General features: G+C 40.2%; 1 protein-coding gene across 3 annotated transcripts; it reads right to left on the bottom strand.

The window, feature by feature from the left end:
- Nucleotides 1-6,306: 6,306 nt before the first annotated feature.
- LIN28B (lin-28 homolog B) lies at nt 6,307-103,332 on the bottom strand. Of its 3 annotated transcripts, none has more exons than XM_054063838.1 (5): nt 103,105-103,332; nt 93,604-93,652; nt 86,825-87,012; nt 47,996-48,180; nt 6,307-11,389 (listed from the first exon to the last, which is right to left on the bottom strand). In XM_054063838.1, exons 2-5 carry the CDS (start codon nt 93,635-93,637, stop codon nt 11,020-11,022), a joined length of 777 nt encoding a protein of 258 aa, XP_053919813.1. In that variant the 5' UTR covers nt 93,638-93,652; nt 103,105-103,332; the 3' UTR covers nt 6,307-11,019. The 3 variants fall into 3 exon arrangements, with proteins under 3 accessions (XP_053919813.1, XP_053919814.1, XP_053919815.1); XM_054063839.1 differs by having other exon boundaries at nt 86,825-87,009; XM_054063840.1 differs by lacking the exons at nt 93,604-93,652; nt 103,105-103,332 and adding an exon at nt 87,940-88,071 and having other exon boundaries at nt 86,825-87,009.
- Between the last annotated feature and the right edge of the window lie 23,286 nt (nt 103,333-126,618).

Below are 126,618 nucleotides of genomic sequence, written 5' to 3'. Positions count from 1 at the left end.
CTGATTTGAGGAACTTCTTGTGTTTGTTGAGAAAGTACCTGTTCAAGCCTCAGGGACAGATCAGCCTATTGTCATTCCCAGCCCCAAAAACTTACCAGTGGTCTGAGTGCTCAGAAAATGTGTATCTCACAGCTGAGTTGGGAAGAACTCTGGACAAAGCTTTGCCACACTGTCAAGCTGAGCAGCAGGAAATTGTGTATAGACAAAATATAGGAGATTTTATGTCATTACCTGTAAATATGCTCCTGTCTGGAGTTGGGAAATGGAATTTCAGCCCATCTTGCTGATTTCTAGGGTCTGTGGGAGGATCCATGGATCGGTGGAGATTTCTAGGAACGGGTTTTTACCTTCCTCTTTGCAATGCATGACCTTTATCCAGCTGGGATAGTGCTGCCTCAAGGTGAAATATTCTAAGCCTCTCTTGACTTTGGGCAAGGATCAGTTATTAGTGCTAAAGCACATGGTGCCAGCTGGAGCGTGACGCTGTGCTTGCCCATTTGGAACCTGGACATGCTGGGGAATTTTTTGGAATAAAACCAGATGATGCACAGAAAGCACCCACTGTTTGTAGGTTTTAAGCTGTCCTTCAGCTCCCTCATAGCACCAAACTGGAATCTGAAACAACTGCTCTTACCAAAGCTGCATCTTATAGATGCTCTTGCCTTAGATGCTCTCACTAAAGCCTGAAGTCAGATGCTGGTGGCTCCAATGGGAAGGGAGGGGGATTTTCGTGTGTTTGATGCTCTCATGACCACAGCGGAGCTTCACAGAGGAGATGGTAGGGTCTGTTTTGTGCTAAGGTGAGTTAGTCTGGTCTGAGTTCGGCTATAGGCACCCTCCTGTCCTTCTAGATAGCAGTTGCACAGCGCTGCAGGAGAAAGTCTGGGCAATGATATTCGCTGGGTTGGGACCCACTCTACTTAATGGCCCGCAAATACAGCACAGGGGAGACACGTGCCCTTCACCGTGGCAGTGGATGTACTTGTGGTAGGGGTCCAACACATACATAAATCTCAAAGGTGCAAAATAAAACATAGCCATGTGAAGTGCTCTAAAGAACAGCTACAGCAGAACGTGTTCCAGGGCAGCTGTGATGTCAAAAGCATTCAAGCACCCAAGGAAACAGTTAAACAGAGTACAAGGAAGCAGAGAAGGAAATTGCACATGGAGGAATGTGCAGTACCTTAATGTCTGTTGCCAGGAGTGGTCCTTGAGCTGAACTGTTGAGAGAAATAGCAGGACGAGTTCTGCTTCGTAAGTACTGCTGTGTGGTATGGGGTTGGTCTGAATCCATAGGGTGGGCCCCAGCCAGGAAGAACATTTTCAGGTCTAAGTGCCTATGTCTTGCCAGCACTCAGAACGGTGAGGTGGCTCTTTCAGTAAGAACACTGAGATTTGTCTGGTAAGGATGTACCTGATGCTTCTAATGTAGTTTGTAGATTGCATCTGTATGCAATTCTCTTAATTGTATGACAAATTCTTCAAATTTGTTGCTCATTTCAGAGTTTGTTTTTTCTGTTAAATTCAACAGTGCAATGCTGAGAAATGCTAGCAAAACAAAACAAAACAGACAGGGAAGTACACAACCAAGCTGGTAGAAAGGAGAATCCCAGCCTTCCCTTTCCCAAATGCATTGGCCAAACCAAACTGGCTCGCTCAGAAAGCCGTACTTGCCCACAGCAAAGTTCCAGCAGTCTAAATCATAGGATCAGAGAATGGTTTGGGTTGGAAGGGACCTTAAATATGATCTAATTCCAACTCCCCTGCCATGGGGGAGATTGCCCCAGTGCCTCAGGGAGATGGTTTAAACACTTCTCCTGACACATGTACTCTCTTTTAGCATGCGAGTGTATATGTTAAGTCACTTCCAAATAAGCTAGTATGCCTCATAGCACCCTCTGGTGTCAACGTAGAACTTACTTCAGGGGGACAAGGCTGTAGCTTTTAGTATAGGGGCCAATAAGAGGCCAGCACTTCTTCATGAATCACTGTGAGAAGCAACCCCAGTCCCTACTCTGGAAACGGAGCATTACTGCAACAAGTGGAAGGGGGGCTGAGCCTATTGTTGCTCTGTGAAACCCCCTCATAAGCTGCCCCTAAATGTGCCCAGTAATCACATTTTTTCCAGATTCTTTGGTCAGAAAGGCTATAAAACCTTTCCCTCTTCTTTTTTTTTTTTTTTTTTTTTTTAAAATCACTTAGTGCAGGAACCATATGCCTGTTTCTCAGTTCTTTTTCTTTAGTTCCCCTTGGCTTTCACTAACATAGAAACAGATCCTAGGGCTTGCGGAACACTGGGGTGGCACTTCTCCCTGCCCCCTTTACCCTCGCAGGCTGCGGCTGCCAAGCAGAGGGTCTCTGTGAGGGAAGCCTCTGCTCCTCTCTGAGCAGCTTTGTGTGAGACAACCCCTTTTCACAAACTCTCAGGCTTGAAACTCCACAGAAGTTACGGTTCAGCAGGCTTGACTGTGACTTTTTGTCACAGCTGTCAGGGTAGGTCAAGGAGAGATGAAAGAATTGGGGGCTGGATGGAAAGGAACTTGCTGCTCTTCAAACCCTGCCCTTGTTGTGCTGCCCTGGGGGAGAAGCAGCATTTCTGCTTTGTTTCACAGGCAGCTTCCAAAATACCTGCAGATTTAACTTATTTTAAGTTATGCCAGTAACTTTCAGCCAGTATTTCCAAAGTTAGTCTGATTGCTTCAAATATTTTGAATGCTGAAGCTAAAGGTTTTTTTTGTTTTGTTTGGGTTTGGTGGGAAGTGTTTTAGCTAATTGCTTTAAAGAACACAGGGCATGATAATTCAGTGAATTTCTGAAAGGGAAAGAAGACAAAAGAACAAGTTTTCTAGAATATTGAAGACCAAGAGTGTGGCAGTGCAACCACCTGCTGTATAGCAAGACAGAATGACTGTAAAAACGCTCACTTTTGCCTTGTACTGCCAGTAACAGATTTACTCAGCAATGGCTGAGTCCATCAATTTGTTCCCAGCTACAAAACACCTTTAGACATTTTGTCTTGGAGACACCAAAGGAAAGAAATTGCAGTCCAACTCGATTTGTCCTGTGCCGTGGTGAGGGAGTTGTTCTGCTGATTAATTATCTTCACTTATGGAAATGTCCACAGGTTTCTGGCCCAGGCTTTTTGCCTTTTCTGTTGCAGCGACAGTACGTGCTGTATCTCTGCGGCTAGTCAGGCTACGTTGTTTGGCTAGTGTCTATTTTGAGTAAGACAGACTTTGATTCATAGCCTTGTTTTAAAGCCAGAGCTGGATACACTAGTCCAGCATCAAAGTTGAAGGACTCTGGAGCAAGAAAGTAGCAAGTTTCTTGAAATGACAATAAAGGAGAAAGCAACTCCTCATTAAAAAAAAAAAACAAAAAACAAAAAAAACCCAAAAAAAACAAAGAAAAGAAAAGATATTTGGTCTTGTTGTCTTGTCTATCTTTTTAAAATAGAAAAAAAATGGATTTGCATTTTCTTACTGGTGCACAAAAGGACTTTTTACTCTAGTGAACAAAGATAAAGAGCTGGAAGTTGAGGCCAGGGGAACTGGAAATGAGGCACTACTTGTTAGCAGCAGGTGATTAAAACAAGCTGTCACGGAGTGGAGCATCTCTTTTTTCTCAAAAGCATTCAGGCGGGATCTGAAGCCTGACTGGAAAATATGCTTAAAGCAGCCAAGCAAACAAGGCTCTGGTTAAAGCTGAGTGCTAAAATTCAATACAGTAGCAACTGCCCTGAATTTAACAGCCTCTATCATGCAGCAGATCAAACTAGATAAATGACATAATTTCTGGCCTTGAATTTTTTATTATTCGGAAAAAAAAATGGGTTGTAATCATCTAGAGCTGGATGGATACCTAAGCTCAGAACTTGTTAGTCTTTCTACCTAGTCCATGTTTTCATGGCTGGTAAAATTGGAGTAATGACACCAGTTCTTCTGTGTTAGTTTATGAACTGTTTGGCTGCTCCAGCCCTGAATATCCAGGCTAAGTGCTGCGCAGCAAGTAACGCACAGGGCCAAAGAGTGAACAGCCAGGAAACAAAAATCGACCAGCTGCATGTTAACTGAGCAGCAGCAGCAGCCTGAAAATGTGCCCAGGGCTCAATGGCAACTATTCTGCAATCATGTGTTGGGCAACACTTGCTAAAACATAAGGAGTGCAGAGTAACTAGCTCTGGAGGGCACTGGTTGTCCTGGAGGTCAACAGCATTGCAAGCAGCAGATGCCACTCGGCACAGCAGAGAGCTTTGCTAAAAAACTCTTTAAGTTAATTAATCAAGGCATCACTTGAATTATACTAATTAACAGGAGTAGGACAGCCACAGAATGAACTCCCTCCTCTCCATCACAGTTTCTTCTTGTGCAAATACACAGGAAAGGAGAGTTTTAAATATGTAAGCAACTTCAAAGTACATGAAATTATTTGCATCTGGGATATACGCTTATTATCAGGGAAAATACAACTGGTGTGGAGGGAAGGAGGTAGATGAGCAGCCTTTCATGAATTACGAGTAATTTTGAGATGACTGACTTATATTCACAGCTCCTGGTCCCAACAGACTGCAGAAAACGTATTAGTTCTTTCACAAAGGCTAAATTTGTTCCAGCACTGAGGGTTACAGAAAGGCTGGAAATTGCTGGGAAGCACATATCCCAAGACCTACAGTACAGGGAAGCAAATGAGAACGGAGCTTTTATAATATTTCCAAAGGACTGCTGTGATTTTTGTTACTCTATTGACTCATCAGAAAGTTTCAACCCAAGTAGTTCTTCTCATTGGCATGAATCAATGTTGTTGTTTATGCTGTGTGGCAGTTCTTCTCTGAAAGGTTAGGAAGGGGAGGCTTTGCTTGCAGCACTGGACTTAGGTACTCCGATGATGTGTCTTTGCTTAGCACACACGACATGACTTCCTGCCTTTAACATGAAAATTGTTCTTAACTGTCTGGAGAACTGATGAAAGGATGATGAACACTGGCTCCTAGATACTCTTGGAGGGACGTATGCATGTTTCAAAGACTATATGGGAAGAATTAGTTGTTGCTGCTCTTCCAGGCGCTTTGGTTTCAGCCACTCTTAGGCACTACAGGAGGGGAAGTTTCCCCATTTAACTTGATCCAAGGGCTTCTTACATCTGTGCATGTGCAGAGCTGCTCACAGCTCCCTGATGTGTCACAGATGTAAGAAGCCCTTGAAAATGCCCATGCCATTTTGCAGGGCTATGCAGAAGTGGGACGGTGGCATGCCCAAGATGTCCCCTCCATTCTCCAAAACACTGGGTCAGGCGAGCCACTACAATGTGCAAGAACCCAGTGTGAGCTGTGTTCTTCAACACACACACTTGTAAGACATTTTAAAGAAAGCCTTGCTCCTCATGACTGACCCAAGAAGTCTTAGCCAAGGGGCTTCAGAGATGCCTCTTCCCCTTTCCAGGAAAGGGATGAAACCATTTGGCTACTGGTTTGGAATGGGGTGGGGACAGGACTGGCTGCAATGGGACATGCATTCAGGACACATGTTCATAGCTCACTCTTTTTACCGCCATGAATTGAGGTGGGGAGAGAAATCATGCAACGAGAAGAGTATATGATGGAGTAAAGAGATTGAAACCCTTCATGCAGGTGCTTGTATAAATAGGAAAAATAACCTTTTCTGCCTTGTGTTTAGCAGAGGTTGTTAAATTCTGCTATTAATCACCTAATATAGAGTCCTGTATAGAAATAAAGGCACTGTCACTAGCATACACAAACCCTCAATATTTTAATAATGATGATCTAACGCTATCTAATTCACTAATACACTTTACCTGGAAACTCCATCTCTAAATTACATAAACGTAGATTACAGCACTCAGTTCTTAAAATAAAGAAAAAACAACTCTTCAAATTATTTTAAGTAGCACATAATAGATATGTACAAGCTTACAGATTATGGAAGAAGTAGTAAAGATGGGATGAGACTTAAATTTAGCAAAGAATAACCCAAATGTCTGCTGACTTTAATGACCTGTGTACTTTCACAGTGAGTAAGTACCAAAACCTATAATCTTGCAGTTTGACACCTGAATACAGTTTGGGGTGCAATTTCAGCAGCATTGCTAGTATGATCCAAGTATGCATTAATCATTTATTTCTCCCTACCCCTAACAACAGCTTATATAGCTAAAATTATCCTTTCTGAAGATAATATCCTAAAATCAAGTGAACATAGGAGCGTATGAAAAGTTTGCCCAGTGTCTGTACGGTGGTTTTTTATCATGCAAATAAAGAAAATCTCAAAGGCTCGCTGTAAATGCCAACGTTATATGTTTTATTTTTAATCAAGTAATTCTTTTAAACCTCACAATATCCATGACTGACAGGAAAAAAAGACATTAGGCATGAAATGAGAATATAAAATACATGATATGCAGAAAGGCAATCAGTGCTTTAGTCCCTCAAGAGTGTAAACAGGTGAAATGACTTTCAAAACTTCATCTTCCTGTCTTTTCCATAAAACTTAAAATTCAAGTGATTTTTCTTTTATTTCACCTTGTAAACAACATACAAGTCAAAATGGACAATGAGGTAATCTACACTACAGAAGATAATTTAGAAACACTAGATAAGACACAGTATTAATGACTTAATAGAAATCAGTGTTCACTTTGGTCTCTAGTACGGTTACTGTTATTATTACCACAAGCAACACATACTAGTTTAAGCCAGTCTGGTGATGTTTGTCAGCCAGTTGTCGCTTAACTTAGTAATCCAAGAGGTAGTAAAAACCATTACCCTTTGTAAAGATGGTTGCTCTTACATTTGGTTCAATGACAATGGTAGCAAATATCTTGGTACTTTTCAACATTCTCATAAAAACACTGCCGAAGCTGGTAATACCCAGCTCCGCTTTAGTATAAAAAAAGAAGTGTGTGTTCATAGATCGACCTCTTGTTAGCAGTCAACAGTTGTAACAGGGGTAACACAACCAACGATCTTAAAGAAGAGGCTGTTGATATACTAAGCAAAGTAAGATTGATGCATTTAACAAGGCTCTGCTTGTTTCTAAACCAATACTCAAATCTCATTAAGACTTCTAAAAAAATTAAGAATCAGTGCATCTGCAGATGTTCATATCTTTCCAATTACTTTTACATCTAGCGCAGGGAAATACATATATATTTTTTATGATAAACATTTCTTACAGATAAATTAATTAAATTAACTTTAAGACTCAATGAGATTTCCCATGTTTTTTTTAATAACTCTTCTTACAAAGAATGTTACAAGATCTATAAACACTTTTTATGGGGCGCTATTCACAAAACTAAGTATGACTGAGCAGGAACTCAAGGATAACACTGATGCAAAGTAAAACTGGGCTGAAAAAGGTGGCCTACAGAGGGAAGAAGTAGAATCCAAATGTGGTGTTTGGCACTCTGAAAGCTGGCTAAAAGCAGTATCGCCAGATTAATCATCAACTGTAGCAAAAAGTTACCTGGCTCCTCCTCCAAATGCAAGCCTTCCTCATGGCCTAACTTCTGTGGCATGTAAATAAATACAATGACCTCTTCTTGGGGCAAGAGTAAAAACCACCTCACAACGCTTATGACTACATCAAGTATTTTGGGGAATGGGAGGGAGGGAGATTCTTGTTCCAGTTTTAACCTTATCTCCAGTATTGTTAGGAGAAAAATACATCTGTCTGAGCAGATAGTTGAACTATTTCTACTCAAATGAGTTTTATTGTGAAGCATCCTGGCAAGGACAGGCTGGTGAATAGGGGAAATCTAGGCTGAGCCGATGCTGCAGAATATTAATTTTGTCCTTAGACATGAAGGAAGAATCCCAAACTCAGTCTGTGCCTCTTCCTTTAAAGGGTTCTTTGCTTATTTGGAACAGGCTATTGAAGGAGTACAGCTAGATTTTTTTTCTAGGGCAGCCCAGTGCTAAGTAGGTACCTGCTGCAGCTTGCACTGCACGTACATGTCTCTTTAGGAGATGTATTTATTTTCATGAACAGTGCCCATAATCCTTTAGACAGAAAAACAAAAACTCTTAAAGAAATGTTTGGAAACATCTCATAATTTCAAACGAATGGTTAATCTTAAGTATTTGCCATAATGTATGCAGCGGTGAACTATCAGTTACTTATTTAGTACAGATAAAAATTATGTACCATAGATCAACAGCCACCTTTAAGGCTAGAGCAGCACAAAGGTGTGTTCATGCAGTAAATATGAGGTAGTCTTTTGCTGTAAACAGAATAATAATTTTATTGTCACCTATGTAAACAAAGTGGGCTTGATGCTTTTGTGTTTCTTCTCTTTTCCCTCCACCCCTTGTCGTCCATCCCTCCCCTTCTAGAAAAGCTAAGCACCAGTAACTCCAACGGGAAATCAGTGGGAGCTGTGGTTGCCTAGCCTCTCTGAAAACTCAGACCCTGTGAATGTAAAGACACGAATGCTTATATAAGCAACCAGTACACAACACCACTTTTTCATTTCACAGGAACTTATAACACAAAACGCAGAGATCTGATTATCAGAAGTGTAGGTCTATGTCAACTCAGAGGTAGTTACTAATATCAGTACATAATACTTATATAAAGATACAAAGGTCTAAGACTATTTGGTTTGTTCTGAGTAAGCAGGTCTGTAGACTACTCTGTAAAGAAAAAACATTACATGGTATATTCCCTGAGCAAAGTTCTTTGTCCTGAGTATGTTATGTAATAGTGATAACATTCTAATATATAAAAATAAAACCTTAAGCTTTCAACAATAAGATAGGGTTTGGTATGTGCTCTTAGGAGTTCAGTCTGACTTTGGTGCGCACGATGATTTCAAAGAGCACCAATTACAATCTGCATGTTAAAAATACTTCCTTATCTCAGCTCTGAACTTGTTACATATAAACAGGGAATGACCAGTTTTCAAATCCACAATTGCCTATTCTATAAGGAACTTTGGTTTAAATTTTCAAAGTGACCTAAGTTTTGCATCTTTGCTGTTTAACCTGGTTTTTACACCGGCTAGAAAGTTAAGCAATGCCACTTTGATTTGTCTACATAATTTAAATAAGTTTACTATCCTTACGTAAGGCAAGGAAGTTCTTCTCTATAAGTATATCACATTCAATATCGTCAAAGGTAAGCTTTGCATTAGCATACTGAGAACTTCAGTATAAACCATTGAAAGTCTCACAAACACTGGCAAGGAATTCACACAAAATAGCTATCTTGAAATCGTGCCCTTCACTGAGGCATTTGATTACTGCCTGTTCACTGAAGCAGCAGCAGCAGCAATAGTAAAAGTCTCATCTGGCAGGACAAGTGGGAAGGGGAAGGCCACGTAATAAACCAGCTGCATACCTGTTGTAACAATCAGCTGCAAAGGAGGTACCATGTGTAGGACTTTGTACAGGACTTAATCGCTGTAGCATTTCCCGCAGGCTGTTTCTTTAGTTTGATTATCCAAGCTTAAACCTACCTGACTCTTTCAAGCTTTAACAGCCTGTGTTTATTGCCAACGTTAAGGATTATACAGGTTTCTCTAATTAACTTACATCTGCAATGGGATTTGTCAAAGTACGTTATCTTACGTATGACTTGGTAATTCAGGAGTTACAAACGGAAAGCGACTTGAAGTTTTGATAGGCTACAACTCTATTAACCCTGAGCAAGGGCTGCAGCCCAGGGAGTCTCACTCTGAGGCCACCAGTCTTTCTCCTCCTTAATGTAGAAGTGTGTGGTCCCAGCACGCTCTGGACTGAGGCTGGTCAGCAACAGTCTCCAGTTCACATGAAGCAGATGACACCCATGGCTTCTGGCAAACCTGCAGATTCCTTCACTCAGGCTTGTCTGCAGCAGACACCTGTTGTTCTTGGCTGTACGTATGCTTTTACCATCTGCAAGGGAGGCTGGCTGAGCAACCCCAAGTACTAATCTACCTTTATTCTTAAAGTATATATCCCAGGATCTCATTAGCTTTGCATTTTGTTTTCTTTCAAAACCAAAATGGACATCAACAACAAAAATCACTAGGGAGTTGTCTCAATTGCATTTCAACAGAAAATAAGACAGAAGACTCTTCAAATTGAGGGGCACTATGTGGGACCAAGAGAAGTTGCTGCTGCTGCTGCTACTGCCACAAAGGTCCCCTAAATGTTCACAGAATTGAAAGGGTTAAACAGGATAGTATCCTGATTCCACTCAAAAAGGGTCTGTTTGGTAACAACTTATACATTCTCCCCTACATAACAGTCACCTATAATTACAATTACAACCATATTAATTTAACAAAACATTTTGAGAAACCAGCACAGAAGCTACACATTCATTGTCTTTTCTGGAGCTTTAAACTCCACACCAACAAAGGATGGGGGCAATGAGAGCCATGCCAAGCCATGACACTGCCCTGCATGGGCACACAGGGAGGGAAGGGGGTTTGATACTTTGTGGAGATGAGAAAGAAAATAACTCAAATTGATGGCATGGGGGATGTCTTAGTATCTATTTAGTACCATACGGCAGCTTTTAAATATGAAAGTATCCTTTGGTTCACAAGAGAAGTAACAGTCTTGGATCTCACTTCTCTGTGTTGTTTTTCAGGTCTGGTTTGGTTTTGAAGGAGATTTCTTGGTTTTCTTGTTTGTTTCTTTTTTTTAAACATGTTTGGAAATAGGTTCTAGGAATGAGTTCAGGAACATATGTGGATACTGTGCCTATTGTTTCACAGTAATGTCTTGTGGGAGCTCGAGAGTGGTCTGATGGAAAAAATATATATTTATAGATATGTACACATACACACATGCGTATGCACACTCATACACACTTACAGAAGGTAAAACATAATGCACCCTGCTCAAATGTACTTTGCTTGGAGTGATTTGTCTGTCAAAGAAAAAAAATTCACAGTTCCTCAACAGTAGTTAAAATTCCAGGTCAGGTACTGATAATGAAATTATTTCCCCTGTACTTGCATGAGGTAGACATCCCAAGAGGATAAAGAAAATTGAAAGTTATGACAAATGTTTTAAGTTTTTTTCCTTTTCTGAACAGAAGGCCCTTTTCTGCTCGGTTCTTCGGGTGACACAGACAACTTACTTGATGAAGCTTCCTGTGGTGACCTGCCCGCATGATCTGAGATCTCCAACCTGCCCTCCTGAGAGTATGATGGAGATGAGTAGCCATGCGTTCCTCCCCCTTCTCTCGGGAAAGCAGAAGTGGAAGGCTGCGGCTCAGCTTCGTGTCTTCCCTGAGAACTAGTGGGCTGCTGCGAGACAGTTTTATGGGGGCAGTTAGCCACCATGTGCATGATGCTCTGACAGTAATGGCACTTCTTTGGCTGCGGAGGTAGACTACATTCTTTAGCGTGGTGGTCGAGACCGCCACAGTTGTAGCATCTAAAACCAAAGAGACACAGACAGTTATAAGAAGCAGCGTCAAACAGTAAGATTTTTGATGGGTGAGCTCAGTGTGGGCATGCACGTGGACAGAGCGGGGGCTTCTGCACCGATACCCACTGGAGCAGGCAATCAAATTTTGCTTTATACATCATTTGGAAGGTGCCCCTTTGCCGCAAACCCCACTGTGTGCTCGGGAGCGGGCGCCGGTCCCACTAGAGGGCACCAGACAGTCAGGCATCCCCTGCACTACAGCGCAGAGAGGAGATGTTCAGCCTCAGATGTAGCCCAGTCCTAATGGCATTTACGATTTCGATTCGAAAGAAAATAAATAAAGCCTTGGCAAGAGTAATAAATCAGGGTTTGTTTGTTTTCCCTCGAAATTCTCAAACCGCATGCACGCGGTGGTGACCCAGATGCCACCTTCAAACGGATGCGGCTCCCCAGGGACACAGTGTCTCCTCTACACCACACTGGCAAGGCAGTCTCCCCAGTACTCAAAAATGGCTAAAATCCACCAAACACTCTTCCATTGACCTTGTTAGGTAGGGGACTCCAGCAATTCCTTACGGAATCCACATGCCAGGAATGCCAGTCCGTGAATTCCATTATTCTAACATGTGATACAAAGGCATAATTATACGCCTTTGGTATGGCGACCCTGTGCCAGTCATGTTCACTGCTGAGCTTTTATTTTGGCTATTTTTCTATGGTTTGTTTCTTTGTTTCATAAGACTTGCACTGAATGCATAGACATCTAATTCGTTATAATTAACACTAAACCAATATATTTTTTTGCTTTGCCTTAACCATCAATTAATTTAAAAAACAAATGCACAAATACTTAGACATGGTGGAGGAAACTGAAGGATTAATTAAGACTGTAACTAGAACTAATTAAATGTAGAAAACAGCACAACGTGTCTAGATAAAGCCTGTATAGTAATATTTTAATTTTTCAGATTCCTGGAAAGTAACAAGGCACCATTTTCAGCTAGTATTTAGTGGTCACTACTAGTCTATGCAAAACCAAGAAGTTTAGTCCATGCAAAGCTGTATGTATAGCTGGGGTCTCACCTAAAGAATTTACTTTACCTTTAAAAGGAAAGCTATTGATAAATCCTGCATCATTTTTAAAAAGATTGCAACATGGCAGGTAACATTTACAAATCTACTCCGGGAAACAACCCCTTGGCACCTCCCTCTTCATATCTGTTCTTCACTATTAGCAAGACACTAACCATATTTTAACAGACAAAAGAGAAACCAGCATAAGTCGCCCATAGCATGCTGTCATGTCCTACAAGACTGACCTATAATTTAGAGAAGTTAAATGATGAACAGAACTTCATTATCCTTTCAGAAAAGGTTGTAATTAAATTGTCATTTCTTCCCTAAAATTGAATAAGAAACAAGAAACCAAAGCCATTACACTGAACTCTGTACTTCTATGACAACTGCAATAACATATTTTAGGTGTACTGGTTCCATGTTTATGTCACCACTGCACCGAAGTTTTCAGTGATTTTTCAGTGGAATTTGAAGACTAAACTTAGACTAAGTCTCTCTGCATTTACTACAGAATAACCCTTGAAAAACCACAATATAAAGCTTCCCTTGAATCAAGAAGAAAACAATATGTACAAGCCCCATTGTCATTTAGTATTGATTTCTCTAGCAAGGACATATTAAATACATTGTAAAATACAAGTGTCCTGGATCTAAGACCAAAACATCAAGCTTCACCACACACCCCCCCCATTTTCTTAATGTTTTACATTTTTAAACAGTATCCACCTCACTACTTTTTCCCAAATCATTGCTGATATTTTCAAATTAGTGATCCTCAATTAACAGTAGCCTTGGGTCTTCTTAACTGGCATTCAGCTATGTTTCCCCAACAAGCTTTCTGAACACCTTCTGGGTAAAATAATAAGGAAGTAAAACTTGCAATCAAAAAAACAAAATAACAACAACAATAAAAATCCAAAATAAAGACAAAAAGTGTTTTACTTTCCCTCCAATAAATACATTTAAGAAGTCACAAATGTGGTATTTATTATAAATTGGGTTATATTAAAACATGTTTCTTTTCTTCTTCATCGGTTTCTAGCAATGTATTTGTTCCTGGGCTTAGTATAATACAGTATAACATGGGACTGTGCAGACATTCTGGAAATTGTGCATTTTATCTTAATTCAGAATACAGACTTCTATAGCAGTGAATGCATTTGCACTTGCTTCTTTCCCATTATATCACATGTATTTAGAGTGGTTTAAAAAAGAAAAAATGTTTGAAAATAGATTAAAGGGCCTCAGTAGCAGGGTAGGCAGTAGCTATGGACAAATCAATTTAATCAGTCACTATGGTATGCACTGTGTTATCCAATTCAGTGAACCATTTCACCTCACCAATTGACCGAGAATCTGCTGTCAGGGCCCCTGCTTCCACTCAAGAGGCCTCTGTCACCTTTTGCATATATATTTATCAATACATCCTACTTGCAAAATATTGTAATTCCCTACATTCATTCAAATTACCATTAAAATGATACCATAAAAGAAAATTCTATCAGAAGCAGTTGTGATTCAGCTATAATTTGGCTTTTCAGGAATGTTTTTTATTTCCAATCAACTCAAGCATCTGGCTGAAGTGTTGCATTAGAATATATATGCCAGCCAGGGTGTGCCTGGACTTAAACAGGAGGGTGGTATTTATTCAGCTCTTTTAATTATTTATTCATTCCTTGTCAATCACTCCTACCAGAACAGATCACACCGTGCTCTGAAATGCCTTCTCTCTCGAGGAATTTGCACCAAAATGGAGATGGTCAGCCACCTCACAGCTCGCAAATGATACCACATGGCATCATCCATGCACATCAGAGTATGGTATTAAGCCTTCTGTCTAAAATACTTCAAGTCTTTGATCCTACTTGCTGTACTTACATTACAACATCATGAAGCCTAATAGCATACGATATGCACACACAAGCTTATACATCCACATCTCTACACACATAACTATATAGGACAATATACAAGCTCCTGCTAAGAAAATCAGCAAATTCTCATTCGAGTATGTTCTCAGAAATTCTGGATTAGTACCACCACACCGAGTATTTCTTCACTTCAGAAACACCATGGGAATAATGTATGCTAGCTTAAACACTACATAAAAGTTCATATGTAAATTACATCATGAGCTGAATAAACCACAAAAAGCCCTTTAAAGTGCAATTATAGCAGAAGTAACCCTTATAAAAAAGCAACAGCAAGAAGCATTTGTTAAAACAGGACTGTCTTTCTCACAGTAGGCTCCCATGATTTACTAGGTAGCTTCAGGCTGAAGAAGAAAATACAAAAAGAAAAAAGAGATAGCAATTATCCTAATGGGGAATCCTCTCTTCACTACAGCACTGACTGGAAGGTAAATAAGGATGATTTTTTTTATATTTAAAAGTTGAACATTTTAATGAAGGAACCCCTTGAGGATCTTGTCTAGTATTGTATTTCAATATTCTCAAGAAAACTAACATTAATACCTACTAATGAAGAAGGAAGAGAGCATATAGCAAGCTTAAAAAACAACTATAAATTATTCTTGACTGTAGATTTGTGGTTGTACAGAACGATACATACTAAAGGAACAGTGAACAAGCAAAAAACTTGCGATTTGGACATAAACTATGTTGCATCAATTGCAGTAAGCTGATGACTGAAATGCATTAGAAGTACCCAATTTCACACGAAACACAAATGCAGAATAAAACGCTCTCTAGCTTTCAGCCTTTTTCCTTGTCCCAGCAGTCAGCTCCTACTTAGGAAGCACACCCTAGCCCTATCCCTTTTACAATTCTAATAGTCCTGTTTTGCAAATATGTTTGCCACAATAACAGCTCAGCTGAACTAAGCAGTAAGGAGGGTAAGCACAACTGCTTGTTTCTCATTCTGCTTTATAATATGATTTAGATGATAATCCAACATATATGACAATTACAGAATAATTTGTGTGCCTCTACACTATTATTTGTTGACAGAAAAAGCTTTAAAATTACCCTGATGACTGACTTTTTCTTGGGGGGCAGGGGTAGGGGAGAGGTTAATATCTAACACGGATAGCAAAGGGAAGAAAGGGGCTACAGTCAGAGGAAGACTAAAATAGTTCACCAGGATATTCCAAACATCAACTTGTCTTTTGTTTTTCCTTTTTGAATGCTATCAGACAACACAAAGCTGCACCTTGGCTAACAATGCTCCATCTAGCAATGCAAATAAATGCTTTGAAAAATGGCATGGTATTCTAACAGCATATGCAAGTGAGATGTTTTTACAATACACTGAATGCCAACTAAGCAATTAAAGCATAAAGGACATGCTTAAGATTGTACCTAAATGTGCTGCCTTTTCCAGTAATTATTTTCACAACATAGGTAAAAAACGACCAGTTCTTGCAGGCAGAACACACAGCAGACTGCTTCCATCCTGCTTTAAGAGAACATTAAACTATCCAGAATATGGATCTTAGAACTAAGATACTTTACTTTTAAAAGGCTTCAGTGACTTGTCTTGAAATTTGGGTGTGGGGTGGTACAAGGGGACACTGCTGGCTGTTGGATGTGGACACTTAAAAAAGTTCAGGAAGGCCTGTGCTTGCTCAGGCACCACGTGGGACAAGTGAGAAACACCTCCAACAGTTCCACAGTACTGAAAGAGGCTTCTGGACTATTGAGGATCTACTTATCTCAAATCGTCTTTGAGATAGATTACTTAAATGTTCCAGTAACCAAACTCAAGACATCAAATCTATCACAGCAGCACTCCAAAGACTGACAGACTCGCAGGTGATTGCTGCTACATGGGCACCTCTTGTGTGTTACTGTACTATAAAAGGACTAATCACTTACATTTAAATGCAGGTATAATATGAAAACTCTTCTTGATGAGAAGTCTACACTTAGAAGTGAAAAACTGGTTTGAATATTCTTTTGAAACAGGGCATTACCCTCATGTCCTAAAACAGACAGCACATGCAGACCTCACCCTTTTAGAGCAAGAAATGCTGAAACTAAATACGAGGCTGCAGTCTTTGCAACTTAAAAACAGGCAAATGTCCCTGGACAATAAAAAGTTTGGTTGGCTGCCAAGGCAACAAGCTGCAGGAGCAGCAGGAGAGCAGGAGCAAGAGGAGCAGTGGCAGCAGCAGCGCATGGCAGGGGAGGCATGAGAAGCAGTGGGGACCTGCAGGAGCCCCCACAGCAGCCAGCACCTGCTAGCAGCCCTGCGCTGGGCACCAGCTCCCCTGGCATTTCACTTCCCCTTCTGCTGCTTTTATTGGGGGATTCCCTTGCAGGCACTGTTTCAGGAGATTTCTCCCCCTCATCACTTCCGCCCTGAACCTTTTAAGCAGCGTTAAACCTCACAGGGAAATAAAGTCAGCCTATGTTTTTTAAAAAGTCACGGGGCACAGGAGGTAGCCGTGCACAGCTGCGCTGCTGAGCTGCGCTCCATAGCTGCCCCACTCCCCACACCCAGCGGGGAATTCATGCAGAGAAATGTGGCCCTGCTTTTTTGTTTTTAAAGGATGAAAACTCACCAGCGAGTCAGCGAGACATACACAAGATGCATCAAACCTACATGCTCTGCCAGTGCCCTCCAAGAAGGAAATTGCTGGAATGTTTCTTCTTACATTCACACTGCTGGAGTTTAAGCCATTTTCTTTATTAACCTTTAGTTCATAAGGAGTAGTTGAATGCAGGAGAGAATACAGGTGACTTTGAAATGATCTAATACGGTATTAGGATTTAGGATTCAAACTACTGAATACTGAAAAAAAAAAACCCCTTAAGGTAAAGTGAAATTATCTTGCTCAATAAACTAGAGAATGGAGTATTTAGCATCTCCATCAGAGCATTTACGGTGTGTCCAGCAAGCAGTGTCACACTAAGACAGAAAATCCCACTAGCACTCTCATTTTAATCCATGTAAAAAAAGAAAAAAAAAAGTTTCATTTTGAAACTGTATTTATTTTTAGCTACCTAAGTTGGAAAATGGTGCATTATCAGTTCAGAAAGCAGCACATCAGGGCCACAATTAGATTTGTGCTGATCTTGTATTTGCTACCCTGAACCCCTCATTCATGTAAAATACTGTGCAGAGGCAGCATGCCGGGAAAGTTAATTGCAGGCTGTTGTTCTTCAGTAAAATTCAGTTTGCAAATTTCCTGTGCTTTACTAGCTTTTTGAGATTAACACAAATATCATCTTCTTAAAAAAAAAAAAAAAATAAAACCTCCTAAAGAAATAAACATGAAGTAAAATAAAAATGCTCACCTATCTATTTCTCTTCCAAATCCAACAACACATGATAACGTATCACAAATTGGAGACTTCCAATTTCATGAGAAAAAGAAAGACCCTCCATTTTTTTTAAGCTTTCCTCCTTTCATCTTCCAGACAGCCACGACAAGTGACACAAACCCACTGTTTGCAAGGCTTCCAATAACACAGGGTCAAATATCGATGATGTTTACTCTTGTTACAAATAAATAAATAAAAATGCTCCATTGTAAACTAGTTTTCTGTGGTTAGTTCTAAATCAATCTATTTCCTCCAGTGTAATGCAGAAGTAATATCAATAGGTTACAGTCTTTTGTTGCCTGGGCTTGGGCTTCCCCTTCCCCTCCCCCTCCAAACAAAGAAGCTGACAAACAACGTGGGCATTTGCCTGATAAACCAGGCCAGTCGGGATACAATTTAGCTTAAGTTTGGGAGGAAATGAATTTGTTTAAAATCTGCTAATACAATTTTACTGCAAGGCAGATTTTAAATTTTTTTTTTTGAGAACCGAGAATAACAATGAAACAGAAAGGCAATTTAAAATGCACAAATTGCAGTCTTTTTCTCCACAGAAAAAAAAAAAAGGAAAGGACTACACGGACACAGCTCTTAAAAAGTAACCTCAACGATGTTGTTTCCGTTCTTTCTTCCTTTTCATGAATCCTTATCTCAGTTAGCCACTCAGTCCTCTTTACCTACATGGAGGAAAATGATTTTTCAAATGATCACATAAACATCCTTCTGAAATGCATCCTCACGAAGGAATGCTTTGGATGTACTTTCATTTGTTACAACAAAAGGGTTTTCTTTATATTGAGAGTTAAGAAACCCTGAAATAACAATTTACAAAGCGACGTCTCTTTTTCTAAATAACACAAAAGGTATTTTTGCTCGATAGTAACAATATAGTTTGGAAAGAATGTGAATATTTTAATGGCTTTCACCTACCCAGATAAAGTAGATAAAAGATCAGTAACGGTTTAAGTAAATTATGTTCTAAACAGCCATACATCATGCATTTCAAACATGAAATGCTAAATCATGATTTCAAGTAAGTCTACTACTGTTAAGCTTTTTGTGTTGCAAAACCACACACACAAATATTCTCAAGCTCAAATTTCCCTTGCAAGCCTTAAAATCTTTTTTTTTCATTACTCCTACAGAAACTAATTAAAACAATTCTGTATGCAGCACTTTTAAGAACAGTACGTATTGTCACTAGTTGATGTTGGAGATTTGCTCTGGGTAATCTCTGCTGTGCATACTCACATTGGGGGCCCACTGCCAAAGTTAGCTGGGGTGCAGCACTGAGCAGGACTGGGGGTGGCCAGAATGAAGTAGACTTTGGCTAGCTGAGTCTGAAACCACTTCCACCACAGGGTGCCCCTCTTTACAGCAGCCTGGTTCAGTAAAATGAGGAGTCTTCACAGAGGTGGCTTGAGCCTCCTGGCTATGTGGATAAGGATGCACACTACATAAAACCAGCTCAACTCTTTTTGGATCAGTGAGATGCTGTTCATGAGCTAGGAGGCATGCCTGACCTTATCTGCCTCTCAGCAGAGCCAGTTCCAGGGTTTCCACACCCACTGATCAGCTAATCTACGGATGAGATAAAAGGGTAGTAGGTAAGTGGGAATCAGCAGTTAAAAATTGCCATTTCTCTGTTGTTTTTTATTTTATCACTAGCATTAGCAACAAAGACAACTAACAAGGACTCCTCACAACAGCAGGCGAATGGCATCCTGGCAGTAGGTTGGAGCACTGAAGCTAGTAGTGGTAGAGGAAGAAAAGGGAGTCTGCTCTGGAAGTTCATGACAGTTTAGTCACATGACTTTAGGTATCCCTCATAATTAGGTATCATGCACAAAGGTATCATCACAAATACCTGGTGACAGGAGTATGGACTAACTTAAATCCTTGTCTTGAACTGGATTCTCCTATTCCATTCACTGAATTAGATGACTTGCATGAATAGAGGCTTCATTATGTGTTAAGGATGGCAGGATTTAACCAGCAATTCCCACTTTCATTTCATTCTTTAGAAATAAGGGGATGGTTACTGTCTGAGACACTATGAGGAGACTAAGCCAGCTATCTCTGTAGGAGTTCCTTCATGGAATTGATGAAGTAAGTCTTGTCACACGAAATCACTCAACTGCTTTCTCTCCCAACTGTATAACGAAAGGACATCAAACATGGTGGCTCGTTTTTGTCGAAATGGCACCTATAAGTACACATGTTCAATACCAACAAGAAGAATTAAGCCATTCAGATGTTCTATAGCCACATTCCACCGGTAAGGGAAATCTGTATCACTGTAATGCACTGACTGAAAAAGCAAAACAATCGGTTCCTAAGTAACATTTCCAAATGGTGCCTCTTGAAGCTATCTCAAAACAAACTAGCTCCATCTACTGATGTTATTACTAAATGGTTGTGTTCAGCATTTTTTATGATACATTTTTAAATAGCTTTCATCATCCTAAAGAAAAAAAATTGTGCAACTTTTAAAATCAAAATGCAGAAGCAACAATAAATCACGAAGATTATTTCAGCTGCATCAAGATTAACTCTCATATGTTAAAGCTTTTAATTCCCACATAAGGCAGACAGTTCTGTTGTCCTATACTGCCTAATTCCTGAGAATTAAAGGTGAAATAATGCCATTTTCTACTATTCACCCCACCTCACCACCAGATTTATCTTCATTGTTAATTTTCTCTATAATTGCGTACATAACCCCCCCCCACATTTGTGCCCATAAAACCAATATTGTTACTTCAAAATTTAGTGTTTTCTTTTTCTTAACATTCCTCAGGATGGGGAATCTTATGCATAGGTTTGAGTTTCATACTTCTTTCTCTAAATTCTGTTAATTCTGTGTACAGCTAAGACTAATGAAACATAACTGAAAGCATTTAATTACATGTAATAAACTAGACCACTTTATCCGTTTTGGTTGTGATTATATAGATTAATAGGTATCACTCCAGTAAAATGGTAACAATGAGGTTAATAAAACTTTTTTTAAAAGAGCAACTTAATGGTCTTAATTCTGCTCTCGGTCCCATGGGTATAAATCCAGAGTAATTCTGATTATTTCACTGAACTTATTTTCTGTTAACTTTAACAGTGTAACTGAGAAAAGAATTCCCCACTGTGTGTGAATACTGAAAAGTCACATTGCAGTAGCCAAGGTTGGTTGTAGAGGTCAGACTGATACAAGCTGTGAGGCAATGCAGGCTGAAGCCTCTCAGTTTCACCAGTAAATCTGTGTTTGCCAGTTGATGTAACAATTTAAAGCATAACGCAGCATGAATCATGAAGTTGAAAAATAGAAAACTAAGAATTATGGCCAAGATAGAGGAGGGATATGTTTGATTCTTTTGCTCATTTATACTTAACCCTTAAGGTTAAGAAAAAAATCACCGAATGATTTCAAAAGTAAGGATGTCTATAGGCCTATCTTGTTTAAGGATCAATTTTCCTGCCATGACTGATGAACTCAGGATGAAATCAGGAGATTTAGACAAAATGGGAACCCTAGACTTAAAATAAAAGTCCGAAAGAAAAGAACAATTCAGATAAGGGCAACCCAGTCGTGATCAATGCAAGTGGACAGCAATTACAGGTCAGACACTGAGTGCACTGGCCAAAGAAAAACACAACGAATATGCTCACTAAGCTGAGCACAGCCAATCTATAGTTTAGATCAGAAATTCATACCCAAACCACAACTCCAATTATGGAAGCCTTGAATTTACAACTTTGAAAGCAGTCACAAACCAGAACAGAGATTAAAGCCAGCATCGTGTCTTGCCTTAAACAATTCACCTATACTCTAAACCAAACCACCTTCCAGTTATCAGTAGCATTTGCTACTGACAGGAAAACCGTACATTAAAACTGGAAGCAGCTGGGGCAGTAGATTTGAACTCGCAGCTGGTCAGAGAACTGGATCTACTTTTTCTTCCATTCTGGATAAATGCCCATCACTGAGTAGACGGAGCAGGGAGCTTGCTGGCAGAGCAAGGGAGCCCAGCTGCTCAGCACCAGGCTGGAGTAGGGCCCCCACCACCTAGTCTGCATCCTCCATTTGTTTGAAACCTTCCTTACAGCTACTCCTGAGAGATGGTGTACGGGTACCACAATCCTCAATCTGTGCAATAACATATGTATTGGCTGTCAGCAGTAGTTATGGCTGCATCACTGTAAAAACTGCAACATCAGTCTTAGGAGCTGCTGTACTCTTTGTAGCTGAACTCGTCACCCTGTATGGCCCAGAGGCTCCTTTGCTGCCTGCCCTCTTCAGGCAGAGCCTCCTGCCCCCACACCTCGTGGTGCTGCTTCCACCAGTGGGTGTAATCGTGGAAATGGTGAGTGACGACTGTCCCCAGAAAGTGAAGATGAGAAGCCCCTGTCTTTTACCTATAATCTACTAATCCTTCTTCAAAAGGCTGAAAAATTACTATTTGGAGATCACAGCAACCTCCTGACGAGGGAAGACTTGCATCCAAATATGTCTTTCACACTGAGCGAGGTGTGTGGTGAACCTACAGGGACCTTTTGTGTAGGTTGAAGTGTGCTCACTGATTTGAGCCCTGCAGGTGAAAGGGAGGGCTCAGGAGCCAATCTGAGAATTTTGTGGGGCTCAGCTGTAAGCTAGGGTACTGAGTTGCTGGCTGCCCAGTAGAAATCCCAATGGATGTCTATTTTCAACCTTCTTTGTGGTTGAAAATAGTAATGCCTGAACAGTTTTAACTGTAGAGGACAATGGATGTGACCTGAAGTCTAGGACTTCCCATGCTATTCCTCGATTCTTTCAGGAATAAACTGTTAAGAAACCACGCTCACTCCTGAAAACCTGGAAGGCTAGAAAGCCTTGTTCCTAAATCAAGATCCCTTTAGCTCTCTTCCTTACAAATCTTCTAATTCTAAATACCCAAAATACCCAGAAATACCAAATTTCAAATAACCACAGAGTGGAAGGAGACTGTGTCTCCCACCCAGGAGTCTGGACCTCAAGCACAGCCCACAAGTAACCTTCATGAAAAGTCTTATCCTTCCTAGACTCAGAAGCTGGTTGTGGAGAGCATAGCATCACCTTCTTTCTCTGTCACAGGCAGCTTGTGTGACCCTGTCGTGTATAATCAAATGTTTACAGGTATTTAAATGCCTAAGCCTCACTGACTTCAGAGGCAAGCAAGGATCTGAGTCTGTGCCCCTTGGGATTATATCTGATAAAGCAAGAAAAAAAAGTTATGGTACAACAGTACAACCACATGGTGATCAGGCCACAAATTAATGGGCATTCACTGAACTAGAGTAGGAATCGCATAAAAATACCTGATTTTGAGTTTGTCATCTTCATTACAGTTATTTTGCTACTGTCCAACTATTAGGATGAAAAGTCATAGGAAAGCTGTGAAAAATCATTTCACTTATACCTACAACCCCAACATTACATGGAAAATAAGGGCTATCAGGAGCTTAATTGGATTTGCACAAATACACACGTCTTTTTTTATTCCCTGTTGGCAGGAAGCACAAAAATGAAAATCAGATGTGGAAAAAACACACTTTCTACAGGGTGCAAAAGTCTGAACCAGAATGTCTTCAACAAACTACTACACTTAGCTTTCATCCCAGTTTCCCACAAAGCTTTGCACAGCGAGTGCCACTGCCGCTTGCTGTCCTGGCAGCATCAGTGACAGCTCCTGGGGTGCCCTTCTGTTTTCACACTCCGTACTGCGAAACAAGCCAGCAACAGTATACTGTGCCAGGCAAAACGCAGGGAAATGCCAGAGATCCTGCTCAAGTGCTGCAATCCATCCAGAACCTTAAACGGTGACCAGGACTCCAGCTGAACTACTTTGCATTTCATTCATAGCTGTTCCCTGATAATGTGAAAATTAATGGAAGATAATGACTCAGTAAACAGACTTCTTTTCAAGAATACTTCCAAACCCATATGATCTGCTTTCAAAAATTCCTGCGAATGATCCCTGCAGTAATTAAAACTGCTAGCAAGTTCTCAACAGCAAAAGTTTTCAGTTAATTCATTTACTTTTTTCAGTTTGAAGTGTTTGTTTAGCTTGGTTCACATCACAGTTTCCAGGCAAAATCATAAATCATTGCATTGGCACAACTGCAGGTGTGATAAACACTGGCAGGAGGCAGAAGGGAGTAGATTAAGCAGTGAGATTCCCATCATCCTCAAACAATTTTGCCAGAGGAACCACAGTGTGGCACCACACCCTGTGCCCGGGACATACCCCTGGTCACAGCACACACACAGCACAGAGCCTGGCAACTCTGACATGCCTGTCAAATGGCATCTTGCAGTAATTATGGTTATGATTACAGGACTGCTGCACAAAGTCAGAAACTAAATTTTAATGTGTAAGGATATTCCTGTCTTCATACAAGATATGAAAGGGCAGCACAGAAAGGCCATGAAGATGCTTCAGAGAGCTGGGCAACAGAGGAGGGAGGATTAAACAAGCACAGGCCCATCCACATTGCTCCCTCCATTAATGGCATGAAGCTGAGGCGGACACCGTTCAGCATCAGTGGTACTGGCTCATCTGCTGGCAAACCTTGGAAGGCATGAAGGAACTGTAGGGCTGTTCAATGCTGGTGAGGCTGAAGCCAACCTTTCAGCAGCATGGTCAAGAAGTGTGCCCTGTCACAGAGGTACTGCACAGCTCACCAAGGAGGAAGCTTGGTGTGGCAGGATACTGGTTCAGGGCCTTCCTATGCAAGATTACCGATGTCACTAGGATGAACTGTTAGTCAACAATGTCTGCTGGTTTTACAGTACACAAGTTTAATTGTTAGACTTCAAAAGCAGTATGAATTTCTACTCTGTTAATGAACTCATGATTTGGGGACGAAGGCACACAAGACAACGAGGTTTCTTGTATTTGTTGTTCAGTGCAACACTCCCTGCTCTGTGGATTGCCTTGAGCACCTCCACAGAAGCAGCAACAGATGCATTTCCTCTCTGGAAATTAACTTAGATCTTTACCACAGAGTTAACTGCTCAAATGCTTGATCATAAAACAGCTTGACAACTGAATTATTAACTCTGATATCCATTCCATGAATACTGAATATTTATTCAAGAATGGGACAGCCTATAGGACAGTTGGGTCCCCTTGAAGCACTTCAAAGCTGAGGCAAATAGTATGATTTCTGCAAAATGCTATGACAATTCAAAAGCTTTATTACACTCAATGGCATAGAAATTAACAGGCCAACATAGCTGTTGATGTACCATTGGCTCTCTACAGCTAAAATGTTTTTTAAAAGTCACTGTTTGCCATGGTAAAGGATGCTATTAGTAAAGTACTTTGGTGGCTCTGAAGGCAAAATGCTTTACAACAGAATACATTTCCATGTATCAATATCCCTTTTAGCTTAAAAGTGGATTGGAGTTTTCAGGTTACCATACAAGAAATGCTGGTGGTAACCAGTATTAATATCTCTAATACTTTCTGCTATGAGCTGAAGCCAACCACTAAGATTATAATGTCCTTAAAATTTGAGTAAACTGTATTTGACTGTAATTCTAATTTGTTGACAGGAATTTTTTTTTTTTTGGTAAATGACTTAGCAAAAATATTTGCACCTTCCAAACAGTCTACAAATTATCTAAATGATATTACAATTGTATATCTTCCAAAGAGCATCAGTACCAAACCTGTTTACCACACCTGTTAGGAGACCCTTGCCACGTGTGTTTAGAGTGGTGCTCCCTCCAGTTCAGCTCATAAGTTGAAGCATCTGAAGTGTAAATTATGTGTGACACAGCCAAGGAAACCCACTTTACTTTAACCTTGTTAATGGCGAGCCAGATGGAACGGCTGAGGCCACCCATTGTTCGGGTTTGCATTTTTGTGTAATGCCATGGTGTAGGTCCACAGGGCCTCATGAATTCCCCTCCTCTGAATATATACCGTGCTGTTAAAGGCACTGAAAGGATCAAGCTCTGCTCTGAGAGCAGCTGGATTTGTATTTTTTTAATGGTTGTTAGCAGCAGCAGGCCCATTCTACTCCCCCATTCTCCCCCTGCCCTTTCAAAAATCCTGATCGGTCAGTTCTTTAGTGAAACCAAACCCTAACTCTGTCCTATGTAGCACATCATACATTACCTCAGGTTCATTATCCCAAATATTCATCAAAAAGTCTCAGATTCTCCCTCCCTTGCAGCGCCAGACCCTGCCCCAGCAGTTCTCAATCACACGAATAATCATCACTGACTTCATCAACAGTCAGGTTGTAATTTCTTTCCTACCAAACCCAGGAAACCTGTGCCTGCATAATTTTTGTAACTGATCATTGCCCTGACTTGACCCCTTTTGTGCCTTTCAGATGTAAACAGAAGCCAGAGGAATTCTGAGTAAAGATAGCCCACAGCAGACTCCTCAGTCTGAGAAATAAGGGGAAGCTTGCAAATTGTTACATGTCAACACCCATCTGTACAGCGCTTGTGATGCAGAAGATAACATCTTGCAATGCCTGTGCCACGATGCGGCAATGTCAGACATTTGCTGATGAAAAGCTGCAACACACAATGTAGAAGAGGTAATGAAAAAACCACAAAACTACAGCTGGCTGCAGGCTTCCAGCTGTGGTGTGAGATACTAGAAGGCGTCAGTGGCTGAGAGAGGGGAGTACTGTTCTCTCTGTTTACTCCAGCGGTGGTGTATGCTGTTCTGGATGGGATGAGAAAAGCATGAAGCCATCCCTCCAGCCCTTCCTCCCCAACAGGCCTGCTATCAACAAAGCAAACTGCACCTCACAAAACGGAGATCGCAGACAGAATGACTGAATTGCACCATCAAGCACCAAATACTGTGCCTGTATCTTTGCAGAGAACTTTTGACATATTGGCTCCTGAAGACAATACAGTTAGCATAACCTGCAAATGATGTTAGAGGGATACTGCAGACAATTATCTGTCGTTACAGAAACTATACAGGGGCTTTTACAACACTGGGGCTGATTAGGTTATTAAAAGGGCTGAGAAACCCTAATTGATAGTTTAGAAGAAATTCCCTAACCTGTTCAAAGTGACCTGCTTTTGCACTACACAGGCAGAGAAAGGACAGAAATCCTCTACCAGATCTTCAGGTCAGTGCCTCATCTGGTGTAGGAGACACACGACTCGCTGAAATATATTCCTGCCCTTCCCAGATGGCCTGTGTGCCTTTGGAAGAGGAGCTAGGAGGCACCTGAAGCTCAGCAGTGTTGAGCCTGATGTAAACTGGAGTAGGGAATCTTTTCATTTGCTTGCTCAAGATGCTCTAGACACCACTAGAAAGCTGCTCCATGCTCCCCAAAGGCACAAAAATGCCAGCCAAACTCCTTCCTGGGGTTCCTATAAACTGACATAAAAGCTTTGGGGTAACCATTGCTGGCTGCTAGAGAGAAAGACCAATGAACCAGGGAACCACAAGGAAGACACATTGGCAAGAAAGGCAGGGCTCGGTAACCTCTACTTTATCCCCACAACAAGAAGAGCAGTTTAGATCCTGTTGCTCACCCCTTTATCTTTTATGTAAATAGCAGGGTGAAATTTAGGAAAGTTATTTTTAACTTGAATATTTCTTTAATGTAGTTTTCCTTAAAGACTGCCTGGATGCTACCAGGTGGCTCAGTAGGAACACTGCACAAGCACAGCAGTTTTATACTCATTACGTTGTTAAAAACATTTCTAATTTCAACTCATAAATCACAGAGGAGCATGGCAGGTTCAAAAAGAAGTGAAGCTCTTGGTATCAGTTGTTTTACCCATTTCAGGGTTCATACGGTAAACCTTATTTTAACAGACAGCTTTCCCTTGCACGCTTTAACAAATCATTTTCCAAAGCTAGATTACCTTTAGTGTATTTCCATCATTTAAGAAAATAATCTAGTTAACAAAATACAAATGCTAGGTAAAATACATAATAAAGGTAAGGCACAATTTGCTTCTGATAAACTAACATTGCACTTCGCTCACTTATTTCTAATTTTTCCAGGTCTCCTCTATCAGTAGAATGCAAAGCTGTCATATATATTTTGAGATGGGACAGGCTCAGTTGCATCGCCAGCAGTTTTTATGTCCTTCTTTCATGAGCAGTCTTTAGCCTTAAGTCCATATTCCAAAGCAAAAGCTGTTAATAACCATGGAGATTATATGTCCCCATTGATTTCAGCATGTTAAGCTTCCTTGAAGCTTTGTTTCTTTCAGAGGCAGCTGTCTGCATTTCCACACCTTACCCTGTCCTCTTGCCACCAAAGTTAAAATTACGTCTATCAGTTAGAAAAAACAGCTGTAAAATTATTTTTCCTATGAAGTCTTGTAGAATTAATTAGTTCAGCTGGTAACTTTCCTGTGATGATAATTTCAACAAGAAAACCTTAAGCTGTCATATAGAAAGGGAAGTCATCAATAAATCAGGACTTTAGTTGCCAACACCACACTCTTTGTACAAAAGAAACTCTGAGTAACATTCATATCACTGTAGAGCTTTATAATAAATTATTTTGTAAAAATGAAGTGTGGGGTTTTTTTGAAGGTTTCATTTTCCTGGCAACTGAGGGTAACTGAAAGATTCATAATAAAACTAGTTTGCTCTCTCAACCAGCATATTATATAACGTACTTGTATACTTGATGAGTATTTATGAATGGTTTGAAAGCTCACTGATTCCTAGCAAAGATTAGGAAAATATGCCTGCCTGGCAGTATCAGGGAATATAGGCTTTCCTTTTTTCGAAGCCTGGAAAACACAAGGTTGAATGGATTATCACCGAGTTTCACAAGGTTACTGACACTCATGTACTTTTCAGCATTACAGTACTACTAGCTTTAAATGCTGATTTAATATAATCCTTTCTCTCCATTCAGTAAGAAAATTTTCTTCAAAGAACTGTCATTCAGAAACCTGAAACATTAACTTCTTGTGCACCACACACAAAAGCTCTACAATCGATGCATATAGCAAAATTAGACGGAAAGAATATGGCTCTTACTACTGTGTGTGAAATTTATAATTTTTTCCTTGTCACAAAGAAGGCAGGCTATCACTTTAGTATATTTACACTTGAAAGTAAAGCTCTAAAACTGTAACACACTTAAGCTAATATGATTTATGCAACACTACAGTAAGAAATGCTAGTTTTCTCCAACTGTCTTCACATCATTCCCAGCAGTTCAAACTAATGCAACAGAAGCAGAAAAATATTAAACAGATTGCTTAGAGGAAGCTGGTGTGGAAGGAAGAGCTGTGATTCCACCGCACGCTGCACTCCCCCAAGCCTACCGCTCACAGTTGGCAAGTTTTGAGGAGCAGCTGCTGACAGGTAGGAAGGGATTTGAGAAACGACCACTGCATATGCGTGCTCTGCCATACTAAAATGCCAAACTAGATGTTAATAGTGAATTAAATCTGATCACTGCAGCTTTTAAAGGTTGCTCTTCAGCCCAACACGGATGTCAGGCATAGAGCTGAGGAATGCTGCTCACCCTCCCAGTCAGTCCCTGACTTCTCAGTACAGTACAGTTTAATAGAAAAGTTAATGGTGCAGTGGCACCAAAGCATCCAAAATAGGTAGGATTTTCTTTTCCCACCCTGCTTTCTTTTGCTGGCCAGGAAAACCACAAGGTATACCATTGTTCTTGCAGGGAACTGGTGCGCAGTGAGGTCTGGTATGTTAGACCTGTGTAGCAGTCTGACAGGGGAAGCTTGAATAGAAAAGGCCTTGCCTGAGACGCTCCCCAAACCTCTCTCCAAGGTCTTGCTGATGCCTATTTACACCTCTGGCCTTTGGAAGCTAAACCCAACTCCCTGCTGGGTTCTGTGTTCCTGATGCTTTCCTCCAGTGAACTTCTGAGGCTCTTAAATCCCCCTCTGCCACCAATGAGAGCAGATTTTTCCATTTGTTCCTACTACAAGGTCCACAAAGCCACCACCGTGTTGTGAGGAACTTGTCTGCTATGCCAAGTAAAGAGCACAACATGTTCCATGCCAAGCTGCCAGTAGGGCTTTATACTCCAGATAAAGCCTTCAAAAGCTGAGCTGTTTCCAAGAGGCGTCTCCTGCTCTGCCATCACCCTATCTGTTTGCTCCTTGGTGCCTTTTTTTTTTTCAGGACTAGTTTCTCTCAGTCATGCTCCCTGGCTCTCCGCAGGATCAGATCAGTACCAGTGACCCTGTGGGGAGCAGACCACAGCGCTGGCTGTGGGTGCAGGGGGAGTGCAGCTGGATGGCCCCTGGTAATGTGCAACTGCACTCCAGCAGAGACCTGGCTCACAAAGCCAGGGGCAGCATCCATTTCTTTTAAAGTCATAGTTCCTCTACAGGAAAAAAAAAAATGAATGGGGAGTCAGTCTGTTAATGCTGTCCAGTACCTGTGAAATTCCCATTTTTTCAGCTTGACCAGCACAGGACAGAAATATCAACAACTATAAAAACTCATATGCTTTATATTTAAAACTACTTCAGTACAGCTTTCTAAAATTTACAGTATTTTCAACTTAATAGCGCCTCCCTAACAAGAACAGCCTGAAAAGCATCATTTGTCAGCCACAGAAAAAAACCTTAATTATACTGTCAAGCACAGCTGTCTGAGTCTTTGGCTGAATAATTCTGGGGCAATTGTTGGAGAGAGTTTTGGTAAGCCTGGACCAGATGCGTGTCCCCTGGGGATGTCAGCATGTGATGAGGAAGAGACTCTAGACCTGGCTAGGTATTAAAGGACAAAGGCATGAGATACAGAGACAGCCACTGGAAGTTTATACTCTTCATATTCAGCATATGATTTACAAGTACATACAAAGGAAAAAAAAGATCTCAGTATGTTCAATGCCTGCATCAACAATAACTTAACCTACACAATTACTGCATGTTTAAGAACATCATTATCGACACAAGAAATCTAAAGCTAACCCCTAAATCTTAATGAATCTGCCTTGAATTGCCCCAAGAAAAGTTACGGCCTAAGGCTGGGCCAAGATCATCTCTGTACATTCCCCACCTTCATCTTTCTCCAGAGAGGCTCATTTCCTCTGTAGAAAGAGACTGCAGCATCTGCAGAATTAAGCTATTGGCACACTCTGCCAAACAGGTCTCGAGGGCTGCATCTATTACAGCATCCTCAGGAGAACTCTCCTGGCCACACTGTCTCAGTAGTCTCAGCCTGTGGGTACTGCCACGAGTGCTGCCTGTCTGAAATACCAAGAGAGGGATCTTACAAGCACCTGTCTTTTTACAGCAAGCTCTCTCAAGGGGGACCATCCCGGGACACCTGAGCCTTCTCATCCACATCCCACACATCAGCAGAAGAACCTCTGCCTTCAGGCCACACGCTTGGTCTTCTTCCTCACATAGTCTGTGTGCAGTCAGGAATACCAGCTCTTCCAGCCCCGAGGGCTACACACCAGACACAGCACAGTGAGCCTGGCACTCAGCACCAAGCCATTACCCCACCAGACTTCAGTGCAACCACAGTTGTGGCACACATCTTCATTTGCACTGGCTTTTGCAGGTGTTGCACACTCCACGCACATGCATACAGAGTGCCTGGGGCCCCTGGGTGGCTACAGCACCCAGCGTGCCCCAGAAGAGAGCTGTATCCCAGTTAGAGTGAGCCCTGGCCAGTCATGCAAGCTGGCCCATGAGTGCAAAGCAAACAGTTACAATCCATGCTGTTCTTTGCCTCATCACCTTGCAGCAGATGTTTGATACTCCACTTCTTCTGAATCATGTCAAATATGCATGTTAAAGAAGCTTCTCTAAGTGTTCCTCACATTTTCTAGGGGGAAAAGAGGGGCAAAGGAAGGCACACACTACAGCCTGCTTGGTTTGGGGAAGAAGTATGCTGAACACCTGTCTACTGGCACTGCAAGTCTTCAGCCCCCAGAAAGCATCAAGTTGGAAGCAGCTCTGCCTCTGTCTGCCACGGAGAGGTAAGCACTGCCCACCCACCGCTTCTCTTTAACCCTGTCAGACCAACTCCCACAAACTACCACATCCAGCAATCCCTTCTTCCACATTTCCTCCATGCCTAGGCTCTTCATAACACCACCTTCATTTTCATCCCAATTCTGCTCTTAATCATCACATTTAACTTTTACATACTGACATGCACGAACTATTCCAGGTCACAGCTGGCTACTCCAAGGACATATGGATTTTTAAACTGACAACCTAATAAACACACTAATAAAATAGTGTCTTTTTTAAAAACAAACAAAATAAAAACAACAAAAAAACCCCAAACAGATTTGTTTCAAGTCTTTACATATAAGCCTGTCCTTGTGGGATCTTTTATTTTTGCTTTAACTAAATGAGAATCTGCTTTAAGAAAACAACTCCAAGTTAAAATAAAACGGATTTATATGCCACACACAAACCATAGTCCTCCACAGTGTAACAAAATAATTGAGCAAATTCATCACCTGCTGCCATAGAAAGGGAACATGGTGGTATCCCGTTCCCCACACAGTATCTCATTATAGCAACTGGATGTTTCCACTATAGTGATTAGTGTGCATACAGTGTCACAATTAATTTCCAGTACTAATACCACCTTAAAATTAATACAGTTTTTCACCTACAGTCTCAACCATCATTTGTAATTCAATATTTTTTCAAAGGTTTATGAAAACTCTCAAATGACTTCACATGGGCAAAACCACAGATGCCAGAAGGGCATGTCATGACATTGTTACTTCTGTTGTTACCTGGCCTAATGAGAGCAAACTAACACAGCTATATCGGTAGAGCTTAATTTTGTCTATTATCTCCCACTGCAAAAGAGGAATGATATAAAACAGTGCACTTGGGATGCATGAGGAGAGAGAACTGGGAGAAAGGGACACATCTGTGGCTGTGCTTACTACAGACATGGACTGGGGACCATTGGCTGATTAGAGGAAGATGCCCTACTAATGCAACACACGCAGAATCATTCCGAAGAAGCCAGTCAAACACAGGCTTAGCTATCAGGGACTGCAAGAAATGAAACCAGGTTACAATGCCAGATTCACCAGTTCCACAGCGCTACTTTGTTATAAGCTCACACAGTGCAAGTTTGGAATAGAAAGGGAGTATCACTGTCAGCATAAGAAAGAAACACTAATCAGAACCTGTCATTTTTATCTTGCAACTACAAAAACTACCTATGGTTTCTTGTTTGGTTGGTTTTTTTTTTAAATCAATGAGGTCATCAACACATACAGCTCACTCCGAAGTGATCTCTTATTAAGTCATCTTCCCTTTGATACTCACTTTCTTAAATGCAGCTGAGGCAACCTTTCATAAATCTATTGTGTATACATTTATGTGTATACTCTACATGTGTATACAACAAATTTAGTAATTTTTGGGGCTCTTCACAATTAAAGTCAATTTTGTATAAAATGCATATTAACATTACAATAGGGTAAGGACTATTATTATTCTGCCAAATGCAAAAGTTTTCAAATTTGACTAATTCATATTTTATGCAAGAACTAAGCAAGAAATGTGGTTCATTAAGAAAAATGAGACATAACAGCCTAGATATATTACAATATACTTCTAAAAGATTTTATGGATAGCTATCACCTAAAGTATCTCATAAACATTAACGCTTACCTGGCAGTTGGGAACAACTGTAGCCACTACTTACAAAGAAAATTAGCACACTTCTTTGCTGGCTTCTCATTCAAATTAGCAGCTAGAAACAGATGAGGAACAAAAAAACCCCCAAAACAATAGTCACTTCAACAAAAAAGGCCACCAACAACCCAGATTTCTGAAACCCTCTGAACTCCAGTGCATTACTACAAAAGGTAATTTCTGTTGAGTTCTTATTTTGAAAAGGAGGGGGGCAGTGCAGGTTAAACCCTAGAATGCAAAGGAGAAGAAATCACCTCTTTATGGTAGTTTGGGTAAGGAAATGACTCAGCTGAGGCAAATTACAGAGCCCATTTGGAGACACTGATTCCAAGAGCACTGGGGCTGCATTCAGAAATCTGGCACAGCTATGCTGCCAAAAATTTCAGCCCTCACAGGCACATAAGCCTGAAAATACTATTTGCAGTAATTCTAATCACTTTTGCTTAGCTCTGCAACAATTTTTTGTTGTGAAAAGAACTTGTGAGGGAACTGAGGATATATTCTCTACCTGCTTCTCACATAGATCAAGCAATACCAAGGCAGGTCTTCATCATAAAAAGTAAAATATAATTTCTAAGTAATTAAAAAACTATATTATAACTTCTTTGAGGTTTGCATAACCTCTTCTGCAAAATCAGCAACCAGTCTTCTCTGCCCTGCAAGCTATGAGACGCAAAACTTGGAGACAGTTCTCAATATATTTAGAACTTACGCAACAGTAACTAAAGGATGAAAAACCTCTTGCACCCTACTCTCCACTAGAGCGATTTCCAGTCTGTAGATCTTGTGTGTCTATAGACTACTTTTAGAGGGTGGGCAAAAGACAGTTAAGAAAAGCAGGCTTGTGAACACGGTGTTTGAATCATCAAACATCAAGAAACAAGAGGATACACACGTCCAACAAAAATCCTCGGGAGCAGGTCTTCTTGATTAAAAAGTGTGTGCCTATTTCGCTGCTTTCTAATAACTGAAATAACCAATAATCACAACTACTATTGTAAATAAAAATAGCAATGATTTTAAGTACTGCATGAACTAAGGAGGAAACTAATTCTGCGTTGAAGAGTTCAGACAGAACAGAGGGAAGGTATAGAATGGATTAGGCAAACAAGAGAATTATCTTAAGTCACCTCAGGGATGCTATCTTTATAGTTGCTTAACAATTTTCCTTTATTAACAAGCCCTCTGTTCCATCACAATGATTCACGAGTACTCACAAGTGGGTAACCAAAGTCATTCTGCAAAACAGAACAGGCTCTCCACTCATCAATCCAACTGATTTATTTAACCACAGAGAGGGCTGACAAGCAAGCATCACAAAATGGCTGATCAGAAGCTACTCCATTTTATTCCAGGAATTCAAATCTCCAGGATTCAAAAGGCTTTCAGGATTGCTCCTGTCCCTTCAAACCCTTTTCCCTTTGCGCCTGTGATACTTCTGGGGATGCAGGCCACGAGTGGTTGTGGCAGTACCACTGGGGTTGCAAGGCACACTCAACCATGATGACAGTCCTTGCAGCTGGTAGAGCTTCTCCAGCCACTCCAGTGAAACGGCAGGAAGGAAATAAAGCAGTGGCTGCTTCCGTGGGAACAGTCCATGGGCTACTCCAGTCCACAATAGCTTCTCCTTTCCCAACTTTTCCCTCCACAAAAGAGGGGAGAAATGATGGTCATTATTTTGTTCAATTTCCCCTCAGCACTAAATGCTACAAAAGGAAGCTTTTAGCCCTTAGATGAATAGTGAAGAAAGTTATAAGCTTGCAGAGGGGTTTAAATATCATATCCTTCACTATGGAAAGAACAACAATAACACATGGAGGTTAGACTGAAGCTTACAGATGGCTGTCTGCTTGAGTTTAGCTGTGGTTTATACTACTTTAATTAGCAGCCATACCTATAGGACAAGTGCCAGAATCCATAAACTACGAGTAAGAGCCTGAGCTGTGAGATATCCACGACTTTTCGGGGTTTTTTCCCCACTAGGTGAGTTTGCACACTGAAACACAAGTCTGGCTTTTGCATGTGATAATGAAACCACTTTCATTTGCACTTTGAACAAGCAAGACAAAAGTATGATTGCTTACACAAACCCTTGAACTTGCATAGTTTTCAGATGTGGAAAGGTGTCTTTTTCTAGACAATGCCATCTCTTAAACTGATTGTACAGATAAAAGATGCAAGTCCTCATTCTTCTAAAAACACAGAGTAATGAATTTTGAACTATGACACACAAGAAAAACCAGACAGCGCTGTTTTCTTTCAAATCAATTTACAATCTAGGAAAGAACATTCCTTGGTGACAAGTTTGTATTGGAAAGGAATTCACATTTGAAAAGCTGTAATGAAGAGAGATGCTTATAAATATTTTAAAGCATCACAGTCAGGAAATTGTAATATGGGAATAATTTTTCCAATGTACGGAGAGCACCTGTATTCTCCAATGAGAGCGAGGGGTCTTCGGCAGACCACAAGCAAGATTCAGGTTCCACAACGCTTACTATTGCTGTTTATAAGAAACAGAGCTAATTAAGTGCATACAGACTGTATGATCAGATCCTGAAACATTATCCTGAATATGTTGCATGCAAGTATTTAGTACACAAAATACATAGTGCATTTACACTGAACAGGCATTATGTTTCTCCAATAAAAAAATTCTTCAGTGTTAATGTCCTCAAATAATATAAATTGCTTGCATCAACAAACACAGTACAATTAGCTTGTTACCCTTAAACTGAGTTTAAAATAAGCAAATTGTTTGATGACTTTGATGTTTTCCACCCCAAATGTGCTGGCTAATTTTTCCATTCCAGTTCCCATTCCAATCTTTTAACTGCCTTAATCTCCTGCCCTCAGATGTTGACCTCCTAAGAACCGAGGTCATAGGTTAGCACAGACAGACCTCAAAAGATCTGGACTATCAATTCATGCCTGAAAGATTTCTCTTCCACAAAAGAACCACTAAAAAAGCAAATTCCAAAATCCAGCCCCACAGGCTGCGTAAAATATAAACTTGTTGATATGTTACATTCATAACTATTCTAAAAAGACTGGATCTAAATGATACAAATTCATTTTTTTAGGACACAAAAATAAATAAAACCAATGGCATTGTCACAGAATAATGACAGAACTTCAAGATACAAAAGTGTCTTTAACCACAGATATGTATGTTTTAAATGTTTTTAATACCTACATTTGAAAGTAGCGTTTTCCACACTAGGCATTTGAAAACTCAATTTGTTTTCTTGTAATGGTGAAAGTGTGAGAGTAGCTAACATGGAAAATGAAACAGCACCAGTTTATACAAATTTTACTGATTATTAGTAAGACCACTACCTCATTTTCTTTTGATAATCAGCCATACAACAGATTCCTTGCTGCTTGCTCAGTCAATGAGAGTACAGCTCTCATTAAAAAAATGCCAGATGCTTCTTTTCTATGCATACACAAAATGTATAGATTGTAAAAAGAAAGATAAACTTCATGAGGCTCCAGTGAGTTAGAAATACAGGGCTAACAGGAATGAACTATTTGATAAAATAATTTCAGAGCTCCAAGTAAGATCTGTACATTACACCACGTACAAAGGGACAAAAAATCTAGTGAAGTGATTTTAATGGCACTCCCACATTTAATGACATGAAATCCCATTGAACTATTTAACAAAAAGTAAATGAAAACATTCTGCGGGTTCTTCTTTGACTTAGAAAACTAAAGTGCTTTGCACATTTTATGTAATGATTTAGAGGAGATGCAGGCACATAGCCCTAGCATTAATTACGTGAGCAGCTAACCGTGACTCTTCAAAAACATACCAAAGCACTAAAACATGGAAAAATGAGTCTGATCAACAGGAAATTAATGATTTTTAATTTATTTACTGGAAAGAAGTGATTTACAACAATTAGCTCAGGAAAAAGAATAAAATGAAACCTTCAAAAAGGTTAATAAATAGGCTTTTCCTTACATACAAGCTATATACAATTTCTAACCTTATTGCCATCTATTGATGATACTCTCCTACTGATGAAAGAAGCAACACTGCATAATTTTATAGAACAACTTGTCCCATTGTGCGCACATAGACTGACACATGCACGCTATCGTTTTGTTTTATATTATTAGTTTAGCACGACAAAAAGGCAGAGGCAGTAATTTTATGCACTAGCATATCTGAAGCTGAATTTGAAACATTGAACTATTTCAGCTTTTTGTACCGGTCAAAAGATATCCATTTATCATTGAGGAAAACAAAGGATTGTGGTGAAACTTTGATGCAAAGGCTGTTGCAACATTAATTGCAGACAATGAAATAAGAGCAGTCTGTGGTTTGCTATTGTTTTCAGAGCTGTCTGAAGTAAATTAAATGCTTAGCATTTAAACTGTCCAACAGCTAAGAGTAAAACTCCCAAGTAACATCTAGGCTAAAGAAAGCCATTCAGTACAGGGCCAGTGCAATTAAAATAAATTCTTGTACTTTCAGTCATTCATTGTAAAAGCTCTAGTGCAGGAGACTCAACACCAATAAGATTATAAATGAATGGAGATCAAAGAAAAGAAATTGTTTAGCTCACTCCCATATTTCATAGTGACCCTTCACAACTCTTTCCTCCTTAACCGTTCCACGGGTCTGTTACTGAGCAAACCCAGCTCCCTCTGCTCCATCAATAATGCCAGTCTCGGCTTGCTATTCCTCCAGCTTACTCACGGTCACCTTTGTCCTCTCTTGCACGTGTAAGTGCAATTTCTTCCATGAAACCAGTCCCTTCATCCTCATCCTAGAATGTCCAGTACATATCCAAAGAAAAAATGGTCCAAATCCCCAAAGCCTAGCTTCTTGAATTTAGGTTAATTTCTACCCATTACATATAAATTCAGCATGCAAAAAAGAAGGAAATAATTTACAACTATAGTACCACCCTGTGAACTGCATGATGACATGCAAGTTCTCCTACATCACCTTTTCTCTTTTGCTGCACAAAATATAAGATAGATATTTTATACTTTGTCTTTAGCCTACTCAGTCCAATGCCTAGACTCACGACTAGATACAGCTAAATCCTCAACACGATATAGAAGTGTTGATTTTGGAGCTCTCACAAGGGTATTTTCATCCATTACAAACATTAATTACTTTGCAATGGCTATAGGAAATTGTGTGGTTTAATTGGTCTCAAGGAAATGCACAGGATTCTGGAGCACAAGAAAAGAAGGGCAAAGTTGTTTTGCAGAGGAGACTTATTCTAGATGCCCAATTTGAAATATTAGAGCCCACAGAGCACTTACTATTTTATAGCACCCAATACATTTAGAGCAAAGCTCAAACTGTGCAGCTATTACAGCTGGGAGCATTTGGTGGTTCTGCAAAACAAACTCCAGATGTGTCATATTTGTCACCCAGTAAATGAGGAACATGCAATAAGCAGACTACTGTAAAAAGTCCCATTTCAGATCAATCCTCTCAGATCCACTGGAATCACCTCAGTCTTTACAGGGCTGCAAAGCAGGAGCTTAGCTCCCACTTACACTTCAGCTCTCGATTCCCAGCAATCTTTCAAAATGGAGGAAACTTTGATTCGATCCCTGTGTGTGCCTGAGGTGGGTCAGGCTTCTTCGCATACCCTGAAAAGTGCTCCAACTACCAGCTTTGAGGTGATCATTTGGAGACTGAGAAAACTCTGTGCTTCACATATTGACACCATTTTAAAAATCTGTCCTCCCCTCTCCAAGTTCTTCTCTTCCCTCTCTTTCCCAATCTCCCTTGTGCCTGTGTTTTCATATAACTGCTCCTTCCTAATCTTCTCGCCATCTATTGACCTTGAAATATCTTCCTGACATCCTGCCTGAGGGATCATGGACATCACAGGAGCATTTCTATTTGAGTTCCACTGTCTAATGTCTGAACAGCTTCCCATAACCAGAAGAAGTAACTGCAAAGTCCCACTCAGTTATGCCCCTTCTGGATGGAGGAGGGTGCCACAGCGCTGTGCAGGGGTGGCTTAAGCAAGTACTTTTGCCAAAATAAACCTACCTTTCCTGATGTAAATACGCCTTAAACTCATGATTTCTTTCAGGACCTAGCCTGCTTGAGAAGTGCTCTAGCACACTGTAGGTGCACCTGTGGGGCTGGGGGTGTGTGCACAGCAGGAATAGCAGTAGCGTGCCTGCACCACCACTACAGAGATGACTACCTCCATGACACATTCCTCTTATATAATGAGCTGCTGAGTTTCTTGACAAAATAAGGTATTTAAGTAAATTCACATTTTTAAATGATTCATCTTTAAGTAGGTTTGATCTTTAAGTGTCAAGGACAGAAACATGAAGCCACAGCTAATAAAAAACCCAGCTGTAGCAATCTGGAATTATATTACTGCACAGACTTTATTAATTTGAAGTTAAAGGACTCCAGAACTTTTATTCCTACTGAAGAGATTCAGATTCATCAACAGTGCTAAATCAAAAGCAATGGTTTGAGAAGATCTGATTTAGCAACTATGCTATAAATCAGTTTTCTCCATCTTTCAAGTTCTTGGTATCTTTTTCAACAGGCCAAGATACTGGACATATTTTTCCTCAGTGTCATATATATTACATGCTTTGAGTACATTTGTTAGGTGATGCTAGAATTCAACACAACAAGAAAAGCAAGGAAATGCAACATTTTATTCCTAAAATAAAAGGAATTTGGGGCCTAACTACTTATACTGAACATTTTTGTACTAAAATATAGCACAGACTACATGCATCTTTTTAAAAGACAGTTATTCCTGCGAGCAGTGCTGTTCCCAGTTATAACAGAGCACATTAGCAAAAAGCAGCACAGTCTGTAGGCCAGAGTCAACACCAACTTAAAATGACACTTCCACCATCAGGGAAATCTTATCAAATAATGCCCTCTTCTCTACTACCTTCAAAGCACAGGCTTAAGTATTTACTGAGTTGGACCCTGAAAATATACACACTTTTTTAGTTCATTCTTGTCTACTTGAATGTAGCACAGTAATACAAAATTAAAAACTGAGAGAGAAACTTGAATTAAGGGAGAAGACATCAGATATATTAAGGAAGATTTTTAGAAACAGAAATGTTTTGTAAATTATTTACTGGAATACTTCTTAACATACACTCAACTGGAGTTACGCATAACCTCTGTCAAAATGTGCAAAGTGCTCAATTCTTTCTTGCTTCTGAATTCTTTGAGCATGGGGAATCCTAACTACAGGACTAGAAAAAAGGCATCTGACATTTGTTCCATAAAATCAGCAGTTCCTTCTTCCTGAATTACTACTATAAAGCATTATGCTTGGTAGTGCACATGTTCTGCACAAAATGAGCTCTCGTGAGATGACAAGGAAGTATGTAAGAGTATGTGTTTTCCAGCAGATTTAACTGTTTTCTTTCTTATTGAAAGAAACATTGCTGCTTTGATTTTTCATGAAGTTGTTTGAAATATATACAAAATGAATAACAAAAAAATTTTTATTCAGCACATCCTTAATTAATTTTTTTTAATCTTCTGTGAATAGAAAGGTGACTAAATTAGGTGACTAAAATAGGCGAACTTCTCCCCTTTGCCTCAAAATCCCTCAAAACAAAGAAATCCACCACGAGTGAAGTGTATGCTTGTCCCACTGACATAAAAACAAACAAGTACTATCAGAAGAGTTGTAAGTTGAGCGGTGTATGAAATATCACCATAAGCTCCTCAGAGTGCAACAGCATCTTAAAAGCTGATCATAACAGCAGATTAAACTGGGATGGCTGAACAGGCTACCCAATTTTTCTCCTAGACATTGCTTCCGCATGGCTTCACCATTCATGAAGCAGCTCCTGGCCTTTGCACTTTGCAGCATGGCATATTAAAACAGTTCAACCACCTGTAATACTCTTTGTAGCAATTTGCTTGCCCAGACCCAGAGGTGAGACTTCAGTGTGATCACTAGGCGTATTAGTACCCCACAGCACAGGCATGAATATATGCTGGTACTTTACTGTATATGAGAGAAAGCTCATCCCTTGGTGAAAGGGGGTGAAAGAAAACACAAGGCCTGAGAAGACATTTGATCAAAGAAAAACATTCTGCATTCAGAAAACAGTGTATGTACTTGAGAATCCCATCTGCTGTGCAGGGACGGCTTTACTCAACAGGAGGCTGCATAAAAATGACACCTTCCTACTCACTTCATCTGTTCCTTGTACTTTTTCATAATTTTATCTGCTTACTTTAGCATGAAATTTGGGTTTCTTATTACAAACACCATGAAAAATGCGGGGCCTCTCTCTTCTTTACTGTAAACTCATAAACAGACCAAAGACAACTTTATTCAGGCTCTGCTCTGTTCTTAATACAAGCTCACAATGAGGAAAATTAGGCTTGGGTATCACTAAGTGATATCACTACCACCAGGTTTCCATCTCTTGCTTTTAACACAGAAACTTGTATTCACTTGAAGGACATGAACAGCCCTATCAGAAGGCACATCTGATAGAAAGGAAGCACATGCTTTCATGTGTTTCGTCAATTTGTGTGCCTAACTGCAAAGCCCAGTTCCCACCTGCATCTGAGTGAGCGGGCTGAAACACCACATGGCTCATGCAAGTTCACTATCAATGCAAGATCTGAAATAAGCCCTTACTTTCTCGTTGCCTTGTGATGAATTTGGTAGTTACAAATACATGAAACAAGAAAACTGCCTTTTAAATGAATGAGGAATTCCTTTTATCACCACCCAGCATACTATGGTGTGCTCGAGTACCCCAAAATAACTCTTAACTGATTTTGGTCTCAGAAGCAGTGCAGCTGGTAAAGGACCAAATTAAGCTCTGTAGCCTGCTATGGGCACTTGGCTTTGCAAATTAAAGTGTCCCTACATTTGAAATTCGGAATGGACCTTTTATTTTGATATTACATACTTTGTTACATACAACTGTAACCATTCCTACACACAGCTCTGACATTTGAGTACTGATCTTTTGGCTCTGTATCCTGGCTTCTACTACTGGAGCTACAGAAACAGACAGGAAGGAAAATCCATTATCTTTTGAGGAAGGCAACTTCTAATGCTGTGTGCTGGATGGCTTGCTGTCTTCTGAGAGGCAAGGCTTCTCTTCCTTCAGTGCTTCACCTGGCACTTCCAGAAGGCTGAAGTTTAGCTACATTCTAGGCTGGAGATTAAATGATACCAAACAGCGTATGGTCCACAGATACTGAGCACTATACACAGCAGTCAGAGGCAGTTGTTTTGTTTTTTTCTCCCTTAAGCTACCTTCCTTTCGTCTTTTGGTGAAGAAAATACCTAGTCTTGGAGATGTGATTCTGTTCTTATCAGGCTGTATGGATTGAGTCCTGGGAGCAAGCCCTGCAGGAAGGCTGTGGCTGCTGAGCTCAGATGGATTATGTAGAGCTTTTAACAAGGGCTGTCTAACGAATACACGCAGTAACACTTTTGAGAGTCTAACTTAGACTTGGAAAGTCTGCACAAAGATGAGGAAAGATTAACCCCTTGCCATAGAGATCCATCTCCAAGCTAGGTTTCAGGTCTTCAATCTGCAGCATGAAGTGGCAGCAATTTTTAAAATTTACCTATTTTTTAAGCCCATTAATAAACCCTCTCATTTTATCACACTCTTGGAAACACCTGAACTGTTGATAAACCTTCCAGAAAGTTGTCAGCCTGAAAAAAAAGAGCAAGGATGGAAAACTCGTCCCTAATGATTGTAACCTTCTTAAACTACTGGAGTAGTGGAAAGCTCTCACGCATTTTGGGTTTTTGCATTTTTTTTTAATCTAGTAAATACTAGTTTAATGGCTTATTATGGCATAGTCAGCATATATCAATAATAAAATCATGTAAGAAAGCACATTTCAGACTGCTCGTCCCTCTTTCTAAGTGTGCAAATTATTAACTATACAAAATTCTGCACAAGTAATCTCAAATTTTGCCTGAGGATCTCTCAGTCTCTACTTCCATACATAGTCCTGTTGGAAACAGGATAGTAGGCCAGAGAGATCTCGTTGAATACTGCAGTTTTCGTGTAGCAGAACAAAAGCTATGGTAGTCCTGTCTGTAAGTCTAAAAGCGGTCTCAAACATCACTGGAAAGAGGAACTAAACATCCAACAGAATCAGTCGGAGAGAAGCAGGAAAATACAACCCTCTGACAGTGACATGTGAACATCATTTTGTACCAAAGGCTACAACTCCCTGAACTTTTCATCTGTTTCTCTGGGTGGCTGAGTGCTCTTACTTCGTTTGCCCCCTGTTTTGCCCCAGTGCTATTCAGGACCTGCCCAAAGCAGGTCCCCATGGCTGACTGAGGGCAGAAGTGGACATGCCTCTTGCGGCGTAGCTGTGTGTGGTGACCACCAGCCTGGCCTTCCCTCCCAGCTCTTGGGTGAAAGGACTTTGATGGGCTTTCCTCATCCATCTCAGCCCCATCTGTCTGTTAAGCACCGTTTTTATGAGCTTCTCACATTCTGGTACCAGTTCAGGGCTCTCCGTCCCAGGCCGTACCACTCCCATTATTCATATCTCCTTCACAAAAATGTGCTTGGCTTGAACCATAGGAGGCTTTTCTACGAAAATTAAATTACACACTTGAGCATTCAGCAGAGATGGAAATGATATAATCTCAAGTTTGAAATGACTGTGTATCATGTAACTTTGCTGTCCTAAACAAGCTCTCCTAGTTCTGTTAATTTCAACCTAAATGTTTTCCACAGCACTTACAGCTGTTTGTGCAGATCATGAGCTTTTAAAGAAAACCTTTAGGATTTTCTTACTATAGTCTGACGTCAGATCATCCACAAAATGTCTTCAGATATTAAATTCATTTTCAGTCTGACTCAGACGCAAACTAGTTTTAAGTGACAGTTTATCAGGGAAGTATTATCACAGCCCCCTTCCTTAAGCGGCTCTATTTCCACCTAATCGGTGATCTAGAAATATGTTTTTCTTCATTTGAAAATTATGCTTTTGATCATGTCCAACATTTACTGGTAAATACCATTTATTACATCGTAACACAAAATCACTTTGTGGTTTTTCTAGTTGTCTCTCCTTCACAGATGTCTGCATTGGAAAAAAGTTTTTGAAGTGTCACAGCAGTGCTGCAGTGCTCATTACTATTTAGCCAACTGAGCTAGAAATACACTACTATTTCACTAGCCATATTTGCAGAACATAATTCAGATACTTTTAGGTCCCAAAGAGAACTCTAGCTTCTAGCCCTATAAGCATCATGCATTTTCTTTGTTCATATTCTGCCAAAGGTTTGTGGGTCAAATTTACTTAGATACACACTACACTGAAGGATATTTTCCCAGCTATATAAATTCATAAAAATAATGGTAAATAACGAATTAAAACTGATAAAATGGTCCTTACCTTAGGTCACACACAAATATTGTGTTTACTTAAAAAAAGGTGCAATTTTTCCCCTTCCTCCCCTTTCTTTCCTCAACCCTGGTTCTGAGACGGTGGGCTAAGTTCTGATTTCATTCATTCTACTCTAAATCAAGATTTCACACATTTGCCTACAAGTTACTGAGCAGGTGATCAAGGTGTGAATTCACAGTACTTTATCTTTTCCACATCAGGTCCCCATAGTCACTCCTAGAGAGCTGCACAGCATACTTCTGAGTCAGCTCATTATCAAAGTTGAGCAAAACACACTGTGTTCAGCATGTGCTAAAAGTTCCTACAAAGGGAGCTGCAACCTGCCGCAGTGTAACGCACTGCAAGTTCAGCCTCTGGCTTACTTAGGTACAGGCCTAGGTAGAGATCAGCCCCAAGAGCTGCCACCGCACATCTCTGCCATAAAACACCACTTCTGAATCCAGCACTTGGTCAGATGAAAATCACAGCTGACTCTTGTTTAGAAACCTCCCCTCTAGCCCAAATTACTGTAGACACAGTGAAAAAAATATATACATAAGACACGTGGATATTGCAATAACTTAAAGTAAGGTCTGAGAACCTAAAGCCTGTAGGCTGCTCATAGCTGCAGCTTCATTTCACATGGACCACAAAAGACCTTCCCGTCCTTACACTGGCCTGCGCTAGCATGCTGGCTATGAAAGATGATGGAGCGGCCAATATCACCGACAGCAAGTACAAAGCTTTCCTACCCATGTCGTAAAATAAGTGCAGCTCACAGTAACCCTGAGGCGAAAATCCTGTCATAGCAAGGTCCCCACAGCAGCAACACTGCAGATTACAGAGATTCCAAGTCTATTGTGGAAGAATCACAAAATCTACCAACAAGTATCAATACTGATAACCTCAGAGTCATGACTTTTTTCCCTGCCTCTCTGCACACTTTGGTGCTTTGACCTTTATTCTTTTCCTCACTTTTGCTATCTCTAACTCTTTCTGCCAGTCTTCCCTTCTGCCTAATACACCCTCACTCTAGTAGAAAGGAGCTAAACACAAGAAGTTGGAATTAGCTTTCACAAATGAAGGCAGCTCCCACAGTAAACCAGCAATCTTCCATAAATTTTTCACTATACATGTTGGAGATGCACTTTTCTACTGTCTAAGCATTCAATCAAAACTAATTTTCCTTCAAGGAAAGACTGCTCATTGAGTGATAATGTTAATGCTACTTCAAACATTTCACATTTCAGACTTTTTTTGGCACCTTATGACTTGAGCATAAGAATTTTGAGACAGAAGTGGGCAGATGTTTTCGCCCACATTTTCATATTCAAATTATTAAATTTATTTTTGAATCTTTCCTGCTTTAAAGGCAAGTGAACATTGAAGAGTACACTGTCTCATAGATCATACTTCTGCACTGTTTTTCAGGGTGTATCTGTTCATGTAAAAACATAATTGAAAGTAGGATTAATCTTGCCCAACTTTAGATACATGTAAGGTTAGTATCTACAGCATTGGAGCTAGGCCGCCTTTCTATTTCCTGAAGACAAACAGCGAGAAGATTCACCCCCTATATTTTAGAAGCTTACCTAGTATGAAAGGAATTGCATTTAAAGGACTACTTCCTCTGCACTGACTACACCATACACTATAAGTATCTACAATTGTTCAGATCCCATTCTCCTTAAAAATAGTTTTTCCTGATCTACATACAACATGTCCATTTAAATTTCAAGGCTTTTGAAGCAAGGACTGCCTTCTTTCATATCTATGTGCAACAAACAGGACAACAGTACCATGACTGTGGCCTTTATTTGCTGACGTAGTATGAAACATCAATAACAATGGCAATGCTAATACCCTAAACAGATTAGTAATTACAGTCCATGGAAAACAAATGGTTTAAATAAGAACTATATTGGAAGTGTAGCTCATAAAAAAAAAGAAGGGGAGCGAGCAAGCCAGGGGAGAGAAAAGATTTTTCACAGTCATTGCATGAACCACAACTCTGAAAGGCCAGATATGGTGAGCAATCAAAAAGAAAGCTTTGTCTGCCTTACAAAGTCTCTCCTTGTTGTGGTTATGGACTCTAATCTGTTACAGCAGTAATAAATATTGTTAATGGCCTTTAGCTTTTACAAAGAAGGTGAAAGAGGGACAATTATCATGTTGTCTCCAGACCTTAATTAAAAAAAAGAAGAAAAAAAAGAAAGAAAAAAGTAGGGGAAAAAAGAAAGGTCTCTTAACAGAGGTGAAGACAACCAGAGTTCATCTGTACCCAGCACAGGTTTCTGATGCTACGCTGCCTTTCCAAGTGACCTCCTCTTTCCCAAGCTACTCTCCGGTTCAGAACTTGCAATGGAAGAGAACCACTTCTCAGTCATGCGATGGATCAAATACTGCAGGCAAAACTTGGCTGTTTGCATGTTCTTACTGGGATCCTTCACAAACAAGACATATTCCTGATCTCAGTCATTATGACTACTGGGTAGGGCAACACCATGAGGAAAAAGGGATATTCACCTAAATACAAGAGATTTGGGGCAGGAAGACTGTCCTTGGAGAACTAGCTGCAGGTACCTTTGTAGTGAAGAAATAAACGGAACTTCTTCAAGCCATCAGAGGCAGAAAGTAAAGTAAAACAGTGCAAGTCAGGCTGCTGCAGTGTGTATAAACAAGTGCAGCTCTCAAGACTAACCTTGAATTTGTAAAATATTATTACAACAGTTTTTCAGACCACCAGGTGTTAAAAATTTGGGCAATACCTGATATTCTGTTCACTAAGTAAAAATATAATTAAATTATGTACATCTCAACCATGACTGCACCAGCTACACGTTCTTCTGTATAAAACTACTCATGCACAGTTCAAAACCCCATTGCACACAATAGTCTCTTTAGCATGCACAATTCTCACCTAAACATGATGTTATTTCACCTGTATTCAAAATTTCAATATTGCTATTTACATTATAACATTACATTCCTTTGCAGGCTCCCTCTAATTCAATACAATCTTTTCAAGCAAAACCAATCAAGTGGGTGACTTATGTAGTTGTATAGATATAGCTTACTAAGTTCAACCAAATTGCTGGGCTACATGTAAAAGCCAAATTTACATAGAAAGGTTTCCTTTCACAAATGAATAAATGTTGAAAACATGATTTCGAGAAAAACTTTCAAAGAAAAAAAAGAAAAAGGAGGGAATAGCAAAGTAAGGTAATTACCTATCTCCCTTTGGTTTTCTTTTTTGTACTGTCTTCCCTTTGGGTCGTCTTTCACTTCCTAAACAGGGGCTCCCACCAGGGCCTGTTACCCGTATTGATTCAAGGCCTTTGGAAGATTTCTTAAAAGTAAATTCCACTGGTTCTCCTTCTTTTAGGCTTCTAAATCCTTCCATGTAAAGCTTGCTCTGTAAATAGGAAAAATACTCTTGGTTACTATTGCCTTAAAAACAATATTTACATTCATAATCAACAGGACAAATTATTCTGCCTACTATCCTAGAACACATACAAGTTAAACAACAGTGTCCTTGGCATGAGCTATAGCAGACAATACTACAAATTATTATTCTGCATATACTGAAAACACTATTCAACACTAAACAAGTAACAGAAACTATTTTCAACAAAACTGAAATAACATTTTCCTTTTCCGCAATGAATGTTATAGATGTAAGAATATTTAACATATTTAACTAAATGTTGAATAAAACTCTGAAGGGTTCGCTTCAGAGTTAATTAATTTACAAACAAAATTATCATAATTCATATTCCTTGTATCTGGGACACGGCTCTGCTGCTCTGAAAATGAATCAAAGATACAATGAGCATGAGGCAGGAGGAAGGCACTCTGAAAAAAGTGAAACAGGCAATTCCCTAGTGAGCTGCTAAATTTCTGTCCACTACTACAAAAATCTTACCTATTTAGCATGATTTAGGTATGGATTTGTATTTTCATTCACAGAAAAGGAAATTATTATCATCAGGGCAAGGGAAATAAACACTGATACAGCTTTTGATATTACACTGCACCAGCAAAATCTCAGACAAAATGAAGACAACAGGAGGACAGCATTAACTGTGATGCAATGAAAAATTTCATCTCGACTCCTAATAAATTCTGTACAATAGCAAGTCCACATCCCAGGACAAATTTGATGAATCAAACTCTTAAAAAAAATCATTGAGTTAAGTAAGACAAGTTTTTTTTGCGGGAAAAAAGAGAAAATTATAGACACTGGTTGCACTAAATGTTTAGAAGTGTCAGAAGTTACACATTACATGAATGAGATCAGTTGGATTCACAAAGAATATTACAAAATCCATCACTTTCCAAGCAGTTGTAGTTTTTGCAGGAGAGTTATGAAGGTATTTTCTTCCTTTGCTCATGAACTCTTCACAGCAAAGAGAAAAATGTATCCTTGCTGATTCTTACCCTGTGCTCCAGCATTCACTTGGCTGAACCATGGACTCAAGAAGGGAATATTCACTGCAAGTGCCATCCCGCTCAGTCACATGTCAAAAAGAGCTGAGTGCCACTTAGCTCTCAAAATCACTACTACTACCCTACAAGTCCAACTAGGGAATGTGTTCAAGTCTGACAGCAATCCCTGACACGGTTTCATGGGTTATGGGTATGGGAGGTCTGCAGTACCAAGAACTATCTTAGCAGAGCTCAAGAACTAAAATCTACAGAGTTCATGGTTCATACACAAAGAGGGAGTTGGTCTCTTCACAAGGACGCAGGGAGAACAGGACAGGAGGCAACTAGCCTGTCCTATCCACATTCAGAAGTTCCCTTTGCTGAAAATAGCTAAGACTCAGCTTAACAGGGCACTGAATAACCTAATCCAAGGCCTTGCTTTCAGCAAAAGGTTGGACCAGAAGATCTCAAGAGATCTTTTCTAATCTAGACTATTCTAGATATCTTAATCCAGAGCTGAATCACAACAGTAGGACTGGAAAACAGGATTCCAGTTCCTAGTTCTGCAGCAGAGTTACCTTGGGGAACCTGTATCACTTGACTTCTCCCAATCTTTCTAAAAATGGACACCACCACAAAATCCACTTCCCACAGGACTAACAGACTAAGTTAAAAATTATTTTATAATTGGGAATATTTATTTTATTGACATCATGTGAAAGCACACACACCTTTGCTTCCAAAAACCCCAAGTACTGGACCAGCTAAGTTCTCACAGTCTACACAGCGGGAACCATTCATAATGCAAGAAAACACTACCAATGCCAGTCTGACTCAGGGACTCAGTTGCTTATAATTTTTCCAGCAGTCAAAAATAAGCAAGAACACAGCTCCACTGTTTAGGATGAAGGCTGTTTTTTTTTGCTTATCCAGTTGTGGAGCTCTAGTACATGTGACTCTTACACCAAATGTAGTAGCAGTGCAAAGAATGAGTCAAATAGTTGACTCTTCTAGGTGAGAGGTTGAGCATTAAATGTTATTTAAAAGGGAGGTACAGTAGAGGGGACACACATGCAGAAGAAGGAATGTATAAAATGTTACCTGAACCATAAGCTTGCCTGTTTTTTGAAATGAAAACATAGGCTATGAAAAAGGAAATATACCATTTTTCTCACTAATACAACTGGAATAGAGTAACTGTACATAAACTAATTAAATAAACCACCCAGGAAGGTAGTACTATGTCAATGAAGCCCTCTGCTTTGAACTGTCTGTATAGTAATAAAGGGAGCTTTGTCACAATGAAGAAACATCCAAGTTGAGAATACACCACTGCTCATCAACTGAAACAACAGATTGTGCCTGTGGCACGAAACCAAGCCTAGGTCCATCCACACCTCTTCAGTCATCAGCAGCCACCAGGAAAAGTCTTGTTAAAATGAAAGAACTGAACAACATGTATTTTGTCCCAGACTAAAACATACAGTTAAATGTTCCAAAACTAGACAGTCATGACAACACAGATGGGTGCTAATCACAAGGGGAACCTCAAGCAGATAAACATAAGCCCTTATTTCTCACTAAGACTGAACACAACATGGATGCTTGTGTCTTTTTGTTTAATTACAACATAATGAAGATATAATCAAGTCTCAACAAGATTTATGCATTTCTCCTTTCTGAGTTTCACTGTTATAAAACAAACACCTTTCTACTTCAAAAATAAAGAAGTACTTATTTAAAATGCAACCTAAAACAGGGTGTTATTAGCACTCTAAAATGTTTTATTTTTCTCATTTCACTTTTAGCAACAGAACTTGTATGTCCAAACAAAGTACTATATTTATATATTTACAAGAGGGATTTTTTAACATATTTAAGAGCCAAAGTAATGGAACAACTATGCTTTCATAAATCACATATGTAAGTGGACATGTTTGCATGCCTGTTTTTTCAAGCACTTTAAACAACAAAAAAATGTTGGAAAAAAGCACTCCAAATGACTTGCACGGTAGTCTTCTTGAATACACCTCAACAGCTTTTCAATGTCAGAGATGGATTTGGTACCTTCTGACTTATTGTGTAAATGTATACCACTATGCTGTCAGTCAGTTCAGTGAGATTCTCTCAGGGTGCAATAACAATTCAAAGCCATAGTGAAAATACGGCATTTGGAAACCAGCAAAACAAAATTAAACCCTGAATCCCTCTTAAATTGCCTGAAGAGCTGGACAAAAAATGTCTGTTAAGTTGATAATTTAATGTTGAGAAACCTAGTTCAGTATTTTCCTCACATTACTTAAACAAATAAAATTCACACAATTAAAAGCAGACAGAGTTTCAAGTCAGTGAACCATTTCTAGAGCCCTGAATGGGGTGTATGGGCACATCGCCAAGGAACAAAGGGAAAAACTTAAAAGCAACATGCTTTTCCTCCTTTCTCTTTCTTTCAGCTGTCAGAGTCTTTGCTGTTATTTTTACCAGCAGTCAATACAGTGATTTCAGAGTAGGTTTTTTTTTTTTCTTTTTCTACTTTATAGTGCCACTTCTTTTTTCTTTTATAGGTATTCTACTAAACAAACTGTTCTACTAAACAAATGAAAAATCCACTAACCTGAACAACAGCTCCTCTGAGAGCAATGCACAGCTCTGCTGCACTAATACAGAAGGCCAGGCACCCACAAGCAACTCACCATTGCTACCAATGACCTCAAGGGCTCTTTCCTGCTCCCAAGGCTTATCTTGCACCAAATCTGGCACTCCTCGGTGCCCCCCATGAGCCAATTTAACTCACTAATCTGACAGGAAACAAACTCAGTTTAAAAAGGGGGGAGGATAAGAGGAAGAGGAAACAGGGATCGAGTTTTGTTTTTCCAGTGAGCTAAATCTGTTCACAGAAAGGTTCAATGAGCTCCAGGGTATATACAGTGGAAATGGCAACTTTCGAGATGAGAATGTGTTCCTTGATATTTTACATAAAAAAGGAAAAACCTACAGTATTATAATTTTTTTTCAGCTCAGTAAATGAACTTTACTTTAAAAATAAAGCTACGAACCACTTTCTCAAAGATTTCCATTTCAGCTCTTTGCAATGAAGAGCCGTACATACTACATGTATACAACATCTAGGTATGTACGTAACAGATAAGAAAAGCTATTAAGAGTAACTTCACAGGAGGGAAAGAACTTGTACATAGGCAGTCACCACAACGCAGCTGGTACGCTGCAATCTCACACCCTTATTTACTTGGAATTTGTTTCTGTCTTGAATTTCCACCTCGACTGTAGTCAGGTTCATAACTTTGTTTCCATTCATCGTTCTGTCACTGCCCTCCCCCCCCCCCCCACTCTTCTTGCTGCGAAGGGTGCAAAGGTATTTACTTAGTTTTTGAATAAAAGGCTCTCCCTAACTCAAAACCATCTTCCCCTTACAACAGAATAATTTCTTCTTTCTCTATTTATTTATAAAGCTGAAGAAACTTCTATTAACTGCTTCTGCTCTTAAGATCTTTAAGTAAATTCAGCTTAACACTTTCAGTTCCTGCTCCACAACTCCCCAGAGGCGAGTTCCTTTGATAACTTACTCCCCCTTCCCTTCAAATTACCTTTTCTCTACCAATACCCCTTCCAGCGGAATGTTCTTTGCTAGAAGGGTTAGGTATTTTCCACAATTCTCTTTTTCCTTTACTTGAGATTCAAGATGAAACCCTTCTCCACCTAAGCCTCCAGTTCTCCACCTCACCTCTGTTCATCAACTAGTTTTCCTAATTTAACAAATGATTGCCTTAAAAAAAAATTATTTACTTTTCATCATCCCATTTAAGTTAAACCAAACTAACCCACTCAACGTTCTGTCTTAATCTTTAAAACAATCAAGTTTTCTCTAAGGTCAGCAAATCTTTCCAAGTCCAAAATAACACAACTTCTATTCTGAATTATTCTTTCGATAAGAAAACTAGTGACTGTCATGTGCAGAAACATCATATCCTTATAATACCGTATGTGCTTAAATATAGATCTGGCCTACTACATAGCCTATCTATAATGTTACTGTTTCTACTTGTATTCCTCTCTCATGATATTGTAAGTACACTGTCTATATATAAATGTTAAGCTAGAGGTCTGCAACATGTCTTTCATAACTCCTTCTCAAAGGGATTTTGACTAAACAGATTCTTCTGTGCCTATGCTACTGTTTTCTCTTTACATGGTGCCACTTCATTCACACCACCTTACTAATTTTCTGCATAATTTTCAGTATTCATGTTCAGGCCATGAATGCTCTTTGACTGTGTTTCCACTGCCTCTATATCTGGTTAGAGGTTCATCACCCGCTGCTCTAGTTTCGTATACTAATGGGTATACTAATTATATACCAAAGAGTATATCCCTGACCTCACCCTTTTTTTCGATATAGCAAGTTTTTTTTTTTTTATTAGTGTAGCACCTACACAACCAGTCTTCTACTACTAGCTTTGACCCTTTCTCTTCTCCTTTGCATAGACCATTTGTGTTACCTCTTGTACATTCCCATTTACCCAGTTTTCCTTGTTCTGTGCTTTAATACCAGGCATGGAAATTAAGCCATCCTCTTCTCCCATTTCTTAGTTTAAGTATTTTCTCACCAGTCATGCTAGGCACAAGAACAATTTTAGGACTCAGTCCAGTCTATTCAAAGGGACAGTTCCTCTTCCTCCACCTCAGTCTCACATTGACTCAGGAAGAAAACCATTTACCTCTTCTTGGTAATGTCAGGTTTTCTGCTGCTTCTGCCCCTAATCAGATCTATGCAGTCCAAAAAACACCACCACTCCTCAAAACAAGCCATGTGAGTGTGCAGCCACGATAGATAAAGTTGTCCTGTGCAGCATCTTGCCAACTTACCACTTACATTGCCTCAGTGATCTCCTGAAACTATGCCGCTAATCCCAGACAATTTATAATTCCCTCCGAAGTCCAGCCATTTAGAAGCATCATCTTCTCTTGATGGCCTACCAATAGTTGAATATCTCCAAGCTCCCCCTTCACAAGTTCTTCCTCACTACCAGCTGACCACACTGCCTTTGGGAGCCCCACAGATCCCCTCACGACAGACAGCCTTCCCTATCTTCACTCCCCACTGAGCACCATCTGCACCCTCAGGTGAGTGCAGTCACTTTGTGCAGCTGAAACTACCCCATTTTCTGTTAGTCTTGTCTGCTGTAAGGCAAGTTTTGCAGAAACCTGAAGGCTTTTCCTACAAAACCTGTGAACAAATAGACATGACCTTTTATGTAATCACTAAATAGTGAAGATTCTCCTTTATATTTTCATTGGGAAGAAGCATCAGGTTTTTTCCTTTTTCCTTCTTTCATGAGACAAGGGCCTGAGGTGCAGATGAACAGGTTTACCAAGGCACATTGACTTTCAGTTAATTTTAGTGACATTTCAAGTGCAAAACTTCCCAATGAGGGAGAAAACTAGCATGGCTAGGCTATGCGCACAGCGTACCTCTTCCACTGAAAAATTCATGACAGTTGTGAGTTTCGTACTTTTTTAGCGTCCGCCTATGCGGACTATTTTTGAAGCCTCCTTTCTGTTAAAAAACCAAACTTCCCAGTCAGACGTCAAAAGAAGCCATTCTTGCAGCTCTTCTTCTATTACTTGGAAAAAGGTGCCACACAGAGTCCTAGACCTTCCCTTCTCCTTCACCACTGCCATTCTGGCAAAGAAAAAAAATCCATGAATGCCACTGAGTCTGGTTCTCTCATTTCTTCCACAAGGAATATAAATCCACCGAAACCTACAAGATGAATGCAGGTTGAGCTCTCTCCTGTTTGGCTTCTCCTCCATGAGTTTAATGGTGAGGACAGAATGCAGTATGGCTACAATTCACTCACTTTGAAAAACACATTGTACATACTGAAACACAGTTCCCCCCTAACAAGTAAAATATCAACTGATTTCAATGTAGGTCATCGCATAAACATGGGTGGAAGCACAAGAGCAGAGGAAAATGCAATGTATAAGCCACGCAGTTTGCTGCAATTTTGAAGTACTGGAAATGTACTCTGGTAAAAAGCACAGACTCAATGGCAGCGAAAACCACTTATTTCCTCCAGATTTACTACACCTTTCTGGTGTTGTTAAGCACATTTTCAAAAACAACTGCAGCACCTCTATCATTCATGCCTGCCCTATGATGTCTGTAAGCTTCATTTCTTTGCTCCTCTGTACACTGCCATGTATGGGAATGACTATCCCCTATGTCAGGAGATGTTTTAGCTATATAAAGCTTTCCTTTCCGCCTCCCTCACCACCTCCTACTGCCCCCAAGAGACCGCATATAATTAAAAATAAATTAGGCCCAGATTGTGCTCTGCTAATTCAGGTATAGTGGGATCTCTCTCTGCACACGTACCTTTCCATTCCCCTGCATAAAAGTGGCCCAAGAGTCATGTTTTCTTACTGAATAACTGCCTCTGGGAAGCTCTCCTTAACCTTTAAAGTGGATACTAGTAGCAAAAAATAGTATCAGAAAAATACTGAGAAAGAGGTTCTTCTGTTCTTTTATACCCCAGCTTTACATAAGAAAATCGAGTGGTTCATGTCTCACCAGTAAAAAGAGGAATAGCTAACACTGTGGGCAACTACAGAAGCCACAGGCTGATGCTGAAAAAAAGGCGTTTCATACAAATGATCTGGCAAGTCAGCAATACCTGGGGTGTCCTGAACCTGTTAAGACAGTTCAGCCCATCCTGTTCTCATGGTAAAATATATCCCAATTATACTTGCCTCTTTCTTCCTTAAGCGTGGTGTAACAGGTGGCTACCAACAACTCTGCAGACCAACAAGTGAACAGCAGACTAGGGAAAGGGTAGCTGAGTTGTGTTGGTAGACAGAAGCTAACACATACCCAAGACAGAAAGGATCTTACTTGTGAGCAGTAAGTTCAGGTAGGACTGTGTTGTGGGAAGGATGGAGGTAGAGAGAGGACAGTGTTTGGATCGTGCTGGAGCTCAGCAACTTGACTTTCTCAAGGAGCAGGATACAAGGTGGTGGAAGGGCTGTGCCATGCGGAAAGACTAGGGGTGGTAGCCTACAAGGAATTGCCTGGAGCAATGGTCTGATTGATGATTCAAGCTAAAATTGATCTGTAGATAAGAAATGGTTCACAGTTACAGTGGCTACAGGTTCTCAAAGCCGCAGAAGAGCCAACTCCCCTCTTTTCCCAGGCTGTGAAGGCACAGGAGCAGCTCAAGTCCTGGAAGTTGAATGAAGGTTTAGAGCTCAATACCGACTTGGACTGTGCGGGCAGCCCAGCTTTACCACTACTTCCTTTTCTTTCTTTTTGTCCTCTGGTTGATCGCAGCTACCTGTAGGTTAGAGCCCCAAGAACTATCCTCACACCACCAACACCTCCTTTCCTAGGTCTTCGGCTGAGAAATGGAGCCTCCCAGCCCAGAAGAGTGCCGTGACCACATCACAGGTCCTCACCTCAGAAACCCGAGATATCTGCTGTGGAGGATGCTTTCTGAAAACTACCATCAGCTGCATTATTGCAAAGCCCCTCCATGCTTCAATGACCTCTTCTAACTCTTCAGAGAGAAGAAAGCTGTCTGCTTGAAAGCTACAGCGAGCTGGAGAGCGAGGGAGTAAGTGAGCACACATGGTATTTCAGACAACAAGGAGTAACTATGCACTAAGCAATCCAGGACAAAAAAATCCATTATCTTGTAAACAGGAACTTCTCTTGAACTGTTCTAAAGCTTTTGCAAGTACTGTTTTTACTTTTATGGTACAGGTGTCCTCAGCTCCCACCAAGGACTCACGCTGCACTGTGCAAGGTCCTGCTCTAAAGGTACAAGACATGATTTATCAATAGGCAATACACTAATGCTGCTAAATAATGTGGAGGTCAGAACCTACATTTACTATATTTTTTTTAATTCAATGTATTTAAAATGTCAAAGTATAAGTGAAACAAAAATAAAATACTAGTTAGAATATTAGTTTACTAAAATCAAAGTCACCATGCACACAAAAAATAAGACAAGAATATCTAACAAAATTGGTGGGATTCAAATGTCTGCTCATAAGGCAAAGAAGTGATAAATAGGCTGAAATTTCTGTTGAGGATGGCATATTTTTAAGTTATAGTTATTTTCATGACATCTCTACTGTAAAAACAGAACACTTTTTCCTTTACTATAAAAGCAAAATTAAATAGCAACATTTATACTGTATTAACAATTCCTGACTTATAATTCAAGTTCTCTGATATTTCTATGTTTTTTTTTTAATTAGGAATAATCTTCCTTAGCTATTCTTGTACACCACATTATGCATTTACTGATTGTTCATTTCTTAAAATCTAGTACTAGATAATCTAGTATCCCATCAGTTAAAGTTACAATCAGCTATATCTTAATTAGATATAATTGTCAGAATTATAAATATTGATTAGATATTCAGATTTTGAATAAAAGAACACTTTTGTCTTGGAGGCAGAATGAACACAAGGTTGTTTTTTACTTCAAACCCTCTATCACTTTTTAGAAGGGGAGGGAAGGGAGCGGCAAATCATCTAAATATGTGACAGTTAAGGTACTAGAGAACAGTGAAACCAGTATTAAATGCCTGATACCTTCTGGACATAACAGGAAATGAGTGGGTGACTTCAAATGAAATTGCTTTTTAGAAATACACAGCAGTAGAAGGAGATAGCGTTGATGACTCAAAAAGTAACTTGAACTTAGCAGCACCTTTAAATTATTATTTGAGAGACCATTTAATTTGTAGCTTTACTGTGAACTTGCTCTCTGAACAGCTGCATTTTAGAAGCTGACAGAAAAGGTTGGTTCGGTGCCACTTCTGGTATCAAAGCACAAGCTATGTTCTGTTACAAAGGACATATCCCATGTTTCACTGAAACACCTCTGAATTTACAGTCATACAAATAAGAAAACAGCATTTAAGGCAAAACCCTTCTAAAGTAAATAGAAGGCAGATTGAAGTGATTTTTATGAAAGACGATATAGGATTTTAAATAGGAAAGATAAACTATTTTGATTTATTAGCATAGGTATTGGGGAAGTAATCAGAAATCTCAGAAAAACTTTACTTTTAGAATAGTATCTCATTACTATAGTTATGTTTACATTTATTGAGGAAGTAATTGTGAAACTGGAATATCACACATACAACCACATTAATCAAGTGATAGTAACCTTGGCTTCTGCTCAGATTACACAATGCAAGACTACTTAAATATTATTTAAGAATCCAATATTGAATCTGTCATTTTTATGCCCTAATCTTAGCATGCTCTGCCAAGGCCTTCTGAAAGAGGATCAGCTGCAGCAGGAAGACACAAAAGAGTTCCTTAAGGACAAGTTCTTGCTCTTACAATCTGATGACACAGCTCCCATCAGCACTCGTGGGGGAGAGCACACCCACAAAGTATCAGCCTTGCAACTCCAAATTTGTTTGCTTTTGTGGGTTGGTTACACCTCAGACATGTCAGGCATCTCATTATGAAATGCAGGCAAGTGACTAGTTCTGACGCAGTTATAAAGCAAATATTCCAGAGGAGAAATCCTTCCAAACACACATTTGTGGTTTAGGTGCATTATCCAGTCATATCCTTTCAATACCACAATTTGAGAAGCAGACTCTTCCCTGCCCATCCTTCTTTCAATAATAAAAGCATGTTGTTTCACAGGGCACAAATGGCATACACAGCACACTCAGGTTTCCAGTGCCTGTTGGGGGTACAGGTCCTGACTGATGAAGGGAGAGCAAACAGTGAGTACCTTCTCTTCCAAATACCCTTCCCAGGCCAAGGCATTGCAAGACCAGGGACACTGGCTTTGTAGTAGTTACATTTGCTTAACTTCTGAGAAGTTTATTTCTATTGTACCCATCTGTAGTAACATTAAAACAGTTCTCTATGTAATGATTTTATTCCTCTCAGTTCTGACCAAAGACTTTTGCACCTCATAACATCACATTTCATAGGGGAGAAAAAACAGAGCTGCATAATAACTGAAGTCTTTTCACTATGACATATTTATGTTTCCACTCATTCTTTCTGCTGTATTAATGCAATGGTCTGGTCTAACACTAGTGAGAGCAGCAGACCCCCTTCATACCAACAGCTGAGTACCCCCACAAGCTGAAACTCACAATAAACAAAATACAGCCTGAAATTTCTACCATTTACATTACTCCTTTACAGGTCCAATAAAAGTTGCCTGTTTGCCTTTAATACTATAAGTAAACAAATTCCAGGCTCCGTTTTTATTGGACTGTTTGAAAGAGAAAACTCCAAAAGCTCAAATCAGAGGTACATCACATAGTAACTAAGATGCAAGAAGCAGAGCTGAGTTGCGGGAAACAGTAAATTCTCTTTATTATTGCTTTATTTAGACTCCTTTCAGTGATGTATCTTATGACCATATTCACACTAAAAATTATTTTCTAGCTACTACACAAGATGTAACCACTTGTAGATGAAAGCACCACACATTATTTTGGGGGGTAGCAGGTTATCATAAAATCAATTAAGTATAAATTAAAGTGAGAGAAACAGAAAGGGGTAGACTTGCAGCTGTACGTGCAACTTCGGCTACAGCATTTTTTAAGTTTTTCCTTCTGGACTGTATAAACTCAGGTTTCCCTTATCACAGCTTATATATATGTGTACATGCACGTGTGTGCATGTGAAAACACGGGTAATTTAAAGCCAACTCCATAACCTCGCTTGATCAAACAGATAAACTAAACAGAGGCCAAATTAAACACTAGGCCACACAAGGTACCCATTACAAAGTATAATAAAAGTTTAGCTAGACAGAAAGGCTTGCTGACAGAAAAAATGACTTGCCAGTAATTTGAGTTCTGCAAATGCCTCTTGTACATACTATGCTGGGGGGGGGGAGGGGGAGGAGGCAGAACAGGTATGTTGCAGTATTTACCCACGAAGGCTTTTTAAAATCCAAGCAGCAACTACACTGGATGCATGTACCTAGCAGTTCTTGCACCAGCAGCATCCACAGAGACATTCCTCTGTGAGAGGAAGTGAGCAGAATCAGAAGAGCACAGGAGAAAGAAGGCTACTGAGTAATTGCTCCAGCTCTGGTTAAATAAACTCTATTGCCAGCAGATTCACCTGAGCATGGGTCAACATCCATCTGTGCAGTCTTTGACTCTCAGTTATAGTTACAAATAGAGCTGTGGTGATGCAGTGAATTTGGAGATGCAGTGAAGTAAGCTTACCAGGAAAAACTGAAAAACTGTCAATAAGTGGGAATTACTCAGCTTTTGTAAATGTGGGTTTAAGAGATGGCAGATGAAACTGTACTGTGAACTAACTTGACAACCTGAGTAGGAACATACTGAATCCTCAGGGAAGATTTGTTACTACTGTCCTCTGCAATCCCCAAAATACCACAGTAACTTCCCAAAGATATAGTAGTAGCAAGCAGAATGTCATCAACATGAGTGGCAGTTCCATCTGAAAGGCTGTTCATGTTCCACCTTAATTAGACTCCTGAACGTACTGTAACAAAATCAGAGAATATATAAGTACCACCAGTGGCGAGAACACAGAGTAGATGCTGCGCTCTTTCCATGAGACTTAGATAATTGGAGAAAATGTTCACTTTTTAAGCTGAGTCAGATTTTTCTCACTCAGTCAAAAATTATCTCCTCCTTCGGGTGAAAATTCAAAACTGGTACAGATAAGAAAGGGGACAAGCAGGATCTACTGGTTGTCAGGAATCATTCAGGCCCCATACCATGACAGGGAGGATTGCACAGCTCCCTTCTGCTGTGAGACAGGAGGCCTGAGAGCCCCAGAGCTGTACAGGGGAGCTGGGGAGCAGACCTGTCTACATTAGCCAAATGGAACACGAACAGTGGAGAGCCTCGTTTTCTCTTATAAAACACGTGTAGGATTAAAGGCATAAATAGATGAGCAGATAAGAATTTCGTTGACTGAAGGACAAAGAAGGTATTGATACACAAGTGAGGCTAAGGCCTCTGGAAAAAAAGTTCCAGCAATTTTGGATAACGCAATAAATACGTCTCTAATTAGACAGGCATTGTGTAAGAAACTGGTCTGTGGTAGTCCTCTTGCATTTCTGTTCATTATGCTGACAAATTTAACCTGATAAATCTGCTTGTTCAGTATTCCTAAGGTTCAAAAACCACACTACTAATATCTGTATCCACAACGAAGTAGTGCATTAATTCCAGAAGCTGATTACCACCTTACGCAGCAGGGAGAAGATGACAAGGCTACTGCACCACAGTTTCAGTGTCAGAGAACACAATGATTATCCAAGTGTGGAGACGAGGCTGCATAAAGTACCGCAGGAAGACTCAGCAGGCTGTGCAGCCACATACCCAGAAGGCGCCGTGACACGATCTCAGCAGGTCAGGAGACCGGACACCATGAGCTGGAGGCATGCCTAAAGTGTGTTTCCACACCCCAGGGAAAAAACTCACACAGCACAGTTATGACTGACAAACTGCCTCTTCCAAGAAACAGGTCTATAGGACAACGTAGGCTCAGTAAATGTTCTGCTCATAAGCAGAGACATAGGAAAAATGAAACTCCAAACCAAGAAAAAACTTCACTACATCTGTTCAAGTGAACAGATGTGAATTGTTCTGAGATCAATCCTACATAATCTATTTCACTTTCTAAAAGACATACCACTTCAACAGATCTTAAGGACAAATTAGTAAACCAACTTTTTTCTTTGCACAGTCCTTCTGCACCTCCAAAACCATTGAGATATGACCATTATGTCATGTGAATAATTATTTTAAGAATGCATAATTAGTCACCTGCTAAGTTTCTGCAGTTCATAAACCATGTGGGATTTCTTACAGCTGGCTCTGTTCTGTGGACTTATGAATATTCTTCAGAGCAATCAGGTGCAGGAATGTCTGTTATGCAGACAGGCGAGACATTTTTGAGATAAGAAATTTCAAAAAACATTAACAAGAAAACAGCTAGTAAAGACTACACAAAATTAAGTAAGATTGTTCGGATTTTTAAAATTAACACAAATTAGCTTGATTCATCATCCTCAGTGTTTCCAGAGAATTAAGCCCCTGAGGCTAACCACAGCCAAAGGTTATCTGTCCTGGGAAACAACACAGTTACTTATCCAGTCAATTTTTAATTCCCTGATATGATAAAGAATGAAGGCCTATCACACATGAAATCAAAACCAGTAGCAAAGTAATTTGTTCTCTGATGAAAGGGACACAGAACCAGCTACATATGATTGGCCAAGTAAGCACATGGCCAGGGCAGTGACAGAAAGCACTCCACATAAGAACAGGCCCGAGAAGCAGCAGGCACTAACTCGGACAAATGTAACATGAAGTAACATGGATATTCTCATTGGAAATTAAAAACAAGCCCTGAAGAGTTAGAAAAGCCCTTCTCAATGGAAAGGGCAGGGTCACTGCTTGGAAACTAGAAAGATGGACTGGCCCAAACGGACTCTACCACAACTATCTAGAGAAGCAGGGCATTACCGAGTCTAGAAAATTACACAGCACAGTAATTCATTCACATGCTCCCTGGCTTATGGATTTTAATATCCTTTTCTCTCTGTTGCTTCTTGTTCAATACAAGTTAATACTTCTGTCTGAAGGTCATGTCTGGTCACTGATTATCACATCACTGCTCTTAAGGGAACAAAATAGCAGCTTATGAGCCCAGTTGCACTTGCTGGGATTGGCACAGAGCAGGAGCATGGCAGGATCCTTTCACAAGAGAGAAGATGACTTAGGGCCAGGAGGCATGCGGGTTGCAGCTTCATCCCTGGAGAGGCCAGCCTAGGCTAGCAAGGCAGTCTGCCTCAGTTCCTGTAACACAAGACACTTGGCTCTTCTGGGAGCAAAAATTTTACTTAGAAGACAGGTTTTCAGTGCTTTTAAAAGTTTCTGCATATATGGAGCACAAAGCTTGCCTGCAAGGATGTCTGGGCTGCTTGCACTGCAAACATCACTAGTTTATTATAGTACACAGAGCCCCTTCCAGCTTGCACTGGTCACTTTGGTTTCTCAGTTTCTTCACAATGAGGGTGGTGAGGCACTGGACCAGGTTGCCCAAAGAAGTTGTGGATGCCCCCTTTCTGCAAGTGTTCAAGGCCAGTTTGGATGGGGCCTTGGGCAGCTTGATCTAGTGGGAGGTGTCCCTGCCCATCGCAGGGGGGGTGGAACTGGATGATCTTTAAGGTCCCTTCCAACCCAAACCATCCTTTGATTCTAATATGCTTGAACAACTACAGGTGTTCGAGCCCTTGACTTCATAGGGACAAATAATTTTCCACAGGTCAAAATGCCTCCTGCTTCAAACCAGAGTGAAACAGCCCAACCAGCAGGACCTTCACTGACCAAGTCTCAGAGTTTAAAGTATCACTACTTAGATAGGTGACTATCAATGGTGTTTTTCTCAAAACCCTCACTCACCACAATGCATTATTAACTACCTGCTACACATATAAATATTTGTTGCTTTTGTTTCGTGTTCTTTTTTCTACCTCAAATAGTAAACTGCACAGTTTCTGACGCAGCCTGCCCCCAACTCTTGAAAACCTTTTGACGCAGTCATACACTATCTAAACATAAGGAATACTTCTAGCTTCTTTAGCATGTTTTAACTTCAGGGCTTAACTTGAATTCCAAACAAATAAACGATAATACACTTAATATGCTTAGATTTATAACATACAGCAACGGTGTTTTATTCACAATTGCATGTAATATTTTGGTTTTATTCCAGTTGTTTTGTGCTCCCTATCACTTAATATGAGAAACTATCCAGGCAAGTTTTTTTGTCAAACATGACATGTTGGTTCTTAAAAACAAAACCAACCAAAACAACCAACCAACTTGCCAACATTACAAATGAACTGTTCATAAAACAAAAATACCTAACTCTCTAAATAGCAGCTTGAATCTACAATAAATTCCTAAGAATACATGTGGAAAAAGGACAGATATACAAAAATCTCTATATAAATAAATAGTGTATCCTGTTTTCACACACTGAGTATTTATGGAATGAAAACAAAACTAAGATGTCATAATTACTCGTCTAAACTCATTAATATAAATTTTAATCTAAACGACAGCCTTTTCAGGAAAAGGGAGCAGCCCCCTTCTGCTCTCCCCAGCTCCAGATACAGATTCCCTCCTCTACCTTATGCACCAGGACTGACACTCATCTCAGCCACCATCAGTTTAGGTAGCTATGCCAGCAAAAAACTAATTCTACAAAAAAAGAGGTTTGTTTTGTTTCATTTTTAAAACAGGTTCAGCTTGCTGAACTGACTCATGCTGGAGCCTGAGCCAGTGCAGCCAGAACAAAGAAGGTAAAACTGTTCCTTCCAATGCAGCTATATCACAATGTCAAAGAAGACCCTAAGACTACCAGTCACGTAAACCCATAAAAAAAATCAATGAAGTTCAGTAAATAATAACAATTCAAAAATATTTTTCTTTGTGGGATGCTTCATTAAAATAGTCACACGCTGTGTTCAGAACTCAGAGGGACAGAGGTGAACTCTTCATGGAAAATTTGGAATTTGTGACAAAACCTTTCTACCGATAAGTCCAGACTTCTCCCCTACACAAAAAAATTTTGCAAAATTAGAAAAAAACCACTTCACTGGGGAGTAAATCTGTATTAACATAATATATCAAATCCATACAATTCTGCTCAACCAATCAAGCTACTAATTTTTTTTCAACCACTTTCTCATGTCATCTTCATATAGCAGTTGATAACACCCATTGCCTCCAAAACTATGGATTAGTATGCTAACGTACTGAATTAGAGATGACAACTACTGTTGGAGTAAGTCTGGGTAAACAGCTGAGCTTCTTAGTAACTGGGAACTAATATAAAGCAGGAATTAAAAATATTTCTGAGAAAAGATCAAGTTTTCCAAGCAGTGAACCACAGGGCTTTAAAAAATTATTGTCAGGAGGTCCGCAAAAAAGTAATTAAGTGACAAGAAAAGATACTTCTACATCAGTATCGGAACTCAGCCTACAGAACAGAGAATCAAATAGAACAGTGTTGTGCACAATGTGCTGATCCCTCCCACTTTGCAAAAAGGTGTATTATCAATAGGTCACACAGCATTTGGAAAATATATGCAAGGAAACAGTAACTACCATCCTGCATAAGTTCCACTAGGACTGTGGATGTGGCTAAAATCAAGCACATTTTTCATTTACTGTAATATGAAGAAAATTTTCAGTCACCTGCAAGAATCAGTACCCCCTGACAATCAACTACAAACTCATATTTTAGACTTTAACTGTGGGCTCCTCTTCACTACTGTTAAATCAATTGTACTTAACTCAATTACAATGAGGTAATTACATTAACATGAGTCAGTGCATCCACACATAGCATTTGCACGTGTGCTTAGTGAATTGCTGTTACCTCCCACAGGAACTTCACTCAATCACATTAAACAGTACGCAGCTCAGGACACTTTCACCTGTGGTTCAAGCCAACACACTGCTGCCAAATGCCTCTATCCCACTTACACAGCATACATCTATGGCAAAGGTGTCTTTAACCAGGTACAAACTAACCCTGTGTGTGTTTACCTACTCACCTTAGGGCCTCTCGTATTTTAAAATTGTGTCCTTTTTGAAAGGAAACAAAAATAACCATCTTTGCAATCTGTTATTAAACAGAAAAGTGAGGAGAAAATGAATAATAATAATAAAAAATCAGCAAAATTGTGTGGGCTAAAAAATGGTACTGTTACCACAAACATTGTGATTCATGGGCTCCTGACTACATCTGCTGGCAGCCATCTACGCATCCGTTTCAAAGCTTCTCCTGCCTCTCCATCCCTCGGTGTCTCAGGCTACATATACATCACTACTTAAACAGCTTGGGCATCATTCCCTGGCTCTGAGGCAAGGTGGCACAGCACACTTTAACATCCATCTGGCAAAGCTCTTTCCCTCCCCATCTCCACACAATTCCCAAAAGACAGAGCAGCTGTGCTCAGACTGCTGAGCGGAGCAATGCCACCAGGCAGGCATCCTTCTGCCAGATGTGCCAGATGCAATAGCAGCTGCTGTGGGGAGAAAATAATCACAGGCAACAACATGCTACCTCTCACACAGCATGGAGGATCAGACTCCACTGCCTCAGCCTGCTCCTGACCCTGGTTTATTTATCACTAGGTGCAGCCTCAAGCCCACAGAGTCATACTGGTTCGGTTAATCAGAGAGATCCCCTGCTACTGACCAGGCAGGTATTTGCAGACTTTATGTTTAGCTGGCCCATGCAAGAACCTTGGTATCTGTGAGCACACCTCAGCAGTGATCACTTCTCTATGGATCCTAACAGAAGTCTCTGCACAACTTTTTAGTATAATCAACAAGCAGCTGCCAAGAAAATGAATCCATAGTCAAAACAGTCCTTTAAGAGAAAAGAGGCCTGTCAGTCTCACCTCAGTGCCGGGGAAAGTCATGGAAGAGAATATCTCCCCTCTTTGTACATGGAGAATCATGAATGATAAACACGAAAATGTAATACTGACTACAGAATGCATTCCCTGGTACCCAGCTGTATGGCACGGTTAACAAGTGGTAATCCTACCAAAGGAAAAATGAAAATCAAATAGTTTAAGGTAGATATAACTCTGGAGACTAAGGACAAGAGGAATGTAGGTTTCTTATTTTTCTCTAAAGAAGCACTTTCTAAAACACTTTCAACTAGCGTCAACATCTACTCAACTAGCCAGGTATAAGCATGCTTTATCACAAAAGTACAAGGATATTCTGCTCATATTCTGTAAATACACTGTTCTACAGAACACCAGACCTGGAATACTAATGCCAAGAAACAGGTTAAATACGTTCATAAAAGGTTTTAAAATATCATTATTAGAAAACACTAAGTTAAGGTGAAGTTCTGAATGAAAAAGTATATTTATGCACAGCTCAGAGACATCATTTCTTAGGAATAAATAAAAAGGCATTAATTTGGAAGGACCAATTAATATTGAAGTTGTATCACATGGTTTTCAAGAGTTTATCTTTGGGAAACTTGTTTGAAATGTAGAAAACCGGAAAGGAAATAATCATTCGATTTGGTGCCTGCTTGCCTTTTTAGACTGAGACTGCTTTTAACTATTGTTGTTTTTTTCCAAATTGTAATGACGAATCACAAGAGAAACACAGATCTTACAAAATCTACTTAGGGAATTCTTACAAATATCTAGGTTATCTTTCAATATTAAATGTCAAACAATCTGCACAAAATCTCAAGCCCTGGCTTCGGACTATTGTATTATTTTATAGAAAAACAAATGTAGACCTTTACTTTCCTTTTGCTGGCTTTGCAGTCTTTTTCCCGACTTGTGCACTCTTGTTTTATACAACAGTATTAATCTCTGGTCATACCAGTGTCCTGCACAGCTACAGGCTCACAGAGTGGGGTCAACAGAGGGCACAACCAGAAAACTTGTGAAAAAGGAAAACAAAATGGAGGAGGGGCATCCGCAGAAGATGAAGGAAAGCCAGGAGAAATGCCTACAGCATACACCACATTTTGCTCAGCTCTCCCAAAGCACTGTTTCCTTATCAACACTTGAGAACTAAAAAAAAAAAAAAAGTGTTAAAGAAAATCTCTTCCTTGGCCAATCTCCCCAGATTTCCAGGGGCAATTCTGAAATTCTTTATTTACTATAGGTTATATCCTATTTGTAAAGAATTCAAGATTTAATGGCAAAATGCTGACCAAAAAATGCTAACCTGATGGGAAAAAAATTAAGTTCATAAAGATCCCTCTTTGTGAAATTAAAGATTTATGTATTTTTGCTCAGAAGAGGTAGATACTGCTTCACTTTAAAATTAAAAAAACTTACGTTTTGCAAACACCTTTACATAGAAATTAAATTTACATTTATAGTCAAACATTGCTTTCATAGCTCATGCTCCCTTTAAAAATATTTTCTCGCATGCAGCTTATTCTTTCTTACATTAATTCTTCCTTTTGTTTGCAATTTACCCTCCCCCAAGTACTGGAAAAAAAGATAAACTGCTTACTGCTAATGTCACAGTAGTAACTTATTTTAACTACTTGAAATTAGGAAATCAATAATGACCCAAAAAACAACCTACAAATAAAGATAAATGGTATTCTGTTCTCTTAACTCAGTCTTTGCTAGAATAATGTGCCAAATAATTCAATTTATTACAATATATCTAATATTGATATTCTTCTTATTCTTACCTGTATGCCAGAAACAGCCATACCTACTTTAGTCAGTCTTATATTAAGGCAACTGTGTACAGCCATGATTCACTTAGACTGTGTATGTAATATCAGTGCGTAAGGCACACAAATTATTGTTTGCAAGAGACATTGCAAAATTACTTTAAGAAACCATTAATCTAGGCAATAAATGATGGTTACTGAAAAGTGTAATAATTTTCTCACAGCTAATGTTGTAGTTGAACAGAAATTTTTTTAGTGGCATTTGGTAATTTTTCTTTCTGAAATGAACACCCAGATGCATTTAAAGAAAAGCAGCTACAAATTCAAACCATATATAATTTCATATATGAAAGACAATTTTATCATGCGGATCCTGATCAAATTCTATTAAACACAGAGCTTTGCTACTGGACAGGCTCCATTCATCAGAGGAATATCTGCACAAGAGAAGTATTTCCCAAAATTTGAGGACACATATTTTTCTAAACTAAAGCCACACACAGCAGTTTCTCCCAAACCACTGACCCTACCCAGCATGGACTGGCAGCAGTGCCCTAAAGAGCTGACAGATCCCCTACCCTTCTCTTCTGCCCATCCTAGCTGCCCGAAGCCACTTACTCCCAACAAAGACATATATTATATATATATAAAATAGAATATATGTATATAAATAAAGGCTACTTCCATTTATATACACCTGTATTATCTCCTCACTAAACAGCTCTTGGGGAAAGGTGTGAACTTTAACATACAGTAGTAACATACACTGTATTCGCCAAGGGAAGTTGTGGATGCCCCATCCCTGGAGGTGTTCAAGGCCAGGTTGGATGGGGCCTTGGGCAGCCTGATCTAGTGGGGTGTCTCTGCTCATGGCAGGGGGTTGGAACTGGATGATCCTTAAGGTCCCTTCCAACCCAAACTATTCTATGGTTCTATTTGTAGCATGGAGCACCTTAGCCAGCCACAGCACAGCTTGTCAATGAAAAATCTGAAGATAATCACTCTTGCTTTTTATTAACTACATCTTTCTGACTTTATGTTAAATTTGCAGCAATGAGACCTCAACATTTTCAATCTATCCATTAAATCTGCCCAGGTTATGCGTATGCAGCACCCAACATAATTTCATTAACCCTGCACAGACAGAATTCACTCCTAGGTAGGACAAACTGAGAGCCTGTCCTGCTATTTGCCACACATGGGCATCCTGCACAGAGCTCAGTTTGGGACCTTGGTCATCACCATCCAAGTCCAAACAAGTCCAAGTGACTTCTTAACTCAATAGGTATGACACAGGTAGCCAATGCTTTGCAGCGCTGAACTAACACCATGAATGATAAACATACGCATGTGCATGAGAAGAAGTATTTCTTTAAAAATACTTCAGCTAATTCTGGACATTTCGGTGATATATTTTGGTGAAAATATTTTTCAAGTGTCTTTCAAAGAGAAACAAAAATTACTGCTACAGCCTGCTTTGAAACAGAGCTTGGGCACCAGAAGAGAAACTTCACTGCCTATTTGATGAAGCACTCGTTGGCCCGAAGCCTCAGTCAAAGTAGCCACCGAGTTCAGCTAATATATATACCACACTACATAATACAATAGATAGGGTCTGCTAAGAAAGTTTAAATCATGGAGACTTCAAGGGAGCTTAACTCTGTACTCCTGCAATATTAAGTAAAAGGTAAATTGGTAAAGGAGACATCTCAATTATACCTGCTAGTTACAAACCGGCTGGACAGTCACAAATTAAATGTTACCAACGGCAAGGGGAAACTTGCTCTCAAATCTTTGGTTTTGAAAAAGTTACAGAAATAAACTCATCCACTATTTGCAGGACTGGACTGTGAATATCTCTTTCTAAGTAAATGAACACCAGACCAAGTACAGCACTGATACAATGTGCAGTCACTATGAGCCTATGCCAACAAAGACAGAGGTTCTGCAAGAGGCAGTAGTGCAAAGTCTTGCTCTGCCATTTTTTCAAAGCTAGCAAGTTAAATAAATGAGACCAAAGAGGAGTTCAGGGAACAAGAAATCCCATTTTATTGTGGCTCAATTCCTTGAAAAGTACACTCTACCACTGACCTGATACCAAACAGAGTGGTTATTCTGAATTTCCTCAGACTGCTGCATGCTTCCACCACTTTCCTCAAATTAGCTCAAATTTTCATGTAGCAAAACCGAAGTCCTGAGAGCTTTCCGATACAAATGAAATTCTTAACATGTAAAATAGATTACTAGTTTTCAGCTCAAAGAATAAAGGATTACAATTCCTCCTGCAGCTACAAGGCAATGGAATTGACATAGGAGTCCAGGCAGGAACATGAGGGCAGGGTAGAGGAAGGGCTAGGTAGGATTGCCTCTTCTAGCAAAAGTCTACAGTTAGGTGGCTTAAGGCAACTATGAAACTGCAGGGTCATAAACAAGCAAGTATTTGTCCAGGGGGTAAAAAAAAATAAAAGAAATCAAAACAAAATAAAAGACTAGCACTGTATCACATCTTCAGCAAACATTTTTTTCTTCAAGAGTAATAGAGATGCTTACTTAATTTAAAATTAATCATGCAGCATAATTTTGAAGGTCACAAAAATAGCATCAAAAGGTTTGACCTGTATCAACCAAAACATCATTAAAGCACTATTGTATGGAATGACAATTATTGGGCTCTCTGATTTGTGGTTTTTGAAAAGCATTTCCACCACTTGGGATTGTAAAAGCAACATTTACTTAAAAACATATGAAAAATTTTACACAAAAGGTTAAGATAAGTTGCTGACTCCAAAGGAAACTATCTAATGATTCCAATTATCTGACATATACAGTAAAAAAGCCTGCACGCTTTGTGGAACAACCTATGTTTAATAGAAAATCTGCAGCCAGACAGCACACATGAATTAATTAAAACTATAAAACACCTGAGACAAAGTTATCTGTACTTGAAATGTGAAATACTTCTGCTTCACAGACACTTTCAAAAAGCATGTGTCACCTATTTAAAGCTAATAACACAAATAAAGCAGCCTTTAAGCCTTGCACTATTTCCAAACAACCAAAGCAACTTTAGGGTTCTGTCAGTACAAATTCCATTCATAACATATGTTTCTGAAAAAAACCAAAATCATTTGCAAATAAAAATGTTATTAGAAAAAGACATGAGATTACAAGGAGCTAGATGCTGATTGGGAAGTAGCAACTGACACAAATGTATCATGGTCATTGGCATTACACCAAAACTCATGCCAGGAGACACAGAGGTGTCTCCTAGAGGGCTGAATCATTACATACCACTCAAAGCCTAGAAGTGTATTTTGTATTTTCAAATGTATTGGTTTTAATTATACTACCATAAGCTACAGTCAGAGAACCTGTAAAACAGTTTTACACAACTCACCCACAGACACAAAAAAGATTGCTTATTGCCCTTGCAGCAGAACTGGTTTTGTGGAAGAAATATATATAGTTCATATACATGATACAAAACATATGCATATGCATGTACTATTTTTGGCTTTAAAAAGAAAAAAAACTAATAGACGATCAATCCTCTCCTCGATCAAAGAAATATTTTAAGTAGTGACACTATAGTTCTTACACACACACACAAAAATCCTCTTAAGTCCATGAGGAACTTTGCCCAAGGCCAGACTAAAGCAGATTTTCAAGGAGTGAGTAACTGTAGAAGTCACATATTTAAGGTCCTTGTTTACATGACTAGTTCGTACTTTAAAGAAAAAGGGTTTGCAAGACAAGAATCCTACAATCATTAAACTTTTTGAATGATATTTAGCATGAAGGACTATGTTCTCCTTCAAATCAAACAAAAGCAGATAATTCTGCTTAATATTTTTCAAAGACTTTGTGTTGTCACATTAAAATACTCAGAAGTGAGGGAAATTGTAAGCCACGAGGTAAAATGCTTCTGAAAAGTTCTAGCAAGTTTAAGAAAAAATATTGGTTGTTGGTAAAAATGTATTCACTTTAAAACATCAAATAGTTTTGTCAACACGACTACTCAAACACAGTGTGTTATTTAGCTTTGCTTGATCAGTATGAGGGACAGTCTAGCCATTTACTGAGAGGTCTACAAAAATCACAGTATGTCTAACTTTCATTCATTCATTTCATTCTCTATCCAGTATTCTTTTTCCTCTAAGCATCAACAGAGCCAATGAAAAACACGACACTTTGTCCAGGTTTCATACGCTCCTTAAAGAGCGGTTGCATTTGTTTTCCAAGTCCTTTACAATGTGAAGGAAAGGAGAGACATCACAGTCCGCTATCCCAGTCTCCAAGCTCTGCAACTCCTCCATTAGCTGCCAGGCAGGGGAAGGGGCTGACCACCACCCAGGACTCCTCTGAAGCCGTGGAGGTGACCGAGTACCCACTGCTCCCAGCACACTTTCTGGGCTGCCTACGTATGGAGGCCCCATGGCCACAGAACAAAGGGTAGCACCAGATGGGGCTGCACGGCATCCCCGAGTTTGACGTGTCTCTGACAGCCACCTCTAGGAACCCATGCTACTGAGGTGCTATGTACTGGCATAAAGAGCAGCAAACCTCTGGGTAACATCACCCGTTTGCTGTCCATTAATTGTTCTGTGGCTGATGGAAAACTGGTCCTCCAGTTGGTCATCCCCACTGAGCCACACCAATGCTCTGTGGAGGCACAGCATGTGCTTTACTGCTTGAAATACACAGTGTGGTATTAAATTCATTCATCCCAAGAGCACTGCCCACTCTAGCAAGTCAGACGCTCGCATACCTATTTTCTGATCTATTATTGTCTCAAAGATACTAATCAATATTTCCAGTCCTGCACTGCTTGCCAAATTACCTCTTCTTTTAAAGAAAAATTTAAGCCATAATAAGAATAATAAAAAGAAAATCTTTGATCTTTCCCATCCATCACGTCCTTGGGCTGCAGTTGCTACCAGGGGAGGATGGGCTATAAACGGCCTGAGGAAGGGATAGGTAGCAATAAGCCCTGACCCCTGGCTTTCCCGGCTGGACCGGAGGGTCAACAGCCCAAGTCCATGGGTGCTGATCCCTCCCATGGGGTCTGGATACCATGCAAGGGGCTGTGATGTCTAACTTGCCACTGCCTGGCTTGCAGTGCTCCCAGGTACGTGGCCTGTTGTAAAAGAAAATGCCTGAACAGCAGTTTACATCACTTCCAAGCACGTAATTGCCTACCTGAATTAATCTACCCCAATTCTTTAGCTAAACATTAAAACCAGTTAAGGGTTTACACTGCTACATTACAAATACTCCACAGTCTTCCTGCCACTGGCATGAAAAAGAGTTGAAGAATCATCCATCTTCACATCAGCCACTCAATTGCTACACACTTTATAAATTTGTAACTGAGAACAGGAGTTCTGATGTTTTGTTCACTGTAGCGATTATATTTTGCTGCTGTTTATGTTCACGGTGATGATGATAACATAAAAACAGGCATAAGAACAACCACAAAAAAAAAATACTGCACTTAAAACATGATGCATGTTTTAAATGAAAGTAGGTACTAACAGCACTTAGCCTACAGTTTCTTCATTATCAGAGCAGTCCAAGACAACTTTTATATTAGAAGCAACTTACCTTACTTTAATATTACCAATTGAACATACAAAAAATAAAAAATCTATACAAGAAAAAATCATGCAAGACCAGAGGTTTTCCTCCATCCAACAGCAGCACAGCAGAGAATTCAATAGCTGACTGGCAAATCTTGTCAGCAAGCAGAAAAATTAGGACCCAGAATCTTTACTCTTGGCTCCTTCTAGATACTGATTACACGAATTTGCAAGGCACTGATTCAGAAGGGGACTGACGAATATAAAACCCACTGTTACAATTAGCATCGGTCGCTGCCATTCCTTCATGCAGTAGAATGTACACTGACCTACACTGGTTCTGCCTTTCTGCAAACACTGTAGAAGATGAAAATACTAAGAGATTTTGTATTAATTAATAATGAATATTTCATTTTTTCGCATAATATCAAATGAATTTTGTTAATTTCATTTCTTAATGTTTGACTGTAGCTTCTTAAGAGCAACATTGTTACCAGAAAACTCTCTATAAAATTAGTCAAATTTATGGAAACATTTAAAAATCTGAGCACCTGCTTTTGATGTGAAAATATTTTGTCTAGTAAATGCACCAAAATTATTTTACAAAAATGTAATTAGTATTTTCCAACAAACCAATTTTTAAAGGAAGCAAGGATTACTGTTTTTCATATATATTTAGCATGTACCCTCACTGATGTTAATTTACTACCATACAGATTTAATAAAAGAAAATAATTTGCTATATCTGTCCATCATTATTAAAAGTTTGGCCATGAGATGCGAGTGTGCCCAGAAGAACAATGTCCTAGCAAAACATACAAATTCAGATTAAATTTTGTTAAACCATTGGAATTAAACAAAAAAAACCCACCGAACACCACACTAAACTTTGTACATGTCACAGTAAGTGGAAAAAGCCATAGATCAATATACATTTTTATTCTCTTACATATTATCAATAAAAAAGTATCTGCCAAGTTAGTCCCCTATCAGACCTGAAATGCCAAGAGTTTCAAACTTAACCAGAAAATGGCAAAGCTACACTTAAACCAACGAAGACCCCGGTGAAAATGAACAAAGGAAGCCAATAGAGTATTTTCTGCCACATAAGATGTAAATAAAGAAGAGATGCATTTCTCCTGATGTACATGGTACAGCTGAATGTGCTGAAAGAAATTTAGATGAAGATTGATATATAATAAGTTCACACAAATCATAAGTGTTATATCATTAGTTTGGGGAGCATTTTAAAGTTTGTGAGGTACTCGCATGGGAAAAACAAGTACATTGAATGATATTTTATACATAACCCCCCAATCACATTTATTTAATCAAACTTTTCTTGTTTAATTATTTAGGCTCTCAAATGAAACTATTAGACAAAAGTCCTTGAGAGATATTGTGCATACATATTGAAACATTTTACAACTGTTTCACTGATTTCACCTGGCTCCACATTTCATCTCTTAGTAACATTTGGTCCTTGAAGTCTAGCTAAAATACACTGTACCTTTAGAATGTGTTCACATGGAGGGAGAAAACAGAAACTAAGCTAAGCTTTATCAGTTTTGAAGAATTTGACAAATAGATTACATTAATCATCCTAAACCCAGAAATATTACAGCAAAATCAATCACTCAATGTAAATTGCCTCAATACTTCTGAAGAGAATGTAATATACTATAGGTGCATTTCATGACACCTATTGTGGTCGGCACTGGTTTAGCTCCCTTATGATGGACATACTATTAATAAACTGTAAATATTAAATTACATATGGATAAAAGGAAAAATTATAAATGCATAGTATTGCTTTAAAAAAATTACATGTTCCTATATGAAAGCATGAAACCGGCTGCCACTTTCCAATAAACTGTCAATAATTGCCAGTAAAAAAGAAACCGCTGTATTACAAACACAAAATAATCAGCCATTTAAAAAAAAAAAAGTAGTTGCTTAATGAAAATATATGAGTGAAGACTAATGTAAAAATTCTTCAGGAAACTGAATGTACTAATTTCATTATTAAACATAGAGAGATTTTATTGCTCAAAGCAGACTCCAGATTAATTTTGAAAAGTATTTGCTGTCTTGCAAAAATGTTATGAGGTCATTAAATGCAAGGACATCATACAATAATGGAAAATGCTTTTTTTTTTCCCAGAAGTCTTTGGTAATATACACTGAAGAAGATGTAGGCATAGATCAAATTTAAAGGAACCTTCTCACCCACAGTGTTTTGAATTTAAATAATTTTAAACATCTTAAAATCTGATAAGAGTTTTGAATGTTTAGATTTTCTTTTTTTATTTCTTCATGAAGAGAAGGCACTGCTAAGAGGACAATCTGATAGCCTGCTTTCTTAGGGTAGATAATATATTATGGTCCAGGAGAATAAAGCACTCCTTTGTGAAAGATGTGGTATTTACTGCTGCATTAAGTGTTCACAAAAGCATGAATCAACACTAACAAAATCCTATTCCAATTAGTCTAAGCAAAGATTTTATCTTCAGATGTACTGTACTTCTGCCTGAAAATACTACAATTTTCATCTCGACAACACACCTTTAAAATCTTTTGCTCTCTTTTCATCTACAGTTCAATTCCACAATATTTTCTGTGAGTAGTCCTTTTAAACTCAATGTTAACATGCGAAGTTCTCTATAAAGAAACTCTTCATTTATGATACTGCTTATTCATGCAACTGCTTCACATCCAGATCAATCACCTTTTGTGTAATGTCTGTCTTTAACAACTATCACTATTTCCTGAAGCCAATTAAAACCACTTAAAAATTATTTTACTTTTCTCTTTGTTTCTAGGTTGCACTAGTTTCTAAACCAGAATCACACACAATGAACAGGATGCCCTGCTGGATGCCCTGTTAGTTAAATATCAGTGTGCATACTACAGCTACGCAGACCCCTATAGAAGAAACCATGCATTCCTTATACACGACATTTCCCATCCATTAAACAGCTTTTGCAAAACATGCTACGTGAAAACATTAAACAAATGCGAGCTTGATTCATATAAAACCATCTATTACAAATGTAACATGACTTCTTTGATTAACACACACACACATAAAACCCCCAAACGCAAACATCGAAGCAGCCAAACAAAGCAGGTTTGGCATAGCCAAATGCAAATTTAATCACTGTAGTACAGAGCTATTAAGTGCTGTGGTGAAACTAAACTTTTTGACTGACTGTATTTACAAATATTTGAGGACCATATTATGCCTCCAAATCTATAAACTGTCCACCACCCTCCTGCATGGACAGAGGGTTCAGCTACTTTGCTCTCCCCACGAGTCAGTGCTTTCCCTGGTATCTGAGTAGGATCCCTACATCTCTTACACTCCAGCGTGGGAAAAAAGCAGACTGAAGGACTGCCAAGAGGATTCCCATCCTTCCACTTGTGAACATGGACACACAATACTGCTGTTACAAAGTCTTTCCCAAGACCTACCACAACCCATCACCCCTGCCAGAAATCAAAGGCACGTACAGGTCTGTACAACTGCCTCTGCTGCTGAAGATCCCAAGGTGCTTTCACTGCAAGGGTGACATTCATTCCCCTTCCACAGAAACTTTCTCACATTTGGAGCATTTCACATACTAATTCCACCACTCTCTGCTCCCGTGAGGGAATGATTTGGGTAACTTTTCAACAGGAAGGTGAAAAAACTCACATTATCGGCTCAGCAGTTTTGCACCACGGCAGACTCACAGATTAGTGGTGAGGTGAATTGAGGCAAGGCATTAAATATTACACACTCACAGGACAAAAAATAAGCATATCGTGAAAAGCTAATACAAGTTAGACAAATGTCAACTTAATGCACACACATTATGTTAAACTATCATTTTAAGTTCACTTTTCGTTAAGCAGCACTGAGCACAAAAAGCATACCTACAGATTCAGAAAAACAAAAGGATGCAAACTACATACTTATAGTAACCCCATTCATATAAGAGACTTAAGATCAACTCCTAAAGCTGTCCAGTTTACTGAACAAGTTCCACAGGTCAGTGGGACCACTTCACGTGAGAAAACTGGGCACAATGTGGCCCATAAGGTCTGTAATATCCACAGGAAAAGAAAGGGTATCATGGTTGCATTACATTAAGGCAGCATTTTTTGTTTACTGTTGAAACAATTCTCTAATTTCCATTCACTTGATGTACTTTTGGTTTTAATATTTGGGGGAGAAGGTAGCAAGCAGGCTTGTGAATTATTATTTCTTCTTATTCCACTTTAGTGTCAACAATGGCTACTTCTTGAGATGTGCAATCTACGTGTCTCAGGTCAGGTAATTAAACAGTGTAAGATAGCCATATATAGCCGTTAAATCAAGGGAGTAGTTGGGGGCCTAATCTAAGGTCTGCAGAAGTCAGCTTGGGTCTATTAGGCATATTCTAGATTAAATTTTTTATATGTTTCTAGTATTTCCATTATAATGACTCTATCAATATTCATAAATTACGACACATGGTCAACAGAGACTTTTTAAAGCCCCATGTTTCCACTAAGATTGTATTATTACAAATAGCCCATAAACCAACCAAGATTTTGATTACTACCTTGCAAAACACTGTTGTAAAATGAAATAAAAAATTTTTTAAATTATAGCACATGTGCACTATTGAGTGATTTTAAAGACATCTGTACTTTGAAAAATTACAAGTTCATGCTTATTCTAGTCTACCTAAACTACATAGGGGCTACCACTTCTAGTCTCAGTTTCAGCCCTGGGATTATTTTGGTGCCTGTATTTATATGACCATAAATGAAGAACGTTATAACATAAATGTTAAAGCAGCCCCAAGTGGCACTATAATAAAAGAAAAAAAAAAAAAAATCCCTCAGTGCTGCATACCTATAAATTACCATGACTAATTACAAGAGGGCCTCTCTGGGAACAGATTATCTTTGATGGGAAAGCCACTATCAGCTATGTTCACAAGAAGTACACGCTTATGAATGTAATAACAACATCACTGTTTTCTAACAGAGCATCATAAGACTTGTAGTAGTCATGGAATATTACTTCAATTTTGTAGACAAATTCATACACTCAATATACATGCATTCACCCACATCGTATTGTTAAACAATTTTAACAGGTGAAAATACCAACCCATGATGTCAACAAAACCAACCCAAACCTTTCAGTCTCCTTCCTTCCAAAGCACTAGATTAGAATTTTGGAATAGAATGTATCTGTGTGATTTTCTTGGCTCCTGCACTGGTTAAGAGAACAAGGATATTCTACAAACTCTCAGACATATAGCTTTTCAAATTTATTTAATTATCAAATTTATATATATGGAATAATTAGGGAGCTATACTTTTCATATTATTGACTATTTTCACTAAACTCTTGCCTATCTGATAAAAAGGTATATACAAATAACTATGAACATGCCCTGTAAATATACTTACTTCTGTTCTGTAGAAGTAAGAAACACACTATTGTCTCAAATAAAAAATGCTTCCTATTTTATTGGGTTTTATTTTATAAATAGTGCTGATTTAAAACTGCAATTCAATGTATTTCAATGCCACCACTACACTGTAATCAATAAAAGACAAAAATATAAGATTGAACTGAATTGTGACCCAAAAAAGATTCCTGAAACATTCCACTTCCAAGGAGCTTGTACTCATTCCAATAACCACTAATGCCCTTTTTCTTGAAAAGTCACTAACACTTTCCTTGTGTCTCCACCCCCAGCCAAAGGTAACACCAATATTCCCCTGTTCTGCACCAGAGGAGACCAATTTCATTCACATTTCTGCAACAGTAGCTTCCAGCTCTCTCTCCTTCTATACCTTCACCTCGTACTGGCAGTTGCTTGTTAGCATTCCTGGCTGCTCTTCCATGTTGCCAACACTGCCAGTCCTTATTCGTGGGGATTATCAGGTCTCTCTGATATAAAAATCACATGCAAAAAAAACCCCAAATTTCCCCAGCTGGGTTTGCCATGCAGTTTCACATGCACTTACGCTAACCCAACAAGGAGAGTGCTAAAGGTTTTTGAAGTTTACTTAAGCAGCAGCACTGCTGTCAAACGTAAAAGTAAAATCATGGCTGTAGAGCTCCCACCAAGAAGTGTGGCTGTAGGAATTTCAACCTCCACCTGTTCACCACACTGCTACTGCAAAGCCAACTCAGCTGCTTGCAGAGCAGCTGCTGACTGACCTGCTGCATGTTACAGCTTCACACATTAGGAAAAAATAAAAATCAGTGCCAGTTTTCTTTAATACGGCGGACTGTAAAAGTTGGGGCAGTTTCCACAGCTGCTCTGCAAGCAGCTGAGCCATCTCGGGAGTGGGGATCTGGAATTCCCTCTAGCCATCTCCCAAGGAGTTAACCCCCATTTCAAGTCAGGACCAGCCAGAATAATCTGAGGAAGAGTCTGGACACCAGTTTCTCCAACTAAATATGCTTGAGCAATCAGAAGCACTTTGCCATCTTCCATGCAGAGGTGTTTACTGATACTCTGGTGATGTTAAAGCAATTCAAGGATTCACTGCTTTGGCCAGTGATATCCAGCAAACAATAGATAGTCTAGACCTGTCCCAAATAACTGTCCCTTAGAAAGAGTTAAGTATCATGTGATACCTTTCTATCCATCATGATAGCTTTCAGCCAATTTAACAAAACAGGGGGGAAAAGCAGCCTTAAATATAGGGAATGAAAAATGTAAATGATATATCCTAACTTCTTTGTGTTCCTTAAGAATCATCATAAAAGGCCTTTACCCCCTCGTTTCTAGGTTCCTAAGATCTTACTTAAATTACACATTTATGGCTACTTATCTACACCTTTGTAGAACATGATGGCCCTAATTTTGCTTCTGTTGATTATTAGTGGGGAAAGATAACAGACCTTATACTGAGTTGGGTTACATAAGGAAGATTAATTAAACAATACCTACATGGGAGTACACTTTACTGCAGAGTCTAATACAAGACTCTGGGCGGTTCTATATATACCTACTACATCAGCAATGTAATTGCAAACCAGGGCAAGCAACAAAAACAACATTTTTCCCAATCTGACAATTCATTTCCTTTTAGCTTCAGTTCATATATCTGCTTTGATATCTTATGTTTGTGCCTCAGACAAAATATCCTCTTCCTTCCAGTATCCCAACGCCTGCGCGCAACTTCCTCAGTCTTGGAGAAAAGGATAGCATGCTCTAGAAAGGGTGTACTTCCCTCTGGCAAAGAGGGAAATCTCTCTTTAGACAAAATAGTCCCATTGCAGGTCCCTGCCTTTGGGCAGCTTGTGATTTTTGCTTGTCAACACTTAATTTCAAATTTTTCAGCAGAATCTAATCTGGTTTGACACCACTTAGGCTTAACGGGACTTCCCATTCACTTAAATACTATATACGTCTCCCAACAAAAATGAACTGTAATGTTTGGTTTAGATGTAAACAGATGAAATTTGGAAGGTACTTCCACAGATGGCAACTTCATAACTTAAATACCAAATTACAAGTTTCTTCATACAAACATATTAAACCACCAGGCTCTTCATGAAATATTTTGCCACCTGTCTATGCGCTCATAGGTAGGACTCGAAATGTAGGGCTGGGTGTTATTGGTAGGCAAAATTAATTAAAAAAAAAATCTCCAACAGGGCTATACCACACCACAGATCCATGGTCCCCACAATTTAAAGTCAATTTTCAATGTGTGATCCTGCATATGTGGCGCGTGTCAAAATTTAGCTCTGGTTCTCCAGCAATTACCCATTACAGATTCTACACGTGTTCAGGCTGCTGAGCAGACTTTGACACCCACTTTTTAGCTCAGGTCTGATCTGTGCCAGATCTGCGATACACATGTTCACTGCAGACACGTATTTAGTCCCCATTTGCTTCCTTCCTCAGCTTCCCTCTCTAAATCCTGCTAGCCACTTTTGTTTTGATTAGGACTGGGCTTGGCCAGTCCCCAGCAGAAGTCAAAGATGACAACTTTGTAACAGCATACGCTGCATGGAGACTTCTGTACTTCAAATTGGCATGTCTCTATCCTATTTAACAAAAAGGAGCAATGTAATACTGATTTCACTTGCTTGTCCAAAACTTCCAGCTATCCCGAGCAATTAAGTTCCTTTTTACAGGCTCCTAATAACGGAAAAGATGTACTAGATGGATTAATGCATTCTTGCAAAAGCACAGGATCCCATGTGTCACAATATAAAAAAGTCAATGTTCAGTATATCATGCCCTGCCCAATTTTATTCTAGAAAAAGCAGTTAACTGTGGCTAAAATACCAGGAATTTAAAGAATAGGCATCTGGTTCACGAAAAAGGATGATTGGTCAAATTAAGGGAATATACTTTTCAGATACTGCTTACATGCCTAATTTTTCATTTATTCTTCTGTTTACAATTGTAACTGAATAGTCTCAGTAATTTCCCCTCCTTCTTTTGTCGTAGGTACTTGCCACAATAAGAGCAAAATTTATAAAAAACAAATGATAGCACAGTGCAGAAGGAATCAATGAAAGAAAAAAAAGCTCTCTTCCTTTTCTATCAAATCTTATAATTACAATAACTTACAGCAACAGTATGAAAGTTTAGATGAAAATGAAAAATTTCAAACCAACCATGTTCCTTTTAATGAGAAAACAAAATACAACTCCTGCATGCTGCTCCTCCCTTCCTTCCTCTCCCCATCTCATAAAAGAGGATCCCAAAGACAAATCATGTTTAAGCTCCCAGTTCCGAAATCCTGAATCAACCCCTTAATGCAGTAAGAATTCTGGACTACAGAGCCAGATCCCAACAAACATCTTTTAAACTGAACAATCCATCTCATCCTGAAAGACCTCATCACTCAGAAATGGAATGCAAAATTATAACCCTTGATATTCATAAAAGTATTTAATTTCATCTATTTACAGCCAGCACTCTACCCCTCATTATCATCTTCATCATCTGGGCCTCATGCTAAGCAAAGAAAAATAGACAAATTTCTAACACAGTCCATTCAAAATGTGTGCAAAAAAGCATCTGCAGCATTTTTGCCTTTCTGACAGCATCCAAATCAGCTGTATGTATCCAAGTTGTGTGTACAATTTTGAACATGCAAAAACATTTTAACAAGCATCATCCTTTTCTCTGTTTTTATGAAAGCTCAAACTCTCAGTTCTTAGCAAGAACTTTTTTCATGTGCACCACAAAAAGTTTCGCTCACTCCACTTCTCCAGTCTGTTTTTCACAAATAGATCTTTTCTGAAATTTGACAAGAGCTGTTCACACTTAACTATGTGCAGAATTCACATCATAAAAGAGAAGCAAGCTAAATTATTAATTCTGTGCTAACCTATTTAAAGTCAAAATGACAATACTGAGCCAAATTCAAGAAGGTATCCCTTAATCGGATTTAAGAGTTACACAGGACTAACATTGCTACTATTAATTTTTTTTGTAAAACAAACACCAGGCACATTGCTGCACTGGACATGGCTTGTTTTTGAAAAATTATTTTAAATAGTTTTTACGGCTTTTTACATGATACTGAATGACTCAAACACATGACTTGAAGATATAATCTGTATCAGAATAAAGCTAAAAAAGGACAATACTGTAGTTGTTTGTAAGAGTACCCAATCAACATTGTACACACACAGACACACACATGGTCATATATAATGACTGATGTGTTTCTACTTTAAATAAAGCATCTAGTTCTAGGTATGTTATTACCAGAAGGGTAACAACCTTAAAGTAGTTCAGAGAAGATCAATCAAAATTATTAGTGCCGAAACTCCACACTTTGGCTGTTTCATGAACAGAACTTTCATTGGGTGAAAGAGAAAAGAAGTCCAAACAAAAGCATAGTCCTCTAAAGACATATCAATATATACAATTAGTGAAGCCCTGACTGTAGAAAAACATTACTATAATCTGCATACAAGCAAGGGGGAACTCCCAAGAAGAAAGCAATATTACTTACTTAAAGTTCAAAAGCCCAGGTATAACAAACTCAAACTATCACAGGAATTTTGACTGGACATCCAGTAAGTTTTTGCTTACAGCCAGATCTCATAAACTGGGCACAACCTTGCTTAGAAAACGTGAGGTAAAGCAGTAAAAATATTGTTGCAGAGTTCAAGCTGGCTTTGACAGGAGTTGGACTAAACAAGACAGAAGATTCTTTCCCCTGCTCAGACTGTTTGATTCTATAAAATAATATTAGTAGCTACAAATATTGCAGAACAAGTGAATATAAACAACACTAGGTGCACACAAACAAATGATTAAGTGTTTTCAAACCAGTTTTGAACAGCAATATTTGGTTTCAACAGATTAATAAGCTAACATCTTTCCCTTGAAAAGGCTTTTTCACATGACTAAATTTTTCAAATTAAAACTAATAGAAATAGGGTCCAATCACTACTCAGGCAACAGACTCCCCTGTACAAGCAGCACTGTGTAACATAGCAATTTCAAAGACATTATATGCTCTGGCTGCAACAGTTGCCATTGATTCAGCTAGTCAGCTAATACAAAGTATTCTATACAGCAATATAAAATATCTAAGATGTACTCTGAAATGGAATAGATACCTCTTCTCCCCATTACATTAAACAGAAAAATTCTACTTTTGACTGATGGAATGATGATTCGGGTCATCATGAAGTTTGTGGATATCCTAGATGTCATCAGAAAGGAAAAGGTGAGAAACATATTTTCTTTGTTGTAAGAGCAATCCATTGCAGAATGCTAATAACTTCACTCTGTAAGGCATATCTGTAATACTCAAAACGACAGAGGTGTACAGTTTATGTGCATTGAAACATGCTGTTTTTCACTGCCTTTTACATTGTGATATGTGTTAGAGCCCTAGGAACACAGAAAATGTGTAGATTATTTAAGTGTAAATTAACACATTTAACATTTCATCCTTGTCCACTCCTTTAGGGGCCACAAATAAATAGCGACTTCCAAATCTACCGCATACTTTTTTATTATTTTCTGTGTCTACTTTCCACTATTGAAGAGCACACCTTCTCTAGTTAATTACTCAAACGTATCATGTCACCATACAGTTCAACAGTTCTATTTCCACAGCTCTAAGAATATCTTTGTTTCCAAATGTGAATTTTTTATTAACAACGCTGCTACACTTCAAATATTTGTCTTCTATTATTTGAGAAGCAAAGAAGATGACATGTTAACACAACATTAGATCAAGAAAAAGGATTTTTTTATCTACGAAGTAAATTTACAGAACTGTAAAGCAATTGCATGACTTAAAAAGGTACAAAGAAGGGAAAAAATAGAGACAATCAGGACGAAGAGAAGTATTTAATTCATTCAGTCAGAAAAGGCAGCAGCAGCAAAGAGAGGGGCACCTCATACACCAGTACAAAGCAGGAAGTGTAACAATTTCTTAAGTTCACTATTGGATTCTACATTTTCTACATAATTCCAAATGCAAGCAAGTAATACTGATGTGCAGGCCCTTAGGATGTAAGAGAGTGAGATCTGAAACTCACTCCCCCCTCGCAAGGAGCAAGACAACATGCCACAGCAGCAGCACTTTGTCTAAGCTTCAGTCACTTTCTTATTAGCCTAGGGAAAGATGCGTTCTTTAAAAAAAGCCTGGTGAAAGTTACCAGAAAATAAGGCCCGGCCATCAAATGGAACATTAAAAAAGGAATCATTGTATAATCATGGAACACCCCTTGCCCCGTCAGAGCAAACGTCATAGAAAATGGACAGCCACGTAAAAAGTTAAGATGCCTTTTTCCCTTCCTAACATGGCCCTGGCCAAACCCAAAATGGTCTCTTTACCTGCTCCCGCTCTTCTGTTCTCTGATCACAGAGAAGACGGGCGAAATTCAAAATAACCTTGTTGGAACTGGAGATTTAACTAAAGGACTAGGAAAGGTCTACACATGCTCATTCTTGACAAACCACACTACAACCTTGGGAAAAGTTCCCTTAAATATATCACTTTTTACATATCTTGCATCTGAAACCCTCTTGGGAGAAGGTATTCAGACCAGCTCCCATATTCAAAACACAGCAGCTATGGTTAAAAATACCAACAACGGCCCCACGCGCCTTCTCTCCCGAGCAGCCTTACAGAGACCCTTGCTCTTGGTCCGATTCCTTAATCCTCACTTTTTTATTCTAGGAAGGAATATTTAAAAATCAACCAACCAAACCACATGCACACTTTAGTGTATCACCACAGGGACGCTCTCAGGTCTTAATTACTGCAAAATAACACCATAATTACGTCTTAATTTCGCTAATCTCAGATGAGCTTTTAAAAAGCAATTCGAGGTTTACAAGAAAAGCGTTTAAAATTGTATCCAAATGTTATCTGAACGAAACCCGACATTTATTTATCCTTTTCCGAGCTTAATTTTAATCAGTTTCCAAGGAAAGGCATATCTGCTTCTGATCAGCCTGGTGACAAATGAAAAAAAAAAAAAAAAAGTGTGGCATTTGAAAATAAATAAAAAGCACGGGAGACGTTTCTAACCAAGGAGCAACATATGAAGAAACAAGTTTATCCTTTTGCAGAGATCTCCGGCCACAGAGACTAAACATCTAATGACCTTATTTACTCAAACTATATGCTGCCAACAAAACGACTACTTAAGGCAACTTTTAAATTACAGATAAACATAAATACCTACGAAAAGTAGGTTACTTGTCTTTACATAAATCCGGAGTCCCACTGAACTCAACCAAATGCGGCAGGCTGAGATGGAAGACAAAAATGGGTCTTACTTGGTGTACAAAGACATCAACCGGAGACTCCAAAGGGCTTCCCTCTCGGTTGCTCATGGAGATGAACCCGAATCCCATTCTCACATTGAACCATTTGCAATGGCCGGTTCCGTGCAAAACCTGGGATTCTTCCTCTTCTTCCTGCTCCGGCAACTTCCCGGGCTCGTCTCCACCTTTACTCGCCCCTGCTGAGGAAGAGGGAAAGGCGGGGGGTGGGGTGGGGAGAAAGGGGGATGGGGGAGAAGGAAGGGGGGACAAGATGCAAAGCAAAGAGTTAAATTCTGGTAACATCCTTTTTGCCACTGTATAAAGGAGTTACGACAGAAGAAACGGGAGAGAGAAAAAAAGGAGACTAAAACAAAATAAAAAAGCAGACGGCGAAAAGAGCATATTTTTTTTCTTGAGTCCTAAAATAAAAAACCGTCTCTCCAAAATGCGTAACAAAATAAAATCACCGGAGGTTACAGAGAGGAAACACTACACACGGAGGCTCTCCCTCTCTCTTTGCCCGGGTCAGCCCACGTTTCTGTACATACGCGTATTTTTCCATTTAACTCCATCTTTCAGCCGCATTACAGCACGGAACGAAATACTTTACTTGAATATTGCTGGTTTAAGACCGATCCCATTTCGCAACAGCCCAATTAGTCTCTCCTCGCAAGGCGCAGGACCGGGGGCGAGGGGGGAGGCCGGCCGAGGAAGGGTGGTGGAGAGAGAATAAGCAAAATTGGGTAGATTGCACAACTGGTTATTGCACATGCAGCGCCGAAACCACTATTTTCCAACGTGTATCCATCTCTCCTTGGAATAAACTTTCGATTAAAGTTGGGACAGGTGTACGGCCGTTTTCTCATCCCACCACTGCAACTGTGCTTAATCAAACAGGAACAATTCAAACAATAGCCCCCTGAAAGCTTTTCAAGTTGTGAATCGGTGTGGGCGGTACGGAACAGTTTCTGAGCTGGGTAACAATGGGTTTGCAGAAAGCCCCCTCGCGCGAGCTGCTAAAAAAGGGTAATGCATAGTTGGGTTAAAAGGGGGGTGGGGGGAAAGGGAGGGAGAGAGCGAGCGACCGAGCGAAAATCATAGTAAAACAATAGAAAAAGAAAATTAACCTTCGGCCATGTTGCCCCACGGGCCCTCTGCTCCAAACTCGTGAGATGAAAACTTTCCCTGTGGATCGAAGTGGTCTTCTGCATTAATCTAACATCCTGATTTTGAACGATCGCAAATTTAGCTCGCATGGTCTAATGTGCTTTCCCTCTTTGATTTTTCCCCTTCTCGCTCGCTCCGTTTCTGGCCCCCTGCGCACACGTGACTCGGTCAATTACATGCTTTCTTGCTACTAATTTCACATCGGATCCTTAAGGGGTTGGCAGGAGGCAGGAGTAGCCAATCGCCATTTCAACTAGGCTGACACGCCAAAATAATTTATGAATGAACAAGAAATCTCCAACCCATCTTTTTTTTATTATTATTATTATTTTTTCTCGACAGCTAATCTGCACGCTTCTTTACGGGAAATCGAAATGACGTATAATTCTGGGGTTTCTGCACTCCCATGCGTGCACAAATACTTAGGAAGATCCGCGTGTGTCTAGATACAAGCCCAGAGAACAACAAATACATGCAGAGGCAGGCGTGCCGATGAGATTATTAGGGTGTCCCCGCACGCTCGAGCCAGGGTACGCGTGCACACGCAATTAAGATGCTTACAAATGAGCCTACACGTGTCTACAGACAAGCGCTAGGTACGGCGGGAGGCATCAGCATGTGTTACCGTCTGCGCAAAACACGGGCATGTGTGCAACCGGAGCGCCGTGTCCACCTGAAGAAAAGCCACCCGGAGCCCCCGCGGCGTCGCACCCTCCGGGCACCGTCTTCTGCCCACGTGAGAGCGGGGAGAATGCCAGGGGGAGGAGATCTGCCCGTCCCACGCGTGTGTGGGGGGCGTTCGCCGGAGCCGCGGCTCCCCCGCCGGCGCTCACGCCTCGGCTGCACGGGAATAATTTCGCATTCAAATGAAAAGCGCGCCGGAAACGCGGTATCACCTTAATATGGCCCAGAATGCGCGGAGGTTTAGCGTTTCAAAACATTTCTGGAGGGGGATGGGGCGAGGAATTGTACTTCACAGGTTTCTCCGCCATCTCTTTCCGGGGGAGGGGATGTGATTAATGACTTCCTAAATAAGAGACGGGTTTTCAAGCCTAGTATTGGAGTAAACCTCCATCAGCAACGATTGTTCCTCGGGAGCGCGGGGGAGAGGAGGAGGAGGAGGACTGACCAAGAAATTTGCTGGAGAGGAGGAAGGCGGGCAAAAAAAAAAAAAAAAGCCGGAGGAAGAAGACAAAGAGGAGAGGAATATCGCTGACTGGAGACTGATGTTTTAAGTCTTCACTGCCAGCGGGAGGGGGGAATCCAACTCAGAAAAAAAATGTGGTCTGTTTAACGGGACCCCTGTACAAACACCCTCCCCGGCTCTCATACAGGTACCCAGCTCCTGCCCTGCCCGCCAGCCCCTCCTGTTGCTGCACGGCCGCAAGTTTGTTTAAAAATACTTTTAAAAACGTACCCTCCTCCCCCTCCCGCCATTGGGTGCGATTCCGTTTTTTTTTGTACCATCTGTCCTATCTTCTTCAATGCAAAGGTACAGATGAAGGTATGAAAAGATCAGACAGGTCTTTTCTGTCCTAACCGCCACATACAACTCACATGCAACCTCACTTTACATCCACTGTGCGTAACCTTTAAGCGTCGACTATACCTTGTTAAAACTTGGCCTCAATTACTTTCTTATTAAACCTCCTTCCTTCCCCCGGCATCCTCTCTTATCCGAAGGACACACACAAACAAAAGCCAACGCAACAAGCCGTTCCGTGCATAACCTGAATACAAGGGGTTTATGAATTTGCAAAGCACTTGCTCTTGTTTTGGAAGTGGCGTCGATCAGTCTGCCCAATTAAAGGGGACGCCTTTGCCCCGATGGGCCTGTTTACTCCTTTTGTTGCCTTTCAGGAACGCGTAAATTCCCTGCTAGCGCCTTGTTTCTGTGTGAAAATACCAAGGTGCTCGGTTGGATCGTTTGCTAGAAAGAAACGAGGGTGGGCAAAAGCGTATTTAGCAGCAGCCGGGCAAGTGGAGCAGAAGCTTTAAATCCTGAAATTCCTTTGCAGTCTTCAACCGTAAATTTCCTATAGGTTATTTCAACAGTGGAGGTCGACTACTTACACTGACCTGACCTGCGCATTCGTGCAACATACCACTTCTTTTTGCGTCTACCCTCCCTTCCCCCTTCACAATAGTGATTATTTTACAATATTAATTCACGAGTAATTGTATATGCTTGCATCTTATGACCGGGACGATACCTAATATATAATAAATGTATGAGATTATAACACATGTGAAACCCCAAGAAATTAAGGTTACAAGAAATTAACAAGAACAACAAATTAGAGTTACCGGAATGAAAATGCTTAAAATGAAAATGCTTAGACTTGCTCTAAGTGCCCAAGACTCCATTTCTTGTAGCAGAATGGCATATTTATAAAATACGAGCCCTCCGTGTATCTCCTTTCGAAAGGACAAGAAGTATTCTGTTTAATACCGTTCTAAAGGTCTTAATTTTTTCAGACTGATTTACTTTACCGACATTTGGTATAAAGATTCCTTACAGGCTAGAACATTGGTTAAACACCCACAAACAAGTTGATCGAGCTCATTAAATGGAAAAAATGTCTTATTAGCAAACTTCAGTTAAAAGAAAATTTGGAGTAATAGGTTCTTCGATAAATAAAGACTAAAAAAACACATAAATACATGAATGTAAAGATATTTGTAGCAAAGTATCTCTTATATTGCAAAACAAATGCAGATTTTGTAAAATGGAGGGGGGATTTGCACAGGGTCTTTACTGAGATTTTCAGGCCTCCAGTATTAGTGGAATTAAGGTTAGGGTCACTGGACTGGTCACTGGTGTCAGATGTTATCGACTCATTCATTTCCTGCAAGGGACATCAGCCTTTCAAGTTTTGTGGAAGGTAGACAGCTGATGCCACCTGGGAACTCTCTGGAAAAAAAATAAAAAAAAAGGAACCCAGCTCACTAACACACCCTTCCAAAATTCATTCGCAATAAACTGGAGGGGGAGGGGACAATAAGATAAAGGTGGAAAAAGCCCTACAGAACAAGTCAGTTCGTGGAAAAAATAGTTTAATGGTAATAGTTCACATATTAAAAAATATATTTCCATCCTTACATTTCGCTAAATAGATACTAATTTTGGCAAAACCTGTCTTTCTAAATACGCAGTAAGAGCTCGCTTGAAACTATGTAACCAAAACCAGCGGTGTTGGATTTCCAGTTTGTCACTTTCCTAAAAACTTGTTAAAAGTCCTAATTGGTGTTTTTTCCCGTTCTCAAAAAAGAAAAAAAAAAAAAACAAAAAAAAAAACCCAAACCAACTCCCACATCCCTCCGCCTCCAAAACCCAAAACAGAAAAAAAAAAAGCTAAACAAACGGACGGCCCCGTGTGTATTTGAAACCAAACGCGTTTTACACTTGAAAGCAGAGCTCGCGGTGCTGCCGCGACTTCCCATTCCATAGTGCAGCCAGAGTTTCTAGGGCGGGCAGGAAAGGCAGGCACGGCGCCGGGAGCCCCCCCCGCCCCTTCTTCACTTGCTGGGGGTGGTGACTTCGCGCCGCTCCCGCTGATGTTGGACCGAATGAGGCGCCCGTCGTGTTTCCTACGCGAGTTCTATCGTAAACCGGCTCGTCCTAATGCGGGGGTGGGGGAGCTTCCCGGCTGCTTCCTCGGAGCAGAGACACCCCCCCCACACCCCCCCCCCCCACACCCCTCCCAAAGCCAGGGGTCTCTGCCGGTGCCGAGCTCTTCCCACCAAAACCCCTACCCAGTCTGGCTCTCCTTCGCTCACCTCAGACTTGCTGTAATTAGCATTGCCCAGCTTGAAGGACGTGTAACATAGTTACAACTGAACTAGGTGTGCATCAAACACCCACTAAACTGGCCGAACACTGGCTGCGTTCAGTAGGCGAAAAAGAGGTGCCTGATACACTTTGAGAAACGATCGAGTATCTCAGCCAGCTGCCAGTCTACGCTTGGTCCTCTGTAGTTTCTGCCAGTCCCATGCCAGCTTCCTAGACGCTCTCCTACCAATGTAGTGTTGTAGATCATAATGCAATTACCTTCTGTGTTTAGTCAATTTTGTCAAGCATCAATAGCAGTCTGTGGATCACCATGACTGAGTCAACCGTGCCAGGAGTGTGGTGGATGCTGTGTCCCTTGCACTGAGCTGTAAGCATGATCTTTTTTTCCCCTACTTCGTGTTTTTTCTATATATTTTGCAATTAAGAACTTGGATGACAATGGAAAATGAAATAATTTATCCAATTATCTTACATAGTAAAGTCTCATCATTATGTATAGAAACATAATAGAAATTGTTAATCTAACTTAATATTCAATTGGTTTGGCATTAAGAACATCATGTGTTTCCTTTGATCCTGGAAAGTTATCCACCTTTCCCATGAACGTTTGCATGAAAATAAATCCTGCAGTGCTATGTGAAGGCTGTGTAAAACAGATCACCACATCAAGAGATTTTGAGAAAGCCATGTTTCTTTGTGGTTACCATCAGAGAAGGAGAGGCGAGACAGCCCCTTTCTAAATCCTGCTCTGTCATTTATCTCCACCGATGACTTTAAGACGTTTCCAGAAGACGCGGATTTTTCCCACCGGGAGAAGGCGTATTTCACAGAGCAGGGTCGGTCGTGCCCAGCCACCGCCCGGCGCTCTCCTCTTTTCCCTGCTTCGATGCTGTTACCCCGCTCCCCCTCCCCCCGCGTTATTCCCGCGGGACACGTAGCCAAATCTTAACCAAACGCATTCCCGCTCTCACCGCGCTCCCGGGGCCGGGGCCGATGCGGGTCGGGATTTGCTCGAGGTGCCCCCGCGAGGACGAGCTTGTACCCCGCCTGCCCTCCTCGCTGCTGTTCGGGCAGCGCCGCCTGAAGGGGCGGCGGAGCGGGATGCAGGAGCCCCGACGCTGCCCCCGCTGCTCGCACCGGCGGGCGCGGTGCGGGTGGTCCCGGCGGGATGGAGCGCGGACGCCGCAAGGGGGATTTGCAGAAGGCAAAGGAACGGCTCCGAGCCGCGCGGGATCCGAGGGCAGGAGGGACGCGGTCACACGTGCTTTTGACACCCCCCCAAGCTGTGGGTTCGCAGCCTTTTCCCGGGCCAGCCGCCTCCTCTCCCGGGAGAGCCGCGCGCGGGCTGGGTGTCCCGGCAGAGAACGCGGGGGACAGGGGGGGCCAGCAGCACCTCTCGACGGGAGCTCCGCGCCCCGGCACCGCTCGGAGAGGGCTGCGTGCCGGGAGCGCCCCGCCGGCGCCGGCGCTCGACAACAGCACAGAAATGAGGAGTTGAAATCGTAGTCAGCGACTGAGGTGCGCGCGGCCAGCGGGGGGTGCGTGGTGGTCCACAAGGGTCAGGTACAGACGGGCGGGCTCACACCGCAACCAACAGGTACCTGACGCTGAGCTACTGTAAATAAACTTTGGTTGCACAATTGTTTATTTGTCTTACAGAAGCAGAACGCTCAAATTCATCAAGGAAGAACTCTGAAGCCTGTGCAAAAAGTTAATTATCCCCCTCCCCCAAAGAATTAAGTTCGTTTGCATTACTGGGGCCGAAGCGCTACAGTGCTTCAGTTTTATAGACACAAAGTCAGCCATGTAAGACGCTATAGAGAAGACTGACCTGAGCCTGAGGAGACCTTCTTGAATGACCTCATCGTCTTCTGAGGAACCTAAAATCAGAGAGCTGGAGTCAGTACTGTGTACATTGTGCCAGGGTACCATATTTAATTACCCCTTCTCCAGTTTAACGGCTCATTAGAAGGCCATAAATTGCCAGGGCATTAACTCTGTGAAGTGACCTGTAAACTTATTAACTGTTGGAGACTTACCTAGCTCATCAGAACCACAATGAGATAACCAAGAGTAAGATAAAAATGAGCTGTTTTTTTTTTCTAAAATCATCCATAAAGGCGTTGCCCCCTTCACTACTCTCTTATGAAAGCTATACGGTTGACAACAGCAGAGGGAAAAGACAGAGATTTGCAGGATATTGGAAGGTGTTTGTTTCCTTTATCAATATTTCATTGCAATAGGTAACCCAAGAACTAGTGAATTGTCTTTACTACGCTTAAATTCTACAAATTAAGCAATCAGTCAAGCCTCATATATGACTTAAAAAAAAAATATTCTTTTCATGGTCAAAATTGTAACTTGATGCCAGTTTATAAGCACCAATAGAAAAATGATTTCAACTGCATCGATTACAAAATTGCAGATCATATGTAAGACTATTAAATTCTAGGTCTCAATGTGACCAAAACCAATCAGTCCTAAAAGTACAGATGTGTAACTTGATTGAATCTCCATGAAAGGTGTACTTTTGATATAGCTGAGCAACACCTGGCTGACTTAGTATAACCCCAATAACAACTTCACACAGAAAATGGGTACACAGATGGTAGGAAGCATGAAGGAGAAGACCTTAGTTTTGGACTAAGCTTGTTATTTAGGCTGACCAGTTTGTTTAATAAGATAAGGATTAATAGATAGGAGCATGCACAAACTCACCTGCTACAAGCCTGTCCTCTTGTCACCCTCTACTGTCTTTTGAATACTCTAACTAAAATACATCCAAAACAATCAAAGAATTACATTATCTTCCTGTTTAGATAAAAGCCAAATTATCTTTTGGAGAAATATGAGATTTGTGTTTTCCCAATTTTCCTGACGGTTATCCTGCTCTCTTATTAAAAAATGGGATATTCTACTAGGAATGAGAAAAGCCAGAAGAACGATCAAAGACAAGTGGAATCAAATTTCTTTAACTTCTTTCCCCCTACTGTCAGTTATCCCAAGTCATTTTCAACACCAGGAATCTGAAAAGGGGATAATACTACTTTATTTTCAGTGCCACATCACTGGCAATTCAATTCCTCTTCTTTTGTAGTAACTAAGTTTTCCACTGGAACTGTGTGGACTTCTGCCTGCTATCAAATCTAGCTCTGCTTTTACACCTTCAAGCACTGAAGCCCCATCTCCTTTGTCTGCCTCTTTGTTCTGTCAACCTGTGGCTACGTGGCTTTTGTGTCTTTTGGATTTACTTGCATTATTTATACAACTTAATGAAATATGCAAGCATAGAAGTAAAGGATCTGTTCTTGGCTTTGGCAGGTAGCCTGCTTCAGTTTATGAAGAGATTAAAAATAAATATTTGGGGGAGTGGTGTTGGGACTCAAAGGGATAAAGTACAGTTCTTAAAAATTACAGCAGAAACCAGCACAAGCTTGTTATTCTTGTTTCCAGTATCACATAACATATTTGTAAGCATCACATATTTTAGAGTGTCACATAAACACGAGATTAAGCAGAAAAAAGGAAATGTAATAAACAATTTGTTAATAAAGTAGTTATTGTAAACAAGTTTCCCAATACCTAAAACTTAGCACAAGGGACGTTAGTATAGAAAAGCCTGGACATTCCAATTCTAAACCAGATAGTTTAGATGAGAAACTAAGTGGCAGGTATTTTACTGCATCTTACTGAAAGCCATAAGAAATCAGTCCCTGACTTAAATGGAAGCAGGTTTGGGCTCTGAAGTGGCTCATGGTGAATTCTCCTGTGCCTGCTTATGCAATACAAAACTGAATTTTGGCATTTTAGTTCTGAAACTATCTTGGCATTTACATTAACTCTGTAACTGCAAATAACCAAATGCTGTTTAAGAATTATGTACTAGACAGCAAGATGAGTTAAAGTTACTTGCTTTGAAAGCAATCCTTGTTTTAACTAGGTATTCACAGCATGTGGAAGGATACTGAATAGTAGGCACAAAAAATAACGCAACAGATCACCACATGGAGTTATCACAGGATGGGAAATACAATGAAAAGAGTAGTATCAGTTAAAGACACACTGACAGACATCCAACAAAATTCCCCTTTCCTTACAGGTAGCATATTCTACAACTGAAGTTACTTAACAGCTTATATAGTTTATTTTTTGACAACTCATTGGCCAGGGGAAAACCATAAATTTGTGTTTATACCTATTTAAAAAAAAAAAAGTTCTCTGTCTTTGATAAGCATCGTTTTGAATTAATTAGCTGAAGCAAGTTTGCTTCCAGAAGACTGAGAAACCTAATTTGCTTGCATGAAAATAGAGCAGAAATACATAGTTACCTCATTTAAATAAGCTATATGTTTCCTCCAAAAATAAATTGAAAATAAAAATTCTGATGTTAAACCTGTTTATTTCAGTCAGAGGTAGCCACAGATTTCTTCCACAGAATGAAGCCTGCAGTGTATTTTTGAAAGAGTGCTGCATACTGTAAGTATGATCAGAGTGCAGAAGAACGAAGAACAAACTCCACCATTACTTTATTTTATAACAAACAAATATGATAGTGATGCAAAGGCAGAAGGGAAAACATTCAGGTGTTAAAGGAGTTCTTCTGGTTAATGCATCAGGAGTGAAAGCTTGAATAGATGAATGCTGCAAAGTAAATAAAAAATTTAAAAAGCTCTGTGTGTACAGAACCTAAGCATAGAAAGAACATAAAACATCAGCTTTTAAAACATATATATACACACATCCACATAGTGGTCAGACATATTAACTTAGGAAATGCATTTTGTAATTAACATAATTTTCTGTCTTTTGAATCAGTCAGTAAAAAATAACACTTTATTGTTGTTTACAGTTCTTGACTGCTGGTTAGAAACATTATGCACACATGATTTCAAACATCACAAATGTCTTATGCTCTGAATTAACTTGAGTCTGTACACGGATTCCTTAATGTACAGTTCTAAATAGTGAGTTTCCTCCTGAGATGTTATCATTGTTTTAACTCTTTTCCTTTATGTTTAATCCAATAAAATATAGTTAGTTTGAAACGCATAAGTAAGAAAAAATAAGATTTCCTGAAAATGTACACTCAGGACTCAATGTCCTTATACAATTACAGGGGTAAAAGAAAGTTGAAAACTTTCACAATTTTATTCTTAGTCTAGCCATAATTTTCTTTGCTTTTTTCCCATACTTTTCTTCTTACACCGTTACAATATTTTTCTAACAAATGAAGATAAAAGCAAGCCCGTGTGAGATGCTGAAACATCTTAAAAATGCTGATTCAAGAAAATCAACTGAACAACTAGCAAGTCAAAATTTAGTTGTTCTTTACTAATTTCACCCTATTTTCTCACTGGTCTGAAGAAGGGTAACTAGTGTTTTAAGTAAATAAAATGGTTTGGCGATAGTCCAGGTATGTGTCTCTCAGATATAAAGCGAGGCGAAGCATACCTTAGTTTTTAAGAAACAAAGTACACATTTCTGAAGATCAAACATCCAGTTTATGCACTTTTCAACCACTAGTAAAAATGTCATTTGACTACAGTGGGAACAAGAACACAGAATGGTAAAATGTGCTTCCACCGTTGTTAGGAATCTGAGTTTTTTTAGTGATACAAAAGAAGTAATAAGACCCACTGTATAAGAATCGGAGCCAATGAAAGCCTGACAACCACTTAAACAGGATCAAATACCATTATTATATTAATATTGTCAGTTATTTCACCATTAAAAACTATTTAGGATTTATTTAGGTTAAAACTTTAACTAAAGGAACAAGATTACTTATGTTTTAAGGACTGAAAATAGGTATATACAATTCTCATATTTAGTCTATTCAACACAGTACAATCTGCAGTTTCATATAATCTATGTCTTAGTGTACATATATGAAGCATTATTTAATACAAACAAATGTAAAATAAGTATGTTTCAAACAATGTTTTGTAAGATTCCAAGATGATTTTTTTTAAATTACAATTTAAAAATAAAACACACCACTCTCTACTGTTTTTCTACTTCATTCATATTTTAACTATTTTCTTCCCACTTTACTGTTAGCATGTGCCTATTGAAATTGCCAAACATTGATTTTCTATATAGCAAACAAAACTATGAGAAAGCTAACTTGTGATCTCATTACATTTGTTTTCAGAAGGATAGTTCTATTTTTTAAATTAGTATCAGTACTTTGTAAGAAAAAGAAAACTTTAAAAGCCACATTTCTCAAATCATAGCTAGATCAACATTTTTTCCAAACCTCAATGACTGATTTATTTTGTATTTATTTATTTCTATGAGAAACTACATATATGGAAGAAAGATTATTTCCCTGCTTATAAAAAGCTATTTGCAAACAAAGCAACACTAAATGAAACTGAAAAGATACACATTAAAGGCCAAATAAAGAAAGAGCATTATAGCAACAAATTGAATTGAATATTTAAAATTTTAGCCTAAAGAAAAAAGCATTTTTTCCACTCTCCCTGATTGCACTAAATTGAATGTGTTACTGACAATCATTGTAGAGATGTTATATTTTTAACCCAGAACTGTACATGCTTTTTCCTCAATGCAAACCTGCTATTAAACCAAGATTACATTCTATAAACAAATAGTATAATTTACAACTTTCATCTAGATTATAAAAATACTCTAACTAATTTAAAGACTTCAACATAATTCCCTCAAAAGTGAGGGCACTGCAAAAAGTTTTATTTTTAAAAGTATATTATGTAGATTTTTTTATTTGTTTTTATAACAGTTTTACTATGGTTTGTTCAGACCTCCATTCTGAGATGCTTCATATTATCTAATACTTCTTTTCATGGAATTTACACATATTTCACATTTCTTTTCCTTTGCACTGAATTTTTGTTTTATTTGTACATGCCATTTACCCACAAAACAGAGGATCTTTTTATTTTTTTTAATCACTGAATCATTACTTGACAGCATTAATAAAGACAGGGTTTCTTTTATCTTTTGCATTTTATAACATGCTTACCAAATACTGCTATAGATATTGTGGATTAAAACAATCACATCAAAGGTTATAAAACGAAAACATCAGATGAGAGTCTGTCTTTTAAATACTAATACTGTCTTTCCTTGAAGTATGGATGGTACAGGGCTTATGACAGTTTTCTCATCTTAACTGGAATGGACAGCAGCCCTGTGTGTTGTATCTTCTGACTGAGTCAGTGTTTAAAACAACTGCACAAATAAAGTTAATGTAATACTTGTCTTTTATAAAGTTAGTGCAGATAGGTCATTAATTCAAACCAGAATAAAGTACACAGGAACATCAGTGATATGCAACTAAAAATACATAATTTCTAAAATCAAAGATGAAAATCTTTAAAATCAGCACACACATAAGTATTTGAAGTACGTGCAGGAGAGACTGTCTGAAAGAAAAGCAGAATCTATGCTATACAAAAGTACTAGTGAGTGTACAAATTCTAACAGTATTATTTGTGGGCTTTATCCTTAGGTTCTGCAGTACTGCATCAAATGTTACCTGTAGAATAGTTATTAAATAGTTCTAGAATGTTTATGAAAACATGATTTAGTGTAAATGTGATATTATTAGTATCAATTCAAATGATCAAGAAACCTGAACCTTAATAACTGAAAGAATATTACACTGCATAATACAATATGATAATCACAGACAGTTTTAAGGTCTGTGTAATTACTGCATAGTGACATAGAGAATGCTGCAGGCTGCAAGCAGGATTTTTGGGATGGGAAGTGTTGTGCTAGAAAGTATAATTACATGCATGAATGCCAAAAATGCATGGACTTGCAATTTAACTTTACTGAAATCACAGTTTTAACTATCATCAGGATAGACCTCTTTTTCTGCTAATATCACTGGAAAAACACAAAATGGCTATGTTCTCTTCTCTCAGTTCTCAAGTACAAACACTTAATGCAAATTATAAATTATTAAATGTTAAATTAAGAAACCTATTTAAATGCTTAGACAGACCTTTCTTTTTCATATCAGTAACAACAGCACAAATAATTCCACATTACAGCCACGTTCAAGAAAAGAGGGAATTTGGTCAACCTATATCTATTTCTCTGTTAAAATTGACTAGTTAAATATTACACTCCTCACTTTTCTGTATAATTAAGTTTTTGTTCAACCATGAAAAAACTAAGAACTGATTGCCTGAAAATGAGCTGCATGACCTTTGTCCCGGTTTGTCACCTTTGACCTTTAATTTGAAGACCCTGCATATCAATTAATTCTATATTTAGAAGCAGAATGTTAAAAAGTCTGTGTATTTTTAAAATTGTTATCCTTCCACATGAAACACATCAGGTTGTTTTTATCCTTGTTATCCTTCTTTTTAGCTTCTACACATCAAACAAGAGTAGCATACTTGCTTCTTATTATGCAACTGCATTTGAAACACCCAGTGTGCAATTACAGAAAATGAACACTTGTCTCTGTAGTGAAAAACAGCCTTTTTTTTTTTTTTTTTGTGTATTGGAGATGGTGAAACACATTAAAGTGAGTTTAGAAAAAAAAAATCTTCTAGATTGCACACCTTTAGAAATTTCACTGTTTTTTCTTAAAGGAAGACAGAAAAAAATCTCACGTCTGCGTTTGTATTGCTGCCAGTGGATACCTGCTTTTTTCTTGAACCTTCCCCATACAATCAGCGCTTATTATGTTCTCACTGATGACATGCTGTTTTGATATCAGCTTTCCATGTCTTTTCATAAACTAACCTATAGTTAAAAATAGCAAGTTCCTGTCCAGACGCTGCTTTCAGCTGCATTTCCATTCTACATAGGCTACATTACGCTTTGCAAGTGTTCCATGAAAAAAATCTTTATTGCTGGAAGGGCTCCTTTTCTAAAGAAAAAAGCGCTATAGTATTTCTGTCACTGATTTTACTACCAGCAGTCAACACCAAAGTGACACAGTGTATTACATAAAGGCTTTCGGTGAAAGCATTTCCCTACCGTGACCCCTTGTGAACGACGCAAAAACACACCGGAGGAATGAAAGGCGGCGGCACAACCGGCAGCGGCGCCCGCGCAAGCGGAACCGCCCCGGGACCGCGGGCTCCGGCTGGGACCAACATGGCTGGCGGCGTTCAGCACCGCGGCCAGCGGCGCGGCGGAGGAGGGAGGGGCGGCCCCTCACCCGGCCTCGCGCCGCTCCTCGCCGCGGGGAAGAGACTCCTTGGGAAACCACCTCCCGCCCCGGTGCCCTGCCGGTTCGCTCAGCCACCGAGCGGCATCGCACGGGTTCCAGCTGCCACTCAAACAAAGCACTGCCACGAGGTTGTGGAAAAGAGGATGAACAAAGATTTTAGCCTCTTCGGTTTTAAAATTCATTTCTGTGCTCGAGGATGCAATCCGGAATGCTGCCTGCGACCTACCGCTGCATCCCAGCGATGGCTCAGAAGGTTCAGGCCTAAGAGGAGAGGGCTGGTTTGGGGTTTTCTTCTTCATTCATCCACCTGCCACCATTGCTTTTCTTCTGAAAATTTTAATACGTGCTAGCTAATAAATTTTCAGATTAAAAAAAAAAAAGTTTTGATAAGACTGAGATGGCAGCACCACACCCTTTACAGAACGTATTTTAACAACAGCGTAGAATACAGCTATTTTTGTCATACATACACAGTTTTCGCTAGGCTGCCTTTTTGTAACTACGACACAGGGCAAACATCCGCCATAATCACTACTTTTGCCATACACACGTGATTCATTTCACCACAGCGAAGGAAACTTGACTTCCTGGTGTATTGATAATTAAGGCCATAATTTAATTCAATATTGATTCTAGCTACTCTATATCAAGGGGAAAACCCATCATCTTTCTTTAAAGAACTATGGCTTAGTTGCAGATCTTATAAAATGTTTTCCAAACAAGCTTGTCAGTGTAGCCTCCTCCTAAGTTTTTTTTAGTGTTAAAAAAACCCAAGTTGTAGGTTTGTAAAACAAAGCATACAGATATCAATCTAAAGATAAACACACGCTACTGCATTTTAGTGCAATATTATACCCAGACACCACCAAAACAGTACATATCTCTATTTAAATGAATTAAAATCAAATTTAACTATAATTATTTTCTTGCTATCTGATGACTTGCTCAAGATGACAGCTCTCCGTACTTGCAATTTTTAATAGTGTCCCCATGCAAGATGTATAATTCCAAAACAAGCTGTCAGGGAGGGAAAGACCCTAGCCTTGTGTATGGCCTATTTAAAAACAATAACAAGACCAGTTACACAACGAAAAAGTGTGAAGCCTGTCAGCAAACTGGCGAGTGCACCGCTGCTTCGTCCCATCACTGTAAGAAAGTCATGCAGAATTTATTCACAACTACTGACAGACGGCTAAAAGCTAGCGAGAGAGAAAACAGTAAATGAATCAAATCTCTTCAGGTAACAGGTTCAACAGATTAAAACGGGAAATTTCCTTGTGTTAAAGCAAAAAGATATTTAAAAATCAACCTAGAGTTTCCAGATTTACTTCGAACCGCCGATTTTGTACCGTGTAATAGCGTGGACAAAGTATTGTTACGCGCGTTGCGGCTGAGCTGTTTGCCTATTTCTGTCTCCCCGCTAACGGGCTGGCGGTTCATCCGCTCCGCGCTGCCCGAGCGGAGCCGCCGCTCCCACCTGCGGCCGCGCACACACCACGCGTTTCGGCGCCGTTCCCGCACTTTATTCTCCGTCCCTCGCGCCCTCCCCTCCCGCGCGCAGCCTCCCCCGCGGCGCGGAGCCATCCAAGATGGCGGCACCGCTCGCCTCGAAACCCCCAGCGCGGCGCTGCGCGGGGCTCCTGGTCCGGTCACCGCGGGGCGCTCGGACTTTTCGGGGCGCCACAAAGCCGTTCACCTCCCGTATCCCTTCCACCGCGGGAGCCCCGCGCCGCTCCCCACCCAGCCACTCGCCCCAGACCTGCGGGTGGCAGGTGGGGCACCGCTGCCGGGCGGAGGGTCCCGCACATCCCAGCGCCACCGCCCTCGTCCCGCTACGGCTGCTGCCGGCTTCCTGACGCGCGGGGCCGGCCCGCCTGCCCCTTCCTCCCCCATCCCGGAGGGCGAAAGATGCGGCTCCGTTCGAGGGCGGTGGCGAATGGGGGGGGGTAAAGGTGGGAACCCGGAAGTGCGCGCGCCACGCCGCCCGCGGGGACGCGCCTGGCACAGCGCGGAGCCTCCGCCGCGCCGCGCCGCGCCTTACTTTCCTCCGGCATGTGGGGGGGGGGTAGGGGAAAAAAACCACCCTTCGCCGCGCCCCAGCAGGTGCGGCGGGAGGGCAAGACGCGCCGCGAAAAGGGGGAGCTCGCTTACCTCCCGCGCGCCATGGTGGCCGGGCGAAGCGGGGCTGCGCACCCCGCCGACGGGCGCCCCCGCGGGGGGGGGCTGCGCCTTTCGCGAGCCGCCGGGAGGACGGAACGGAGGAGGAAGAGAAGTCGGAGAAGGAAGCGAGCGGCGGGAAGAGAGGGAGGGAGGGGCGGCGGGGGGACGCGGCCCCAGCGCCCGCTCACGCCGCAGCCGCCGCGCACCTGCCCGCCGCCCTCCCCGCGGGCAGGGCGGGCGCGCGGCGGGCACGCGCGGGGGCGCTCGAGGGCAGCGCGAGACGGCGGGGCGGGGCTGGCCCCCCCCCCGCACGGGACTCGCCCGCCGCGCCCCAGAGCCGCCCGCCCCGCCCCGCCCCGCCCCGCCCCGGGCGCGAGGCTGAGCCGCGGGAGCTGCGGACTCGAACCCACCCGACCTGCTGGTGGTGGCCCGGCGCCTCCTGAGGAGGACGGGCTGGGAGAGTTGGGGTTGTTCATCCTGGGGAAGAGAAGGCTCCGGGGAGACCTTGTAGCGACCTTCCAGCACCTGAAAGGGCTACAGGAAAGCTGGGGAGGGACTGTTCACAAAGGCTTGTAGTGACAGGACTAGAGGCAATGGGTATAAACTGGAGAGGGGCAGGTTTAAGCGAGACATAAGGAGGAATTTTTTCACCATGAGGATGGTGAGGCACTGGCACTTCCCTGGGTGAATACAGTTCAAAGCCAGGTTGGATGGGACCTTGGGCAGCCTGGTCTGGTAGGAGATGTCCCTACCCATGGCAGGGGGATTGGAACTGGATAAACTTCAAGGTCCCTTCCAACTCAAACTATTCTATTATTATATTTGGAGGCATATCGGTGCATCATAGAATCACTAGGTTGGACAAGACCTCTTAGATCATCAAGTCCAACCATTCCTATCCGCCACTAAACCATGTCTGTGAGCACCTTGTCTACTCGTCTTACCATAGCTCCAAGGATGGTGATTCAACCACCTTCCTGGGCAGCCTCTGCCAGTGCCTAATGACAGTTTATGTGAAAAATTTTTCCTGATATCCAGTCTGGACCTCCCCGGTGCAGCTTGAGGCCATTCCTCCATTCCCAAACGTCCACAAGTTCTGCAACTGCACTTGTCTCTTTAACACCCGGAGCTGCAGCATGTCTGGTCTACTTGTGCTGCTGCCCATCCCCAAATCTGCTGCTGGCAGGTGGGGGAATCGCTGTTGTATAGAAGACCTTGTATATCTTAACACCACCCTAGCCAGCTGCAGTCATGACCTGGCAGGAGATCTCATGATGTGCTGTCCACATTCTCAAAGCAGGCAGGCTTCTGCTGTGCAACTGGTTTGTCTGGAGCTCGTCGCTTTCCAGTTGTCTTGCGCCACAATCAATTTTTTTTCCTGACTTTTTAAATCCTGAAGTTTCATTTTTCTAGCTTGTCCTCACTTAACCACAGGATGCCCCAATGGTTGTTTACATACAGTCATGAACACACTTCACCCAAGTGTACACCAAAGTGTACGTCATTCTAGAAACAGAAGGCTTACCGAAGCTTAGTTACCTATGGATTAATGTTCCACATCCTTTTTCTACACATCTCCTCTATATAGGCTCAGATAATCCCCACTTCCCTTGTGCACTAGCAAAATGGAGATTTTTCCCAGCAATGTGTAGGCTGGCAGGTTCACTGACTGCTTGTGCTTGCATTAGTCAACTGGGAAGTCAATCTACTGATTGACTATAGCTGGAAAAATTTTTCTTCCTGAGACAGTGTGTTAAAATGACGTGCCATCCCTAGTGAAAAAGAAAAAGCATTGATGATATTTTGTAAAAAAATAGTACTCAAAAAAGCACTTTTAATTTTTCATGCTATTGTGTTCCACCCAAAGCAAAATAAAGCATTAATCTGTTTGTGTTGTACTGCAATCCAAAATAATTTCTGGAATAGCTCATGAAAAAATGTCATAAAATCGTTATATGTAATATTTCTCTAGCAAAGTCTGCTGAAGCTTCTTCATTTTAGTAAACAAACAAATGAACAAACATTCAGTAAATAGTGCTGTTTTCCATTCTTCAATGGTGTCTGCAGCTGTGTGAAATATTCACTGAACATTTGAAAAGAAGGAGCTGAGAAACTCATGTCAGGGAGTGAATTACTGACATTCCAGGTAATACCTTCTCTGGCACATTCCTGGGTTCGAGAAACTAGTCCAAAGCCAGAGCTTCCTGGATTTAGTTCCTCCTATTCCACCTCCATTGCTACTCGTACCAGAGAGCACATTTACTGTTTCTGTGCAGCAGGGAGAGTCTGCTGCTCCTGCAGCTTTGTGCTGCCTCAGATTTCCCATCCTTCCACATGTATCCTCCTGGTGTTCTGTTTCGATCATGCTACGTTTCCTTTCCTGATGGTGTCATCTCCCAGGTGCCAGCTCCTTCATTAGCCTACTTTATGCCAGCTTAATTGGGGTCTGAGTAAGCACTTCTGGCAATTGTGCATAGGTTTATCTGCAATATTTCTGTGAACTGCTATTTGTTTTAGGGAGTTTGTGTCAACTGTTGATAAAATTGTCTAAAATTTTCCCATTATAAGACAGTTTTCCAGTTGCTTGTGTTTTTGGCAAACTAGCTCTTTGTTATAAAATTTTCTCTGCCTCCTGTTATAGGGTCTTCACAATTTTTTCCCAGTCATTTCCAGGAAAAAAATATTTTAAAAATACGTGTGTTCCATAGTATTATTTTCTTTAAAATAATCTAGTGGTCCCAACATTTAGAGCAGGCATTTCAGATCTAGCATAATGGCAGGAGAATGCCCGTTGTTCATGTGGGTACTCTATCAAGATCTGGCTGAGCTAATAACCCCTTGCCAAATCACAGTTTGTACGCGCTGAGAGACTTTCTGAACAGCTGAAATCTACAAAGCCTTGGGTCCAACGAAAACCCGAGTTATTTCCAACACTGAACGCCCAACATCCTGTGTGTACCAAGTTTTCTACAGTGAATGAATACAGTTCACACACATACTCCCCCTCCTTGTCCAGGTTACAAAATCTTAGGGAAAACTTCCCATGGATACTTTTAGCTGCTGCTTTTCCCAAACAGGTTCTTGTTTGGGAACTGAGAACAAGGAAATTCTTTCTCTTGTCCTTTTAGTGACCCTACTGCTAACACCCTGGAAGCATGAAGGAAGAAGCTATCGAAGTCTAGTAGAAAAAAAAAAAATAAAAGAAAGACAAATGCCAGGCCAGAATGAGGGGAAAAAATAGATTAAGATTCTCCTGAGATCAGAACTGTTCAGGGGACAAAAAGTTAAGTCTAGAAATTGGAGAGCAGAGGCAGACACTGTCTAAGAGCATTTCACCTCATGTAAGTGTGCTTATTTGCCAGTATTATGTAATCCACACTATGTGAAGTAAGAGTTAATGAACACCAGGGTCACTGTTATATGGATCTGTGGGAAGAAGCAGCATCTTTCCTATTTGTTGTGAGGGGCAGGAACTGGGAGTATGCATGGGGGAGTCTTGACTACAAAACCATGAGAGAAGTGTGGGAGATTAGTGGGCAAAAAGGATACACTAAAAGGAAGAAGAGAGATAGAGTCTAGGAATGCAGTGGAGGAAGGAAAAAAAATTAGATACTTTTCTGCAAAATGAGAGTAACAAGAGTGTTGAAATAGATTTGATAAGGAACTCTGCTAGATTAAGTCAGGAAAGAAACATGGGAAAAACTTGAGAGTGGTAACAGTATACATGGCTGGTGTGTGCGGGTCCTGTGTGCGTCCCCTCTTCTGGGTGTCTGGCTGCCTGGGCTCAGGGCCAGCTTAGAGATAATGTAGCTGGTAGCCTTGAAAGGAAATACTAGAAGAAACCTCAGTGAGGGACTGCTGCTCCTTCGCCCAGGAGCTGGTTTTAGGCTGAGGCCCCCACCCTTGTTCCTGGTTTAAAGTCCATTGCAGGTGCACTGCAGCCGTGGCCATGCCTGTTAATCTGGAGCCTAACAAGTAACAGGCTTGACTTCAGGCTTGCCTCATCCCCATGGGCTCGTCTGACCATCTGGACTCTTGACTGGCCTTGGTTGTCACGAACAGACCTGCTCTATGCTCTTCTTGTTGAGGCCCCCACAGGCCCTTCTGTCACCCATGGCTCCTGGTTCCCCTTCACCAATGGAGAAGCCTCCCCTCAGTGCCCCTGGCACTGTTGCATGGACTTTCCCCTACGGCTTCTCGTTCCACCAGCGGTCTCAGGAGCAGTAGTGTAGTAGGATTGTAGAAAGATTGTGCCTTAAGCTTTGGAAGATGTACACCAGTCTCAAGTCTGGTGATAAATCATACGATTACCATATACTCTATTTAACCTCCTTTTAATTTATTATTTTAAAGCATATCAAGTATACTGTAAAACACAATCAAAGGAAAATTACTGCAGCTGCAAAGCTAAGTGTTCCCTGCATGCTGGCAGCAAAATTGATATAAAATGTGTTACAGAAGGACCCTGATGAGGGTCTTGTTTTCTGTTTCCTGTATTCTTTCCCCCAGAACTGCTTATGCCTCATGAAGGTCCAGACTGTGCTCTGTTTCTTAGCTGGTAATGGCTGCATGCAGTTACAGAACTTTCTCTTTTCTCCTTTTAGCCATCAGTTTCCTTCTTTGCCCTTTGGGATTGTTCTTATTTTTTCATGACCCAATGAAAATGTTAGTAACAGAAATTTCCTATTTTTCTTCTGTTGTCCTCCTATTTCAAATGCTTTTGTCAGTGGAACCAAAGAAAGGAAGTGATGCTTTTAAAGTTAATTTCAAAAACGTGTGGCAAAATATGCTGTTCTGTTTTATTTTGTTTTGTAAAAATCTTGCAGCATATTATGAAGTTTGAAATTGTAGCATAAGATTCTCAAAAATGTTCCATGTGCAAATCTAGACAGATATCTAAGCACATGGGCACTGACATGGTGATCAGTGAAAAGCGTTTTATCATAAATGTGTTTTTGACATTTGTTTAGTTGCTGCCAAGTCAATTACATTTCAGCCAAGCACACTTGGAGTACTCGGCCAAGCCTCAGCTATTGACTTCTCCACGCCTTTTCCAAACCAATATTTACTACCTTGTAAAGACTACACTTAATTCCAAACCAGTAGCTATATTGGTTTCTTCAAATGCTTGAACATTTCTGCCCTTCTTCGGTGGCTCAGATACACTGATTTGAAAGCTGAGGTTATGCTCATTGTTTAAACTGGTGCAGAAACTGAGTGTGTGTGTATCCAGAAACTTGCCATGGCATCAATTGGTGATCAGTTGATCAGAAAGAACTAAACTGAAGAGGAATCCCCTCAATCAGCGCAGATCTTGTTTTCTGCTTTCTAGAATAAGGCCACACAAGCAACTCCAGAAAAAAGTGTTATTGACTTGTGCTTTCCTGTAAATATGAATGAGCGTGCCACGTGTGTGTCACACAGGTATTGGTTTTACATCAAGGACAAAGATCAAAGAAGAAGACAAATATTTTGCTTCTGGCAAAACAGCATTGGACTACTGCTCTCAATCTGTCTGTTCCCCTCATCATATTTTGTTTCATGGATGGAAAATCCTGTGCCTGGGTCTTCACTGCTGATTTGCTTGTTTAGGGATATGAAGACTCTGTGGCCACATAAGAATTATCAAAATAGACAGGACCAGGACAAATGCCAGATCACTGGTTGAGCACAGTCCATGAAGTGGTTTTGCGCCAACCAGGCCTCACCGAAACAATTAGTGCCAGGCTGTGTGTTGGGGAACTAGTATGGGCCAAAGCCAAGCCTTAAATGCAGATTGCTTTTGGCCTGTTTGCAGGGATAACTGGTTTAAACCCTTGTGTGGTTGTGAGATGTGTCAGGCTAGTTAGCCACAGGATCAGAAAATGACCCCTGTACTGTTTTATTTACCAGTAGACATGTGCCCTTTGGGTCTTGACCCCATAGTGAGGATGGTGGGAGGAGGGGAAGGAGAGTATCTACTATGAGGACCCCTTTTGTAAGAGCTAGCTCCAAAGAGACTGATAATTGATTGTTTACTGGCCTAAAATGCTTCTACATTTTACATTACACTGTCACCAAAATAAAAAAAAAAAAAAAAAAATAGTAGGGAGGGAATAGGAGCTCAGGTCTCCTTGTGTCCAGCTGACTAACCAAAGTGGTAGTTTCTGGCCAAGGTTTTAACTGTTTATTCTACTTCTTATCCCAGGATTTTGACTTCTGTTCTGTCCAGTTCAAACAAAGATTTTGAGCATGCTCCTCTACAGAAGAGTGGTGGTTGTGGAATTTTAGTAAGGGAAAATAATACATAGCTTTTAATCTAGTGCTTATCAAAAGCAGCAGCAGAGAATTTGGTGCAGGATGAGGGGTTTGTGGTAAAGCTGAACGCAAGATTCCCTGACTTAAACAGTTATTCCAAAAGGACCATAGTCATGTTCAAATATTTTTCTAGGAATTCAGTGACATATACTTGGTTAACCATTAACATTTTGATGCTTTTAGAATCAGTATGTGTAGCCTCTAAGAATAACAACCATAAGAAAAAGTTAGTTTAACATTAGGAATAAATTTTATTTTGTTATGATCAAGACTGTTGTGTGGGGTTTATTGCATTACACTGTATGCAGTTTTCATCAGCTCAAACTGTCTGGCTCCTTATAACAGCTTGATTTAAGGAGTTTTAACTAGTTTCCTGTGGGAACTGCAGCCTAAAAAACTTGATTTGTTAGCTGGTAGGAAAAAAAATACAGAACATTTTTCGAAGTATACAGTAGTGAAGAAGGGAAATGATTACTTGGGGGTGTAGAGTGAAAAAGTACCTTCCTCATGTGCCTGTGGGTGGTAAGCCACAGTTGGTTTATACACTTACTTTGTTTCTTTACCTATCTTTACTCCAATCATAAGAACTAATTACAGTCATTTAGGTCAGCATTTCATCATTCTGTTCAATATTGAAAAAACAAGTAGGGCATTTAACATGATTTCAAAGGAGCTTCTCTGCATCTCCGCTGGACTAAAACAATATGCGACTAGAATAGTAGTTTCCAAGCATTCATTTTTAGTGTCACTTTTACTGTTAATCATGGATTTTAAGAGAGAAAAATTAATTGATAGGCAAGGCTTAAATTGCTTAAAAATAATGTCTCAAAAGATTTTGCTTTAGTCCTTACCTCTATTACTTCAGTTTGAGTCAATCAGAATTCACTCGTAGATTAATTGCAGAAGTAAACCACATTGCTAAAGGATGAGCTGATGGAAAGCTAAGCGGATTCAAATGGAGATTGTTTTCATAGAAGAGAGTCTCTGTATTTCCCACATCCATTTAAAAAAAATAAAAAAGGACAACAGAAATAGAAGTATGGTATTTTAATAGATTTGTAGGTATTTTCTGACTTTCTTTAAATGTCAGTATAGTTCAAGTTGCGTTGTTCTTGCCATCAGAACTAATTTGGAAAACAATTAGGCAGACAGAGACCAAGTTAAATTGGGAGTGTGTAAGGATGTGGAATGGAGAACTTAGCAAATCCTACTTGTTTAACCTTGTAGATATGCAAAGAAAGCAACAGATAACAGCCAGAGTTAAAACCTTGGAAGCCAAAAAGAGAAAACGAGGTGCTCCTTGGCCAAAGTAAAAGCTGAGCTAGGAAGTTGAGGATCAGCTTGCTGTGGGAACCGAAAGATCTTGGGACTTTTTTTGAACAGATTCTGAAGTATGGATAACAAAGGCATGTCTGAGGCTCAAAATAAAGAGAACAAATCAGCTACAGAATGGTGAAAAGGCAAAGTTTCTTCGTGCAATCAGGGAAAAACTACTGATGATGAAAAGGAGGGCAGGGAAACTGGAGCATCAAAAATCTGACAATCACTGAAGGACTGACTAGTGTGAGTATCAACAATATTTGTCTTGTTAACGAAGCCACTGAAAAGAAGGCTCCATGCCAGACCCAGGCAGACATGGGGAAGAAGGGAGGCAAGGTTGACACTCAGCAGCTGGAAAGCTGGGTGGTAAACTGTAAATATATAAAAACCATCCAGGTGTATGGCATTTTTCTCTCTCAGGAACAGAGCACTGGCATCATCTGGTTGATAATTCTGACATTATTAGTCCTAGTAATACAGGCTACTAAAGTGCAGAGCAAAATCCATTGCTAGAAAAACTCCACTGCAGGCAATGGAGATATCAAAGAAATTGCTCTGGACCATATGTAGACTGATGTGTGTTTAAGTAGCCAAATTTGTGACTTTAAGCTTTAAGCCCTGTCCTTTTCCCCATGCAATTTATCTGTACTTCAGCAACACATCCTTCATCTAAAGAGCTGAAAGCTGCTCTTTCTGTATATTTCTTCAAGTACCATGCTTCAGTTTTCATGTGATAAAGCATCACTTCCTAATGTTAGCTCTATTTTAATTTATCAAAACACGTGGACCCGAGTTTCCTATCCCTCTTCTATTACTAAGATTAAAATGGCAGTGACACAAATCAGGTAAGAGACTTTTTCATCCTTACACATACAATTGATTATTCGTACTGGGAAATTTTACACAGTAAGTGTAGAAGAATCTAATGTTTGTGAATTATTCTCATGGAAGCACATTGATATATCATTTTCAGGTTATTTATTAGCAGTGGCTGCTTGTGACCCTAATTAAAGTAATAGTTGCAGAAGACCCCAAAATAACGGAAGAATGACCATTTCCTGTGGCCCAGTTTCATGAATGCATTATCTTCCTTTAAACCTAGATTTCTGCATTGGGAACAATAACGTACTGACACTGTCTAATGAAATTAACCTCAATTACCATGACCTTTCGTTTACTCAACCTTTTGCTTCCATTGTTAATTATACATGCGTTGTAGTTAGTGTAGAAGCAGTGATTTGAGCATTATTAAAAACCTATCAAGCTTGCTTTCTTCTGAAGAAAGGGGAAAAGCTAACAAAAAAGCCTGGAAAGAAGTAAAGAGATAAAGCATTTATGAGAGAGATGAAAACTGAACTCTCTTCAGCCTGGAACAGTGAAGAGATACAAAGCAACTTGTGGGTAAGGCTTTCTTGGAAAAAGTGCAAGATATTTGCCCATATACATAGGGTTTGCACTTGCTTTGTTTTTTTTTTCCTTGCATAATCATTACAGCAATAAGAGATTACAAAGTGACAACTCTCTTAAAGATAATCAGACATACAGTAGCTGAACATAAGAAGTAGCTGGGTTCTTGCAAGACACCAACGTAATTTGGTCCTAACCTAGTGGATCTGTTTTCACAAATAGGAGCACAGCTTGGAAAAGGGTGTAGTCTGGATGACATGATACCTGTCTCAGAGGAAGGTTTTTTTTCTTTTCACACGTCTGGTCTCTTTTCATAGTGACATCTTCTCATGCATCAAAATTTGAGCCATTCACTAAGCTGGAAGGGTCACTGAAGAAGAGTACTCTGCCTCAAGCTGATTCTGGCACAGATGGAGCTTTCCCTCAACTGGGAACTGGCCTGGGAAATGGGCATGGCTGAGGTACATTTTTTTCATCTAGATACTTTTTACAGAGAGGTGATTTTTTTCAGTAAGATAAGTCTTATGGTTGTGGTTCACTGTGCAAGTGAAGGAGAATGTTTTGGGTGGGAGCAGGGGAAAACCAACCCCACCTGTCACGTCTGATTTAGCCCCTGACTTGCTGTATTCATAAGGCAGGAACAGAGCTATTGAAGGCTGCTGTGGACATTGCAGGCTTTGAGCTGAGACAATGGCGTGATGAGACAAAGACTGGTAAGGGCATGCTGGAGATCTCTTAGTCCATTCTGTTGTGATGCAGCTGCTACTCATTTTACCTGTCAAGGAAGACAGTGTAGCTCAGCAGCTTAAAGAGAAGAAGCCTTTAGGTTACCTTAAAACTACTCCTCAGTGCTCATTCAACAAAACAGTCCCCAAATGGGATTACAGATGGTTGAGTTTGGAAGGGACCGCTGGAGATCACCTAAGTCAGTTCCTCTACTAAAAGCAGGGTCACCTACAGCAGGATGCTCGGAGCCATGTCCAGTCAGGTTTAGATGTCTCCAGGAATCGAAACTCTGCAACCTCATCAGAAATCTGTGCCAGCATTCAACAGCCCTCACAATAAAAATGTAATATTTAAATGTAATTTGCTATATTTTAATCAGTGTTCATCGCTTCTTGTCCTATCACTGGATACCACTGAGCTTTCTCCAAGCTAAACAACCCCAGCTGTCAGCCTCTCCCCATTTGATAGGTGCTGCAATCTCTTAATAATTTTAGTGACCCTTTGCTGGTCAACTTATATAGATATACAGGACTATAACATCACAGCGAATAGTCACAGCTGAGAAATACTCTTTAGAAACGTATGCCTTTCCCAGGTGACAATCATCAGGTCTAATTGCATGCTTGAAATGTGTGATATTATTTAGCAGCTTTACCTTTTCAAATATACTGATAACTTTCACTGCTTCAGAACCTGCCATATATAGAAGCTAACTAGGGCATTGTCTTTTCTGGCTTACCTTCATACACGGATTATTTCTAGAAAAACACTACAAATATCTCTTCCAAGATCTTGGCATCTACCTAGGTCCTTTGAATCTATAGGATTTTATCAAAGTTTGTTTCACTTCTGAGAGTTACTAAGAGAAAAGACTGTTTCCTGACATCAGTTAGTTCCTCTGTGTAATGAAAGACCCTTCAATGCAGATTTATAGCTTGCAACAATCTTTTTTGAAGAAGAGGTCAGGATAGAAGTGTATGCCAGGACTGATGTGAGTTGTAAACTTGAAATGCATTCTACAAAAGGGGACAGACATAAAGAAAAACCAAGAAAAATATCTATCCCTTTTGTTCTTAAACATCATGCCAGCTTTGATATGACAGGGAGAGACCTGGGTTGCTGTGTTCTTTCTATGAGACAAACCCCAGAAAGAGTTTGCACAGAGATTAAGAGGTGTGTTACAGAAATCAGAGGCTTTGTAAAGACAAATTTGATATGAGAGTGTTGTAAGAATTTTTTCTTTGCTCAGGTTGCAAAAGTGGTAGGAGGTGTTGATAGGTCAGATAGTTACACTACCATTCAGAGGGACCTGTATGGGCTGGGAAAATGGGCTGGGAAGCATCCTCTAACTTCCACAAAGAAAAGTGACGAGTTCTGCACCTGGGAAGGAACAATCCCATGCACTGGAACATCCTGGGGGCTGACTACCTAGAAAGCACCTTGGCAGTAAATGAGATGGGGTCCTGGAGGGCATCAAGTTGAACATAAGTCAATGTTCAGCCTCCTTGTGGCAAGATGACAAAAGTATCCTAGGCTGCATTAGGAAGAACACCGGGTGTGCTGGATCCAGTTCCAGGCTTCTCAATACGAGAGAGACATGCTGCAGTGAGTTCAGTAATGGGCCCCATTGACAGTTAAGGAATTGGAGCATCGGCCATATCAGGAGAGGCTGAGAATCATAGAATCATAGAATCACTAGGTTGGAAGGGCCCTACTGGGTCATGGAGTCCAACCATTCCTAAAAATCCCTAAACCATGCCCCTCAGCACCTCATCCACCCATCCTTTAAACACCTCCAGGGAAGGTGACTCAACCAACTCCCTGGGCAGCCTGTTCCAGTGCCCAATGACCCTTTCCATGAAAATTTTTTTCCTGATGTCCAGCCTGAACCTCCCCTGGCAGAGCTTGAGGCCATTCCCTCTTGTCCTGTCCCCTGTCACTTGGGAGAAGAGGCCAGGAGAGTGTGTGCCTGTCCAGGCCAGAGGCAGACAGTTTCCTAAGCAGAATGCTGTGAGAAACTGTGTCAAAGGCTTTACTGAAGTCCAAGAAGACTACATCCACAGCCTTTCCCTCATCCAGTAGGTGAGTCTCTCTGTCATAGAAGGCGATCAGGTTAGTTTGGTAGGACCTGCCTTTCATGAACCCTCGTTGACTGGGCCTGATCACCTGGTTCTCTTGCATGTGCTTCCTGATAGCATTCAAGGCCAGCTCCCTCCTCTCCACAACCCCCTTTCAGGTAGCTGTAGAGAGCAATAAGGTCTCCCCTCAGCCTTCTCTTCTCCAGGCTAAACAACTCCAGCTCTCTCAGCTGCTCCTCATAAGACTTGTTCTCCAGCCCCTTCACCAGCTTTGTTGCTCTTCTCTGGACACGCTCCAGAGCCTCAACATCCTTCTTGGAGTGAGGGGCCCAGAACTGAACACAGTATTCGAGGCGCATTCTCACCAGTGCCGAGTACAGAGGGAGAATAACATCCCTGGACCTCCTGGTCACGCCGTTTCTGATACAAGCCAAGATGCCATTGGCCTTCTGGGCCACCTGGGCACACTGCTGGCTCATGTTCAGTCGGCTGTCAACCAGCACCCCCAGGTCCTTCTCCTCCAGGCAGCTTTCTAGCCAGGCTTCTCCTAGTCTGTAGCACTGCATAGGGCTGTTGTGCCCCAAGTGCAGGACCCGACATTTGGCCTTGTTAAATCTCATGCCATTGGCCTCAGCTCATCGGTCTATCCTGTTAAGATCCCTTTGCAGAGCCTCCCTACCCTCCAGCAGATCCACGCTTCCACCCAGCTTAGTGTCATCCGCAAACTTGCTAAGGGTGCACTCGATGCACCCTGAAGCAGAATGCTGTGAGAAACTGTGTCAAAGGCTTTACTGAAGTCCAAGAAGACTACATCCACAGCCTTTCCCTCATCCAGTAGTCGAGTCACTTTGTCCAAGAAGGCGATCAGGTTAGTTTGGCAAGACCTGCCTTTCATGAACCCGTGTTGACTGGGCCTGATCACCCGGTCCTCTTGCATGTGCTTCATGATAGCACTCAAGATCACCTGTTCCATGACTTTCTTTGGCACTGAGGTCAGACTGACAGGCCTATAGTTCTCTGGATCCTTCCTGCAACCCTTCCTGTAGATGGGCACAACATCAGCCAGCCTCCAGTCTAGTGGAACTTCCCCAGTCAGCCAGGACCGCAGGAAGATGTTGGAAAGGGGTTTGGAAAGCACATCTGCCAGCTCCTTCAATACTTCTGGGCGAATCCCATCCGGCCCCATAGACTTGTGGGTGTGTAGCTGGGCAAGCAAGTCTCTAACTGCCTCCTCTTGGATCATGGGAGCCTCATTCTGCTCCTTGAACTCCTGGGTTTGTACACAGAGGGAACAATTTTCCTTACTATTAAAGACTGAGGCAAAGAAGGCATTAAGTACCTCAGCCTTGTCTTCATCCTTTGTCACTGTTGTTTCTTCTGCATCCAATAGGGACTGAGTATTCTCCCTAGTCCTCCTTTTATTATTAATGTGTTTGTAGAAAGATTTTTTATTATCTTTCACAGACTTAGCCAATTTGATTTCTAGTTGGGCCTTAGCCCTCCTGATTTTTTCCCTGCACGATCTCACTTCCTCCCTGTAGTTCACCCAAGACACCTGTCCCTTCTTCCAAAGTTCATAGACATTCCTCTTCTTTTTGATGCCTCTCAAGATCTCCCTACTCAGCCAAGCTGTTTTTTCCCCCTGCCGGCTCCTTTTCCGGAACATGGGGCTGGCTTGCTCCTGAGCTGCTAGGATTCCATTTTTGAAGAGCGCCCAGCACTCATGGGCTCCCTTGCCCTTAAGGACTGTCTCCCATGGGACTTTGCCAACCAACCTTCTGAACAGTCCAAAGTCTGCCCTCTGGAAGTTTAATGTGAGTGTTCTGCTAATCCCCCTCTTCATCTCACCTAGAGCTGAAAACCCTATCATCTCATGATCGCTTTGTCCCAGGCGTCCCCCAACCCTCACACCCCCCACAAGGCCTTCTCTGTTCACAAACAGCAGGTCCAGGAGGGCACCCTCTCTTGTCAGCTCAAGAAAGGCTTCTGTTAAAAACATAAGAAATTTTCAACTAAGCCTGCATCCTCCTGCACTGATTCATTCTTCAGACACTGTTCTGAAAGCTGGAACTGTTCAGTCTGGAGAAGAGAAAGCTCAAGAAGGTACATTCAGTGAACATAAATACCTGATGGGGAGAAGAAGAGAATACAGAGCCAGACTTTTCTCAGTGGTGCTCAGTGAAGGGACAAGAGGAGACAAGGACAAGCAGAAATACTGGAAATTCCATTTGAACATACTTTGAAGATGATAAAATGCTGATACAGGTTGCCCAGAGAAGTTTTAGAGTCTTCATCCTTAGAGATCATCAGGCTTTGACTGGACCCAGGCCTGAACACCCTGCTGTACGTGATCTTGTTCTGAGCATACATACTGTATGTGTATCCATATGTTTCTCATCAAAGTATCTGAATGCCTCATAGCCATTAAAACGTATTTTCTTCTTGTTGCTGATGACTATATGCCCAAATGGGAATGTGAACAACTATCATTATTTTTAGCCCAGTAGCCTATTCAGTAGACTATTTTTCCTTGTAAACTAAAACCCTTAAAACTTAAGCAAATTAAATTTAATGATACAGATTATGAGGTTAATTAGGTTGTTAGCAAAGCTGAAATTAGTGAATGTGTAAAGATTTACTATAGATCACAGAGATCTGAATAAATAAAATATCAGCTTTGAATGCTGCTCCAAGGGAACATCTGAGCCCATCATGTGTAGAATTTTACATTCAAGAAAGTGTTTGGTTTTCTATTAAGCCAAGGAGAATCGCAGATCTGACCTGATATAATAAGCACAGGTTTTTGCGACTTTCATCACCTTTCAGTTACAAAAGTATGTGTACATAGGTTCACACATTTTGTTAGAACTTCTACACTACCTTGTGAAGTTCTGATTTGCTAGGTGTTTGAGTTCTCTACAGGGATAGTGCAACATCAGATTATGATCTCATTTGAAGTAAAACCTCCAAAAGTATGATACAATTGAAAAAATGTAAAACTTACAGTGCACTAAACACAAACATATCAAACACAAGATGTCTTAAGTGAATAGGAGTGAACGCCACTGTAATTACATGAAAAAATATCTTACATGAAGCAAACGGGTGAATATCCGACCAGTTTTGAAGAAAAATGTCAATTTAAAACCCAAAATATTCCAAGGTTATAGATTGGGTATAACATAATATATACTTATTTTTACTTACTAAAAGCAAGTAAATTCACTACCCTAAGTTCATCACAAGTAAGTGTTCATTTGGAGTGCTTCCTGAGTGTAGTTCAAAAGTCCTTGGATGACTGAAGAATTGTTTTGATGGCTTAAGAAGTTCTTTTTTATTTATTGGTTACTACTCAAAGATGATAATCAGGTAAGATCACTATTCTTCTAAAGGTAAGTGCTACACTATGTAGCAGTGCTACTTATCACTTAGCATCCCTCTAGTGAGTTACTTTTGGTACTTACAAAAATATTAGCCTCACTCTAGGGAATACTGAATTAAGACATAAAAGAATAAGTTATACAGCATTACTTAGCAAATCACTGACAATATTAAATGTAGAACCAAGTGGAATTCGGAGAATCCATTCTGTCTGTTACAAATTCTCTCTCCCATGGGAACTGGATTCCTTCATTGTTCCCTTTTAATAACATCTGAATAAAAACAACCCTTAATGAAAGACTTTAGAGAAAAGAATTTTTCACAAAGTTTGTTAACCACAATTCTCACTGCCTTTCTGAGAAAATAATTGCCAGTCTGAGGAAGAGTCGAGAAATCCTAGAGAACTGTCTCCCTCAGCATGCCATTTTCTCAGTATAGGTGACAAATACTGGGATTCACATACTTCAACTTGATGACATGCTGTGTGTGCTATTATATTTAACAGCTAATAGTGGAACCCTCAGAGGAAAATTAAATGGAAACCAAATCACAATGAGGAGTTTTCTGTAACTCCTTAACAGATACAGATACAGAACACTTCCTACCCTTCGTTATAGCCCTTCCTAAGTCTGGCTATCTAACTGTGCTTATAAATTCCTCTGCCATTCAACCATAAACTGACACTTAATAAGGGGAGACAAGTCTCACACTGTTCTGTAGAGCCATCCCATTGTGCTGCACCAGACCTGGGAACATCTAAATAACAGATATGCTAACACAGCTGGAAGTCTGAAGAAAAAAAGGATTCCTTTTTTTATTTTCTTTTGTTTAACTAACCAGTCAGCAACGATGAGGGGGGGAAATAGCCAAAACAAGGAAATGAGGAGATAAAGGCTTTATCCCTTCATTATCTCTACAGTCAGAAAAAGAAAGGCGTCTGTTAAAAACATAAGGAATTTTCAACTGAGCCTGTATCCTCCTGCACTGATTCATTCTTCAGGCACTGTTCATGAAAGCTGAACTACAGCCATACGGTCTTCTACAATTTTCATTTATTCAAGGGGACCTGGATCTTAAAAAGTGAGTGTAGCAGGCAGAATAGGTGAATTAGATTATGTGGTGCAAATTCTGTTTCTTGCTTGTTTTTTTCCTGCCTGACATCTAATTGCTGAGTCTATTTGTGTAAAGGTTCATGCAAATAGAAAAAAAAGACAATATTGTCAGTAAAGAGTTTACAATTCAAAATAGGAAAGAAAATTTATAAGAAAGTATCAGAAGACAATGAGCTAACAGTAATTGTGGCATACCAGTAATCGAACTGTTGTCACATTTTCTGCAGGCACTATGGAAGAGATGTGAGGGACCTATCTGAAAATCGATGATGAAATGGCGTTGCAGGAAAGAGCTCCTACTAAGCGTGAGGAAGAATCACAAAGATTTTTTTTTTTTTTTTTTTTATTTTAACCAATAGGCAAAGTAGAGCCTCACCTGAGACAGGAACCGACATATTACTAACAAATGACTTCATTGCCACAAATTGAATTCAGTGTGGAGTGGTATGTGGAATGGTAGTTGGGGATGTGACAGCGCTGCTGCCTCCCAGAGCCAGCAGTTTGTCACCTGCTCTCTCCTGCATGAATACTCCTGCTGAATCCCTGTTGACGCAGAAGAAAGTAGACTGGGAATAAATGAAACACTTTGAAATGAAGCTGCTCTCTCATTCTCCTTTCCTCCCCAAGGCACTCCTGGCATCCTCCAAATTTTGTGTTAAGCTGATTGTCCTTTTCCTCCAGGGACTCCATCCAACAATCCCCCTAGTGTCTCAGCCTTCCAATATGTCTAACCCCAAGGCTCAGCCAGGCAAGTGAAGAGACTTTCTTCAACATACTTTGAAGAAACTAAATAACCTATTACCTCTTTCCTACTTATTTCTTTTGTTAAATGAAGTTGGGCACTCTTTCTATTGACTTTTACTTAAAACAAGTCTGTTCTTTGAAATACCAGCAGGCTGTCATGCAAGTGATGTGCAAACTATGTAACGGTTGATAATCAATTCACTTTTGCCCCAAAATCTCTACCTAACCGGGAGGAGTCTAGCAGAAGACCCACTCTCCTGTCTTCTTCGAACCTCAAACAAAACCACAACAGAATACAAAGTAAATGAAACTTGGTTCAGCCGTTTGCTCTGCGCATGAAAGACACCAAAGTACTTGGAGGCAAACTTCCATGGAGTAGAATACCATTGTTCCTCTGACTTCTGAACCCATTTATCTATCAAATGTGACCTACATCACAGATTATGTCCTGACCCCTGAAATATCACCAAGTGATATTTCACCAAGAGGCTGTGCCTCTCTTGGACAATTCGAAGCTCTGGTTGAAGTAAGGGAGGGTTGTGGATAAAAATGTCTTTGACAGTTAGATAGAGTGATTGAGCAAACTTCCAGAGAAGAGAATGATCCAGAGTAGGAAATAGCCACCAACTCTTCTCTTTTATAAACATCTTTCCATAATTTGTTACACTGATCAATGCTGAGTTCAATTATCTTTTTCTTCCAAGAGATGGTTAAAATTTTTTTTTCTGTTGTTGCCTGATAACTTTTTCACCCATCAATAAAAGACTACCGGAATTAGGTTTTCCAACTACCAAATTGTTAGTTTCAACAGGATAGGAATTGGTAAGCAGTAATATGTTTCATAACTGCTTTCTTGCCCTTTCTTGCCCTTTCTATGATGTTAGATTTTTACATACTCTTGAAATTCCTTCATAAAAAAAAAAAAAAAAAAAAAAACAAACAGAAAATCTCAAAGATTTTTGAACTTGCAAGAGGATGTTGGAGGTTTGGTGAAATTTACTGATAATTCTTATTTTTTTAAAATTTCATAAGGAAAGTCACTTTTAAATTCACATTAGCAAAACTCCTAAGTTTCCTACTTACATCTTCTGCATTACACTGGTGTCTATGTCTTGCAGTTAGCCTGTGAAACTGCCAGTAATGGACCTGGCTGAAATGTAAACCCATAAAATCAGCCAGAAGACAAAAGATATTTTAGCCTGTATTATGTATGCACTAAAGCCTGTCAATTGTCTGGACTTACATGAGAAAGCGTTAAAAAAACATATAACTTAAATACCACATACAGGATGAGTTTTCTTACTCAGCTAAACTGTATCTCATCTCAGACCCCTTGAAGAAACTCACATGTCTACAAGATGCCACCTGGAAGGCTTTTTGCGAGATAAGATACATCTTTGAGATAGATACAAAAAGATATGAAAAATTATTAACAGACAGCTCTTCCCTGACCACATATTTGAGAAGATTCAGTTGTCTGTTGAGCACACCACTTGCACAGTCTCATGTATACACAAGCACTTGGAGACAGCTACTGATTTACGTATCATGGAACGTGAAGGAGGGAGAAAACAGTGTGTGCTCCAGGGAGATGCAAGGGAATTGAAAGCTTAATGCCTTTAGGATGTCAAGGCAAGCTGCTTGGAGTTTTGCACATGTTTGCAAGACACAGTGCTTGTTGTGCTACTCTTTTTTTAACTCTATGGCAGATGTCCTTTCAGGCAATTCTGCCAGTTCCTCCTCCTTTGAATTAGCCAGCATTTCCACCTCACCTATGGTAACTCACATTGCCCTCAGAGCCTGTAGGTATGTAATTTGACATATATATATTTTTCTAATATAATTATTTAAGATACTAATATACAAATGAGCTCAAGAATGGAATAAACTGCAGGATTCATTTCTGGGACAGCATTTCTAGGAACTCTTTTAGTGCTATATTTGGAACCCAGAATCGCATAGGACTACATTTAAGACACTCTTTTTCCCTTTGACCAGATTACTTCTTCCATCAAGGTATCTTCCACTAATACGTATTATAACAATAATGTTATAATATGTGTAGGCATACATCCCAGGCTATTCCCCTGTGGGCTGAGGATTCAGTAATTGCACTGGTTCATTTAAAAGAAAGTAGAAGCAGCAAAGCCTATCTGACTGAGAGCTAGTGTAGGTCTTTAACTAATTCTAAGGTTGCCCTGACAGCGGTATTACGTAGAGCTTCCAAAATTTTAAACTTACATCCTACAGAGGGGAAAATACTTTGAGTACAGAGCTGCATAAGCTCATTGGCAAAGTTCTTAGGTGGTTACAAAGTAAAACCAAATCCTTTGCCTTGTATAGTTTTAGAGAGTGCAGTCCTTTTCTTGCCAGACTCAGTAAGGTATATGCTCTCCCACGGTTTGAAGGAAGAAAGGAAAAATATGGAAAAAAGTATGATGAACAGATGGGAAGAAACAGGGTAAATCTGCTCTCACTGCTAAGCTTATAGGTCTGTCAGAATATTAAATAAATAAACTTTTTGTGACTGCCCAGAACTTGCTATGTTGACGCTCATTCTTCTGTAACTCATTTGCCATGGGTTTAATTTAGCAGAAATAGGGTTGATAGCTACATGAAGTCAAGCTTTTTCAGTGTTGTCACTGAAGTGATTCATCAACTTAGTTGGCCTGACTTCAGCACTATTAATTCCTGAGACATGGTGGTGAGTAGAGACTTTGCCAGAATATCTTTTCTTCCTGTGAAACACTAATCTCCAAAGTCAAAACTCACCTACACAGATGCTGAAGCTATTTTTATACATCTAAAGTTAATCCAGCTCTGAGCTACAGTAATGAAGATATATCCCTTTAACCACAGGCATGGAAGCTTTACTCGGTTCTTTTAAAACTGCCCCTAGCACATATTCAATTGCACAACCTGGATATCTGACAGACCAGTATCTGATGGAGTGCTATCATTCTTCCTCAAAGTCATCTAGTAGTTGGCAAAAATCCAACCCAAAGATTTTTTCAGATAAGGCCAACTTGGATTTTCATTTGTGTATAAGTTCTAGTTAATAAACATTGATTGACTAAGATGATTATAATATAGACATGACACATACATTTTTGATTAGCCATGTCTAAAAGGCAAATGTTTGAGCTATGGGACAAATATGTAAATAATGTTAGCACTATAATTTGTAATTGCATTAATTAACACACATTCAGACAGACTCACAGTTTACGAAACAACCAGTGGGAAGTCATTATATAATGGCCAATGCAAATTATGGCCTGGCAGTAATTAACAATTAACTCTGTAATTAACTAAGTAATTAATTCTGTTGAGGAACAGAAAATAAGAATGATTTTACCAATTTAAATATAAAACCAATATCCAAATCTCCAGCAATGACCAGGATGATTCATTAAAACATGTGAAAGCACATAGTGATGTTCTCCTGGTCCTGTCCACTGGCATTTTAGAGCCAGAGTTGTATCCACGACTTTGTGTTTAGCAGCCTTTGATGAATTTTTTTCTAGGTACTTCTCTATCTGCTTTTTGAACCCATCTGTACATTGAACTACCACAATATCCTGTGGCAATTAGTTCCAGTTTCCTATGTGCTGTATGAAATAATCCCCTATTTTGTTCACACTCAGCTTGCTGCCTGGAAATTTCACTTGATGTTCTACAGTCAGTTTGTGTTCATCTTTTCTGTGCTATTCCTGATCTTACAGGGCTGTATTATAACTTTCTCCTCACCCCCACCTTTGTCTTTTAAGTATTTAGAAACTTCTCAGATGGGAGCATTTTCATAACTTCAACCATCCCTGACATCCTCTCCTATCCTTTCTGAGCTGGGTGAGTGGGCAGAACCGCCTGCAGTATTCAGTGGTGTATTTTATGTGTTTTCATATTATTCCTTCTTCTCTGTTGATTTGTCCAGGAAACAGATTGTTCTCCCATGCAGATACCACAGGGAATCGTTGCTGCCTGCTCTTGGAAGAGATGGTGCCTCAGTGGAGACCATGCCTTGCAGGCAGCTTGGGACTCCTTCTACCAGACCTAACATGGGACTTTCTTTACAGGCCACCATCAGCCTTCAAAATAAAATGGACTGACATTTCATACATGAAGCAATGGGCTCACTAGCCAATTAATTAAACAAACTAGTAGTTCTCTGGGTTTGACAAAACCGACTAGTGTTAGCTGTTGTTTCTAATTGAGGGTGGCCATATGCATACCCTGTTGGAAATAGTCCCTGGCCTTGGCCAGTTCCTGAGCTATAACTGGAAATTGCTTGGGAGGGGTGTGCTGGGGCAAAACCCTTCCAAGGAGTCCTTCAACAATTTAGCAATTGCAGCCACTTCAGTCCCAATGGCTGGCAATGGTCCCAGGCACTGATTTACTCATACAGAGAGAAGCTCAGAGGCAGGTAATATCAGCACAGAGTCCATGCGGAGTGGGTGCAAGTCCTCCCAAATCTGTGACTTTGTATTTGCTTTGTATTTGGAGCAGGAGAAGAAATGTTTGGAAACTGGATGGGTTCAGCTGTTTTCTTCTGCATTATATGTAGAAGACCTAGGAGACATAATAGCATAAGACAGCACCATTTGGGATTCAGGAAATGAAAGATATGCCCTGTCTATATAGAACACATGTTTAAAGGAGATGATTCATGCTAATAAGCAATTAAGTCTTTATAAGGTAATCCAGGAATCAAGAACAGGTGATTGCAGAGGGGAGGATTTCCTCTGATTTAAGATTAGGAATAATCAGGATTAGATCCAGACATTAAACCATTGGAGCACACAAGTTCTGCAGAGTTAACATATCCAGAAATCAGATTTTGCTTAATAAGACATTCAAAATTTTTTAACATAGATATCCATATACAAATCTGGCCTTGCATAAGAATGGGTATCTCCCTAACGCTCTATTTAAGTATTTAATTAAGGGCATAGTTTATATTCAAATAGATATTACTTCTTTTATGGCTGGATTCTGATTCTTGTACTTGCAAGAAAGAATGTTCTGCTCATTATCCAATGCCCTTACTATAAATAGAAAGCTGACAAAAAAAAAATTATCTGTACCAATTTTGTTGAGGGGATTTTTTTAAGGACTGGGAAAAAAACCCTCATACTTCTCTTGTATATACATGGTTGTATGTACCTTTGTAGATGAATATATATAGCTGATATTTTTTGTGGCTTGATTAAATATTTAGGTAGGGTGCGAAAATCAAAGTTTCAGATTAAAATAGCTGTTGCCTGCTTTTGTGAACAGCTAGAAACTAGGTCATTGCAAGAACTGAAAACATCTCCGTGGTCTATTGCATTCTATATATTTATGTGTAAGTAATACAATATATTGTTAATGTGAGATCTGGTAGGTCTTATTCTAGCACAGGTTAATTTAACTTGTGTCAGATGTGAAACTTGCCATGAGTGGCATAAGCCAAGCACAGTCTGTGGGTGCTAGGCTGCTTTACCAATTTTTTTATGATGGCTCAGAAGGCTCTTGACCCCATGCGCTACACTTCATGGCATACGCACATGAAAGTTTCAAAACTCAAGGTGTCTCTTCCATCCCTCTGGGCGAGCTCTGCAGACCATGGCCCTGGTGCTCCATGCAGTCCTACAATGCAGCCAGAATGTGTGGCCTGAGCACAGGGCTCTGCTGGTAGTGTTCTGTTCGTTGGGAAACTCATACATTAACTTCTGTAGTACCCATCTCCCTGTAGCTTTGTGCTGCTGCTGTTTCCTGTGCACTCTTGTCCCGCAAGACCACTACTGTGCCCTTGCACTTTGCTGTCAGATGCCCTCTCTGGCATCCCATGCGCATTACAGGCAGTAGCTCACTGGAGAGAGTCACCTTTCCTCACTTCTGTAACTCAAGTCACAATATTCTATGTCTGTGTGGCACTTTTTGGGTATGGCTATGCCTTCCAGCAATTTACCAGAGCTGCTTTATCATAGCTTCATTTTTCATGGGTTAATCTTTTTATGCATGCAGTGTCTTCAGAAGAATTGACCAATACAGACGGAGGTTTATTCCAAAGTGTGTGAAGTAGATCATTCATCTCAATGATTTCTCTTAGATGGCCCCAAAGATCCCAAAGAGGGAAATGAGTAACAGCCTAAAATAATAGTTCAGAGTGATATAAAACATTCTGCTTCTTGTCCTGCACACCCCTTTCTCTCTTCCTAGGATCCACGCCCCTTCTTTTCTTCCAAGAAGCTAATCAGATGATGGCATAAGCAAGGGTGACAAGACCGGGTATTCTATACAGCTGTGTTTCCCAACTATACATATGTTTTAGACGATTAACAATTTACAAAGTTGCTTTCACTCATAAAGTTGAATACTTTGGCAACAGACACAACCCAATGACAAACTTCTCTGAATAACAATATATATTATAAGAAAGAAAAAGTATTGCAATAAAA

This window comes from Cuculus canorus, chromosome 3, assembly GCF_017976375.1.
Source record: "Cuculus canorus isolate bCucCan1 chromosome 3, bCucCan1.pri, whole genome shotgun sequence".
Classification (NCBI taxonomy): Eukaryota; Metazoa; Chordata; class Aves; order Cuculiformes; family Cuculidae; genus Cuculus; species Cuculus canorus.
This window is presented reverse-complemented; position numbering and strand designations above follow the sequence as displayed.

What these genes read in the sequence shown, in the direction of transcription:
- LIN28B (XM_054063838.1), bottom strand. Translation starts at nt 93,637, where the DNA reads ATGAGGTCATTCAAGAAGGTCTCCTCAGGCTCAG. An exon ending in TTGATGTCTTTGTACACCAA is followed by an intron (nt 48,181 to 86,824) that starts GTAAGACCCATT and finishes TCCTATTTACAG; the next exon opens with AGCAAGCTTTACATGGAAGG. An exon ending in AGAAAACCAAAGGGAGATAG is followed by an intron (nt 11,390 to 47,995) that starts GTAATTACCTTA and finishes CTTTGGTTTTAG; the next exon opens with ATGCTACAACTGTGGCGGTC.